This window comes from Colossoma macropomum, unplaced genomic scaffold (assembly GCF_904425465.1).
Source record: "Colossoma macropomum unplaced genomic scaffold, Colossoma_macropomum, whole genome shotgun sequence".
Classification (NCBI taxonomy): Eukaryota; Metazoa; Chordata; class Actinopteri; order Characiformes; family Serrasalmidae; genus Colossoma; species Colossoma macropomum.
This window is the reverse complement of record NW_023494798.1, coordinates 6217849-6362027: the sequence shown is the minus strand read 5'-3', so window position 1 is coordinate 6362027 and position 144179 is coordinate 6217849. Positions and strand designations below refer to the sequence as shown.

At 37.7% G+C, this 144179-nt stretch overlaps 11 protein-coding genes and 6 pseudogenes across 11 annotated transcripts in view; all 17 read right to left on the bottom strand.

The window, feature by feature from the left end:
• The window catches only part of LOC118818387 (extracellular calcium-sensing receptor-like), a 3569-nt gene extending 270 nt beyond the window's left edge, over positions 1–3299 (bottom strand). Inside the window, exons 1-6 of the mRNA XM_036585641.1 lie at positions 3100–3299; positions 2568–2850; positions 1615–2430; positions 1311–1538; positions 785–908; positions 1–638 (exon numbers count right to left, since the gene is read on the bottom strand). The exon at positions 1–638 is cut by the window's left edge and continues 270 nt beyond it. Coding sequence (XP_036441534.1) covers positions 1–638; positions 785–908; positions 1311–1538; positions 1615–2430; positions 2568–2850; positions 3100–3299 — 2289 coding nt within the window. The remainder of the gene's footprint in view (positions 639–784; positions 909–1310; positions 1539–1614; positions 2431–2567; positions 2851–3099) is intronic.
• A 2129-nt stretch (positions 3300–5428) lies between these two features.
• LOC118818397 (extracellular calcium-sensing receptor-like) lies at positions 5429–8558 on the bottom strand. Its single transcript, XM_036585651.1, is given in 7 exon segments — positions 5429–6105; positions 6108–6329; positions 6443–6566; positions 6672–6899; positions 7008–7814; positions 7929–8214; positions 8359–8558. Coding segments are annotated over 7 exon segments (2544 nt in total).
• A 1766-nt stretch (positions 8559–10324) lies between these two features.
• On the bottom strand, positions 10325–14195 carry LOC118818398 (extracellular calcium-sensing receptor-like; the record flags this gene model as incomplete). The annotated part of the gene is made up of 7 exons (XM_036585652.1): positions 13981–14195; positions 13548–13839; positions 12513–13304; positions 12198–12425; positions 11963–12086; positions 10841–11733; positions 10325–10336 (listed from the first exon to the last, which is right to left on the bottom strand). Coding segments are annotated over exons 1-7 (2556 nt in total), but the record flags the coding sequence as incomplete, so codon positions are not given.
• Positions 14196–17089: 2894 nt separating this feature from the next.
• LOC118818393 (extracellular calcium-sensing receptor-like) lies at positions 17090–20456 on the bottom strand. The gene is made up of 6 exons (XM_036585647.1): positions 20245–20456; positions 19810–20101; positions 18893–19684; positions 18470–18697; positions 18219–18342; positions 17090–17997 (listed from the first exon to the last, which is right to left on the bottom strand). The coding sequence occupies exons 1-6, from the start codon at positions 20454–20456 to the stop codon at positions 17090–17092; spliced, it is 2556 nt and encodes an 851-aa protein (XP_036441540.1).
• Positions 20457–28463: 8007 nt separating this feature from the next.
• On the bottom strand, positions 28464–31768 carry LOC118818396 (extracellular calcium-sensing receptor-like). Its single transcript, XM_036585650.1, is given in 7 exon segments — positions 28464–29371; positions 29614–29737; positions 29821–30048; positions 30202–30474; positions 30476–30994; positions 31161–31452; positions 31557–31768. Coding segments are annotated over 7 exon segments (2556 nt in total).
• Positions 31769–33980: 2212 nt separating this feature from the next.
• LOC118818512 lies at positions 33981–40828 on the bottom strand (annotated as a pseudogene).
• A 4936-nt stretch (positions 40829–45764) lies between these two features.
• LOC118818403 lies at positions 45765–48720 on the bottom strand (annotated as a pseudogene).
• A 1516-nt stretch (positions 48721–50236) lies between these two features.
• Positions 50237–53459, bottom strand: LOC118818391 (annotated as a pseudogene).
• A 3303-nt stretch (positions 53460–56762) lies between these two features.
• LOC118818511 (extracellular calcium-sensing receptor-like) lies at positions 56763–60021 on the bottom strand. The gene is made up of 6 exons (XM_036585761.1): positions 59810–60021; positions 59415–59706; positions 58459–59250; positions 58060–58287; positions 57847–57970; positions 56763–57670 (listed from the first exon to the last, which is right to left on the bottom strand). Exons 1-6 carry the CDS (start codon positions 60019–60021, stop codon positions 56763–56765), a joined length of 2556 nt encoding a protein of 851 aa, XP_036441654.1.
• A 2377-nt stretch (positions 60022–62398) lies between these two features.
• On the bottom strand, positions 62399–66289 carry LOC118818510 (annotated as a pseudogene).
• Positions 66290–69292: 3003 nt separating this feature from the next.
• On the bottom strand, positions 69293–72530 carry LOC118818509 (extracellular calcium-sensing receptor-like). Its single transcript, XM_036585760.1, is given in 7 exon segments — positions 69293–70200; positions 70432–70555; positions 70668–70892; positions 70971–71528; positions 71530–71763; positions 71899–72190; positions 72316–72530. Coding segments are annotated over 7 exon segments (2556 nt in total).
• Positions 72531–77940: 5410 nt separating this feature from the next.
• On the bottom strand, positions 77941–81561 carry LOC118818508 (extracellular calcium-sensing receptor-like). Its single transcript, XM_036585759.1, has 6 exons — positions 81244–81561; positions 80830–81121; positions 79894–80685; positions 79527–79751; positions 79083–79206; positions 77941–78848 (listed from the first exon to the last, which is right to left on the bottom strand). Exons 1-6 carry the CDS (start codon positions 81456–81458, stop codon positions 77941–77943), a joined length of 2556 nt encoding a protein of 851 aa, XP_036441652.1. The 5' UTR covers positions 81459–81561.
• Positions 81562–85564: 4003 nt separating this feature from the next.
• On the bottom strand, positions 85565–90070 carry LOC118818507 (extracellular calcium-sensing receptor-like). The gene is given in 7 exon segments (XM_036585758.1): positions 85565–86472; positions 86708–86831; positions 86950–87174; positions 87330–88073; positions 88075–88122; positions 88269–88560; positions 89841–90070. Coding segments are annotated over 7 exon segments (2571 nt in total).
• Positions 90071–94726: 4656 nt separating this feature from the next.
• LOC118818505 lies at positions 94727–106122 on the bottom strand. Its single transcript, XM_036585757.1, is given in 15 exon segments — positions 94727–95446; positions 95448–95635; positions 95836–95959; positions 96078–96302; positions 96485–97276; positions 97437–97728; positions 97855–97925; positions 97927–98074; positions 100142–100285; positions 102842–103745; positions 103975–104098; positions 104183–104407; positions 104543–105334; positions 105485–105776; positions 105908–106122. Coding segments are annotated over 15 exon segments (5256 nt in total).
• Positions 106123–108186: 2064 nt separating this feature from the next.
• Positions 108187–114491, bottom strand: LOC118818504 (annotated as a pseudogene).
• A 7635-nt stretch (positions 114492–122126) lies between these two features.
• Positions 122127–125245, bottom strand: LOC118818503 (annotated as a pseudogene).
• Positions 125246–129783: 4538 nt separating this feature from the next.
• Positions 129784–140938, bottom strand: LOC118818502 (vomeronasal type-2 receptor 1-like). The gene is given in 13 exon segments (XM_036585756.1): positions 129784–130691; positions 130870–130993; positions 131118–131342; positions 131508–132299; positions 132465–132756; positions 132877–133035; positions 137968–138052; positions 138055–138528; positions 138731–138854; positions 138975–139199; positions 139323–140114; positions 140292–140583; positions 140724–140938. Coding segments are annotated over 13 exon segments (4707 nt in total).
• Positions 140939–144179: the final 3241 nt, after the last annotated feature.

The following is a 144179-nucleotide window of genomic DNA, read 5'->3' as shown; positions in this document are numbered from 1 at the left end:
CAAAACAAAACACAAAAGAGCCAATAATCCTATATAACCCAGCACAGCCCAGAAGCCTACTGCAGAACCTAGATTGCATTCTAATATTATCTTTTCTTTGTAGTAGTTCATGTTCTTGTACGGAAAAGGAGGCGATATTGTTAACCAAAGAACACAAATAAGGACCTGTATGAGAGTGAAAGCAAGAACACTGAGTCTCTGCTGTGGAGGACCAAACCATTTCATGGCATTACTGCCTGGAAGTGTAGCTCTGAAGGCCATTAACACCACTATTGTTTTTCCCAGAACACAGGAGATGCAGAGGACGAAGGTGATCCCAAACGCTGTGTGGCGCAGCATACAGGACCACTCAGAGGGCCGACCAATGAAAGTAAGTGAACAGAGGAAACACAGAGTCAGTGAGAAGAGCAGAAGGAAGCTCAGCTCTGAGTTATTTGCTCTAACAATTGGTGTGTCCTTATGTGCAAAAAACACAACAGCAATGCCCATGGTGATACATACACCTAACAAAGAAAATAGCGCTAGAGTGATTCCCATTATTTCCTCGAATGCTAGGAATTCAACCAGCTTCAAGATGCATTTATCTTTTTTGTCATTAGACCAGAGGTCTGGTGGGCACTTGACACAGGTTACTGAATCTGAAGATGAGAAAGAGAAAACAAACGTGAATGAACATAACTACTATTGATATTGACTTTGTATTACACGTTTAGTCAAATCTTTTGCCACATTAGAAGTTCTGGTTATTTTACGAATCTGGGAAACCTAGTAGTCTTTATTATACCGGTCATATTACTGGTTTCTCCCTCTGCACACGGTATGCAATCATAGCAGCAAACAGGCTTTCCCTTCTGCACAGCCTTCCTGGTGCCTGGGGGGCAGCTCTCAGTACAAACAGAAATTGGCACCTGCAGAACACAGATGATTACATTATTATTATGTTGTACTGATATTATATTACAAAGGTTTTTGGAACTGGAACTGTTGTAGAACAAGTGCAACAAACATATCGCTGTTGTCGGAAAAAAAACTTGTATCTCCAAAATGATAACTTTACAGGAGAAGAAAAAAACCTACTTTACTTTTAATGTAAGTTAATGGAACCAGACATTTTTCCAAGTCATTTTGGGTCATTTCTTTTTGTCAATTCATCATGAAATTTATACACTATGTAAAGGGTAACAGGTATTTTCAAATGATGTCAAAAACTGCAAAACAACAAAAATGGAGATATGAGGTTTTCTTCCGACAACAGCGATATACTGTACTGAAGTATTTACATTACATAAGTAGTGATTCTTAAGGATTACCTGGTGGTTGTTGTTGGCCCAGATTACACTAATGTTGTTAAATGAAATCTGAAGATGTGCTTGCAGAGAGGCGTCATAGAAACCCACTTTAACAAATGTTATTTTACCATCCTTGCTTTGCTGCCAGTTTAGGAGGTCATACTTTGCAGCTGGGTCTCCGTTTTCATCAAAGTATACTTCTTCGTTGGTTGTTGTGGAGAAATGGAGTTTCTTCAGTTCACTGAGTACCTAAATAAAGTATTGCACATTTAGATAAAATATAATTCGATTTTTTTTCCCTGCTAGGCTACATCATTAGACGTACCTGCCAAGGTTGATGATTATGTGTTTTATTTGTGCACACATTAACACTTTCCTGTCCACTCTCTCTTTTTGAACAGTTATATGTTTTATCCAGGGCATAAGCAACAGCATACACTGCCTTATAAACGTTATTTGCAATTTGCAACTCTGAAACGTCTGTATATTGGTTCTGCACTTCACTGAGGTTTTCATTGCCTTTACATATCTCTTTCATCCCAGCATTTTCTTCTGTGGCAAGTTTACATTCAAATATCGTCTCCCACAACTCTTTATAAAGTTCTACTTCAGAGGAAGAGTTAAGCTTGGTCAAGAATTCTCCCAGACCATAGATTTTTGCCTTTGGGATAGCGAAACCCATGGACCCTCTTAGAATATGTTGCCATTCAGTAGTGGCAATATTCATATCAGAGATCCAGGATTCACTTCCAATCCACTGCAATCCAGTGATGTTCTGCAAAGCCATTTCCTTTAGAAGAACCTCCATGTCAGAATATGAGACAAAGGCTACAATCACTTTGGAGCTTGAACTCTTGATTATATCAACTATTCTCAGAATGTTCTCTCTAGGGTCAGTCCTAAAGAATGCTTCAGAAAACTCAATGCAAACTCCCTCTTCTTTGGCTGCACTAATGAATGTGTTCATGCCATTGTTTCCGTAGTCATTATCACTGCACAAAGCTCCTACCCATGTCCAGCCGAAATGGCTGACCAGCTTGGCCAAGGCTCGACTCTGATAGTAATCACTAGGAACTGTTCTGAAGAAAGATGGGTGTTTTTTTCTGTCACTTAGACATGCACATGTTGCAAAGTGACTGATCTGCAATACATACAATAGTTTGTGTTATAAAAAAAAACACTAAAAATACAAATATTTATTAACATAAAAACATGTTTTGTAATGCAAAATTTAAGGCTGTTTTGATTTTACAAAGTAGAAAGATGAAAAGGTTTTACCACAGGCATATGTAAAGGTCCCACTGTGGCAGATATGGCAATAGTGGGGGTGGATGATGTTTCGGCTATTATTGCTTGCACTGTTTCAGTTCCGGAGCAGGACAGGCTCTGTCTGTAGCCATTAGTTAAAGACAAGGAGGCTCTTATTGCCATTTCTACTGATCCACAGGAGTCATAGATTCTGTAACCCAAACTGACATCAGGAAGAATATCTGTTCTGTTGTTGATTTCTTCAATAGCAAATACCATTGTTTGTGCATTCTGAAATTCTCTGAGGCTCAAACTAAAGGAAGGAGAAAAAGCATGTAACCACAGTTTCGTTAAATGTAATGAACTTCAGTAGCTAAACACATTAATTACAGTTGTAACATGGATTAATACATGTTTTTGTTATTTTAAAATAAATACCAGTTGCGACAAATAAGAACAAATATTGTGGATGTAATTCCACAATCACTTTCCGCTCAATAACTTGCTTTTTTTTTTCTTTTAACAGTCATAAATGCATGTTTTTTCCTTAATGTCCCCTCACCTCTTGCATTTCGGTTGCTGTGGTCCTGATGTGAACGTGTGTGTTGCCTGGTCCCAGCTGTTGTGAAAGGAAAAGATTCCTCCGATCATGACATCCCCATCTCTACTGAGCTGAGGAGGATTAGATGGGCCTCTTAAGCTACAGGGAGGGTCAGCAGCTCTCACTAGAGTGAACAGAAGCCATGTGTGCAGGAAACTCATTCTTGCCCTTAAAAAAAACACCTTGTCCTCTGTTTGGGCGTTTATATAATCTTTCTGGATTCTCAAATTGACTGTATTCTGGGGTGTGGGATTTACTTGTGCAGTTGCATTACCTCACTTAATGAGCAACACATTTGTATCGAGTTGCACTGTTGAGCTTATTTATGTGCAGAAGTATAGTAAAAATAAAATTTTTATATGGTCATAAGTATCGTTACGAATTTGAATCAAAGCAGCCATGTGTGGTGCAGTTCATAAATACTTACTTTAAAGACAAAAATTCTTGTTTTGGCTTTATAATCTAGCATATTGGATTTGAATTAAAACCATTTCTTTAAAGATGATAGACTTATGGGTCAAAGCATTATGGACAGAAAACATGAAGACCAGACTGATGAAAAGAGAAAAGTATGGTGGAAAAAAGGGAACTGCTCGTAATCCGAAGCATACCAGCTTGTTTCACCGCCTGTTTTTATCAAAGTGATTGTTAATAGCAGCACAGGATGAATTCTGAAGAGTATAGAAGCATCTAAACTGCTTAGCAGCTAAGATTTTTTTCTGGGTTGAAAAAGAGTGTTTTTCACTAACCAAGTAACATGCTGTAATCAGAAAGCTCCTAAAAAAGGCAGAAACTGGAAGTACCTCCATTACAGGTCTGGGCAAAACATTACCAGGGAAGCATCTGATGATGTCTACTGCTCACCTACAATAATTGAAAGCAAAGAGTTTGTAAGCAAGTAATTAACAACATAAAACAACAGCCTGTGTGCAGATATTTATCATGCCACACTGCTTGATACAGATAAGGATAGGAAAGCATTAGTTCTAGTTTTGGCCTCTGTGGTTTTTATGCTGTGTTGACCTGTTGGCATTAAAAAAAAATGTTGTTTCATGCGTCATAGCAGAATTGCTGTAAACAGCGACAGTATGCGACCAATTGTGGCATTAAGGATTGGCAGAATTTTGGTTTTTACAACTCTATTGAAAGATATAGGATATCCAGTTTGCCTTGTTCTATCTGCAGTCATAATGTACATGCAGCATTAAGCTCTTTATTGTTTCTAGTTGTAATTCCTCATCCGTGAGTAATTATATATTTGTTGCACCATGTGTGATTAGTTATGTTAATTAAATATGCCATTGTGTGCAATTGTGTTCATAGGTTTCCATTGTATTAGTCAATTCTTCATTGGTATATTCTTATCCATGGTGTAATTTAATTGAAGAATCTGTGTTTGTCTTATGTAGATGTGAGCGTGTATCTGTTTTTTCCTACATTTAGAAATATCAGTGTTGTGTCCAGCACACTTATACCATCACAGGCCCATCTTTGTTTTTTTCAGCAAGGAAAAAGAATTTGCAAAGCTCTGTAGTAAGAGTTTTGGCCCTTAAAGTGAGTCTGAATCAAAAATGATAACACATTTTCCTTTTGTACCATCACAGATTTCTGATGGGTGGGAGTGGGAGGAGAAACATGATTTTATTAGTTAATATATTCACCCAACCAACTCCACCCCCTACCCCCAACTGATGCATAGATGCATGCTTAAGTCATTACATTTTGATAGGAGCTTATGGAAAATAAGAATTATGTCTTTTAAGTGATATGATGTGATCAATCATGCGTAATATGACCAAGCGCATTAACTAACATGGTAAAAAAGGTCAATTTTAATTTCAGGCTGACTTGAAACAATACCATAAGTAGTCTTAGTATTCTGTGAATAGAAAGTTCGTTGTGATTTCTGTCTCTTTGTGCTGGCTAATTCCTGATGCACATACAGATCAGTCAGGTGATTTGTGGGATGTTGCTGTAACTCCTTTTGGAAGGAATGAAAGAAAACTTGGGTGAGGTTCAGATTTTGGATTTGTTGCTTGAAATAAAAATAATAATAATCATGTTTTATAGATGAGTCACTTTAAAGATCCAGGTTCATATCAAAAGTGCTTATGAAACAGTTAGTCTCTAGTTCATCATTTAGTTTTATAGCATTTACCCTCCGGTGGAAACACAATGTCTCTGTTTCCATATGCAGTGTATAGATCTGGACCTCCTTTATCAGGTAAAAAAAATGAGAGTTGGCAGCCAGGTTTAATGTATTTATTTAGACGTACAAGATACACCCATATCATTTGGTCTTTCCCATTACTTGCTTTTTATTGTTCATTTCAGGTTTCAATAACATTACATAGCATTTAGGTATAAAAATGCAGAAGAGTAAACCATAACTTGAAGCTAAAATAGCAAATATCTCTACAGCTACAGTGAACTTTCCAGGAGAGCTGACGTAAGCTGGAATGAAGGTGATCCAAACTGCACAGAATATGAGCATGCTGAATGTGATGAACTTGGCTTCATTAAAATTATCAGGCAGCTTTCGAGCTAAAAAAGCTAAAACAAAACATAAAGCAGCCAAGAGCCCTATATAACCCAGAATGGCCCAGAAACCTATAGCTGAACCTATGTTACATTCTAATATGATTCTTTCCTTGTAGTAGTTCATGTTCTTGTAGGGGAAAGGAGGGGATATTGTTAACCAAAGCACACAGATAAAGACCTGTATGAGAGTAAGGGCAAATACACTGAGTCTCTGCTGTGGAGGCCCAAACCATTTCATGACGTTACTGCCTGGAAGTGTAGCTCTGAAGGCCATTAACACCACTATTGTTTTCCCCAGAACACAGGAGATGCAGAGGACGAAGGTGATCCCAAACGCTGTGTGGCGCAGCATACAGGACCACTCAGAGGGCTGACCAATGAAAGTAAGTGAGCAGAGGAAACACAGAGTCAGTGAGAAGAGCAGCAGAAGCTCAGCTCTGAGTTGTTGGCTCGGACGATGGGAGTATTTCTATAACAATAGAAAACAAATGTTGTCAGAATGGTGAAAAAGACTCCAATCAAAGAAAATAGTGCAAGCAGTATCCCCATTATTTCCTCATACGATAGAAATTCAACTTCTTTTGGGATGCAGGCATCCCCTCTTGTGTTTGACCACTGTTGCACTGGACATTTCAAGCAATTGGGTGCATCTGAAACAAATTAGAAATTGCAAATTATATCTATTGTTATTGTCACACTTATTATTACAGGGTCAGAGAGTAGTTTTAATCAATTTATAGATCTTGTCTGCTTTTTTTAGTACCTGTTATGTTGCTGATTTCTCCTGGTGGGCATGGTATACAGTCATAGCAGCAAACAGGCTTTCCTTTCTGCACAGCTTTTCTTGTGCCGGGAGGACAGCTCTCACTGCACACAGATACTGGCACCTGCAGAACAAATAAGCACATACTTTGTACAAATAAGCTTGTTTTTTTTTAGTTAGGTAACTGTAGGAGAATGTACATGGTACACATATGCAGAAGAAAAATTACTGTTTTGCTTCCTCCATTCCAGACAATTTGATTCCCATTTATAGTAAACTGTTGGCCTTTAGGCAAAGATGCATCGTAGTGTCCAATTGTGGCAACTTTCATGGTTCCTTCACTGACCTGCTGCAAATTGATCAGCTCATATCTTGCTGGTGAATCTCCGTTTTTGTCAAAAAACACACTTTCCCCTTGAGGTGTGATGAAATTTACGTTCTGCAGGGATTGTAAAACCTTTAAAAGACAAATTGTGTTGAAACATTACTGTCCAAGAAATTAGTTAGGTTATGTTGCACTTATTTTCTTATTACATTTCAGATGAATTTTATTATTTTGTCTCACCTGCCAAGGCTGTATTTGGGAAAGTTCAGTACAACTTGCATTAGAAAATGAAGGGTTGCTTTGCTGACATGAGAGTAGATTGTGTAGCGCATGGGCCACTGCATAAACAGCCTTGTAGACATTGTTGGTGAACCTCAGATCAGATACATCAGTAAAGAGGGTTTTTATGTCTTTTAAATGCTCAGAACCATTACATGTCCTCTGACTTGCTTTATAAGTAAGTGAACAGTTGAACGTGCTTTCCCAAAAGTCTTTAAGAAACATGCTGTTGGGAAATTGTGAGGGGTTGACTTCCTGTAGAAAAGGACCCAGCCCAGGGATTTGTGCCCTGGGCACAGTGAAACCTACAGAGCCAATCAAAGCAGCATGTCCCAGGCTCTCTGTGAGAGAGCTGTCTGTGATCCAGGCATCACTGCCAATCCACTGCAGACCTGTAATATTCTGCTTGTATAACTCTTCTACCAACACTTTAATCTCTCTGTGGGACATGAAAGCCATTATCACTTTAGATGTGGAATGTTTAATAATATCCACTATGCGGAGTATTTCGTGGTATGGACTTGTGCTCTCAAAAGCTGCTGAATACTCTATACAGACACCTTCCTCGTGGGCTGCCGTGATAAACATCGCTATGCCGTTCAGTCCATAGTCATTTGCATTACTTATAGCCCCAACCCAGGTCCAACCAAAGTGTTTGACTAGCTGAGCCAGTGCTCTGCTCTGGTAGTAATCGCTGGGAATGGTTCTGAAGAAGGAAGGGAACTCTTTTCTGTTGCTCAGGCAAGCACAGGTGGCAAAATGACTGATCTGTTTAACATAGAGCACTGCATATAAATAACATTTACATTTAAAGTTAATTCATTCTTTGTATGAGGCTTATACATACATAAACCTTAAAGAAAATATGCATCCTTTTCTTACCACTGGTATATGGAACTGTCCAACAGTTCTTGCAAAACCCATAGTTGGCGTTGACCCAGAATGTCCAATAATGGCTTGGATAGTTTGAGACGTGCACTTGGCAGTTGTTGTTGCGCTTTCATGACTACTCACCAGTGCCATTGCAGATCTCAGTATATCCATAGATCCACAGTTATTGTATATTTTGTATCCCAGTGAGACTTCAGACAGAATGTTGGGATTTTTGTTTACTTCCCCCACAGCAAATATCAATGTCTGTGCAAACTGGAATTCTCTGAAACTTAAACTTAAGAAAATTTAAGGCAGTAATGAAAGTCATTCAGGTCAAACAACAGAAACAATTTATACAAGCATGCACATAACAGCAACATGGGGCTATATACATTGATAACTTATGAAACTGAATGTTTTAGTATGTGTATATACATACTCCCAGCATGGGCGGACTTCTGGCATGCTCCGAAATGAGTCTATGTAGCCATCTTGCCTAGTACGAAATGAGAAAATGCCTCCAATGATGAGATCTCCATCTGTCTGAAATTCAGGTCGCTCCACATGACTCTGTAGCCTACAAGCAGGCTCTTCTGCCTCAGTAAGTAGGACCATTAAGACTAGCTGAAAGAGGAGCATGACTCAGATTGTAGTTACTTTGCCCTAATGACACCAGCATTTATGTACTCAGAGAACGCCAGAATCTGCCCCTGTTCTAGCCCACAAACAGCATCAGCAACCTCAGGAGACTGAGGCTATGAAATAACGTGTCTTGTACAAATAACAATTATTATTATTATTATTATTATAACAATTTATAATAATAATAATAATAATAATCATAATCATAATAAGAATTTAAAATTATAACAATAAGTAATAATAATATACAGTACCTTTTAGAATTTGACAAAGAAGCATAAATATGCAAATACATGTTCAGCTAGATGTTATGCTGAAAACGACAGTAGTCTCCTTTGGTGAGTGCATTTACATGAATTTCTCTTTGAGTGAATGCGTTTTCATTAGCAGATTTTGGCAGTTATCAGATTATTCAAGAGGTCATGAAAACAGCATACTTCGATTTCTTACATTGCATTAAGGCCTAGAAATCCAAATAAAAAATCTGAAAAAGTACACCTGGTTTTTAGCTCAGTAATCAGGTTTTTCAGCACATGCATACTTTTATTCTGATTTTGTTCATTTTTCTCAGTCTGCGCATGCGAGAAAATAGAAACAATCCACTACTGGTCATCTTTCAGACTTTATGTTTCACTGGGGTATAAATATGAGGTGGCCCATTGGCCAAACATCTTTAATCTTCCATTCAGACCGTTTTGCGTTCCCTCTCTGAAAACCTGGTTCAAAGATCTGGAGAGATGGTGTTTAGGAATGGTCCCCTGATTTTTTCCCCCCCCTGTCTCAGCAAACATGATATGAGAAGATATTTTTGCTAATCTTTAGCAAGTATAGTAATACTTGCTAATAATTCTGGAGGACACTATATAACAGTGAACACCTTGCACACTGAAAACATTATACAGTTCTGTTCATGTTTCTGGACACATGTAACATTTCTTCATAGCGTCTTTTACTGGTTAGTGAGCTTTGAAGCTATAATGCTAGCATTGTTAGCAAGTATGCCAGTAGCTGGAGAATGAGTATTTTTGTTCTAAGCTTGCTATTACCATGGAGAGAAAATGTAGATATTAGGCAACTTCAGACATTTGTGTTCTACTTTGTGCTTGTGGAAATCATGTTTGAGTATGATGGATATGTTACTATGCCTATAACATTCTGTTGTTATGCTAATTTAGACCTAGCTAGAGAGCTAACTAAAATGTCTTCATGGATTCATTCAGGATGTAGTATGAAATTAATTATCACACAGATCTACCATGAAGGCAGCTTTACCTGTTCTCCGTGCCGACATGGGATGATGATTGCCTTGCATAGTACTTCATTCCAGGCAGGAACACCACTGCTATCTTAGTACAAGTCACATATGATTGTACTGATAACTTGATTTACTGAAGAATCTACCTATTATTTATTATTATTAGTATTATTAGTAGTAGTAGTAGTAGCAGTATTAGTGGAAGTAGTAGAAATAGTAATTGTTGTTATTATTAATAGTAATATCAAAAATTATATATTGACATTTATTTATTTATTAAAAAAAATAAAAACAGAATTGTAAACAAGCCACTAGCATTAGCATTTCATAGAGTGCCATGTGATTAAAGCCTTACATAACAGAAATAACCTTTATATTCCAGAAGTTTGAGAACACCAGAACATTTAGTTTTATTGTTGATGTTTGAATTTAATATTTCACTCAAGTGAAATAATTTTGTGTTGTACTTAAATAGACATTTTGCATTTTATGCTGCCTATGTGAAATATTTTGAAGAAGTCTTGTTTTAAAAATATAACCATTATGCAGAATAAAATACAGAATGAATTAGAATAAAATGCTGCTAATTAGACTAGTTTGACCTTAGAATTGCTTATCTGGCAATAAACTGTGATTGATATAAATAATAATATAATAAGAAACACATGTTCTTCCACCATAACCAAATTTAAGTTCCAAATGTATGTTATGTACAACATGATAATGATTTGCTACAAAAAGATAACAATTCATTATCATTCTTAAAAATGAAGATATTGTTAAGCTGTTTAAACTTGATTTCAAAATGCTTATCACTGTTATATTCAAAGTCAGAACAGTAGTTGTTCTACTCAGTAGGTGTTTCATGAAATTGGGTTATGGCACTTTGGGTAGGTAGGAAAAAGACTGCACACTCTCATATGCCGAACACTTTAATGATGACGTAAATTGCCAAATGTTTAAATGTTATTCATACAGGTAAATACAAAAATTGACAACAATTTTAGGAAGAATTTGAAGTAACCTTCCCCATCATATGCCTTTTAGAATTCTTCTCTGGTTTCAGTAGAATTACATAACATTTTGGTAGAAAGATGCAGAACAGCAAAGCAAAGCTTGAGGCCAAAATGGCAAATATCTCCACAGCTACAGTGAACTTTCCAGGAGAGCTGACATAAGCAGGGATAAAGGTGATCCAAACAGCACAGAATATGATCATGCTGAATGTGATGAACTTGGCTTCATTGAAGTTATCAGGCAGCTTCCGTGCTAGAAAAGCCAAAATAAAACACAAAAGAGCCAGAAATCCTATATAACCCAGCACAGCCCAGAAACCTATTGTTGATCCCAAATGGCATTCTAGAATGATCTTTTCCTTGTAGTGCTTTAGATTTTTAAAGGGAAAAGGAGGGGATGTTGTTAACCAAAGAACACAAATAAGGACCTGTATGAGAGTGAAGGTGAGAACACTGAGTCTCTGCTGTGGAGGACCAAACCATTTCATAGCATTACTGCCTGGAAGTGTAGCTCTGAAGGCCATTAACACCACTATTGTTTTCCCCAGAACACAGGAGATGCAGAGGACGAAGGTGATCCCAAACGCTGTGTGGCGCAGCATACAGGACCACTCAGAGGGCCGACCAATGAAAGTAAGTGAACAGAGGAAACACAGAGCCAGAGAGAAGAGCAGCAGGAAGCTCAGTTCTGAGTTGTTTGCTTTCACTATGGGGGTATTTTTATATCTAAAGAATACTACTGCTATTATTATTGTCATTAATGCACCAAATATGGAAATAGTTGTTAGTAAAATTCCCATTATTTCATCATAGGACAGATATTCAGTTTCTTTCTTTACACATGCATCTCTGTGTTGATTTGACCAGTAGTCCTGATAGCATTGCTCACATGTAACAGAATCTGTAATAAGTGAGAAAAAACAGTAAAATTACGTACGAAAAAAAAAAGTCTGAATAAGTAATCAATCATAAAAAAACAAGCAGGCTCTTTACTGCTAAGGCCGAGTTATCGCAGAACTTGGCAAAGCAGGTAATATGTGTGACAAAATAATAAAGTCTGAAAAGAAATGGAGGCATGTTTAGTGCTAGCAGTGACCGTATCTTGGGTCTGTTGCCCCTTCTTTTTTTACCTGTTACATTGCTGATCTCCCCTTCTGCGCATGGTATACAGTCAAAGCAGCAGATAGGCTTTCCTTTCTGCACAGCCTTCCTGGTGCCAGGAGGGCAGCTGTCACTGCACACAGACACCGGCACCTGTGATGAACAAAATATATAGTAATTTACCCAAAAAAACTATTTAACTAACAGTGTTAACTGCTGTTTTTACTTTTGAGAGTAAGACACAGTTTTCATCCTTATACTCACCTGGTTACTATTTTTTGCCCACATAATTAAGGTCATGTTTACTGCTAATCGATATTGAGGTGGAAAAGAGGAGTCATAAAGTCCAACAGTGACAAATTCATGTTGGTGTTCTTTACTTGCCTGCCAGTTTATTATCTCATATTTTGCAGCAGGGTCACCATTTTTATCAAAATACACTTCTTCACCATCTTTGGTTTTGAAATGCACCATTTTGAGGTGTTCTAGAAACTGACAAAATAGAGCATCATAATATAAATTAGTGTTATGGACGTGACAAAGCTGGGGCCTAAGGACAAAAACACAGTTTTAACTCACATTGAGAGGATCAGGCTGCTTCTTTGTAGGACACCTTTGCGTACAGCCGAGAAGGTTGTGTAGAGTATGGGCAACAGCAAATACTCCTTTATACACATTACTGAAAATGGGGAGCAGTGACATGTCTGTAAATGTGTTTTCCACATCAGAGAGTTTCTCTTTTCCTGTACACACTGGTGAGTCCCCTGAATTATTCTGGACAGTGTATTTACACTTAAACAGAGCTTCCCAGAATTTAGTAAAAATTTCACTTCCTGCAGATTTCAGGGGATTTATATCTAAAATGAAGTCCTTTAAACCTGTCACCTTTGTTTTGGGGATAGCTAGCCCTATGGCTCCTTGCAGTATTTTGTGCTTATCCAGTGCGGCTACAGCTGAATCAGAGATCCAACCTTCAGTTCCCACCCACTGATATCCAGTGATGTTGTGCTCATGAAATACATCCAGCAAAATCTCCAAGTCCCAGTGAGCGAGAAATGCCACAATCACTCGAGAAGTAGAGCTTTTGATCTGCTCAACTATTCTCAGCATTTTTTCTTGTGAATAAGTTCTAAAAAATGGAAGGGAATATTCTAAGCAAACACCCAGCTGCTCTGCAACTTTTGTGAAAGTGGCCATACCACTGTTACCATAATCATCATCCGTTCTTAATGCTCCCACCCAGGTCCAGCCAAAGTGCTTGACCATCTCTGCCAATGCTCTGCTCTGGTGGTAATCACTGGGAATAGTGCGCAGAAATGATGGGTATTTCTTTTTGTCACTGAGACACTCACATGTGGCATAGTGACTGATCTAAAAACAGATTCACAGAGTTGTATCAAACATGGTGAGATCTTAAAAATAACTGTTATCAGAGCCCATTAAAATGTATAAAATGTACATTTTAACTCAAAATATTAATGTTTTATTCACTTGCTTTATTCATTGAAACATACTTTACAAGTTATGTAACGATTTCCAGCTGCATATTTCTTCTATCTTTAGAAATGACATTTCAGGAGACAGAACCTTTGAAAGCAAATAGCAGATACTTACAATGGGAAAGCTGAAAGGTCCGATACTCTTGGCGATAGCCATACACGGTGATGAGGCTGTGTCACCTATTATGGCTTGTACCTGATCTGGTTTTGTGCAGACCTCATCTTGGGCCATATTGTCATTTCCATTAATAAGTGCCATGGCCACTTTAACCCCCCTTGCCATTGAACTGCAGGTGTCATATATCTTGTAGCCCAATGTAACACCTGGCAGTAAAGAAGAACTGTTGTTGATCTCCTCTATTGCAAAGATCAAGGACTGAGAATACTGGAAGGCTCTGAAATCAAGACTGATTAGAGAAATGCAGAGAGAAACACAGAGACATAATATTTTATCATCCAGTATCATCCAAAACATCCTGCCACAGAATGTAATGCATGTGTCAATGCTGATAAAATGCCAGAGGTTTACACTTTCTTATTCTGCTTACCTCATGCACTTTAATGGCGGTGGCATTGCCACATAGGACAAGTCTCTGATCTCCCAACTGCTGTGAAAGGGAAAAATCCCTCCAACTATAATATCACCATCCTTTGATAGTTGTGGGTATACAGGCTCTCCTTGCAGGCTACAAGCAGTCTCGTTAGCTCTGGAAAAAGTAAGGATGGCCATTACCATATGTAGGAGTGCAAAGACAGGCTCCATCCACCTATCCACTTTCCCAGTTGGTACAGTGGTTAAGAGAATGTTTGCTAGATCTGATGTTTCAGGCAGCCAAACAGGAAGAATTTGAGATATTTATATGGCTTCAAATACAAATACTCTAAGGTAAGGTTACACTGAGGAAATCTGGTCAAAGGAGGTGTGACCTTCCACTGTGATAGCACTAATCTGAAAAAAAAGCAGGCCCCTATGGCTCATGTGGCTTTTGGTTGGTTTTCTTTACTACGCCCTTAAACAAGATGGTTCTTCAAGAGTTCTCTAGTAAAGAAAATGGTTCTATATTTATTATTAAATGCTTCTTTATTTATTGTTAAAGGGTTCTTTGTGCCATGAAAGGGTTCTTCAGATTGATCAAGAATGTGCTGCTGTAGATGTTTCTATATAGGACCTTTTTGAAAAGGGATCTATATAGCATCAAAGAGGGTTCTGATATTGTTGTGATGTCAAGCCTGTAACAATAGCAGAACCCTTTTTGAAGCTATATAGAACCCTTTTCAAAAGGGTTCTATATAGAACCATCCACAGCACATTCTCCATCAATCTGAAGAACGCTTTCATGATTCAAAGAACCCTTTAACCCTTTTTCATGGTTCTATATAGAAGTTTTTTCTTTACTAAGAAACCCTTAAGGAACCATCGTATTAAGTGTGTACTTTGGACATCATTTTTAATTTTACTGTATGACAGTAATTACATATACCACTGTAGTTTTGGAATATGACTGTGCATGTTTGCCTGAAATAGAGGTCAAACTTATGACCTTTTAAGTCATTATTGCTTATCCTGAAATACTGAAAGACAGTAGAAACTAATTGGCATTTTGTAGTGGACACACACATGCCTTCATTTTTTGTAGTGAGGTGTTCCTCTGAAAGCAGGCCACGTCTTAGAGAAGGATGATTTTTAGAATATTGCCACTCTTGGAACTGAGTGGTGGTGTTGATATTTAGTAACAGCACCAGTGAGTGTTTTTATATAAGACCTTGTAATGTTTCAGTGGACATAAACAAGGGAACATTAAGATGATTTAATCTCTCAGAATGTTGGCCTGTCAGAATGCTCATAATGTATTAATATCATGTGCTTACTGCTTTTTGTTTCTAGACCTTGTGGGCCTCTGAGAAATGTTTAAACAAAAGAAAATTAGTTCAAACATAACTTTCTCAGGGCCTCTGCAGAGAACATAACCATTTGATGGATTGTAACATCATAGGGAGAATATCTTTCTCAGTTTCTTTTAAGGGTTTAACATGACTGGTTATGCAGTAGTACAGCAAGCCATATTCAAGTGATAATGAAGTTATTCTTAGTGTGACTATCATAGAAGTAGCAGCTTACTGCCCTCTGGTGGAGGAATACCATTATTGCATTTAATAGGCTGAACAATGGGGTATCTTATGAGACACCGTTTCATAAGAGCATATCTAATTACAGAGGCCTGCATTATGTCCAAAATCAAATCAGGGAGCTAAAGACAAATCAAGTAGTTAAGTCATTCATATGTTTGTCTTTTGTAATATGGAGTACATCTAAGCGCACCTACTGTTTTACTGGTTTATATTGTGTTATGTGGGTTATCTGTAATAAGATGATGGTAAAAAGTGTCAGCACAAATATATCACATTGTGTAGATGACATTCAGTTTTTTCAGCTTTGCTTACTGTCTATTAAAGACTAGTAACCATTTGGTTGATGCAGCAGGAGCAGTGTGTAATCAAACAGATGCCAGCAGGACTGTCTGGCTAATTCAAGCTAAAAATCAAATCTGAATTCAGAAACTTTCACTGTGTTCAACCATGGATGACGGCAGCCCAAATCAGCATTGTGCTCCTTACATATAGTGAAAAACATACACAGCTCAACTTTAACATGCAGTATAATTTTACTATGCCACACATAGATATTCATATTCTGGTGGTACTACTGTTGTTTCAGTTAGGGTTAGAAATATAAGTATTGAAATATTAGCTGTGTCTCTATCACTGGGGAGCCAGCATTTACAAGGTACAAGGTTTAGAACGGATTCCAGAATGTGTGGTTATTGGTGCAAAGTGTGTTCTTGCAGCTAAAATTAAGTAACTAAAACGCAGATGTTTAAGTTAAGAAAGAGTTCTTAACATATTACAGACACTGTGACTAGGCACACCTAATTTATTTCATGTGGTTTGTTACCATCTTAAGCTATTACTAAAAAAAATGGTTTAATAGGTTCTTCATTTTGGTGGGGAATGTATACGTTTTTGAGCTCCTTTTGAGAATGGTTCTGCATTGCACCAAAAAGCGTTCTTCAAAAAACCCTTTGAAGAACCATATTTTTAAAGAGTGGATATTTAAAGAGTTAACACATACATCAAACAAAATCTAGTATTAAAAATTATTCTGCTTCTTTTTTTAGCAGTAATTCCATGTTTTTGTTATTCAGGAGAAGACTGTAATTTAAATTGTATTTCTTTAACCTCAAGACAGTTGTAAGAAACAAAGACATCCGACTGAGTGTCAGTTGTAAAACTACAATCCCTAACACACTTCGTGCTCTTATCTTCCCATTCAACGGTATACATTTAAAATAACTAGAACATTTAAACTAACCCAAAGTTGATTAACTTTCTAAAATGATATTTTTCTTGGTTACAACAACAACAACAAAATTACCAAAACAACTTTAGTGAATTACAGAGTTTCACATTAATTTTGCTTTTCTGTTGGTAAGTTATTCATGGTTTCAGTAAAATAGCATGGCAGTTTTGGAAGAAAGCAGCAGAATGTCAAACCAAAGGCTAAAAAAGCCAGTATCTCCAGATTCTTTTTAACCTAAAGATAATATATTCTAAAATGTTGACTATTGCTAGTCAATGTGTGGCTCACTTCTTTTCAGCTCACTTAACTGGCACTTTACCCATAATTTGTTTTTTAGTGTTCTTTTCTGGTTTCAGTATGATTATATAACACTTTGGAAGGAAGATACAGAATAACAAAGCAAAGCTTGAGGCCAAAATGGCAAATATCTCCACAGCTACAGTGAACTTTCCAGGAGAGCTGACATAAGCTGGGATGAAGGTGATCCAGACTGCACAGAATATGAGCATGCTGAATGTGATGAACTTGGCTTCATTAAAGTTATCAGGCAGCTTCCGTGCTAGAAAAGCCAAAACAAAACACAGAAGAGCCAAAAATCCTATATAACCCAGCACAGCCCAGAAACCTATAGCTGAGCCTAAATTACATTCTAGAATAATTTTGTCGTTATAGTTATTTAAATTTTTAAAGGGAAAAGGGGGGGATATTATTAACCAAAGAACACAAATAAGGACCTGTATGAGAGTGAAAGCAAGAACACTGAGTCTCTGCTGTGGAGGCCCAAACCATTTCATGACATTACTGCCTGGAATTGTAGCCCTAAAGGCCATTAACACCACTATTGTTTTCCCCAGAACACAGGAGATGCAGAGGACGAAGGTGATCCCAAACGCTGTGTGGCGCAGCATACAGGACCATATAGAGGGCTGACCAATGAAAGTAAGTGAACAGAGGAAACACAGTGTCAGCGAAAAGAGTAGAAGGAAGCTCAGCTCTGAGTTGTTTGCTTTGACTATTGGAGTATTTTTATATCTAAAGAATATAAGTGCTATTACCATAGTCACAAATGCACCAGTAATAGAAACAGCTGTTAGCAAAATTCCCATAGTTTCATCATAGGACAAATATTCAATTTTCTTCTTTATACATTCATCCCTGTGTGGATTTGACCAGTAGTCTTGATTGCATTGTTCACACTTAATTGAATCTGTCAGGCAGTGAGAGAGAAATTAAACAACAAGAAAAGTTACATACATAGGAAAAATGATCAACAATATAGAGTACAGATTTAGCAATTTAACAGAACTGCTGTTTAAAAATCTCTACTTATCCATTAAAAGAGGTGGAAAAACTGTAAATTATCCCAAAATATATAAAGGTATTTTCAGCGGCATTACAAACAGGATTTTATATTTGGAGTTTTTGTACCTGATATATTACTGATCTCTCCTTCAGCACATGGTATACAGTCAAAACAGCAGATAGGTTTTCCTTTCTGCACAGCCTTCCTGGTGCCAGGAGGGCAGCTCTCACTGCACACAGACACCAGCACCTGTGATCAAAAAAAATATGCAACAGCTCAAAAAATAGTTAGCCATTGTTAATTTAAGTGGTGACTTCAAATACATATTGCAAGAAATAGCTCATGTGTAAGTAATCCTTTTGTAGAGACAAAGTACCTGGTTGCTGTTTCCTGCCCAAACAATAGAGGCAGTGTTTACCGCTAAGCGATCATAAGAAGGATGAGAAGAGTCATAGTGTCCAACAGTGACAAATTCATGTTGGTTTTCTTCACTTGTTTGCCAGTTTATTATTTCATATTTTGCAGCAGGGTCACCATTTTTATCAAAATAAACTTCTTCACCTTCTTTGGTTTTGAAATGCATCCTTTTTAGGTGTTCTAGAAACTAAAAGATAAATTCAAATAGCAATATAACCTAAATAGAACAGTTTTTGCTTCTTGTTATTTAAAACATGTTATGAAGACCATCATGTTCCCTGCAAAGGTACAGCATCTTTGTTATTTTTATTAGTGTCAAACTGTGTACCAAAGACTTGTGGCCTAAGTTGAAAATCAGTGCTTAATCAGAATGTTAACTTACTGTGAAAGGATCAGGCTGCTTTTTTGCAGGACATGTTTGTGTGCAGCCAAGAAGTTTATGTAGGGTATGGGCAACAGCATATACTGCTTTATACACATTACTGAAAATGGGCATCAGCGTCATGTCAGTGAATGTGTTTTCCACATCAGACAGTTTCTCTTCACCTGTGCATGCTGATAAGTCCTCTGATTCATTCTGCACTGTATATTTGCACTGAAACAGAGCCTCCCAGAATTCAGTAAAAATAGCACTGCCTGCAGATTTCAGTGGATGTATATCCAGAATAAAGTCCTTCAGACCTGTCACTGTTGTTTTGGGGATAGCCAGCCCTATGGCTCCTTGCAGTATGTTGTATTTATCCATTGTAGCCAGTTCTGAATCAAAGATCCAGGCCTCAGTTCCCACCCACTGATATCCAGTGACGTTGTGTTCAAAAAACACATTCAGCAAATTCTCCAAGTCCCAGTTATCGAGAAATCCCACAATCACTCGAGAAGTAGAGCTTTTGATCTGCTCAATAATCCTCAGCACTTTTTCTTGTGAGTAAGTTCTAAAAAATGGAAGGGAATATTCTAAACAAATGCCCAGCTGTTCTGCAGCTTCAACAAATGCAGCCATCCCATTGTTACCATAGTCATCATCTCTTCTTATTGTCCCCACCCAGGTCCAACCAAAGTGCTTGACCATCTCTGCCAGTGCTCTGCTCTGATGATAATCACTTGGGATAGTGCGCAGAAATGAAGGATATTTCCTTTTATCACTAAGACACTCACAGGTGGCATAGTGACTGATCTAAAAACAGATTCATACAGGTGTTTCAGCCATTATGTTCAGTCATGATATTTTGTTAGTCAAGATAACACCATGTAATGTTAAAGTTATGACTGAATACAATGATGAAAAAATGTAATTCTTACAACTGGAATACTGAAAGGCCCGATACTATTTGCTATAGCCATTGACACTGATGAGTATGTCTCGCCAATTATGGCTTGCACCTGGGCTGGCTTTGTGCAGGGCTCATCCAAGACTGTCTCCTCATTTCCATTAACAAGTGCCATAGCCATTCTAACCCCTATTGCTATTGAACTGCAGGTGTCATAGATCTTGTAGCCCAGTAAGACACCTGGCAGTAAAGAGGAGCTGTTGTTGATCTCTTCTATTGCGAAAATCAAGGACTGTGAATACTGGAAGGCTCTGAAATCAAGACTGCACAGTAAACATTTAGAGATAAATACAAAGACATTATTTTAGGATGAAATCATCGCTAATATGTGTGGCTCATGTAATGCTACACTCATATAGTACATTTTCAGTCATTGTGTAAAATGCTCATTTTTCCTGCTGCTTACCTCCTGCATTTGAATGGATGTGGCTTGACCAAATAGGACAAGTCTGGGACCTCCCAAGTGCTATGGAAGGGGAAAATCCCTCCAACTATGATATCACCATCCTTTGAAAGAACTGGATATGCAGACTCTCCTTGGAGGCTACAAATTTCATTAGCACCAGAAAAATTGATGATGGTCATTACCACATGCAAAAGAGTAAAAAAGTACTCCATTCACCTGTCCAACTGTTGAGTAGAGATAATGATTGAGTGTGTGCACCAGGTCTGATGCTTAACCTGGTTGGACATGAATGATTTGTGATATTTATACAAATGTAAGGCAAGTCCTCTGTGGTAGGGTTACGCTACTGGGTTGCAATCAAAGGAGGTGTGACTTCTAAAAAGGGCCCTCAGTGCCTTATATGGGTTGCATAATGATTGATTTGTTCTTTTTGGTGTTTTTTATTTTTTATTTTTAAAAACAGTATGGTTAGTATGGCAGTAACACTGTGGCTTTTTGTGTTCTTACACAGTGATATATCATCACAAAAGAATTAATACAGTCATACTTAACTGCCATTTAATGAACTATCGTTCACATTGTTGCCATCTGAAAAAAACCTTGTATCTTCACTAATACAAGTTGATAAGTTTGACCGTCCACATTAATGGGCTGACTTGAATCATTTTAAAACAGCCATGAAGCTGCATGTCAATATGAGAAATGGGAAAGAGGTAAATGAACCAGAAGGATCTCAGAATAGAAGCCATAAAAACATACAGAGTGGGAAGCATGAAGAACAAAAAGAGGGAAAGGTGTGGCAAAATGAAGCACAAACAAGAAAAAGGGGCCAGATTTCACAATTTTGTAGTCCTGGTGTTTGTTTAAAGTCCACATAGGCTAGCAAGAAAAGGCTTTCTATTTCCCTTTAAATGTATGACATACTAAGCGAGGATATCCCATTTAGCTGAGCTTAGTCTTTACACTTTGTCAGTCTTCCATTTGGGATCACAAGGGCCCCAGAAATCTTTCAGCATGAAATTAGTGTAACAGTGATTGAGGAAATTAAGGCCTAGAGGGGAAGTTATGTACATGGATGATTCATTCATGCAGTTCATGAGCTCTTTTCTCCACAAAATATCCAGGAGTTCAGGTGAATTTTAACACGTTCAGCTAACTGAGTGAATACATTCTTGATCTGTCAATAGTGAGTCAGCCATTGGCCCATTAGGCCAGCTTTTAAGGGACAGCATGGAATTAGGACCGCCTAGAACAGGAGATATTTTAGTGTATCAGTCAAACTGAATGGATATAACCAGTGCTTACTCTGAAGAATTCAACCAGTCCCTGCTCTAAAGGAATCCTGCCAATGCCCTCTCTGAATGAGTTCAATCAATTCCCCCCGAATGAATCCAGTTAATGAACACACTGAATGAATATGACCAGTGCCTGCTCTGAATTAATGCAACCAATGCCAGCACTGAATAAATCCAAGCCACTCACACCAACTCCAACCATGAAAAAGACTTGCTATTAAGTGTGAACACAGCAAAAACACTTACTTTGTGAATTTGTCTGTTTACAGTCTATAATAATGAATCCACCATATTATTCAAATAGTGCAGGGGTTCTTAACTTGGCGTGGTCCCAGAGGGGTCACAAAAATGGTGCTGCAAAGACATACGCTTCATCAAAAATGGAGAAAATAATTTTGACGAGCGAATACCAGCTCTGATAAATGGCTTGACCATTATGCTACGAAAGATGGACTAATGCCGATTATGAATTTCTTTTGCATGCGCTCATTACTGAGGGAGGGTCTTGATTGACCATGAAACTTGAGAACTTTTTTGTCGCAAGGCTAAATATTTGCATAGCAGTGGAGCGCTTTCTAACAGGTAGCGCTGAAACCATGAGAGCAAAACATGACATCCAGAAACGCACTGAGAAAAAACCTGAACGGGAAAAAATGATGAAAAGTACTTAGTGTATTGGTTTACACAGAAAAGCAGTGTGGAGGATACACAGCCACAATATGTGGTTTATGGCATAGTGCTAGCTAAGGAACTAAGGCTATGTTCACGCAGCAGGTAAAAGTGGCCCAAATCTGATTTTCTCACCAAATTAGATTTTTTTGTTTGGCTGTTCACATTATCTTTTAAATGTGATCTATATGTGACATCACTATGAACAGATCAGCCCCTAAACTGACCTGCATGCTCAAAAGAACAACCCTTCACGTTGTTTCATGTGGCGTGCATCCAGAGGTAAACAACCATCATCATCAATGAATGCCAGTCGCTTCCAGAGCTTTCAGTTTCATCTTCACCTGCATGACAGGAGCAATCATGAAGTTTCAGTTTTTGACAGCTGGGCTCATCACCCAGAATGTGTTCGAGCTCGCCGTAAAGAGTGCTCGTTATTTGGCGACAACCACTTCTTTGGTTCGTGTCCTCGGATTCTTTAACATTTTTTTTGTTGTTTTTTGTCAATGTTTATGAAGTCTCGGCAGCGTGAAATTATGACGAATGTTGAGTTGGATTGATGTAAAAGTCGCATGAATTCTGATCTGGCTGTTCGGACTGAGTCGCATTGACGCGAATCGGATACGTATGGGATTTCCATTCCACATATGAAAGCGTCTAAAATCGGACTTGCAAATGTCAGATTCAGTGTGTTTTTTGCTGTTCACACTGCCACATCTCACAGAGTCACATATGAAGAAAAAGACTAGATTTGGGCCACTTTTACCTGCTGTGTGAACAAAGCCTAAGAACCCAGCAGTCTACCTTCCAAAAAGCCACCTATGTCAACCAGAAAGTACTGAAACTTATTCACTTCGCATCGACATTTCTGTGTGAATCAGGATTTTCTGCACTTAGTTATCTGAAAAAAACAAATAAAGAACTCATCTCAGAGTAGAAGACCATTTGCGATTCTTCCTCAACCTTGCTAAGCCTTGTGTGGATCAGTGTGGGCCCAGATGTGCTTACATGACAATGAAATTGACTGGAACAAGTGTGTGGGAATTTCCTCACAAGCTGCATGAGCTATGACTGGGAAACAGAGTGGTCTGTTACAAAAGTAAAGGCCATTGCTCTGCTTGCCTTGTGAACACATTATATGATTCACAGAAAAACTCTTGCAGCAAAGCGAATGCCCCTAAACTCAAACCTGTGGATGGAACAAATGGATGAAGATGGAGAAAGGTGTTTGATCACTGGCTTAAATGGCTTTGAAGGACAGGGCTTTAACCTTCATATGACATTGTCCGCTTAAACGCTAAGAAATCATCTGCATAATGGAAGCAGAGAATGCAAACAAAAGTGCATAGTGCTCTGAGCCCACTGAGGGCGCACACATAACACGCTAGAAATGCCTTAGAAAGCAGTATCAAATGTGCCTTTTCAGTTTAGTTTTAGCAATGGCATGGAGAAAGAAAAAGGTTAAAAGGTTTTTAGCCAAAACTGAAAGACTCACTAATGAAATGAAGTAGAAAAGTTTGTGAAACATTCAAAGAGGAATGAGAGGAGCGAGAGGGAGCATCTTTTTAATCAGTATGTACATTCTGCAATACACTTTTTTCTTGCCCGCAAATGTTATTATTGCTATAATGAATATTATTACACTTTACTGTTCATATCTTTGCATGCTTACTCAAGCAGTATAAGCTACAGGTGCCTTGAGGACTCTTGAATTGAATTTCTTTTTAGCATCCGATTGTCATAGTGCTGAATTGTGTGATTGATATATGTGTGTTTTTATTGGAATATGCAGATTTTCCAGCAATGCGTATGATGTCTGTGATACTATAACATTTATTGTGAGGTTGGTTATTTTTGGCTTTCAGCAGTGAATTTTAAGTTTATGGCATTGTTTTAAAGATCATAAAACACACTTTCTGTTAATTTGAGTTGTCTTTATTAAAATTACAAGTACTTTACTTTTATTCCATGCAATTACTGAATAATGAGCCTTAAGATTTGGGTATGTTCAGGTGGAAAATCCAGAAAATATGCATGAGCAAAATGGTTAACCAGCATAAGAAGAACAACCAGTACCCAGTGTTGTAAACTGTCTGTCGTTACAGAAGTTTTTGCCATCTAAGGACGCCAGAAGTCTGTGTAAAGGAAATAAGTTTTGTAATAAGGATTGTGTAAGCGATTTTCAGGTTCTTGATGTTTTACTGGAATTTTCCCTTGACCAGAGCCAACGTGGGTAGTTGGGGGATATTTGTGGTAATTTATGGCTTAAATCAGCAGCCTCCTCCTCAAGTGGTGCAGTTCAGGTTTGCCGATTCTGACTCGTCAGCTAATAAGTCTCATGCAGTGGGTTTGTCTAGTTTGTCTGGGGATTGTAATACTTTTTGCTTTCATTTCACATGAAAGCTAAATGGGAGCTGATCATCTACAAATAATGATAATTTACACATATCAGCATTTTGCGTCATTCAAAAACTACTTAAGAAAGAAGTCATACATTGCTTACCAATGTAGCAGTTTCCATACATCATCCTATGAAGATGTACAGCATGGTGCAGGGTGATGCACTGAATTCAAAATATTAAATATGTCCATGTAGGCAATGAAATTATGTGAGAAGCTTAGTTAGTTAGCATTATTTTGTATTAACAATAATGACTGTCACATTTAATCCAGTTATTTTATCAGTTGCAGGTTGGCTTGGTTATTTCATTATAGTGAATAAATAAGAATAGGAAATGAGATGAAAGATGAAAATGCTCAGATCTTAGAAAAAGCGGTTAGCTAAACTAATTTAACCCCTAACACAGTCTGCCAATTTAGCTGTTTGATTTGATGTCTGCCTTTCCTCCACTTTTTTGCATTTATGGTGTGTGCGTGGCAGAAGACATGCAGTTAACGTTTAAAATGGGCTGGTCTGCATTCTGGTCTTTCTCTGGCTGTGCTATTGACTACTCCAGTAGGTACCAGTCAAATCACTTTTTCTCTTGCTGCTCCCATGAGGCACCACTAGCATCCACTGCTGACCCTGCAGCAGTAACCTGCTTTGCTGGTGTTGTATTCTGTTCTGTACAATGATCCTGTGTCTATTCAAGATTGTTTGAGAGCTCCAGAAAGTTTGTTTAAAAGATGACCAGTATATTATTTAAAATTGTCACTTACAGTATTTCGTAATGCTACCTTGCTGAACTAAGATTTTATGTTGTTCAGAATTGCAAGCTAGCAGAGTTTGCTATCTGAGTGCCCCAGAGGCATTATTAAGAAGGGCAACTATTTCAAGTGAGCTGTACTGTCTGTCACTGTATAAAACAAAAGGAACAGATGATGAAAACATAAGTTAAGACACCTCTGGGGTTGTCTTAGTAAGGTCAGTGTTTAGGAAATTTTGTCTAGTGAGGATGCTTCTGTAATACTGTTTCTTCTGTAATTACTGTTCTCATTTGGAGTTAGAATAAGATCAACATAAGAACTGTTGTTCTGTAATAGCTTCTGTCCTAAATTCAGTTCTAACTGAAGTTGTCATTGTGATTTAACAGAGAAGATAAGATTTCAGAGTTAAACATTGTCTGTAATAAGGCCCCAGGCTCCTGTCTCTTTGACTAGAGAGAAACCTATAAACTTGAAACTGATCATCACATTAAAATAAAAAAAATATACATGTTCAAAATCAGCAGTAAAATCTAACAAAAATCACAAATGGGTTATAGAGTTTGGCTCAAGTAACACATTTTTTATCCCAAGTTATTCTGGCCTGTATCTGTATAATATTTTATATTTCACAGCTACCACATTAATAGTTGATTAGAGAACTGCATGAATGAATAGGTGTACAGGTGATACAAGTCCTCTGTGAGTCTTTATTGAGTAAACAAGCACAATTATCATATAATGATAGAGACGAAACATGAAGATGCTGCAATATTACATATATAATGAAATAATGTTTGGGTGACTTACCATACACGATACACAATACCACCACCAAGGGGAATTTTTTTTTTTATCATAATGACAACTATCAGTAAGTAAAAATTATTTAGTCATGTGACTCCTTTCATATGGTTCCTCGTGACCCTCTTGTCCCCCTCTATGATCCAGAAGTGGGTTGTGGCCACAGTTTGAAATGGATTTAGGGAACCAAAAGTGGTTTGTCTATGAGATTAGTCCAAGGAACCCATTCTGGCACCTGCATTTCTAAAACAGTAGCTACCAAATGTGCTTTACTGTCTTTCTGTTCTATGATTTCTAGAACATACAGTGCTTTTTGTATGTGCTTTTTTCTTTGCGGCAGATTTCATTCTTCAGTGATGATTCGTTATTGTAAGCAGAGATCCTTAAAAAACAAAAAAAACGTATAGTTAAAAAAATCTGTCATGTTCACAATAAAACAACACTGGCTAATAAGTACATTCAGCTATAATCATAAAGTGTGGCAACTTACCAATGCTATCACATAACAATATAGCATGTAATCAGTTTCATCATTCATGCAGTGAGAAAAAAAGCTGTGTCTCTTTCTGAAAACACTCTCCTGTCAGCAGAAACACTAACACTCCAGTCCTGTTAGCTAAGCCTCTCATACAAAGAATCACGAATCATTAGGAGGCCTAAACACTGAACAAGAAATAATTACAACATCAAACCACTGGCTTGTTGGCGGTAATGAATGATAGCGATTGTGTTAGCTGCCCGCTCTCGATTACCTATCCTGCTGTACCTTTCAGATCACCTTCTATTCTTCATTTTTGTTGCAATTCAGGAGCCTTATTATATGCTAAATGAATCTCTTCTCCTGCTCCACTCTCCTGCTGCTTTCATAAATATGACTATGTCATTGCTGCCATAGTCTTTGTCTCTTATGGCTAGAACTGGATCCAGCCAAAAAAAAATCACTACCTGAGTTAGTTAGTGCTTTACTCTTGATCCTCAACTGTTTAAAACTACTGTTTTAAATGGTTTCATTTTATTTAAAATGAATTCATAAATAAGCATCAATATCAGCTTTATCGTTATATTCATCTTAAAACACATTTAAAGCATTTAAGATAAACCTTTTACATGTCTTTAAAATTATGCAAAACAAACATTCAGTCAAATAAGTCTAAACTTTTTTTTCTATGCACAGTTTGTCAGTCACCCTGTACCCTGCATGTTCATAAAAAGGGACCATCATAGTACCACCACTGACCAGATATTGTTTTAGGATAGGACTTTCTCAGCATAGTAACACCACATTATAGTCCCATGTTAGTGGGTATTGTGCTGATGCATGTGTATTAGGTGCCGTAGTGTCGCTTGGGATTTTTACGTATCTCAGTGCGACCGTTGGATTGAGAATAGTTTTCCAGTCTTTATTATCAAACCAGCAATTGTCTTCTGGTCGGAAACTAGTGGGTAGTAAAAACAATTTGTACAAAATATACCAACAATGTAAGGTGGCCAGTTACTGTGTAAAAGTAAAAGGGACTTTAAAAATATACGTGAAAGCTAAAAAATACAAAACCTTAGAATACTTCAAAACAAAGTTAGTATTTCAATTTGTTAACCAGTCATTTATTTAAATAGTTGTATGTGTTTTAACGAGTGTAGGTAATTATTAAATTGATTTTCATTTTGTTAAAGATATAAATTCTTTAAATTCTGCTTTGTGACTTTTTTACCCCAAACTTTCTGAATACTTCAACGCTGACACTGTTTGCACTAGTTCCTTCACTCATATACGCCCATTCTTCCATATGATGCCCCTTCGTATATTTTGTTGTTTTGTTTTGTTTAGTTAGAGTCTTGTGTATTTAATGTCCTGTGTATTTTTTGTCTTATGTATTTATTGAATGTTCTACGCATATTCCACATTGTCATGTTTCTGCACTTTATGTAGTCCAGAGTAATATGCTGATGTTTTGTGTTGCACTGGGGGTCTCAAGAACGACATTTTGTTCCAAAGTAATACTGAGAAATGACAATAAAGACCACTTGTCTTGATAAGTGATGTAAATGTGATCTGTTTATGATTACAGTTGTTGACAGTGACTTCACTCGAAAGAAATTCAGAATTTGACTGATTCAGTTTTTATGACACTTCGTCAATTTATTTCCCTAGTTTCAATAGCTACATAACAGTGGGATGATGTCTACAGCATAAAATATGAGGCCAAAAATGAAACATTTTCTGTTTGGTGTGAACATTTAAGATGATACATACTAAAGTGTATTCTGAACCAAAATAAGGCTGTAATTAGAACTAAGTAAACGACTAGCTCACTTAACTGGTACTTTTCCCATAATTTGTTTTTTGGTGTTCTTTTCTGGTTTCAGTATGATTATATAACACTTTGGAAGAAAGATACAGAATAACAAACCAAAGCTTGAGGCCAGAATAGCAAATATCTCCACAGCCACAGTGAACTTTCCAGGAGAGCTGACATAAGCTGGGATAAAAGTGATCCAAACTGCACAGAATATGAGCATGCTGAATGTGATGAACTTGGCCTCATTAAAATTATCAGGCAGCTTCCGTGCTAGAAAAGCCAAAACAAAACATAGAACAGCCAAGAGCCCTATATAACCCAGCACAGCCCAGAAACCTACTGCTGAACCTAACTGACATTCTAGAATGATCTTTTCCTTGTAAAGCTTCAGATTTTTTAAGGGAAAAGGAGGAGATGTTGTTAACCAAATAACACAGATAAGGACTTGTATGAGAGTGAAAGCAACAACACTGAGCCTCTGCTGTGGAGGCCCAAACCATTTCATAGCATTACTGCCTGGAAGTGTAGCTCTGAAGGCCATTAACACCACTATTGTTTTCCCCAGAACACAGGAGATGCAGAGGACGAAGGTGATCCCAAACGCTGTGTGACGCAGCATACAGGACCACTCAGAGGCCTGACCGATGAAAGTAAGTGAACAGAGAAAACACAGAGCCAATGAGAAGAGCAGCAGGAAGCTCAGCTCTGAGTTATTTGCTTTGACTATTGGGGTATTTTTATATCTAAAGAATATAATTGCTATTGTTATTGTTAAGAATGCACCAAAATTAGAAACAGCAGTCAACAAAATTCCCATAGGTTCCTCATAGGACAAGAATTCAATTTCCTTTTTTACACATTTGTCCCTGTATGGATTTGACCAGTAATCTTGATTGCATTGTTCACATTTAATTGAATCTGTCAGAGAGTGAAAGAAAACCGAAAAAGACAAATTAGATCTACAGGAAAAATATGAAGATACAGTTTCATCCTTTAATGAAACAACACTGATACTGATATGTGAAAAACATATCTCTACTTCCCTCTTAAAACTTCTCTCTTTGGATTTTACACCATTTAGACCACGTTTGTAGATTTTTTAATGACTAATTTAATACAAACAGTTTGTTATATTTGTTTTTTCTTTCTTAGACGTGTACCTGTCATATTACTGATCTCTCCTTCAGCACATGGTATACAGTCAAAACAGCAGATTGGCTTTCCTTTCTGCACAGCCTTCCTGGTTCCTGGAGGGCAGCTCTCACTGCACACAGACACCGGCACCTATGATCAAAGAATATATTTACTTGCCTAAAAATGTTATTCTTTTATTGAGACCAAGGTGTAACTTTCTGCCTTTTGCTCACCTGATTATTATTTTGTGCCCACACAATAGAGGCCATGTTTACTGCTAATCGATTGTGAGCAGGAAAAGAAGAATCATACAAACCTACAGTGACAAATTTGTGTTGATGTTCTTCACTTGTCTGCCAGTTTATTATATCATACTTTGCTGGAGGATCACCATTTTTATCAAAATAAACTTCTTCACCATCTTTGGTTTTAAAACGCACCCTTTTGAGATGTTCCAGAAACTTACAGAGAAATAGAGAAACATTTATATGTTAATACATTTTGTCAGAAAGAGTTTATAGAGTTTTTTTTTTTTAATTCAAATTCATGCCATTGTGTGTCCAAAGTTCTGTGGCTTAATTGCAGATTTGTTCATAATGTGACTTTGAACTCACTGTGAAAGGATCAGGCTGCTTCTTTGTAGGACATGTTTGCGTGCAGCCAAGAAGGTCGTGTAGGGTATGGGCAACAGCATATACTGCTTTATACACATTACTGAAAATTGGCATCGGGGACATGTCTGTAAATGTGTTTTTGATCTCTGACAGTTTCTCTTCACCTGTGCACACTGTTATAGTCTCAGAGTCATTCTGTATCGTATATTTACACTGAAACAGAGCCTCCCAAAATTTAGGGAAAATTTCACGGCCAGCAGATTTCAGTGGGGTGTATATCCAGAATGAAGTCCTCCAGACCTGTCACTGTTGTTTTGGGGATAGCCAGCCCTATGGCTCCCTGCAATATTTTGTGTTTATCCAGTGCAGCCAATACTGGATCAAAAATCCATGCCTCAGTTCCCACCCACTGATATCCAGTTATGTTGTGTTCAGAAAACACACGAAGCAAAATCTCCAAATCCATGTCGTCCAGAAATCCTACAATTACTTTAGAAGTAGAGCTTTTGATCTGCTGAATTATTCTCAGCACTTTTTCCTGTGAGTAGGTTCTAAAGAATGGAAGGGAATATTCTAAACAAATGCCCAGCTGTTCTGCAGCTTCAGTAAATGCAGCCATCCCACTGTTACCATAGTCATCATCTCTCCTTATCGCTCCGACCCATGTCCAGCCAAAATGCTTGACCATTTCTGCCAGTGCTCTGCTCTGGTGGTAATCACTGGGAATAGTGCGCAGAAATGACGGGTATTTCCTTTTGTCACTTAGACAGTTGCAGGTGGCATAGTGACTGATCTACAATGGATTCACTCAGATATGTCAGTCTTTACTGTCAACTTGGAAAACACATAATATTAAAAACAGTTATGACATGATATGATGATCTTTATTTTATAGTTTACGCTGACATTTTTTTTACTGTTACAATAGTCATAAGTTTGATTAGAAAATAAATTCTTACCATGGGAATCCTGAAAGGTCCAATACTACTTGCTATAGCCATGGAGGGTGATGAGTATGTGTCACCGATTATGGATAGCACCTGGGCTGGCTTTGTGCAGGGCTCATCCAAAACAGTTTTCTCATGTCCATTAACAAGTGCCATGACTGTTCTAACTGTCATTGCTGTATATGTGCAGGTGTCATAGATCTTGTAACCTAGCAAGACTCCAGGCAGTAATGAGGAATTGTTGTTTATCTCCTCTGTTGCAAAAATCAAGGACTGAGAATACTGGAAGCCCCTGAAATCAAGACTGCACAAAACAAATTTAGAGACAAATGCACACATTATTTTAGGATGGAATCATTACTGATGTGTAAGTGTGGCTCACCTGGCCTATTTTTTCTTGCTTCTTACCTCCTGCATTCCGGTGGATGTGGCTTGACCAAATAGGCCAAGTCTGGTATTTCCCAACTGCTATGAAATGGAAAAATCCCTCCAATTGTGATATCACCTTCCTTTGAAAGTTGTGGGTATACATACTCTCCTTGGAGGCTACAGATCTCATTAGTCCTAGAAAAACTGATGATGGCTATTACCACCTGCAAAAGAGTAAAAAGATACTCCATTCACCTGTCCAACAGTTGAGTACAGATAATGAGTATGTGTGTGACAGATCTGATGTTATACCTGGTTGGATAAGAAGGATTAGTCGTATTTATATACATGGATATGCAAACCCTCTGCGACAGGATTACGCAGGTGGGCCGCAGTTGGGAGGTGTGACTTCCAAGTGTTAATAGTGCAGAAAGCATAGAAATCTTATGTCATATCATAATCATAGAAAGTCTTCTCATGAGCATTTCATATATCATTGCTGTCTGAGCATAACCTTGTATCTCATTTTTTTCTTAACTTTTTCTTTTTCTTAACTTTTCTTAGCTTAACTTATTTTAATAACTGCCTTTTTACTTAATTATTAGCACTTAATAATGAATTAACTTATAACAGTGGTTCAGAATTACCTTAACTTACATTAAAAGTTAAAATGATTTTTTAATTTTCCTGTAAATTTGCCATTTTGGTGATATAAAATTTTGTTATGACAGCAATGTTATATACAGTGTGATGTGACTTGAAGAGATTTTTTTTTTGTCGCCTTCTACAGTACAAGTGTTACTTGATTCTAGTCTCTTTTAAACATTGAAACTCTATGCATGGTATCAGAGGTGACAAGTTTTTAATCTCCTGACAAGTTTTACTTTTGACCCTCCACATGAATGGGCCAACTTTTAGCATTCTCAGTCAGCTTCAAAACTGGACAAAGGCAATGCTGAGGTCCAAATCAGTTTATTGATGTATGCTATCACAAATGAAACATTATCAAGCTGTTCTTTTGTAGCGATGGACGCAATAGTAAGTTTTATACTGTGCAAATACGATGAGTACTTCTGAAGACAGAATCTGATTTATGAATGCACCCGTTTTCATCTAATAACTGGCACAAAGGCAGAGCTCTGTATGATTTCTCAGATCATCATGACTTTGGAAATAGAGACAAACACATTAGCCACCTTTATGAAGATATAAAGTGATGGTGTGTTAAATGATGTGTGGTTATTGTAAAATACTGTACATAACCAGTGCATGAAATGGTATGAAGTAAATGTTGCACATACTCCAGTGTTAGCAGCAAATCAGTTTTCAGACTGACATGTTTGAGTTCAATAATGCCAAACCAATGAGGCTGTTTTTTTGTCTTTTTGTGCATGTGTAGATTGACCTAAAGGGCCTGCCTAATGAATGACATGATGGTGTCTACAGTGTCTTGATGTTCTTATGATGTTCTTAGCCCTCCTCACACTGCGAGTGCTGTGAAAATGTTCTCAGGATGACGGCTCTATGCCAACAATATCCTATGCTGTTTTCACAACACATTGGATGTCTTTTTTGGCTTTACTGTTGACTGTCAAGTCAGTCACAAACTTAACAGTAATGTATGTGTTATGAATGGCTTGTGTAAAGAGTGCATAGAGTAGAGGACTTAGCACACAGCCCTGTGGAACGCCGGTGCTCGAGGTGAGGGTGAAGGATGTGTGCTTCTGTGTGTGGATGCTGTAGAGGACCTGCTGCACCTGGTGAATGTGAAGAACGAGAGTCTGTGGTTCTCCCAGCAGTTTGAAACTGACTGGAAGTTGATTATTGTCTGTGACAAACCAAGCAATGAAGTTGTTAAAGTCCTCTGCTTGTTTGGATGTGTTATTGGCTGGTGTAAGCTTTGTGTTATTTTTTTCTTTTGTAATCCGGGATGAACTGGATGCCTGGCCACATCTGCCGTTGCTTGGAGTTACCGTTGAAGTCTTCCTCTGTTTGTTGTTTGTAGTTCTGAAGACTTGATACCTCTCTTAAAGTTCGCTCTGGCAACGCTGTAGGCTGAGGGGTCTCTTGATTTAAAAGTCTTCCATGGTTTCTTGTTTGGGTACACTTGGATCCTTTTGCTCACAGTTGCACGTAATAGTTAATATATGACAGTAGAGAAGTGTATACCTCTCAGGGACGATCATCTGCCTTCTTTAGCTTGGTGTACTGCATGGCCCAGAAAAGAGAGCCCTATAGAGTTGGGCAACCAATGAGGTGAGTTTAAAATCTGCCAGTGGTAGGCTTGTTCCTATGTTTGGGTAATGGCAGCCAAGTGGATTTTGGAGTGGGAGGACAACTGCATGAGTTCTGGCTCGCACCCATTCGGACCCTTGCATACAGTAGCTAGATTTTCTCATTGCGGCCAGGGCATTGCTGGTATTACAGCTAGAAAACTATGCGTGGGTCAAGCCCGGATTCAGCTCATCTCTGAAGAACTGTTGTGGCACGTGGATCACCCCAGTTCTCTATTGGTGCCAGCGGTAAGGTGGGTACTCCGGAGGCTGAAGGTGGTGCCTTAAATTGAAAAGAGCTAGTGAAAACTTTGGAAGAAGCTGCATACCTTAACAAAGAGAAGGTCAGAGAACTGTGGAAAAAAGAGCAGTAGGAAGCTCAGTGAAAGTAAAAGTCTGAGACTGTGGGGACTACTGAAGAAGTACATAGATGTGTTTGCTGCATGTGAGAAGGATTGAACATACACTGATTTTGTCCTGCACCATGTTAACATTGTTATCGTTCCCCCAGTCCAACTCTGGCCACACTGGCAGCATGGCAGATTATGGAGCAAGCGAGATGGCAGTAGCGTGGGGATGTTGAGTCGTTGTGTAGCCCCAGAGCAGCTCTGGTAGTGTAGGCGAGGAAGAAGAATGGCAGTTAGCAGATTTGTGTGAACTGTTGCCACCTTAATGCCGTCCTGAAGCTTAAATCTTAATCACTGTCCCACACTGATGACAGTGTCAATCAGTTAGCTGGTTCCCTGTGGTTGAACTCACTAGATGTGCATCCACTGGCAAGAGGCACTCGTAACAAAAAAGACAGCATTCACCCTGGGGAATGTGGCAGTTCTAGGCAATACTTTTGTTATTAGTAATGTTCCTACTGCACATAGCTTTGAGGTGAACAATTTTATATAGAGATGTACCACTCCTTGTTTTTAAGGTTGATATGGATTGCTGATTGCCTTTCAACACAAGGGCCGATAGCTGATACCAATCGAGGGTGGGGCTAGATGCCACATTTAAAGGCACGATTCTCAACAGCAAAACAAATACACCCATCCCTTCATTGCTCCTTCAGATGTTCTGCTTTCCAAATGTATGGATGTGCATTGCAAAGGCAAACAGCCGTTTTTTTAGATCTTTGTGGCCATAAAACCCTTTGCAAATGTTGTATGGACAAATGCCATGATATAATGTCAGCACAGTCAATCACCCAGCAAGTAATCTAACTAACCTTAGCTAGGTGGTGAATTAGCAAGCTGTCACTACAATTGTTACTGTGAAGTTTACCACAAATATTAGCAAACAGGACACCAAAATACTGATCTAATGATTCTGTGAAACAGTAAAAATAAGTGCATTTTACCCACCTGTCAAGCAGAAAAGGAGGAACATCTTCGTCTTTTTTCATGCCTTTCAAATCTTGAAGCTAGTCAGCTTCATTTTCACCAACTTCTTGTTTGAATTTTCCCAGTTCCACTTTAAAAGGTGTAGCAGTAATCATTGAAATAACTGGAGCCTAAAACTAAATGGAACTAAAAGGGCTGACATACAGTCCCTTTTGAAGTTCTGTGTCTTATTTTTATTTTCAGTCCCTGCCAAAGCCAAAGGTCATGAACCTAGTGCAGTGTAAGCTAAGCTAAGATTAGTGCGTAAATGCTAGCATGCTAACAGAAATTTATTCTCAAAGCTACAACAACAAACCACGTTAATTACACAATGAATTTACAGAGAAATAAGAGCCAAATATGTACTACAGTAAAAATGTTTTTATTAGTAAAACAGATATGACGAGGCTGAGGTTGGCTTTCTATTTGCCTGCTTCTTGTTTGGCAGTTTTTTGTCCCTCCCTAAATGGTGCAGCAGTTACATTTTGACGTTTCAGGCAAAATATGGCTTATATGTTTTATGTTAATCAGCTCTCAGGATTGGCTAAGTCAGAGAAATATCGGCCAATTGCAGATCACATATTTGGGCTGAAAATGGTCTGATACCAATACATAACTGATCAATCCTTCCATCCCTAATTATATAGCTTTGCATTTCTTTCTGATACACCCCTTTTATGGACAGAATGGACATTATCTTCAAACCTGAACTTTTGCAGCAGCTAAGCAATACTTTTCTGAGAAACCTAGATCACCAAGAGTGTTGGGGAACATCTGCAAAAACAGACCCCTGAAGAGATTTTATTTCATCATAGTGCAATTTATCAGTCACAAGACAGCTATGTTATCTCATTATAGTGAATAAATAAGAATCCTCCTCACCCCCAGCTAGGACTGGGAAATTAATCAAACACTATTTTCAATTGCAGTTTTTACTTCCAACAATTTTTAATTCCAAAAACAAGATACTCGAGATAAAACAATTACTGTTTATTTAATTCATTGCTGGTTAGTTTAGATTCTGTGAGTGAGTCTTCTATTCCAGTGGTTCTTTCGGGGGCCTCTGTGCTCTTGCCTACCTCTTCTGCTGTGCCACCCCAGATCCAGATTCCTCTTCTTCATTTTTGTTGTTATTCAGGATGCAAAATTGTATGCAAAAGAAATCTCTTCTCCTGATCCACTGTCCTATTGCCTCAGTAAATTTGGTCGTGCTGTTGCTGACATAGTCTTTGTCATTTATGGCTAAACCAGATCCAGCCAAAAAGCTTCACTAGCAAAGTTTGTGCTCTGCTCTTGTCACATAACTTCAACTCCTCCATTTTTTCTTGTTGTCTATTCCTATACTTTATATATTACATTTATTCTTGTTTAATTTTGTGTTTTATATGTTGTATTTTTTTATTTGAAATGAATTCATACATGAGCATCAATGTTGACCATATTATTTATATTTGACTTGGAAACACATTTAAAACAATTAAGGTAAGCCTTGTCTTTCAACTCTTAAAGACAAGAGTTCAGTCAGATACAAAAAACTGTAGTCCATCTGTGGCTGTGCACAGTTAGATTATTCTCAGCACAGCAAGAAGTACTGTCTTGTACTATCCAATCTGCAGGAGTATTCTAGTCAGAAACTAGTGCATAATAAAAACCACTTGCACAAAGTCTAAACTAAATAAAGTGGGCGGTTAGCATGTAAAATCAAAGGGATTGTTTAAAAAAAAAAAAGAGTTACAGTGAAAGCTAAAAAACATAACGTGTTACAGCATATTAAAACAAAGCCCTATTTCAGTTTGTTAATCAGTCATTTATTAAAACAGTAGTGGCTAGTTATTAAGTAATTAGTGATTGTCATTTTGTTAAAGATACAGATTCTTTAAATTCTTAAAATGCTGCTATGGCACACTTTTACCCCGAACTCTTCACCACTGACAATGTTTGCAATAGTTCCTCTACTCACATGCTGCTTTGAGGACTACCCAGATGATGCCCATTTATATGTGTTGTTTGTTGTCTTGTCTGGTTAGGATCTTGTGTATTTATTATTATTTGTATTCATTGTCTTTGGATATTCTGCACTTGTTTCACACTGTCATGTTTCTGCACTTTATGTACTCCTGAGTGATGTTTTGTGTTGCATCATTGGCCTGAAGAACAACATTTTGTTCCAAAGTTATATTTAGGAATGACTATAAAGACCACTTGACTTGATAGTGATCTAGGTGGGACCACAGGGTTGATCTCTTTATGACGACAGTTGATAGATACTTCACTAATACAGAATTTGACTAGATCAGTTGGTATGAGTAGTAGTAGTAATGGTTCTTTGCCAAAAAAAGTTCATACTGTACATTCTAAGCCAAAATATGGTCTTAATTGGAACAACGTAACACTAACTCACTTAACTGGCACTTTTCCAATCATTTGTTTTTTTGTGTTCTGCTCTGGTTTCAGTATAATTACATAACACTTTGGAAGAAAGATACAAAATAACAAACCAAAACTTGAGGCCAAAATAGCAAATATCTCTACAGCTACAGTGAACTTTCCAGGAGAGCTGACATAAGCTGGGATAAAGGTGATCCAAACAGCACAGAATATGAGCATGCTGAATGTGATGAACTTGGCTTCATTAAAGTTATCAGGCAGCTTCCGAGCCAAAAAAGCTAAAACAAAACACAGTAGAGCCAAAAGACCAATGTAGCCTAACACAGCCCAGAATCCTATAGCTGAACCTAACTGACATTCTAATATGATCTTTTCCTTGTAGTGCTTTATATTTTTGAAGGGGAAAGGAGGGGATGTTGTTAACCAAAGAATACAAATAAGGACCTGTATGAGGGTAAAAGCAAGAACACTGAGTCTCTGCTGTAGAGGCCCAAACCATTTCATGACATTACTGCCTGGAAGTGTAGCTCTGAAGGCCATTAACACCACTATTGTTTTCCCCAGAACACAGGAGATGCAGAGGACGAAGGTGATCCCAAACGCTGTGTGACGCAGCACACAGGACCACTCAGAGGGCCGACCAATGAAAGTAAGTGAACAGAGGAAACACAGAGCCAGTGAGAAGAGCAGCAGGAAGCTCAGCTCTGAGTTATTTGCTTTGACTATTGGGGTATTTTTATATCTAAAGAATATGATTGCTATTATTACTGTTATGAAAGCACCAAAAATAGAAACGGCTGTCAACAAAATTCCCATGGTTTCTTCATAGGACAAGAATTCAATTTCCTTCTTTACACATTCATCCCTGTGTGGATTTGACCAGTAGTCTTGATAACATTGTTCACATTTAATTGAATCTGTCAAAGAGTGAAAGAGAGAAAAAAAAAAAAGTTAAATCTACTAGGAAAGGACAGTAACACAAATGCAGCATTTACTGAGTCAACATTGTTACTGATATGTAAAACACTTTTTAAATAATTTAATTTTAAACCATTTAAACTTAAATATCTCCAAGTTTGTAGATTTGTTTTAGTGATGGGAGTAATACAGACAGTATTTCATGGTTGATTCTCTTTCCTCATGTATGTACCTGTCATATTACTGATCTCTCCTTCAGCACATAGTATACAGTCAAAACAGCAGACTGGCTTTCCTTTCTGTACAGCCTTCCTGGTTCCTGGAGGGCAGCTCTCACTGCATACAGACACCGGCACCTGTGATCAAAGAAAATATTCAGTTGCCTAAAAATGTTCAAGTTATTCTTTTAGTGAGACTGAAAGGTGCAGGTTTCTCTCTTTTACTCACCTGATTATTATTTTGTGCCCACACAATAGAGGCCATGTTTACTGCTAATCGATTGTGATCAGGAAAAGAGGAGTCATACAATCCAACAGTGACAAATTCATGTTGATTTTCTTCACCTCTCTGCCAGTTTATTATATCATATTTTGCAGGAGGATCACCATTTTTATCAAAATAAACTTCTTCACCATCTTTGGTTTTGAAATGCACCTGTTTGAGATGTTCTAGAAACTTATAAAATAGAGCAACATTTATATATTAGTTTGTAATGAATCTACCAGTGTACAACATTTTTGTTGGTTATTCACATTAATGCTATTGTGTGTCCAAAGTTCTATGGCCTATATGCAAATCTGTGCTTAATGAGACTTTGAACTCACTGTGAAAGGATCAGGCTGCTTCTTTGTTGGACATGTTTGCGTGCAGCCGAGAAGGTCATGTAGAGTATGGGCAACAGCATATACTGCTTTATACACATTACTGAAAATTGGCATCGGGGACATGTCTGTAAATGTGTTTTCGATCTCTGACAGTTTCTCTTCACCTGTGCACACTGTTATGTTCTCAGAGTCATTCTGCAGTGTATATTTACACCCAAACAGAGCCTCCCAGAATTTAGGGAAAATTTCACGGCCAGCAGATTTCAGTGGGTGTATATCCAGAATGAAGTCCTCCAGACCAGTCACTGTTGTTTTGGGGATAGCCAGCCCTATGGCTCCCTGAAGTATGCTGTACGTATCCAGTGCAGCCAGTACTGGATCAAAAATCCATGCCTCAGTTCCCACCCACTGATATCCAGTTATGTTGTGTTCAAAAAACACACGAAGCAAAATCCCCAAATCCATGTCGTCCAGAAATCCCACAATTACTTTAGAAGTAGAGCTTTTGATCTGCTGAATTATTCTCAGTACTTTTTCTTGTGAGTAAGTTTTAAAAAATGTAAGTGAATACTCTAGACAAATGCCCAGCTGTTCTGCAGCTTCAGTAAATGTAGCCATCCCACTGTTACCATAATCATCGTCTCTTCTTATCGCCCCGACCCATGTCCAACCAAAATGCTTGACCATTTCTGCCAGTGCTCTGCTCTGGTAGTAATCACTGGGAATAGTGCGCAGAAATGATGGATATTTCGTTTTGTCACTTAGACAGTTGCAGGTGGCATAGTGACTGATCTACAATGGATTCACTCAGATGTATCAGTTATTATGCTCAATCATAATTGTTTGTGAACTGTCAACTTGGATAACACCACATAATATTAAAAGACAGTTATAACATGATTTTTAAAAATAAAAATACATTCTTACCATGGGAATCCTGAAAGGTCCAATACTACTTGCTATAGCCATGGAGGGTGATGAGTATGTGTCACCGATTATGGATAGCACCTGGGCTGGCTTTGTGCAGGGCTCATCCAAAACTGTCTTCTCATTTCCATTAACAAGTGCCATGACTGTTCTAACTGTCATTGCTGTAGATCTGCATGTATCATAGATCTTGTAGCCCAGTGAGACTCCAGGCAGTAATGAGGAATTGTTGTTTATCTCCTCTGTTGCAAAAATCAAGGACTGAGAATACTGGAAGCCCCTGAAATCAAGACTGCACAAAACAAATTTAGAGACAAATGCACACATTGTTTTAGGATGGAATCATTACTGATGTGTAAGTGTGGCTCACCTGGCCTATTTTTTCTTGCTTCTTACCTTCTGCATTCCGGTGGTTGTGGCTTCACCAAATAGGTGAAGTCTGATATTTCCCAACTGTTATGAAATGGAAAAATCCCTCCAATTATGATATCGCCTTCCTTTGAAAGTTGTGGGTATACATGCTCTCCTTGGAGGCTACAGATCTCATTAGTCCCAGACAAATTGATGATGGCTGTTATCACCTGCAAAAGAGTAAAAAGATACTCCATTCTCCTGTCAAACACAGGTAATACAGGTAATGAGTACAGGTAGTGAGTGTGTGTGCCAGCTCTGATGTTTCATCTGGTTGGACAACAAGGATTTGTGGTGTTTATATACATGGGTATGCAGATCCTCTGTGATAAGATTACACAGGTGGGCTGTGGTTAGTAGGTGTTATTTTCAGATGTTAATAGTTTAGAAAGTGTAGAATTCACCTTAAAGGTGGACTGAAAGCCTTATGTGGCTTGCTTAGTAGCTGTATATGTCTTTTGGTGCTTTCCTGTTTCTTTTTTATTCAGTTGTTCAATTTTTTAACACAGAATGGTTTTTTGTTTTTCTTGATATAGGAATGTTTTGCATACTTCCACTATAATCTCATATAATAATAGAATAATCATATATACAGTCATGTCATGGGCTTTTTTTATATTGTTGCTGTGTGAGTATAACCTTGTATGTTCGTTTTTTTCTTTTTTATCTTAATTACTGCCTTTTACATTGTGTCAACACTTAATAATGAATGGACCTACAGAAACGGTTTGGACTTACTTGGATTTACATTAAAAGGTCGATTTTACATTTTCCTGTAAATATGCCATTTTGGAGAGATAACATTTTGTTATGACAGCTATGATATATACAGTGTTATGTGATTTTAAGAGATTTGTTTTTCAACTCTAAGGCTACGTTCACGCAGCAGGTAAAAGCGGCCCAAATCTGATTTTCTTACCAAATCCGATTTTTTTTGTTTGGCTGTTCACATTATCTTTTAAATGTGATATGTATGTGACATTAGTCTGAACCGATCAGCTCCCAAACTGACGCACATGTGCAAAAGAACAATGCTTCATGTTGCTTCACGTGGCTCATCCAGAGGTAAACAGCATGACTATGAACGAATGCCAGTCACTCTCGGAGCTTTCAGGTTCATCTTCGCCGGCATCACAGGAGCGATCATGAAGCTTTTATTGACTGACAGCTGGGCTCATCACCCAGAATGCGTTCCAGATTGCCGTAAAAAAGGCACGTTATTCGGCCACGATCACTTTTTTGGTTCACTTCCTCGGATTCTTTAAACGTTGCTTTCAGACTTTTAACTGTTGACACTACAGCCTCGTTCTCCCTAGGGCTGCGTTCGGTCATTTCTTTCAAAAAACAAGATATGTAATATAGTTCAGGAAAAACATTTTTTTATTGGTGAAACAGATATGATCAGGCTGAAGTTGGCTTCCTATTTGCCTGCTTCTTTTTTGCTGGTTTTCCTGTTCCACCTTAAATGGTGCAGCAGTTACATACTGGCGCCTCAGGCAGAATATGGCTCATATGTTTTATGTCACTTATCAGCTCTCAGTTTCGACTAAGTTAGAGAAATATCAGCCAACTACATTTTTGGGCTGAGAATTGGCAGATACCAATCCTTCCATCTCTAATTATATAGCTTTGCATTTCTTTCTTATACACCCCTTTTACGGCACTCAGGAGACCCGGGACCTATGGACCGGAATTAGCACTCAGGATGCCTGGGATCTATGGACCAGGAATGACACTGGTGTGGCAGCATCAACTTCAGCAGTCGGGAAAAGAGACCCTATGGCGCAAGTTGTCTGGAAGAGCCATTGGAGATGGCTGTTTGATCTGTCCAAAACTTCGCCCAAAAAGGGATTTTGCATGTCAATAAAACGACTACGAGGTGGTGTATCAGATTTGAACGGCGTCGAAGACTGTCGTTGTCGACTGGGACCGGCTGCCCCCCCACCCTTTTTCTTAAATCGTTCTTTTTTTTTTTAAGGACAACATACATATCTGCATAGATTTAGTTAAATGAAGCTGTAAAGATTATTTCTGCTGCACAGGAAATCATTCCTACTACTATCAGAGTAATATGTAAATTGATAAAGTTAGATGAATTCCTTGGCTAAGTGATTGAAAAATTAGGCATGGGACCAAATCCAGAAAAGTTTAGAGCACTTCTCAAAATATCCAGGAGTTAAAGTGAATGCTTGGTATGTTCAAATACCTTGGCAAGTGCATTCTTAATCTATCAACAGTTGGCCAGTCATTGTATCAGCTTTTAAGATACATGTCTGCTTGGACATGGTACTTCCCAACAGCAGGAGGCAAGTTCGTCAAACTGAAAAGGAATGTCTAGCCATTGCCTAAGCATACTAAATGTTTGAGAAGTGTTTGATTGGCCTTGAGAACTTTAAGTTGATGACTAATCGTATGCCTTTAGTTCCTCTTATGAACAAAACAGATTTGGTTCCCATTACTATCTTAAGACTTCTCATTAAACTCATGAAATCCAAACTAGCTGTTGAGTATGCACCAGACAAGACTGTGGTGGTAACCAGCACTCTATCATAAAGTCTGTTACTGTGGAAATAAGAGGACACTGACACACACTTTATTGTGGGGTGCTACATCAAAGCTGTTCGTTTTAGCATACGTGTAACATCACAGGTTATTAGGATGGCCACGGCAGCTGCAAAAGAATATTTAAATTCAGGCTGGCCAGATCATGTAGGCAGGGTTCCACTGGCAGTTGTCACCTTCTAAAGTAAACTAGTTCAGCATAAAGGATTTATTGCAAGGGGACACCACATGGTGATTCCATAGACCTGTGTGTAAGTATTCTGGGACAAATACATGATGGGCGTCAGGGTCTGACTAATTCTGAGTGTTACAGCGAGGGACACTAAAGCAACAGCCAAGCCTGGCCAAATTGGCCAGTGTGCTTTTTCTCAGTCAACTGTCATAACATACGGGCTGTTGAGTCTCTCACAAGAATGGTTTTGATCTTTGCCTTTTCTTTCCAGTAGAACAAGCAGAGCGGCCTTTACACCTTTACTGTCAACATGTTTAGTTGTTGGCTGTCGGAATAACAGTAGCTCCTATTCTGATTTGTCCGCTGTCGTCCCCTTGAGTACTGAAAATGGTGCTGTAGCAGTTAAAAAAAAGGCCTGTGCATTTGCAGTGTGTTGGCTGGGTGTAGTCATTTGTGTTTACGTACTTGCGTTGAGCAGATTATTTAAGATACTTCACATAACAAGACCATTGCCTCACAGGCTAGAAGTAGAATAACTTCCCAAGCCTTATATAAACTTTCAAGCCAAATGACCAAATCTGAATGACATCAGAAGTAAAGATGTAATGGAAAAGCAGGAATACGTTTTTTTTGTTTTTTTTTTAATTAGATCATCGCCATAGTGCTGAACCTGCACCACTGATGCAGCTAAGCAATGCTGTTCTGTCACCTAGACCACCAAGAATGCTGGGCAGAGATCTTATGTGAATTGTGGCCAGATCCAAATGACATCAGAAGTAATGATGAAATAGAAAAGCAGGAATGGGTTACTTCAATTGTGCCATGGTGCCAAACCTGCACCGTTGCAGCAGCTAAGCAGTGCTGTTCTGACAAACCTAGACCACCAAGAAACTGATCCCTGAAGAGATTTTATATCATCATAGTTCAATTATTAGTCGCAAGACAGCTATAGTATCTGATTATAGTGAATAAATAAGAATTCTCCTCATCTACAGCATGCCCCTGTACCAGCTAGAGCTGAGTGATTAATCAGATTTTATTTTCAATTGTGATTTTTGCTTCCAACGATTATGACAATAAAATAATTGCAAATATGTTCTCATTTTGTCTTGCGTTAGAAATCCAACGGACCCCTTTCCTTCATTTTTTATTAGTTTTTCAGTTAAATTTATTTAAAGTGCAAGGAAATCCACTGTTACAACAAGTATTTTTTTTAGTTTAATAAATGCATTATGTTTACAAAGTCAGTGAGTAATCGTGTTACATGATCGTAATCTCAGTATTGACAATAACAGTCTTGATTCTGATTTTTGCCATAATCGAGCAGCCTGAGTACCAGCTGGGGATGACCCTATTTCAGTTTGTTAATCAGTCATTTATTAAAACAGTAGCATATGTTTTAGCTGGAGTGGCTAATTATTAAATAATAAGTGATTGTCATGTTGTTAAAGACATAGACACTTTAAATTCTTAAAATGCTGCTATGGCACACTTTTACCCCAAACTTTCTGAAGAGTTCACTGCTGACAATATTTGCAGTAGTTCCTCTACTGACATGCTGCTTTGAGGCTATTGTGAGGATATTGTATATTTATTATTCTTTGTATTTATTGTCTGTGTATTTATTGGATATTCTGCACTTGTTTCATGCTGTCATGTTTCTGCATTTTATGTACTCCAGAGTAAGTTCCAAAAATGTTTGGAACAACATTTTGTTCCAAAGTTATATTTAGGAATGACAATAAAGACCACTTGACTTGATAAGTGATCTAGGTGGGACCACAGGGTTGATCTCTTTATGATGACAGTTGATACAGAATTTGACTATATACTAATACTAATACAGAATTTGACTAGTTCAGTTTTTATGGCACTTTTATGACAGTTTATTTTCCAAGTTTCAGTAGCTATGTAAGTTGGATGATGTTTACAAAATTAAATTATGAGGCCAAAAAAAGTTCATAGTGTTACAAAAATTTAGGATGATATATACTAAAGTATATTCTAAGCCAAAATTAAGTCTTAATTTGAAAAAATGTAAAACACTAAGTCACTTAACTGGCACTTTTGCCATCATTTGTTTTTTTGTGTTCTGCTCTGGTTTCAGTATGATTATGTAACACTTTGGAAGAAAGATACAGAATAACAAACCAAAGCTTGAGGCCAAAATAGCAAATATCTCTACAGCAACAGTGAACTTTCCAGGAGAGCTGACATAAGCTGGGATGAAGGTGATCCAAACAGCACAGAATATGAGCATGCTGAATGTGATGAACTTGGCTTCATTAAAGTTATCAGGCAGCTTCCGAGCCAAAAAAGCTAAAACAAAACACAGAAGAGCCAAAAGACCAATGTAGCCTAACACAGCCCAGAATCCTATAGCTGAACCTAACTGACATTCAAGAATGATCCTTTCTTTGTAAAGCTTTATATTTTTGAAGGGGAAAGGAGGGGATGTTGTTAACCAAAGAATACAAATAAGGACCTGTATGAGGGTAAAAGCAAGAACACTGAGTCTCTGCTGTAGAGGCCCAAACCATTTCATGACATTACTGCCTGGAAGTGTAGCTCTGAAGGCCATTAACACCACTATTGTTTTCCCCAGAACACAGGAGATGCAGAGGACGAAGGTGATCCCAAACGCTGTGTGACGCAGCACACAGGACCACTCAGAGGGCCGACCAATGAAAGTAAGTGAACAGAGGAAACACAGAGCCAGTGAGAAGAGCAGCAGGAAGCTCAGCTCTGAGTTATTTGCTTTGACTATTGGGGTATTTTTATATCTAAAGAATATGATTGCTATTATTACTGTTATGAAAGCACCAAAAATAGAAACGGCTGTCAACAAAATTCCCATGGTTTCTTCATAGGACAAGAATTCAATTTCCTTCTTTACACATTCGTCCCTGTGTGGATTTGACCAGTAGTCTTGATAACATTGTTCACATTTAATTGAATCTGTCAAAGAGTGAAAGAGAGAAAAAAAAAAAAAAAGTTAAATCTATTAGGAAAGGACAGTAACACAAATGCAGCATTTAATGGGTCAACATTGTTACTGATATGTAAAACACTCTTTAAATATTTCAATTTTAAACCATTCAAACTTAGTTATCTCCAAGTTTGTAGATTTGTTTTAGTGATGGGAGTAATACAGACAGTATTTCATAGTTGATTCTCTTTCCTCATGTATGTACCTGTCATATTACTGATCTCTCCTTCAGCACATAATATACAGTCAAAACAGCAGATAGGCTTTCCTTTCTGTACAGCCTTCCTGGTTCCCGGAGGGCAGCTTTTACTGCACACAGACACCGGCACCTGTGATCAAAGAAAATATTCACTTGACTAAAAATGTCCAAGCTATTCTTTTAGTGAGACTGAAAGGTGCAGGTTTCTCTCTTTTACTCACCTGATTATTATTTTGTGCCCACACAATAGAGGCCATGTTTACTGCTAATCGATTGTGAGTAGGAAAAGAGGAGTCATACAATCCAACAGTGACAAATTCATGTTGATTTTCTTCACCTCTCTGCCAGTTTATTATATCATATTTTGCAGGAGGATCACCATTTTTATCAAAATAAACTTCTTCACCATCTTTGGTTTTGAAATGAACCTGTTTGAGATGTTCTAGAAACTTATAAAATAGAGCAACATTTATATATTAGTTTGTAATGAATCTACCAGTGTACAACATTTTTGTTGGTTATTCACATTAATGCCATTGTGTGTCCAAAGTTCTATGGCCTATATGTAAATCTTAATAAGACTTTGAACTCACTGTGAAAGGATCAGGCTGCTTCTTTGTTGGACATGTTTGCGTGCAGCCGAGAAGGTCGTGTAGGGTATGGGCAACAGCATATACTGCTTTATACACATTACTGAAAATGGGCATCGTTGACATGTCTGTAAATGTGTTTTCGATCTCTGACAGTTTCTCTTCACCTGTGCACACTGTTATGTTCTCAGAGTCATTCTGCAGTGTATATTTACACTGAAACAGAGCCTCCCAGAATTTAGGGAAAATTTCACGGCCAGCAGATTTCAGTGGGTGTATATCCAGAATGAAGTCCTCTAGACCTGTCACTGTTGTTTTGGGGATAGCCAGCCCTATGGCTCCCTGCAATATGTTGTGCTTATCCAGTGCAGCCAATACTGGATCAAAAATCCATGCCTCAGTTCCCACCCACTGATATCCAGTTATGTTATGTTCAGAAAACACATCCAGCAAAATCTCCCAATCCATGTCATCAAGAAATCCCACTATTACTTGAGATGTAGAGCTTTTGATCTGCTGAATTATTCTCAGTACTTTTTCTTGTGAGTAAGTTTTAAAAAATGCAAGAGAATATTCTAAACATATGCCCAGCTGTTCTGCAGCTTCAGTAAATGTAGCCATCCCACTGTTACCATAGTCATCATCTCTTCTTATCGCCCCGACCCATGTCCAACCAAAATGCTTGACCATTTCTGCCAGTGCTCTGCTCTGGTAGTAATCACTGGGAATAGTGCGCAGAAATGATGGATATTTCGTTTTGTCACTTAGACAGTTGCAGGTGGCATAGTGACTGATCTACAACAGATTCACTTATAAATCAGTTTTTATGCTCAATCATGATTTTTTTTTTTACTTTTAACTTGGAAAACACCACTACATTCATGTTATTAAGTTTTAATACAGTGCTTATCACTTTTTTGCTTTTAAATTAATTATAATCTTTTTAAATAAAAAATGTAAAATTCTTACCATAGGAATCCTGAAAGGTCCAATACTACTTGCTATAGCCATAGATGCTGATGAGTATGTGTCACCAATTATGGTTTGCACCTGAGCTGGCTTTGTGCAGGGCTCATCCAATACCATCTTCTCATTTCCATTAACAAGTGCCATGACTGTTCTAACTGTCATTGCTGTAGATCTGCAGGTGTCATATATCTTGTACCCAAGTGAGACACCAGGCAGTAATGAGGAACTGTTGTTGATCTCCTCTGTTGCAAAAATCAAGGACTGAGAATACTGGAAGCCTTTGAAATCAAGACTGCACAATACAAATTTAGAGACAAATACACACATTATTTCAGAATGAAATCATTACTGATGTGTAAGTGTGGCTCACATGGCTTATTTTGTCTTGCTTCTTACCTTCTGCATTCTGGTGGATGTGGCTTCAACAAATAGGACAAGTCTGGAATCTCCCAGCTGCTATGAAATGGAAAAATCCCTCCAACTATAATATCGCCATCCTTTGAAAGTTGTGGGTTTTCAGACTCTCCTTGAAGGCTACAGGAATCATTAGCCCCCAAAAAATTGATGATGGCCATTATGACCTGCAAAAGAGTAAAAAAAGACTCCATTCACCTGTCCAGCAATCGAGTGCAGTTTCTGATTGTGTGTGCCAGGTCTAACGTTTCCTGCTTTAACAGGAAAGATTTGTGGTATTTATACAGATGGAGAAGCAAATCCTCAGTGATAAGATTACGCAGGTGGGCTGCAGTCAGGAGGTGTGACTTTCAAGCGTTAATAGCATTTATCTTAAAAAATGCCTTAGTGTCTTATGTTGCTTGCTTAGTGAGTATATGTTTCTTTTTTGTTGTTGCCTCTTTCTTTCTGCAGTTATTGTTTTTCAAAACAGTATGATTTTGGGTTTTTTGTGTACTTACACTGCAATCACATATCATAATATAATAATCATAAATACAGTCATATTATGGACGTTATATATCGTTGCTGTCTGAAAACTCCAGCTGCCTTTACGTTGTTTTAACACTTAATGACAATTAGGTTGGACTCAAATAAATGTTTCATAATTACTTTGACTTATATTAAAAATTTGAAATGTTTTTATTTTCATTTTCCTGTAAATTTACCATTTTGAAGATATAAGGTTTTTTTTCTGACAGCAATTATATACAATGTTATTTTTCTTTAAGAGATGTGTTACAACACTAGTTGCTGTATGTCAAGTAATATTTTTATTTGAGGCAACTGTGTGTGAATCTAGATTTTTTCTCAATACCTTCCACAGTACTCAGAGTGTTACTTGATTTTTGTCTGTTGTGGACATTGCAAGTATTTACGTAGCATCAGAACTGTTTCAGTCGTGGCCAGGTTTAATTCCCTGGCAATTTTCTCTTTTGACTGTCCATGTGAATGGGCCGACTGAAAGCGTCCTCAGCTTGCTTTGAAACTGGACAATGTTGAGGTCCAGGTCAGTTTCTATACTGTTTGTAGCACATTATAAAGACTAACATACCTCAGTTTGCAGTTAACTTTTACCCTAATCCCTTGTGGTCAAACCTGGTAGGGCATGCTAATTGTTAGCCAGTTAGCTTTTCAGTATTTTTTTTTCGTCTGGTACCTGAAGGGTAAAGGGAAAAAAAAAACAGCTGCCCCCTGCTGGTCAAAGCCGGTGTAACATGTAAAGTTTTGGCCATTTTTTTCATATGGTTGTGGAAAAAATGTAAGGGACAAACATTTTTTTTAGGTTTTTGAAGCTTAAATTGCTCAAGTGATGCTAAAAATATTAATTCAGGTTATACAAGCAGAAATAGGCAGAAAAAAATGGATGCGTCCAGCAGTACTTCATTTAGCAGTGAACACAATGTTGATCTCGTTACACAAACTTTAATGAAAGATGCTTCACAAGACAAAATACAGAATAGGGCTAATTCATTTTATATTGCAATTGACCCAGTTTTTTCCTAGTTTCTGTACCTGCATGACAGTTTGAAGATGGCTGTAAAAATTAAAAAAAGGCAAAAATTAGCAGTTTTTCCAGATTTCAGTTTTGAAAATGTATAATTCATATTTATATTCTAAAATATTGTCCAGTACAGCATCATATTAATATTAACTATTTAGACCACAAGCTTACTTAACTGACACTTTTCCCATTATTTGCTTTTTAGTGTTCTTTTCTGGTTTAAGTATGATTATGTAACACTTTGGAAGGAATATACAGAACAGCAAACCAAAGCTTGAGGCCAAAATGGCAAATATCTCCACAGCTACAGTGAACTTTCCAGGAGAGCTGACATAAGCTGGGATGAAGGTGATCCAAACTGCACAGAATATGAGCATGCTGAATGTGATGAACTTGGCTTCATTAAAGTTATCAGGCAGCTTCCGAGCCAAAAAAGCTAAAACAAAACACAAAAGGGCCAACAGTCCTATGTAACCCAGCACGACCCAGAAACCTATAGCTGAACCTAAATGGCATTCTAAAATGATCTTTTCTTTGTAACGCTTTATATTTTTGAAGGGGAAAGGAGGGGATGTTGTTAACCAAAGAACACAAATTAGGACCTGTATGAGAGTGAAGGTGAGAACACTGAGTCTCTGCTGTGGAGGCCCAAACCATTTCATGACATTACTGCCTGGAAGTGTAGCTCTGAAGGCCATTAACACCACTATTGTTTTCCCCAGAACACAGGAGATGCAGAGGACGAAAGTGATCCCAAACACTGTGTGGCGCAGCATACAGGACCACTCAGAGGGCCGACCAATGAAAGTGAGTGAACAGAGGAAACACAGAGTCAGTGAGAAGAGCAATAAGAAACTCAGCTCTGAGTTGTTGGCTTTGACTACTGGAGTATTTTTACATCTAAAAAATAAGATTGCTATTATTATTGTCATTAAAGCACCAATAACAGAAACAGCTGTCAACAAAATTCCCATAGTTTCATGAAAGGACAGGTATTCAATTTCCTTCTTTACACATTTGTCCCTATCTAAATTAGACCAGTAGTCTTGATAGCATTGTTCACATTTAATTGAATCTGTCAGAGAGTGAAAGAAAAAACAAAAATAAAGATAAAAAGAGTTAGATTTACAGGGAAAGTAATATAATACAGATGCAATATTTAGTGAAACAACCTTGTTACTGATACATGGCACACCTGTTTCTTAAAACATTTAGACTTATTTATCACCAAATTTATTTTTATGAATGGAATAATCAGTAATGCAGACAGTATTTCATGTTTGAATCCTCTTTCTCAAAAATATACCTGTCATATTACTGATCTGTCCTTCAGCACATGGTATACAGTCAAAACAGCAGATAGGTTTTCCTTTCTGCACAGCCTTCCTGGTGCCTGGAGGGCAGCTCTCACTGCACACAGACACCGGCACCTGTGATTGAGGAAAATATTCACTTGGCTACAAATGTTTGTAGAACGCTTTTATTGAGACCAAGATGCAACTTTCTTCTTCATACTCACCTTATTGCTGTTTTGTGCCCACACAATAGAGGCCATGTTTACTGCTAATCGATTGTGAGCAGGAAAAGAGGAGTCATACAATCCAACAGTGACAAATTTGTATTGACGCTCTTTGTCTTTCTGCCAGTTTATTATCTCATACTTTGCAGGAGGATCACCATTTTTATCAAAATAAACTTCTTCACCATCTTTGGTTTTGAAACTTACCCTTTTGAGATGTTCTAGAAACTTACAGAGAAATAGAGAAACATTTATATGTTAATACATTTTGTCAGGAAGAGTTTATAAAATGTATAATCTCAGCTAAATTCTGTCGTTGTGTTTTCAAATCATATGGCTTAATTGTAAATCTGTTCTTAATGAGACTTTAAACTCACTGTGAAAGGATCAGGCTGCTTCTTTGTTGGACATGTTTGTGTGCAGCCAAGAAGGTCATGTAGAGTATGGGCAACAGCATATACTGCTTTATACACATTACTGAAAATGGGCATCAGTGACATGTCTGTAAATGTGTTTTCCACCTCAGACAGTTTCTCTTGACCTGTGCACACTGTTGTATTCTCAGAGTCATTCTGTATCGTATATTTACACTGAAACAGAGCCTCCCAAAATTTAGGAAAAATTACACTGCCAGCAGATTTCAGTGGGTGTATATCCAGAATGAAGTCCTCCAGACCTGTCACTGTTGTTTTGGGGATAGCCAGCCCTATGGCTCCCTGCAATATGCTGTGCTTATCCAGTGCAGCCAGTACTGGATCAAAAATCCATGCCTCAGTTCCCACCCACTGATATCCAGTTATGTTGTATTCAAAAAACACATCCAGCAAAATCTGCAATTCTGAGTCATTAAGAAATCCCACTATTACTTGAGAAGTAGAGCTTTTGATCTGCTGGATTATTCTCAGCACTTTTTCTTGTGAGTAAGTTCTAAAATATGTAAGTGAATACTCTAGACAAATGCCCAATTCTTCTGCAGCTTCAGTAAATGCAGCCATCCCACTGTTACCATAGTCATCATCTCTTCTGATTGCACCCACCCAGGTCCAACCAAAATGCTTGACCATTTCTGCCAGTGCTCTGCTCTGGTAGTAATCACTGGGAATAGTGCGCAGAAATTACGGGTATTTCCTTTTATTACTGAGACAGCTGCAGGTGGCATAGTGGCTGATCTAAAAACAGATTCAGTGTTCAGTTATGAACACTGTTAACTTTTACGCACTGTTAACACCACATAATATTAAAATTAGAATTTTAAGTTCTTACTAAGGGAATGCTGAAAGGTCCGATACTGCTTGCTATAGCCATGGATGCTGACGAGAATGTGTCGCCAATTATGGTTTGTACTTGGGCTGGTTTTGTGCAGGGCTCGTCCAAAACTGACTTCTCATTTCCATTCACAAGTGCCATGGCCATTCTAACTGCCATTGCTGTAGATGTGCAGGTGTCATATATCTTGTAGCCTAGCAAGACACCAGGCAGTAATGAGGAATTGTTGTTTATCTCCTCTGTTGCAAAAATCAAGGACTGAGAAAACTGGAAGGCTCTGAAATCAAGACTGTGCAATACAGATTTACAGATAAATGCACAAATTACTTTAGGATGAAATCATTATTGCTGTGTAAGCATGGCTCACATGGCTTATTTGGTCTTGCTGCTTACCTCCTGCATTTCAGTGGATGTGGCTTGACGACATAGGACAAGTCTGTGATCTCCCAGCTGGTGTGAAAGGTGAAAATCCCTCCAACTATTATATCACCATCCTTTGAAAGTTGTGGGTAGTCAGACTCTCCTTGCAGGCTACAGGTCTCATTAGCCCCAGAAAAACTGATGATGCCCATTAATACTTGCAGAAGAGTAAAAAGAGACTCCATTCGCCTGTTCAACATTTGAGTACACAGTGATGTGTGTGCCAGGTCTGATGTTTCACCTGGTTGGACAGGAAGGATCTTGTGTTATTTATACAGTTGGCCATGTAAGGCAGATCCTCAGTGATAAGATTACGTAAGTAGGCTGCAGTGAGGAGGTGTGACTTTCAAGTGTTAGTAGCATTAATCTTAAAGGAGGCCTCAAGGTCAAATAGTGCTTGCTTAGTATCTGTATTGTTGGTTTCCCTTTTTGTCTTCATGCAGTTGTTTTTTAAAACAATATGGTTGTGTGTTTTTTTTATATATCCTAGGGACATTTTTTGTGTGTAACTGTGATGTCATACCAGAATATAATAATCGTTGCGGTTATAGCTATAATAGGCACAAAACATATATATAATATACATAATATGTTTATATATTTTTACTATCTGAGCAAAACCTTTTCAGAACCTAACCGCTGCCCTTTACCTTGTGTCTAAATTACATAATAAAAAGACCAATAGAAATGGTTCAGAATTACTTTGACTAAGTTTAATTTTTTTTTTCTTCTTTTCCTCTAATGTTACCATGTTAGAGGTTCGATGTTTTGTCATGACAGTGACCACACGCATTGTTATATGCCTTTAAGAGATCTGTGTTATGACACTGTTTGCTCTATGTCCAACAATAGTTTACCGTTGTTAGAGTGCAGGGGAACATTCTGCTGCGTCACGGATGATGGACGTAAAGAGCAAGTGGGGAAAAATGCTAAGTTGAAGCTAACCAAACCCCCGTATCCCATTAGATTATTTGCTGCAACCATATAAAGGCCCACAAAACACGCCACTGCTGCGAGCCACAGCCAGCATCTGCGAGAAATGAAAAGAGGGCTGCCCAGTAAGTTATGCACAGCCTCTACAGCTTCAACCCCTTGCATAAAGGGGTTGTAGTAGTGTGGATGACACAGCTTGTGGTTGCCATGCACCATCAAGGGCATCCACTGGCATGCCTAGGGGTCACCATCTTCCTTCTTCAACCTTGGGTACTTTCTGGTAGAGGTCTACACTACTGCGGATTCCCACGGGACCGGCGGGACCCACCATTATATCTTGCGGCGCGGGACTAATTTTCAGCCTTACGGGCTGGAAATCAGACCCTTTCAGGCAGGAGTAGGCGGGACCACGCATGAAGAGAAATCCCGTAAATTAATGAATAGCCTAAATTAAGTAGAACTATCACTAAATCATACATGTAAACAATATAACAGTAAAACAATTAAAATGAATAAAGTCTTTCTCGAGCAACCGATCACGTGAACAACACGCAAATTCTCATAGGCCTGATTCACACGTATTGCTTCTGCGTGGTGTGAGCGACGCGGAAAGTCTTGCTTTTCATTTTAGCGCTCATGTTAAGTGATGAGTGCTTTCAAACAGGCTGAGCATGTGCAGTGGCAGAGTCCCAGACCTTATTTCGAGAATAGACCCGGGGCAGATTAGCCTGCTCACACTGTGCAAGATTACTTTTTGCATTGCTTACCAGTGTAGCAGTTTCCATACTTGAGTCATATGTAAATGGACAGCATTGGTGAAAAAAAGCAATGAATAAATGACCAACCGATCGATCTGAGACTTTAGTTTTGGTTCCTGCCAGTTAATGTTGTGCATTGTGTATCAGGTGTCTTGGTATCAGCCGCTTGGCCTAGCCATGGCTCTCAATTCTTTCATTTGTTCATTCTTTCTCTTTCTCTTTCCTTTCATTATCCTTTAATGTCTTTGGTCCTAGATTCAGTGAACACAGCGGCACCTATCCATGCACGTTCAGCTGCTTGAAACTGCTTAGATACCACTGTAGTCGCTGCCAAATTGGATCTCCTTGACAGTCACTTCAGGCTTCCAATCCTCTGTTGAGTCTGCTCTAGTAATTTCTGCTGGTTCTTACTATTCACACATTGACCCATCACGTCTGGTGTAACTGCTCTGGACCTTCTGGTTCCTAGAGCCTTACCTCCCTTTGCTTTGTCCACCACTCTCCCACCTAGTAATTCCACTTGCCCCCAGTTTTCCATCTCATAAACTTCTGAGGCCTGCTCTGCTGCAGTTATATATCTTATATATCATAATCTAAATTTACCACAGCTCATAAGAGCATCATAACATAGACCTGAGAGGTTGTTTTTTTCCCTATGACTTGTGTATGTGTATGCCACAGAATCTCCACCCACAGCAGTAGTTCTTGGGAGAAGGAGGAAGTTCTATTTGTCTGTTTTGTTCTGTCTGGTTAGGTTAGATTCTCCTGTGCATGTGGTTCCTTAGGGTGCCCCCCTTCTCTTGTCTGCCTCTAATCCTGTTCCACCCAGATCACCCTCCTGTTTTTAATTTTTTAGCACTTCAGTGCTTTGTTTTATACATGAGGACCCCTCTCCTGCTTCACTCACCTATGCCTGCACAAATAATAATGGTCATGCCATAATGTGTCACTTATTTTAAGATCCAGCCAAAAAGAGTTTACTAGCTAAATTTATGCTCTGTTCTTGTCACAGAACCTCTACTGCTCTACGTTTACTCCAAAATCCTCTGTTTCATCCGTCCTTGTTATTGTCTAATTGCTTTATTTGTGACATTTATTTCTGTATTTTTTTTTGTGTGTGTTTTAAATTTTTGCGTAACAAATGAATATACACATAAGCATCAACACAAGTAAGTCTTGACTTTAATCTTTCTTTAAGATTATGCAAAACATACATTCAATTAGAAAAGTTCAAACTGTAGCCCATCTTTTGCTATGCACAATTTGTCAGCCACCCTCTACGCAGCCCATCAGTGGAAAGGGACTTCTATAGGACCACTGACAAGATATTGTTTGGGAGAGGACCATTCTCAGTATAGCAACACTACATCATATTCCATGCTAGTGGATATTACACTGGTACAAGTTACATGTAGCAGTGTAAATGTAATTTTTTATACACCTCAGTTCCACTGTTGAGAAAAAGTCTGTCATAGTAGGTTATAAAAACAATTTTTATATAAGTAATATAATGAGGACCTATTTCAAATAGTTAGATATACATTTATAATAATAGTATATTTTATGATACTTGATCTAAGTGGATCTAAGTGGGTAAAGTAGTGCAATTTAGCAGTGAACACAGTGTTGATCTATTTACACAAACTTTAAAGAGAGCAATACAGAAATAAAAATTGATTGAGTAATTCAGTTTTTATGGTAATTTGCCATTTTTTCAGTTTTAGTAGCTACATACTGTTTGGAAGATAGAAAAAAATGTTTTGAGATTGTTTTGAAAATTTATAGCTGAAATAGCAACTATGTAGACTTAACTTTTTCCATCATTTGCTTTTTAGTGTTCTTTTCTGGTTTCAATACTATTGTGTAACACTTTGGAAGAAAGATACAGAATAACAAACCAAAGCTTGAGGCCAAAATGGCAAATATCTCCACAGCAACAGTGAACTTTCCAGGAGAGGTGATGTAAGCTGGAATGAAGGTGATCCAAACAGCGCAGAATATGAGCATGCTGAATGTGATGAACTTGGCTTCATTAAACTTGTCAGGCAGTTTCCGAGCCAGAAAAGCTAAAACGAAACACAAAAGGGCCAACAGTCCTATATAACCCAGCACAGCCCAGAATCCTATAGCTGAACCTAAATGACATTCTAGAATGATCTTTTCTTTGTAACGCTTAAAATTTTTGAAGGGAAAAGGAGGGGATGTTGTTAACCAAATAACACAGATAAGGATCTGTATTAGAGTAAAGGCAAGAACACTGAGTCTCTGCTGTGGAGGCCCAAACCATTTCATGACGTTACTGCCTGGAAGTGTAGCTCTGAAGGCCATTAACACCACTATTGTTTTCCCCAGAACACAGGAGATGCAGAGGACGAAGGTGATCCCAAACGCTGTGTGACGCAACATACAGGACCACTCAGAGGGCTGACCAATGAAAGTAAGTGAACAGAGGAAACACAGAGCCAGTGAGAAAAGTAAAAGGAAGCTGAGCTCTGAGTTGTTGGCTTTGACTATTGGAGTATATTTACATCTAAAAAATAAGATTGCTATTGTTATTGTCATAAATGTACCAATAATTGATACAACTGTTAGCAAAATTCCCATAGTTTCCTCATAGGACAGGTATTCAATTTCCTTCTTTACACATGTGTCCCTGCGTGGATTAGACCAGTAGTCTTGATAACATTGTTCACATTTAATTGCATCTGTCAGAGAGTGAAAGAAAACAAAAATTAAAGATAAAAAAAGCAAGATTATACAGATGCAGCATTTAAAGATTCTTTTAAGCATTTTTAAGCTTCTTAAGACATTTGGACTTGATTGGAATAATCAGTAATGCAGACAGTATTTCATGTTTGAATCCTCTTTCTCAAAAATATACCTGTCATATTACTGATCTGTCCTTCAGCACATGGTATACAGTCAAAACAGCAGATAGGTTTTCCTTTCTGCACAGCCTTCCTGGTGCCTGGAGGGCAGCTCTCACTGCACACAAATACTGGTACCTATGATTGAAGAAAATATTCACTTGGCTAAAAATGTTTGTAGAACGCTTTTATTTAGACCAAGATGCAACTTTCTTCTTCGTACTCACCTTATTGCTGTTTTGTGCCCACACAATAGAGGCCATGTTTACTGCTAATCGATTATGAGCGGGGAAAGAAGAGTCATACAATCCAACAGTGACAAATTTGTGTTGATGCTCTTCGTCTGTCTGCCAGTTTATTATGTCATACTTTGCAGGAGGATCACCATTTTTATCAAAATAAACTTCTTCACCATCTTTGGTTTTGAAACTTACCCTTTTGAGATGTTCTAGAAACTTACAGAGAAATTGAGAAACATTTATATGCCAATACATTTTGTCAGGAAGTGTTTATAGAATGTAGAAATGAAGAGCTTTTTTCTGGTTATTCAAATTAATGCTGTATCTGTGTATCCAACATTGTGTGGCCTAATTGCAAATCTGTGCTTAATGAGACTTTGAACTCACTGTGAAAGAATCAGGCTGCTTCTTTGTTGGACATGTTTGTGTGCAGCCAAGAAGGTCATGTAGAGTATGGGCAACAGCATATACTGCTTTATACACATTACTGAAAATGGGCATCAGTGACATGTCTGTAAATGTGTTTTCCACCTCAGACAGTTTCTCTTCACCTGTGCACACTGTTGTATTCTCAGAGTCATTCTGCAGTGTATATTTACACTGAAACAGAGCCTCCCAGAATTTAGGAAAAATTACACTGCCAGCAGATTTCAGTGGGTGTATATCCAGAATGAAGTCCTCCAGACCTGTCACTGTTGTTTTGGGGATAGCTAGCCCTATGGCTCCCTGCAATATGTTGTGCTTATCCAGTGCAGCCAGTAGTGGATCAAAGATCCATGCCTCAGTTCCCACCCACTGATATCCAGTTATGTTGTGTTCAAAAAACACATCCAGCAAAATCTGCAATTCTAAGTCAGTAAGAAATCCCACTATTACTTGAGAAGTAGAGCTTTTGATCTGCTGGATTATTCTCAGCACTTTTTCTTGTGAGTAAGTTCTAAAATATGTAAGTGAATATTCTAGACATATGCCCAGCTGTTCTGCAGCTTCAGTAAATGCAGCCATACCGCTGTGACCATAGTCATCATCGTTTCTTATTGTTCCCACCCAGGTCCAACCAAAATGCTTGACCATCTCTGCAAGTGCTCTGCTCTGGTAGTAATCACTGGGAATAGTGCGCAGAAATGACGGGTATTTCCTTTTATTACTGAGACAGCTGCAGGTGGCATAGTGACTGATCTAAAAACAGATTCAGTGTTCCGTTATGATTTTTTTATGCACTGTTAACTTGGATAACACCACATAATATTAAAATTAAATTATAAAATTTATTTAGATATATGCCATTGTTCTGATTTTAAACATAGTTATGGTATTGATTAATTAAAAATTTTAGTTCTTACTAAGGGAATGCTGAAAGGTCCAATACTGCTTGCTATAGCTACGGACGGTGACGAGAATGTGTCGCCAATTATGGTTTGCACCTCGGCTGGTTTTGTGCAGTGCTCATCAAAAACTGTCTTTTCATTTCCATTAAGAAGTGCCATGGCCATTCTAACTGCCATTCCTGTAGAACTACAGGTGTCATATATCTTGTAGCCTAGCAAGACACCTGGCAGTAAAGAAGAACTGTTGTTTATCTCCTCTGTTGCAAAAATCAAGGACTGAGAAAACTGGAAGGCTCTGAAATCAAGACTGCACAAAACAAATTTAGAGACAAAGGCAGACATTATTTTAGGATGAAATCATTACTGCTGTAAAACGTGACTCACATGGCTTATTTTGTCTTGCTTCTTACCTCCTGCATTTCAGTGGATGTGGCTTGGCCACATAGGACAAGTCTGTGATCTCCCAATTGTTGTGAAAGGGGAAAATTCCTCCAACTATTATATCACCATCCTTTGAAAGTTGTGGATATTCTATCTCTCCTTGCAGGCTACAGGTCTCATTAGCCCCAGAAAAACTGATGATAGCCATTAGTACTTGCAGAAGAGTAAAAAGAGACTCCATTCGCCTGTTCAACAATTGAGTACAGAGAATGATTGTGTGTGCCAGGTCTGATGTTTCACCTGGTTGGACAGGAAGGATTTGTGTTATTTATACAGATGGCAAAATAAGGCAGATCCTCTGTGATAAAATTACGTAGGTGGGCTGCAGTGAGGAGGTGTGACATTCAAGTGTTAGTAGCATTAATCTTAAAGGAGGCCTCAAGGTCAAATAGTGCTTGCTTAGTATCTGTATTGTGGTTTCCCTTTTTGTCTTCATGCAGTTGTTGTTTTTAAAAACAATATGGTTGTGTGTTTTTCTATATATCCTAGGGTCATTTTTGTATGTAACTGTGATGTCATACCATAATATAGTAATCATTGTGGTTATACCTATAATAGGTACAGACATTGTGTCTAATTTTCATAATAAAAAAGACCAATAGAAATGATTAGAATTACTTTGACTAACTTTATCGTGTAATGTTACCATGTTAGTGGTAACTGCTGCCCTTTACCTTGGGTCTAAATTTCGTTATAAAAAGACCAATAGAAATGAGCTCTCACACTACAGCATCTCGACAGTCTGGGACCCTACTCTAGAGTTCTGTTTGTGGACTTCAGCTCTGCTTTCAGCTCTATACAAATGGTAATTTTTACAAATGTTCATATCACCCTTTAATATGTTCTGTATCGTAGTTATTATATGTCTTTTCAGACTGGCATTTGTATAAACATTCATATCTGCATATGTACAGATATTCACACGTCCGTTTAGCTTTTTTGCACATTGACTCTTTATTATTTTGTTTCTTATTCTTTATTCTATTTATTGTACTTTTAGTTTGTTTGTCCCTTAGTTAAACATTTGTTAATAGTCTGTGTGCTTGTCTGGTCTGTTCTTATGTATGTTACATGTCATACATGTGTGCAGTCACCAAGACAAATTCTTTGTATATGAAGCATATTTGACAAAGTTATTTTGATTCTTATAAAAGAATTAGTGCACAAAGAAGGCATATGGTGATTCCGGAGGCCTTGAAGGGAAATGTCCTATGACAGAAACATGATGGACATCAGGGCTTGACTGATTTTAGGGAGCACATTTTTGTGGTGGCCTGACATCGGAAATCAAATGGAAAGTTTAGTCTTGTTAGATATGCCTAAAGACAAAATGCATCAAACGAAGGCACTCACTGCAACTCCTCTACCAGGTAAACCATGGAAAATCCTTACTATTACCTTTGTGATCACAGCAGAAGTACTTACCATGTTTTGCATTGTTATTGTTTCTCCGGATTATTCAAGATACTTAAAATACTGAGAACATTGCCTCACAGGTTGTCCAAAACCTAGAAGCAGAAGCACTACTACTAGTTCAAGTAGTACCTTCAAGCCAAATGACCAAATGTGAATGAACTCAGAGGATGCAGTGAAATTGCAGAAATAAGCCTTGTACTTTCATTGGTATCAGCTGCTTGGCCTAGCCATGGCTCTCATTTCTTTAGTTTGTTCTTTGTTTCTTGTTCTCTCTCCTTTTTGTTTCCTTTTATTATTTATAATTTTAATTTCTTTGGCCCTGGATTCAATAAACACAGTGACATCTATGCATGCATGTTCAACTGTTTTAAATTTGCTTAGGTACTACCATAGTGGACTTGCAAGTCTCTGCCAAATTGTATCTTCTTGACATTCACTGAAGGCCTCCAGTCCTCTGTTGAGTCTGTTCTTTTCTGCTGGTCCTTACTATGCACACATTAACCTATCAATCTTGGTAGAATTGTTCTGGACCTCCTGGTTCCTAGAGACTTACCTCCCATTGCTTTGTCCACCACCCTCCCACCTAGTCTTTCCACTCACCCCTGGTTTTCCCTCTCATAACCTGGGGCCTGCTCTGCTGCAATTATATATCTTATTTATCATAATACAGCAGCATCATCACATAGACCTGAGAGGTCAGTTTTTTGCCTCATAACCTAGTGTATGTCAACGAATCTCTACCCACGACTATAGCTCTTGGGAGAGGGAAGAAGTTCTGTTATATCTCAGAAAAATGGCACCATGAAGTGTCAGAACCTCTACTCCTCCCTGGTCTACTTTCACTCCAATATCTTCTCTGTTTTATTCTTGTTATTGTCCAAATCTGTGCTTTATTTGTTTCTGTATTTTTTTTTGTGTGTGTTTAAAATATTTGCATAATAAATGAATTCACACGAGCATCAATATGAACTTCATTCTTAATATTGGTCTAAAATTTAAAGAATTTAAAATAAGCTTTATCTTTAACCTGCCTTTATGATTATGCAAAACATACATACAGTTAGAAAAGTCCTATTACTATGCATAATTTGTCAGCCACCCTCTGCCTTGTCCATCAGTGGAAAAGAACCACTATAGGACCACTAGTGGGTATTGTGCTGGTGTGAGGTTGTTACACGCAGCAGTGTAAATGTAATTTTTTTATACACCTCAGTGTCACTGTTAAGTAGAGAATAAGAAGAGAATAGTCATACTACGTAATAAAAGCAAATTCTGTCTTTATGTAATATAGTAAGGTCCTATTTCAAATAGTTAAATGCACATTTATTAAAACAATAGTATATTTTATGATAGTGGGTCATTGTTAAATGATAAGATTTTCTTTTTTTGTTAAAGAAATACGTGGATCTAAGTGGGGAAAAGTAGTGCATTTAGTACTGAACACAACACAAGGTTGATCTATTTACACAAACTTTAATGACAACTATTTCACAGAAAAAAAAAAAAAACTGAATTTGAGTAATTCGTTTTTTTGGTACTTTGCCAGTTTTTTCCTAGTTTCAGTGGCTACATAATGGTTGATAGGAAAAATGAAAAAAAAAAAAAAGTTTTGAAGATTTACAGCTGTAATAGAATCTACATAAACCTCTAGTTTACTTAACTGGAACTTTTCCCATCATTTGCTTTTTAGTGTTTTTTTCTGGTTTCAGTACTATTATGTAACACTTTGGAAGAAAGATGCAGAATAACAAACCAAAGCTTGAGGCCAAAATGGCAAATATCTCCACAGCTACAGTGAACTTTCCAGGAGAGCTGACATAAGCTGGGATAAAGGTGATCCAAACTGCACAGAATATGAGCATGCTGAATGTGATGAACTTGGCTTCATTAAAGTTATCAGGCAGCTTCCGTGCTAGAAAAGCCAAAATAAAACACAGTAGAGCCAGAAATCCTATATAACCCAGCACAGCCCAGAAACCTATAGCTGAACCTAAATGACATTCTAGAATGATCTTTTCTTTGTAACGCTTTATATTTTTGAAGGGAAAGGGAGGAGATGTTGATAACCAAAACACACAAATAAGGACCTGTATGAGAGTGAAGGTGAGAACACTGAGTCTCTGCTGTGGAGGCCCAAACCATTTCATAACATTACTGCCTGGAAGTGTAGCTCTGAAGGCCATTAACACCACTATTGTTTTCCCCAGAACACAGGAGATGCAGAGGACGAAGGTGATCCCAAACGCTGTGTGACGCAGCACACAGGACCACTCAGAGGGCTGACCAACAAAAGTAAGTGAACAGAGAAAACACAGAGCCAGAGAGAAGAGCAGAAGAAAACTCAGCTCTGAATTATTGGCTTTAACTATTGGGGTATTTTTATATCTAAAGAAGATGATTAATATTGTTAATGTCATAATGGCACCAATAATAGAGACAATTGTCATCAAAATTCCCATCGTTTCTTCATAGGAGAGGAATTCAATTTCCTTCTTTACACATTCGTCCTTGCGTGGATTTGACCAAAAATCTTCCTTACATTGTTTGCATTTAATTGAATCTGTCAGAGAGTGAAAGAGAAAAGAGAAGACAAAAATGTTATGTAGAGACAAAATAAGATAATACAGTTGCAACATTTAGTGAAATTACTGTCAGTTACAAAATTCACTTTGTCTTAAAACATTTGTAGTTTAAACCATTTTTATGTAATTCTCCCAAAATTTGATTTAATAGTAGTAATACAGACAGTATTTTATGTTTTATTCCCCTTTCTCATGTATGTACCTGTCATATTACTGATCTCTCCTTCAGCACATGGTATACAGTCAAAACAGCAGATAGGCTTCCCTTTCTGCACAGCCTTCCTGGTGCCTGGAGGGCAGCTCTCACTGTACACAGATATTGGCACCTGTGATAAAGGAAAATATTCAGTGGCCTAAAAATGTTTATGTAGTTTGCTTTTATTTAGACCAAGATGCAACTTTCTCTGTTATACTCACCTGGCTGCTATTTTGTGCCCACACAATAGAGGCCATGTTTATCGCTAATCGATTGTGAGCAGAAAAAGAGGAGTCATAAAACCCAACAGTGACAAATTTGTGTTCTTTAGTTGTCTGCCAGTTTATTATCTCATATTTTGCAGCAGGATCACCATTTTTGTCAAAGAAAACTTCTTCACCCTCTTTGGTTTTGAAACGCACTCTTTTGAGATGTTCTAGAAACTAAAAAAGAACAAAGTCAATATTTTAATAAATGTTATGTCTTTTAAAACATATTTTTAAAAATATTATGTCTTTTAAAACACCAAACACCTCCATAAAAGAATAGCATTTTCACTGGTTATTTAAATAAATGTTATATGGCTGAGTACAGATCTGTGATTAATGAGACTTTAATCTTACCTTAAAAGGATCAGGCTGCTTAAACGTAGAACATTTTTTTGTGCAGTTCAGAAGGTCGTGTAGAGTATGGGCAACAGCATATACTCCTTTATACACATTACTGAAAATTGGCATCAAGGACATGTCTGTAAATGTATTTTGTACTTCAGACACGTTTTCTTTGCCTGTGCACATTGTTATGTCTTTTGTGTCGTTGTGCTTGTTATATTTACATTTAAACAGAGCTTCCCAGAACTGAGTAAAAATGGCACTGCCTGCGAATTTCAGTGGATGTATATCCAGAATGAAGTCTTTTAAACCTGTCACTGTTGTTTTGGGGATAGCCAGCCCTATGGCTCCTTGCAGTATATTGTGCTTATCTCGTGTGGCTAGTACTGGATCAAAGATCCATGCCTCTGTTCCCACCCACTGATATCCAGTAATGTTGTGCTCATAAAATACATTCAGCAACATCTCCAGGTCCCAGTTGTCGAGAAATCCTACAATTACTTTAGAAGTAGAGCTTTTGATCTGTTGAATTATTCTTAGCACTTTTTCCTGTGAGTAGGTTCTAAAGAATGGAAGGGAATATTCTAAGCAAATGCCCAGCTGTTCTGCAGCTTCAGTAAATGCAGCCATTCCATTGTTACCGTAATCATCATCTCTTCTGATTGCGCCCACCCAGGTCCAGCCAAAGTGCTTGACCATCTCTGCCAGTGCTGTGCTCTGGTAGTAATCACTGGGAATAGTGCGCAAAAATGATGGATATATCCTTTTGTCACTAAGACAGTTGCAGGTGGCATAGTGACTGATCTAAAACAAATTCACACAGGTTTTTCAGTCATCATGTTTAACCATTTTGTGCACTGTTAACTGGGATGACACCAGGTAGTGTTACAAGTAAACAGTTGCATGATTTTAGAGCTGAACATTTCTTAAGACTCAGCAATAATTATTAAATTAATAAATTAAATAATAGTATTAAAAAAAAAAAATCTTACCAAGGGAATGCTGAAAGATCCAACACTCTTTGCTATAGCCATTGACACTGATGAGTATGTCTCACCGATTATGGCTTGCACCTGTGCTGGCTTTGTGCAGGGCTCATTCAAAACTGTCTTCTCATTTCCGTTAACAAGTGCCATAGCCATTCTAACCCCCATAATCGCGGAACTGCAGGAATCAAAGATCTTGTAGCCCAGCGAGACACCAGGCAGTAAAGAGGAACTGTTGTTAATCTCCTCTATTGCAAAAATCAAGGACTGTGAGTACTGGAAGGCTCTGAAATCAAGACTGCACAATAAAAATTTAGAGGGAAATGCAAGAGAAATTATTTAAGTATTAAACCATTACTGATGTGTAAGTATGGCTTTTTAATACTACATTAATATAATACAATTGTAGTGAATTTGTGAAATGCCCATTTGCTCTTGCTGCTTACCTCCTGCATTTCGGTGGATTAGGCTTGACAGTATAGGCCATGTCTGAGATTTCCCAGTCACTGTGAAAGGGGAAAATTCCTCCAACTATGATATGTCCATCCTTTGAAAGTTGTGGGTCTGCAGATTCTCCTTGGAGGCTACAAGTCTCATTAGCCCCAGAAAAATTGACGATGGTCATTACCACCTGCAAAAGAGTAAAAAGAGATTCCATTCACTTATCCAGCTATTGAGTGCAGATTCTGATTGCGTGTGTGCCGGGTGTAATGTTTCACCTTCTTGGACAGGATGTATTTGTGGTATTTATAGTGGAAAGGCAAATCCTCTGCGGAAATATTACACTGGTTGGCCGCAGTCAGAGGAGGTGTGACTTTTAAATATGAGCAGCAGTAATCTGAACGGAGGCCTCGGTGTCTTATGTGGTTTCTTTAGTGTCTTTTGTCGTTGCATTCTAAAATGTGTCATGATGCAGCTCATAAATCAGCTCATAAATCAGTGCAAGCTGCATTTTCAACATTACAGCAAAGGTTGCAACAGCCAAGCCTAGACAAACTGTGTTGTTCCACCACCTTTTTTTTCTCCTAATTATCTATCAACAGTCAACTCATAGCAGACTATCAGATGAGTCTCACAGATATTGGCACCTGTGATAAAGGAAAATATTCAGTTGCCTAAAATGTTTATGTAGTTTGCTTTTATTTAGACCAAGATGCAACTTTCTCTGTTATACTCACCTGGCTGCTATTTTGTACCCACACAATAGAGGCCATATTTATCGCTAATCGATTGTGAGCAGAAAAAGAGGAGTCATAAAACCCAACAGTGACAAAAAAACAGTTTGTCTGCATAAATATATACATGATGCATCATTGTCTCATTAGAACAAGTAACTACTGTCCACATGTTTGTCTGTTGTGGCTATTTGAATTGACAGTAGATTCCATTCTTATTTGTCCTCTTTGCCTGCTTAGTACTGAGTGTTTTAACCACCACAGTAATGTAGGAATGCACAATGCAAGAACATGTAAACTATAATAAAATTTCCCTTACTTTACACACAAGTACAAATAATTTTAAGATCACTCAATACAGACTAGAGTCTTAAATTGAAAGAGAACTTCCAGACATTCTAGCAGGATTCCAGAAAGGCAGGGGAACAATAAATATGGAAATGGAACATAGAAAGGAATTCAAGAAGCAAGTCAACATTTGCTTCAGTGACTACAGCAAAGCCTTCGACTGTGTTGGCTTGGTAGACATATAGAATGTCTTTGGGAAAACGGCTATAATATAGCTTCTGTTTGTTCTGAGGATCCTCTTCACTGATCAGACTGTGGATGAACAGACTGGTTCCACATCGACAAAGTGACCTAACGTAGAGGCCACTGGTGCGTTCGAATTGCTATACTTTTTGTTCAAAATGCTATACTTGTTGAAAGGCCTAAGTAAGAGTAACCAACTCTGTCCTGTCTTACACAGTATATTAGGGTTATACCTCCAGCTCTGTTGTTCAGGTGGACTCATAGGAACTTTCACTACTGCATTTTATTCTCCTGCATGACAAGGTTCTGGGGCTCCCTATCATGGCAGAAGTCACCAACGTATTTGTTTTGTTAATGTTTAGTGGAAAGTGATTCTCTTTGCAGTGCAACACAACAAGGGCTATCCTGAAAACCATTTTGTGGGCTCTGGAAAGTCGTTCAGAAAATCTAAATCTTCAGGCTAGCTGCTTTCCTCACAGAGAGCTATGGTGCTCACAGTATGGCATCACTCTGTATACCAGGCCTGCTAGCCTCCTTAGTGACAGGGTAGGGGGTAATAGCACAGTGCATTCATTGGTTAACCAGCGCTTCACTGAGGTGGTCTAGGTAGTCGAGGTACAAAGGGCATACATCTCAGCCCTAGTAAGGTTCCAGAGTGATGGGGCACTGTTTGTGAAATTCACTCCTGTGGGTGAGTGGGATGTCAGGCACCTGAGCTGAAATGATATATATTTCCACATTTCAGCAGTAAAAATAAAAAGTATAAAAATAAAAAGTATAAAAATAAAAAGTATAAATATAGCGCAATATTGTTGTCGCCAAGCCGCGGTGTTAGTGGTTCAGTTTTTTTTAAAAGATAAATGTTTATGTTGTTTTATGGCTGTTCTAGGTTCATTCTTACAAGGACGTTTATGTTGAAGTGCCTGAATATGGGTGGAGGTGGATTTTCCAGAGTAGAGCAGAGGACGGTCTTTTAGCATGTTAGTGCTGGCGAGGCTTTGTTTCTTCTCACAGTGTTTCAACAAATTAAAAATGAAGCTGAATTATGGATCGTAACTTCAAGTTGTCTGAGTTTCTTCTTAGAACCCTGAATGTTACAGTATTTTGCAGCTCAGCTTTATTGATAATCTGTATAGCAAAACAAAAAAAAAATAAAATCCCCAAATTAAAAGCCAGATACCTACCCAAAGTATGAATGTCTCAAACTGACAACATACACTCAACAGTGGAGAATTCATAAAACAGCTAATAAGGGAAGCTTGACCTGAAGTTAGAGGATTTGTGTAAAGGGGAAGAAGAAAGGAACTTTAACTGGCTTAAACATGCAGATGTGTTCCTAGTTTACAATGAAGAGAACACATACTCTGTACAAAGTGTTAATGTAGCATTTATGAAAATAATGTTTCTTTTTAACTGTTTGAATTAATATACCTAATGTCATTTAACACAAACTTTATTATAAAATGATTTTTCAGTATTTTAATTTAAAAAATACAACAGTTTAGTAATGTGATATTGTTTAATGTGGTAAAAACAGATGTTTGTGCTTTTAGTAATATTAGCTAATTGTTTCATCCTAAGTGGTTTTGCAATAAGTGATCAGGCTTCTGGTGGGAAAAAATACACATACATCTTTTGAACATTTTACAGATTTTCTGGGGAAAAGGGAAAGAACATCTAATGAAACGTAGTTTAAAAACATAAAATATATACATTTTGACAAAATCAAATCAATTTGACAAAAATGTCATCAGCAAGATTAAAAAAAATACAAAATTGTTCACAGTGGTGGTGATAGGTACCAGACACACACACAAAAAAAAACCTCACAGAAAGCTATTGCGTGAAACAGTTTTCAGTAAATTTCCTGATGCCTTAGACATTATTTTATAGTTTTGAAACTGGATTTTGGCCTTAAACATATTTCTTTTTTTAAAAACAATCAAATATACAGCTCACTTAACAGGCACCTTATTCATAATTAGTTTTTTAGTGTTCTGCTCTGGTTTCATTATGATTATGTAACATTTTGGAAGAAAGATACAGAATAACAAACCAAAGCTTGAGGCCAGAATAGCAAATATCTCCACAGCTACAGTGAACTTTCCAGGAGAGCTGACATAAGCAGGGATGAAAGTGATCCAAACTGCACAGAATATGAGCATGCTGAATGTGATGAACTTGGCTTCGTTAAACTTATCAGGCAGCTTCCGAGCCAAAAAAGCTAAAACAAAACACAGAAGAGCCAAGAGTCCAATATAACCCAGCACAGCCCAGAAACCTACTGCTGACCCTAGCTGACATTCTAAAATAATCTTTTCCTTGTAGTGCTTTAGATTTTTAAAGGGGAAAGGAGGAGATGTTGTTAACCAAAGCACACAAATAAGGACCTGTAGGAGAGTAAAAGCAAGAACACTGAGTCTCTGCTGTGGAGGCCCAAACCATTTCATGACATTACTGCCTGGAAGTGTAGCTCTGAAGGCCATTAACACCACTATTGTTTTCCCCAGAACACAGGAGATGCAGAGGACGAAGGTGATCCCAAACACTGTGTGACGCAGCACACAGGACCACTCAGAGGGCCGACCAATGAAAGTAAGTGAACAGAGGAAACACAGAGCCAGTGAGAAGAGCAGCAGGAAGCTCAGCTCTGAATTGTTGGCTTTGACTATTGGGGTATTTTTATGTCTGAAGAATATTATTGCTATTATTATTGTCAGAAATGCACCGATGATGGAAACAGCTGTTAGCAAAATTCCCATCGTTTCCTCATACGACAAGAATTCAATTTCCTTCTTTACACATTCATTCCTGTATTGATTTGACCAGTAGTCTTGGTAGCATTGTTCACATTCAATTGAGTCTGTCAGAGAGAGGAATAAATAACATAAAAAAGGTAGGCGAACAGGGAAAATAATTAGAGGAATGTATTACATATAAAGTTGCCATTATCCTCTGACTTCTAAAAATGAAGAAAAGCTTCTAACATTGATCAGTTTAGACATAGTTATCACAAATGGTCTAGAATATTTTGTAGTTACAGCAGTAGTACCAAAAATACTTTGTTTGTTTCAACTTTTGTGAATGTTTGTACCTGTCATATTACTGATCTCTCCTTCTGCACATGGTATACAGTCAAAGCAGCAGATAGGCTTTCCTTTCTGCACAGCCTTCCTGGTGCCTGGAGGGCAGCTCTCACTGCACACAGACACCGGCACCTATGATCAAAATAAATCTTTATAACCTAAAAGTTAAACATTTTGTTTATATACATCATACAAACATGTTATGAAATATGCAATCTTCACTGAGTCTGAAGTTTAATTTTACCTGATTTTTATTTTGTGCCCACACAATAGAGGCCATTTCTACTGCTAATCGACTGTGAGCAGGGGAAGAAGAGTCATAATATCCAACAGTGACAAACTCATGGTGATCTTCAATAGTTTGCCAGTTTATTAATTCATATTTAGCCACAGGGTCACCATTTTTATCAAAATAAACCTCTTCACCATCTTTGATTTTGAAGTGCACCCTTTTCAGATGTTCTAGAAACTGATGAAATTTAACAAAGTTTAGCTACATTTATCGCTAAAGCTTTAAGATCTCTACCTAAATAGACTTTTAACTTACAGTGAGAGGGTCAGGCTGCTTCTTTGTAGGACATGTTCGCGTGCAGCCAAGAAGATCATGAAGAGTATGGGCAACAGCATATACTCCTTTATACACACTACTGAAAATGGCCATCAGAGACATGTCTGTGAAGGAGTTTTTTATTTCAGACAGTTTCTCCTGTCCTGTACACACTGTTGTATCTTCTGAGTCATTCTGCACTGTATATTTGCAATTAAACAAAGTCTCCCAGAATTCAGTAAAAATGGCTCTGCCTGCAGATTTCAGTGGATTTATATCCAGAATGAAGTCCTTCAGACCCGTCACTGTTGTTTTGGGGATAGCTAGCCCTATGGCTCCTTGCAGTATTTTATGCTTATCCATTCTGGCTACAGTTGAATCAGATATCCAACCTTCAGTTCCCACCCACTGGTATCCAGTAATGTTGTGCTCATAAAATACATTCAGCAAAATTTCCAAGTCCCAGTGAGTGACAAACGCCACAATCACTCGAGAAGTAGAGCTTTTGATCTGCTGAATTATTCTCAGCACTTTTTCTTGTGAGTAAGTTCTGAAAAAATGGAAGGGAATATTCTAAACAAACGCCCAGCTGTTCTGCAGCTTGAGAAAATGCAGCCATTCCACTGTTACCGTAATCATCATCTCTTCTGATTGCTCCCACCCAGGTCCAGCCAAACTGTTTAACCATCTCTGCCAGTGCTCTGCTCTGGTAGTAATCACTGGGGATAGTGCGCAGAAATGAGGGATATTTTGTTTTGTCACTGAGACACTCACAGGTGGCATAGTGACTGATCTAAAAACAGATTCACACCGGTATGTCAGGGATTATGATAGTTTTTTGCCAAATATTTATTGTATTTAACATGAAAGGTAAGTTCAGGAATAATTGTGCCTAATAGTTATAGATAAAATTTGCTTAAATGCTTACTAAGGGAATGCCGAAAGGTCCTATGCTCTGTGCGATAGCCATTGACACTGATGAGTATGTCTCACCAATTATGGCTAGCACCTGGGCTGGCTTTGTGCAGGGCTCATCCAATTTTGAGTTCACATTTCCATTAACAAATGCCATGGCCATTCTCACCCCCATAGCTGTGGAACTGCATGTGTCATAGAGCTTGTAGCCCAGTGAGACTCCAGGGAGTAAAGAAGAGCTGTTGTTGATCTCTTCTATAGCAAAGATCAAGGACTGTGAAAACTGGAAGCTTCTGAAATCAAGACTGGATTAGGGAAAAACAGATATACACAGTCATTTTCAAGATTAAATCTACAACTGTGTAATGCAGTTATTATATATTACATATTCATTCAATGTATGAAAATCTCAGTTTTTCTTGCTACTTACCTCACACAATTCAGTGGTGATGGTTTGACCACATAGGACATGTCTGTAATTTCCCAACTTCTATGGAAAGGGAAAATCCCTCCAACTATAATATCACCATCTTTAGAAAGTTGTGGGTATGCAGGTTCTCCTTGCAGACTACAGAAAGTCCCATTTGTTTTCGAAAAGTTGATGATGGCCATCACCACATGCAAGAGAGTAAAGATAGACTCCATCTACTATTTAAACTACTGAGTAGAGATAATGATTGTGTGCAAGGTCTGATCTTTCAACTGGTTGGACAGAAACGATTTGTGATATTTATACAGATAGAAATGCAAATCCTCTACGGTAATGTTACACCGCTGCCCCGCAGTGAAAGGAGGTGTGACTTTCAAATGTGAGTAGCACTAATCTGAATAAAGAAGACCTCAGGATTTTTTTCCTCTTGTGCCATTGCATTTTTTTGTTGTTTTTGTATATGTTTTTGGAGCAGTCTAATTTGTTTTTGTGCTGTATAGATATCACGTTTGGCATTATTTCTTTCTGCAAAAGCCTGCATACTGAGCTTTTTCACTGGCTCTAATGTGGTCAACTTACCTATATCATCTCAGGATAACTATTCATGCTAAGTTAAATACTGAAGTGCTTAGCATATTTCTTGCGAAATGAAATTTACGAGGGTTGCTTGAAGCTGAAAGCTCCTTTGCGACTTCACGAGCTTGCTTAATTTCTGCTGTTTTGCTTTGCCTGTTGCGTATGCTCCACTTATGATAAGTTCCATGACAACTGGAAAATGATTTTAGCACAGTTGTAGAGGATTTATCTTATGTATAATATTTGACAATGGCAATGTACTAGTCAGCATGCTGCAAAATTCCAACAACTGGAAAATTCACAACAACATTCTGGCAAATATTAAGCCAACTTCAGCCTTGTTCTCCCGTCAATCAAAATATATGATAAACCATATGTTTTGCTGCATGTTTGTACTACCGAATACCAGATTTAACATCTTACATTTAAGTATTCATTGTTTATTTAACAAATGCGCGTACAACAGTGAAATGTTGTTGTCTCCGCCGAATCAATCAGCATACTTCTTGTGAAAAGAAACTCTTCAAAGTCATCCATCTATGTTTTATGGCATGCCTCTTTTTTTACCGACCAATAGTTTTTTGGCTTTGTTCTAGTAGTTTAGGCTTTGTCGTGTAGTGTCTTTGTCTGCAGAGTTCGCCCAGCTGACATGTACACCACACGGTGAGCGAAGCCTTTGTGAGACATCTGTGGCTGTTCGTTTTCTCTGCAATTATGTCACATTGTTCGCCGAATCTAGGCAAATGTTGTGTCTGCAAGAAGTGTACCGAGGCCTTGCATTGTATATGTTTACTGAACATGGATTAAACAATCAAGCTCATTGATTGAAAAGGATGCAAACCTCTTGGACTAGTACCTCTCAGAATGTTTAACTGAAGTCTTTGTTTTGACACCTGGCATCATGGAAGACTTTGCCATGTAAGGATGCAGAAAGTCAGTGTGTAAAAGAAAAAGAAAGTGGACTAAACTGAGTGAGTGATTTAAGGTTTTTTGTGTTTCACTGTGGCCAGCCATGTGCTTTGTTTATTCCTACTGCCTCCCATGCAGCACCACTAGCCTTCTGTGCTAACCGTTTTCACTGACCGCACACTTGTGTTATATCCTGTCCTAACCAGCAAGCCTGTGCCTGTGCCCATCTAAGTTTGAATAATGCAGACATTTTCAAAAATTGATAGTATATTCCTTTAAAACAATATGATTTAAATGGGACCATGTGCTTTATAAAAGGACATATGAACAGTGAATGTTCAGCCCACTTAACTGGCACTTCACCCATATAAACTCATGGTAGTCTTTAACAGTTCGCCTGTTTATTTATTAATTTTTAGCAACAGTGTCACCATTTTTATCCAAATAAACCTCTTCTACATTTTTGTTTATGAAGTACACCATTTTCAGATGGTTTAGAAACTGATGAAATTTAAAGTTTGTTACAACATCTGAAAGAGCTTAAAGGCCAAGAACAGTGTTTCTCCTCCTTGCTCAAAATTTTATATTAGCAGGAAATATGTGATTACCTTCATACTTCCGCATCTGTCCAACATTTATTGGGCACTGCGGGTTGCACAACCTCATTTTTTTTTTTATTTCTTTGTGTAGTGTTACTAACCACCGTTTAGGAATTACACTTTATTTGGTGTGATCTCAGACATCACAGATAACTCTAATTGACTATTGTGAATCATAAGCTACCTTATAGTGCATATTCATAAACTGTGAAATCACCTGACCCTCGCACACTTCACATGCTCCGCAACACTCTACTTGAGTAACGTCATAGCTACAAGGAGATGGCACTCAAGTACAAATGCCTGGTTTTCGGATGCAGGAGGGAGAGTGTTCACTCTCTACATTCTGTTCCAAATAACTAGACTAAATCAAAATGGCTCAATTTTTGTGACATGCAGTACAATAGTTTGTAGCAAGAGTTTGTTATTGCCAACTCATTTGAAAATTGTGCTCGTTACTGCTCCAGATTTGTCAGCCCTACAAGCTGATAGAAACAGCTTTCTCGACACCTCTTGGAGACAGTGTGATTAAAAAGTGGCTAATCTAATTCTCTGAATAAAATAATGTAAAAATGGCCAAAATGTAAGAAATTTTACATTCTTACGCTCTTAAAATATGAACTGTGGTGTCCTCTAATTTAGTGTAACCAGAGAATCTGAATTAGCCTCTATTTAATCATGCTGCGGATTCCGACAGTATCTGAGACCCCTAACAGCCTTTCTCCCGTTGTAGGGCATCTGCACCCCCCAAAAAAGGGAGATAACATTCCAGTATAATTTCCATTGAGCTAGAATTCAAATCATTTTGGAGATACAAATTTACATTTCCTGTTCTACCTTAAATGTTGCATAAGTTATTGCACCATTTAAGGTTAAACGGGAAAATTTGAATGAGAAGCTGGTGAAATAGAAGCTGACTTCAGCTTTGTGTTAACAATATAATTGAAATGCAAAACCTTCGATTAGCTGGTAACAAAGAAAAATCAAATGCACAAGCACCTCAGTATGGCCCAAGCTGGAAATCGGATCCCATAAACACGGCCTCACTTGTATGAACGTGAAAAGGGAGATTCCGAACAAGAACCTAACCCTAACCTTAAAATCACAGCCTTGTAGCAGCTTCTTGGCGGTTTATGGTCAGATTTCTCTTTGTTTTGCATTTCAACTATAATATTAACAAAAAGCTGAAGTCAGCTTTTAACTCACAAGCTTCTTGTTCAGATTTTCTTGTTCCACCTGTGGAGCAGCTTTTACAGTCTGCTTGTGCCCGCCTATCCAGGCAGTTACGCTTGACACAGAAGGTGTCAATCAATCCACTGTTGACCACACCCACACAGCAGAATGGTAAAAGGTGACAGAGAAAAAAGAAAATACAAAACACTCCTTTTGATGTCATTTTTGGAGAAAAAAATAATGTAACTGAATATATATATATAAAGTTGTTTGCTAAAATATTTATTTTTCACAGATTTAAAAAAAAACAACTCTGCAGGGCCTGATATTTCTGAGTTAGGACTGCTTAAGCTTTGAGATTTGTATTAAACAGACTTTTAACTTTTTTAAAGTGAGAGAATTAGGCTGTTTCTTGGCCAAGAAAATTGTGTAGGCTATGGACAACATCATATACTCTTTTTTACACACTACTGAAAAAGGGGATCAGAGACATGTCTGAGTTTTCCTTTTCAGACAGTTTCTCTTTTCCTGTGCAAAATGTTATGCAGCATTCTGTGCTGTATATTTGCACTTAAACAAAGCCTCCTAGAATTCAGTAAAAATGCCACTGCCTGGAGATTTCAGTGAATTTATATCCACATTGAAGTCCTTCAGACCTGTCACTGTTGTTTTGGCTCCATGCAGTATTTTATACTTGTCCAGTCTGGCTACAGTTGAATCAGAGATCCAACCTTCTGTTCCCACCCACTGGTATCCAGTGATGTTGTGCTCATAAAATACATTATAATACACATACAGAATCTGAAACTCCTGGTGAGTGACAAATGCCACAGTCACTCAGGAAGTAGAGATTTTGATCTGCTGGATTATTGTCAGCACTTTTTCTTGTGCTGTCTTTCTTGGTTCTAAACAATGGAAAGAAATATTCGAAGCACATGCCCAACTGTTCTGTAGCTTCAGTAGATGCTATCATCTCTCTGTTATCATAGTCATCATCTCTTCTGACTGCGCCCACCCATGTCCAGACATAGTGCTTGACCATCTCTACCAGTGCTCTGCTCTTGAAGTAATCACTGGGAACAGTGTGCAAAAATAAGGGGTATTTTCTTTTGTCATACAGGTATGTTAGGGATTATGCTCAATCGTAGTTTTTATGCCAGATGTTAACTGCCTTTAACATTTACGTAAGTTCAGAAATGATTTTACCTAGTAGTATGATATTGATAAAATTCCACTGATACTGATGAGTATGTCTCACCAATTATGGGTTGCACCTGGACTGGGTTTGTGTATTGCTCATGCAATATTGAGTTCACATTTCCATTAACAAGTGTCATAGCTATTCAAACCCCATAGATGTGGAACTGTATATGGCATAGATCTTGTAGCCCACTGTGACACCAGGGAGTAGAGAGGAACCGTTGTTAATCTCTTCTATTGCAAAGATCAAGGACTGTGAAAACTGGAAGGTTCTGCAACACATACTGGATTAAAAGATGCAGCACCACTAGCCGTCTATGCTAGCCTGTTTTACCAAACGCAGAACTGTGTCAGATTCTGTCCTGTTTAGTGTGCCTTTGCCTATACAGGATTGCTCCAGAGCTCCTGAAAGTTGTATAAAAGATGACCACTATGTTATTTAAAGCAGCACTATGTATGATTATATATGAAAGGAGTTGCATTAATGAGTCAGGAGGAAATAAACCTGCTGAAATCTGGTGTTTTGCACAACTGCAAGTTACCCTGCAAAGCCTGAAATAGTCATCTGTTATAGTTTCTTTTTTGGACCCTCTAGTTTTGTGACTAAACTGAAATTTCCAACTTCCATACAATACTTTAAAGTGCATTGAAACTCAACATTAGTTTCGAAACCAAAAAGAATAGATCACAGGAAAATTGACTTTCTTTTTTAGTATGTGTGTATAGTTTTTTTTTTTTTAACAAAGACAAACACTTAATAAATAACATAAGATTTATTCTTTCAATTTTTTTGTTAAATATCTCAAAATATACACATTATAAAAAGTAAATTTTATGTGAATTCATTTAATACAACTAAAATGCATCACTTGTGCATATCATATAGAGGTTATATTTTTGTTGTAGACACTGTGACCCTTGATCCAACAACCATTATTATGAAAAAAAAAAATGAATCATTAAGTTTTCCAAAAAGTTTACATCAAATTAAACTTATTAAAATTACGCAGATATTTGTAAATATCAGTGTTATTTATTCTCATTTAAGATAATTTTTAAAGTAAGTACCATTTAATAAGTTTTAAAATGGTAAAAAAAAAAAAATAATTAAGAATAGAGTTAGGGTCATGTGCTTTATGTAAAGCCATATTAATGGTGAACCTCCAGCTCACTTAAGTGGAACTTTACCCATGATTTGCTTTTTTGTGTTTTTTTCTGGTTTTAGTATGATTATGTAACACTTTGGAAGAAAGATACAGAACAGCAAACCAAAGCTTGAGGCCAAAATAGCAAATATCTCCACAGCTACAGTGAACTTTCCAGGAGAGCTGACATAAGCTGGGATGAAGGTGATCCAAACTGCACAGAATATGAGCATGCTGAATGTGATGAACTTGGCTTCGTTAAACTTATCAGGCAGCTTCCGAGCCAAAAAAGCTAAAACAAAACACAGTAGAGCCAAAAGTCCTATGTAACCCAGCACAGCCCAGAAACCTACTGCTGAACCTAACTGACATTCTAGAATGATCTTTTCCTTGTAGTGCTTTAGATTTTTGACGGGGAAAGGAGGGGATGTTGTTAACCAAAGGACACAAATTAGGACCTGTATGAGAGTGAAGGTGAGAACACTGAGTCTCTGCTGTGGAGGCCCAAACCATTTCATGACATTACTGCCTGGAAGTGTAGCTCTGAAGGCCATTAACACCACTACTGTTTTCCCCAGAACACAGGAGATGCAGAGGACGAAGGTGATCCCAAACACTGTGTGGCGCAGCACACAGGACCACTCAGAGGGCCGACCAATGAAAGTAAGTGAACAGAGGAAACACAGAGCCAGAGAGAAGAGCAATAAGAAACTCAGCTCTGAGTTATTGGCTTTGACTATTGGGGTTTTTTTATGTCTGAAGAATATAATTGCTATTATTATTGTCAGAACTGTACCAATAATTGAAACAGCTGTTAGCAAAATTCCCATTGTTTCCTCATACGACAAGAACTCAATTTCCTTCTTCACACATTCATTCCTGTGTTGATTTGACCAGTAGTCTTGGTAGCATTGTTCACATTTAATCGAGTCTGTCAGAGAGAAATAAATAACATAAATATCAGGTTTGCTGCACACAGAAAGTAACTGAAGGAATGCGTTACGTATTTTGCTGTCATTCTGTTCTGTGTCTAAAATATGGAGGAAAAACTTTTAGACTTTAATCAGTTTACACTTAATTATCACAAACATTGTACAATATTTTGTAATTGTTGCAGTAATACCAAAGATACTTTGTTTGTTTCAGCTTTTATGAATGTTTGTACCTGTCATATTACTGATCTCTCCTTCAGCACATGGTATACAGTCAAAACAGCAGATAGGCTTCCCTTTCTGCACAGCCTTCCTGGTTCCTGGAGGGCAGCTCTCACTGCACACAGACACCGGCACCTATGATCAAAACAAATGTTTAATATCCCCTTAAAAAACTGTATTTCATACATATTATTCAAACATTATACAAAGTTTGCATACTTTGTTGAGACCAACGTGCAATTTTAGTTAACACTTTATTTGGATGGTCCACTCTAGATGCTTTTTAGGTGCTCAGTATATCTTATATATAATATATATGAGGAACATTCAACTAAATATCTATTAAATGCAACTGAACTTGAAGTTGTGTGTGGAAGATTTTATCAAATCTATCCCTAACCCTAAACCTAACCCTAAACAAAACATTGTTAGTAATCAACTATCACCAGAATCACCTGATTTGTATTTTGTGCCCACACAATAGAGGCTGCATTTACTGCTAATTGATTGTGAGCCGGGAGAGAAAAGTCATAAAGTCCTACAGTGACAAACTCATGGTGATCTTCAATAGTTTGCAAATTTATTATTTCATATTTAGCCACAGGGTCACCATTTTTATCAAAATAAACCTCTTCGCCTTCTTTGGTTTTGAAGTGCACCCTTTTCAGATGTTCTAGAAACTGATGAAATTAGTTACAACATTTTAACAATATTTTAAGAACTTAACACTTCTCCCAAAAAATACAGCATTTTACTGATTTTTCTGAATTAGTGAACACACATGTAACAAAGCTTTAAAGTCTATACTTTTTTTTGACTTACAGTGAGAGGATCAGGCTGCTTCTTTGTAGGGCATGTCTGTGTGCAGCCAAGAAGGTTGTGTAAGGTATGGGCAACAGCATATACTCCTTTATACACATTGCAGAAAACAGGCATTAGTGTCATGTCTGTGAAGGCGTTTTCCATTTCTGACAGGTTCTCTCTACCTGTGCACACTGTTATGTCTTCTGAGTCATTTCGCATCGTATATTTACATTTAAACAAAGTTTCCCAGAATTCAGTAAAAATGGTGCTACCTACAGATTTCAGTGGATATATATCCAGAATGAAGTCCTTCAGACCTGTCACTTTTGTATTGGGAATAGCCAGTCCTATGGCTCCTTGCAGTATTTTGTGCTCATCCATTCTGGCTACAGTTGAATCAGAGATCCAACCTTGAGTTCCCACCCACTGGTATCCAGTAATGTTGTGTTCATAAAATACATTCAGCAAAATCTCGAAGTCCCAATAAGCGACAAATGCCACAATCACTCGAGAAGTAGAGCTTTTGATCTGCTGGATTATTCTCAGCACTTTTTCTTGTGAGTAGGTTCTAAAAAATGGAAGGGAATATTCTAGACAAATGCCCAGCTGTTGTGCAGCTTCAGTAAATGCAGCCATCCCACTGTTACCATAGTCATCATCTCTTCTGATTGCACCCACCCAGGTCCAGCCAAAATACTTGACCAAATGTGCCAGTGCTCTGCTCTGGTAGTAATCACTGGGAATAGTGCGCAGAAATGATGGATATTTTGTTTTGTCACTGAGACACTCACAGGTTGAAGAGTGACTGATCTAAAAACAGATTCATATGGGTATGTATTGAGTTATTTTCAGTCTTATTTTTAAAGCCTCATATTAAGTGCATTTAATAGTAAAAGTAACCTCAGGAATTATTTCACACAATTATAATACTGAAAAAAATGCTTAAATGCTTACCAAGGGAATGCTGAAAGATCCAACACTGTTTGCGCTAGCTGTTGACACCGATGAATATGACTCACCAATTATGGCTTGTGCCTGGGCTGGCTTTGTGCAGGGCTCATCCAATTTTGAGTTGTCATTTCCATTAACAAGTGCCATAGCCATTCGAACTCCCATCGCTGTGGAACTGCATGTGTCATAGATCTTGTAGCCCAGTGAGACTCCAGGGAGTAAAGAGGAACTGTTGTTGATCTCTTCTATTGCAAAAATCAAGGACTGTGAAAACTGGAAAGGTCTGAAATCAAGACTTGATTTAGAAAAAAAACAGACATACACAGACATTTTTGGATTATTACAGTGTAATATGACAGTGTAAAATAATACATATTTGTTTAAAGTACAAAAATCTCAGTTTGTCTTGCAACTCACCTCACACACTTAAGCGGTGATGGCCTGACTGTATAGGACATGTCTGACATTTCCCAAGTTCTGTGAAAGGGGAAAATCCCTCCAACTATGATATCACCATCCTTTGAAAGTTGTGGGTATGCAGGCTCTCCTCGCAGACCACAGAAAGTCCCATTTGTGCTTGAAAAATTTATAATGACCAATATCACATGCAAAACTGCAAAGTTAGACTCCATCCACCCATTCAACTATTGAACAGAGATATTGTAAGTATATGCAGGGTCTGATGTTTCAGCTGGTTGGACAGAAATAACTTGTGATATTTATACAGATAGAAATGCAAATCCTCTATGCTAATATTGTGCTGTTGGGCCACAGTCAAAGGAGGTGTGACTATCAAATATGAGCAGCGCTGATCTGAATGAATAAGGCCTCAAAATCTCTTTTACCTGTTTTACCTTTGTTTTGTTTTGGGTGCTTTTTTGTTTCTTTTTTTTCATTTTTGTTTTATAAAAACTTATTTTTTTGCTTTTTCTGTAAGTGCATTATTTTTGAAAGTTGATACTTTTATAATCTGTGTGTATTATTTACATAGTGCTGAGTTTTTTTTTTCTTATTTCTAAAACAAATCAGCCAGAGGAATCTGTTAGTCGTAGTGACATGAAATTTGATGAACTTGTATTTTTCCCTCACGATATTTAGGAGGTTGACGAGAGCCGGATCGGCCTCAATGAGTCACTACAGCCCACATCGATGCCTTTAGCCTTCTATTTCCTATACCGAACAACAACTATATATCTTTTTTTGGTTTATTCCTTGGCTGAAACAAAACTAATTTGCATAGACTGTTAAGCTCTGTTTGCTAATTGGCATGTCATGTAAAACCTACATTTGCAAACTATTTCATTTTTTTTTTTTTTCTGATTTTCACAAACCCAGTGTTGAACCATTCATAAGAGCCTGTTGACATTTCAGAATGAAATGGCTGCTATATGCAAATTTATATATCCAATTTCATCTATATTTTAGTTAAAACAGTTGCAAATAATGAATGCTTTGTCTGATATTGAAGAAACAAAACAGGCCAGTTAATGTTATGATTCTAAGACAGCTTGTCGATTTTGGCACTTTATTGTTAATGGGGCCATTATAAAAGCTAAGAAGCAGTATCTCAGCATCCCCATGTCCTATCAAGCTGAAATGTGGCCTGTTGTATCATTGAGCTTGATTATGAGTGGGAAATTATGGACTGATATGTTAAATTGTGACTGCCATCAGCCTTCTGGACTGTTTTGACCACCATTGAGCTTCACGCTGTACAACGCTGTGCAAACCTCACCTGCATGAACTGACCCTCCTGATGCTGCTGTTGTTGCATAAACTCAAACTAACTAATTGATCATTGCTCTGCCTGTTTTTCCCTGTTTTGTATTCTAATATTTTATTCTAATGCTGTTTGCTACCCGGTGTCGACCAGAAGAGGATGGGTTCCCCTTTTGAGTCTTGTTTCCTCTCAAAGTTTCTTCCTCTTGCTCTCAGGGACTTTTTCCTTGCCACTGTCGCCATTAGCCTGCTCATGGGGCTTAGACCCGGATCTTTCTGTAAAGCTGCTTTGTGACAACACTTGTTGTAAAAAGCGCTATATAAATAAACTTTGACTTGACTTGAGCTGATCAGTATTCAGCAGGTGTTTGATGGGCTTAACATTGGCTGGTCATCACAAACTTGAATGTTGTGTCTGTGTAGGCACATTCTACCCTTATCCCTATGATGTTTCATAATAGTTGGCCACTGGGGGACACTACTGGTGTTTTCAACATTAAAATCAAGCATATCTTACTCTGCACTTATAACCATGAAACTTGATCCATGTTTTGCACTGCACAGTCCCTAAAAACTTTGCAATTACATGTGTTTTCAAAAAGTGCATAATGTTTCCTCATTGGCCAGAAGTCATAGGATTCTTCCAGTAATCTCAAAATAGGTCTTGATGCAAAATGTTGACTTTTTACCCGTTTGCGCAGCAATATGTCTAGCATCGTAGGTGGAGTTTTTTTCAATCCATCTGGGTAAAATTGAGTTTGAGCCAGCTGTTTTTATAAGCATTTTCTGATTGTGACCAAACTTGATGCAATTGATCATGATTACACTCTGACATAGCATGACAGATTTGCCCTCTTGGAGGTGCTGAAATGCTGATTAAGAAAACTTCTTTTACAAACTACTTTTACAATTAGAAAACAATTTAAGAAGTTTGTGTGCAAATATTCAGAAAAAGTTGTTTTTTTTTAACAATCTTTAGCAACATGTTAACATTTCTAGCCAATATAACTGTTACCTGCCCAAAACTTTTGATTGCTTTGTCCAATTTTCACAAAACTTTGTATATTAACAAAAAAACAAAATTTAAAACCAGCCCACCAATTTTGATGCATGTGAGTCCTTTTATAACACTTGAAAATCTTTGTATGATTCATCTGTGTAAGAGTGCAAACCACAGTTTCCATTAGCAACTTCTTGTTTTAAAAATTTTCAGACACATAAATTCAGAAAGCATATGCACCATATCAAATTTTATATAAACTAGAGATTATCAAATGGTCCAACTTCGCAAATACAATTCATAATAGAAATTAAACTATTTGTCATATATTTAGATTTTTTGCTACCTATCTACCTCCAGCTATCAGTAATGCCTGCAGGAGCACATAAAAATCCACAGAGCAGATGAATACATTCAGTAGACTGAATGGATGCGCAAATGCATTTAAAGCAACTAGATATTCTTGGCGGTCACACTTTATTTGGATGATCCCCTACAGATGCTGTACAGATACTTAAATCATTAACAAACTTTCTGGTGATGTTCAGTTGATTATTAACAACATTGTGGTTAGGGTTAAGGTTAGGAGTAGGTGTAAGTGTAGCCTTGAGGTTAGGGTTAGGGTTAGGAGTAGGGATAGATTTAATAAACTCTTTCACACTGATATAGAGATTTAGTTGAATGTTACTTATAAACAGACTGAGCATTTACAAAACATCTACAGTGGACCATCCAAATAACACTCAACTTAAAGTTCAGTTGCATTTAACAGATATTTAGTTGAATTTTACTTAACGATATACTGAGCTTTTACAAAGCATCTTACAGTGAACCATCCAAATAAAGTGTTAACTTCTTGGCTCCTGAAATATCTTTTATGAACATGAGTGCTGATGAGAACAAAAATTTAAAGACAAGTTTGAAGAGCTCTTATTGGCAATTATGAAAAATGGAGGCCTATTTGAGAATTTTTACTGTCCATTTCTGTCTGCAAAGGACACATAGATTAGACTCATTGGCCTCATTATATTTGAACCCCCATTAACAGCCACTCATGGCTATATTTATAATTATAATTATGTCATACCTATTTGCTAGACCAACAGGTTGATAAACTTAAGAAATATACATATAACCATGTCAAATTACTATACAGCATTGCTACCGGCTAAGATCAGTCCTACCAGTGCCATTTTGCAGTCAGACAAGTTGAAGCATCGTTCTTGACGAGCTTGATCCCCCAACAGCCTTTTTTCTTGCCACGAGCTAGCACTCAGCTTTGTACTGCTTTAAAAATAAGCTTGAAGAGAGGATAAAAGGTTCTTAAACTCTAGTGCTTGGTCTTGACAAAGTATTCCCAACGTACAAAGCGTGTTGTCACTAGACTAAAATTTCCAACTTCGATACACTAAAAAGTATTGATATTCATTATGAGTTTCAATGACAAAGAAGGATAGGTGATCGGAAAATGTATTTATTTATTTATATATTTTTTGTTAATTTGTTTGTTATAGCTTTTTTGAACAGAACCAAATACATAATATTTAAACATTTTATCTTACTTCCAAATTCTTTTGACAATCAAAAGTCAGTTAAATAAGCCAAAGTCAAATGTTTTAGAAACTTTTTTAAAAGAATAAGTGTACAAAATATGCATACTGTAAAAAGTAAATTTTATTTGGGCTTAGTCATTAAATACATTTAATATGTATCACCTCCTTGTGCTTTATTATAGAAGTTATATTTGTATTGTAGACATTGTGAACCATGGTTGCTATGACCATCATTATTAAAAAAAGTAATTTATCTAAAATGTTCACATCAAACTGCATGTATTGATTTTGTTTACATCTTAAAAATTGAATTATACAGAAATTTTTAAAAAATCTATGGTAATCTTCTGTTAGAATTTGTTTTAAAATGTTATAAAGAATTAAGATTAAGTTGTAATTAAGTTAAGATTATAGTTGTAAACGTCATATGCTTTATATAAAGCCATATTAATAGTAAACGTGCAGCTCACTTAACTGGCACTTTACCCATAATTTGTTTTTTAGTGTTCTTTGCTGGTTTCAGTATGATTATGTAGCACTTTGGGAGAAAGATACAGAATAGCAAACCAAAGCTTGAGGCCAAAATAGCAAATATCTCCACAGCTACAGTGAACTTTCCAGGAGAGCTGACATAAGCTGGGATGAAGGTGATCCAAACTGCACAGAATATGAGCATGCTGAATGTGATGAACTTGGCTTCATTAAACTTATCAGGCAGCTTCCGAGCTAAAAAAGCTAAAACAAAACACAGTAGAGCCAACAGTCCTATATAACCCAGCACAGCCCAGAAGCCTAATACTGAACCTAACTGACATTCTAGAATGATCTTTTCCTTGTAGTGCTTTAGATTTTTAAAGGGGAAAGGAGGGGATGTTGTTAACCAAAGTACACATATTAGGACCTGTATGAGGGTAAAAGCAAGAACACTGAGTCTCTGCTGTGGAGGCCCAAACCATTTCATGACATTACTGCCTGGAAGTGTAACCCTGAAGGCCATTAACACCACTATTGTTTTCCCCAGAACACAGGAGATACAGAGGACGAAGGTGATCCCAAACGCTGTGTGACGCAGCACACAGGACCACTCAGAGGGCCGACCAATGAAAGTAAGTGAACAGAGGAAACACAGAGCCAGAGAGAAGAGCAACAAGAAACTCAGCTCTGAATTGTTGGCTTTTACTATTGGGGTATTTTTATGTCTGAAGAATATAATTGCTATTATTATTGTCATAAAGGCACCAATAATTGAAACAGCTGTTAGCAAAATTCCCATCGTTTCCTCATACGACAAGAATTCAATATCCTTCTTTACACATTCATTCCTTTTTGAATTTGACCAGTAGTCTTGGGAGCATTGTTCACATTTGATAGAGTCTGTCAGAGATAAACAAATGACATGAATAACAAAAAGGTTAGATATACAGGGAAAGTAACTGAAGGAATTCTTTACCAATATTGTTGTCATTGTCTTATATTTCCCAGAATATGTAGAAAAAACTTCTAGACTTAAATCAGTTTAGACTTAACACAAATATTGTACAATATTTTCTAGGTACAGCAGTAATACCAGCAATACTTTGTTTGTTTCAGCTTTTGTGAATATTTGTACCTGTCATATTACTGATCTCTCCTTCAGCACATGGTATACAGTCAAAACAGCAGATAGGCTTTCCTTTCTGCACAGCCTTCCTGGTGCCTGGAGGGCAGCCCTCACTGCACACAGACACCGGCACCTGTGATTGAAACAAATGTTTAATAACCCCAAAAATCATCAATTTTGTACATATTATACAAACCTAATATGATGTTTGCATACTTAATTGAAACAGAAGTGCAGTTTTATTCCTGTACCTGATTTTTATTTTGTGCCCACACAATAGAGGTCATTTGTACAGCTAATCGATTTTGAGCAGGGAAAGAAGAGTCATAAAGTCCAACAGTGACAAACTCATGTTGATCTTCAATAGTTTGCAAGTTTATTATTTCATATTTCGCCACAGGGTCACCATTTTTATCAAAATAAACCTCTTCACCATCTTTGGTTTTGAAGCGCACCCTTTTAAGATGTTCTAGAAACTGATGAAATAAAAAAAGAAAAAATAAGTTAACACATTTGTAAGAGCTTAACACTTCTCCATGAAAGTAAAGCATTTTAACTGATTTCTCTGAATTAGTGCTACATGCATTTGACAAAGCTGTAAGATCTGAACTTAAAAAGACCTTTGACTTACAGTGAGAGGATCAGGCTGCTTCTTTGTAGGACATTTTTGTGTGCAGCTGAGTAGGTTGTGTAGGGTATGGGCAACAGCATATACTGCTTTGTACACATTACTGAGAACGGGCATTAGTGTCATATCTGTAAAGGTGGTTTCCGTTTCAGTTAGTTTCTCTCTACCTGTGCACACTGTTATGTTTTCGGCTTCATCCTGGACTATGTATTTACAATTAAACAAAGCCTCCCAGAATTCAGTAAAGATGGCACTGCCTGCAGATTTTAGTGGATGTATATCCAGAATGAATTCCTTTAGACCTGTCACCTTTGTTTTGGGGATGGCCAGCCCTATGGCTCCTTGCAGTATTTTGTGCTGATCCATTCTTGCTACAGTTGAGTCAGAGATCCAACCTTCAGTTCCCACCCACTGGTATCCAGTAATATTATGCTCATAAAACACGTTCAGCAAAATCTCAAAGTCCCAATAAGTCACAAATGCCACAATCACTCGAGAAGTAGAGCTTTTGACCTGCTGGATTATTCTCAGCACTTTTTCTTGTGAATAGGTTCGAAAAAATGGAAACGAATATTCTAAACAAATGCCCAGCTGTTGTGCAGCTTCAGTAAATGCAGCCATCCCACTGTTACCATAGTCATCATCTCTCCTGATTGCTCCCACCCAGGTCCAACCAAAGTGCTTGACCATCTCTGCCAGTGCTCTGCTCTGGTAGTAATCACTGGGAATAGTGCGCAGAAATGATGGGATATTTTGTTTTGTCACTGAGACACTCACAGGTGGATGAGTGACTGATCTAAAAAATAAATTTACACAGGTGTCAAGGATTATGTTAAGTTCTAATTTGCTATGCCTATATTCACTGCATATAATATTGAGAGTAACTTCAGCAACTGTTTTACATAATAGTTACTATACTGAATTAATTGCTTAAATGCTTACTAAGGGAATGCTGAAAGGTCCGACACTGTTTGCGATAGCTGTTGACACTGATGAGTATGTCTCGCCAATTATGGCTTGCACTTGTGCTGGCTTTGTGCATTGTTCATTCAAGGTTGAGTTCTCATTTCCATTAACAAGTGCCATAGCCATTCTCACCCCCATAGCCGTGGAACTGCATGTGTCATAGATCGTGTAGCCCAGTGAGACTCCAGGGAGTAAAGAAGAGCTGTTATTGATCTCTTCTATTGCAAAAATTAAGGACTGTGAAAACTGGAAGCTTCTGAAATCAAGACTGGATTAGGGAAAAACAGATATACACCGACATTTTCAGGATGACATCTTTAAGCACCACAGTGTAATGTGACTTTTAAAAAAATATAAAATTCTTTCAATGTATGACAATCTCACTTTCTCTTGCTACTTACCTCACACAATTCAGTGTTGATGGCTTGACCATATATGACAAGTCTGTGATTTTCCAGCTCTTATGGAAGGGCAAAATCCCTCCAACTATGATATCACCATCCTTCGAGAGTTGTGGGTATGCAGACTCTCCTTGCAGGCTACAGAATGTCCCATTTGTTGTTGAAAAATTGATAATGGCCATTATCACATGCAAGAGAGTAAAGATTGGCTCCATCCACCCTTTCAACTTCTGAGTAGAAATAATGACTGAGCATGTGCAAGGTCTGATGTTTTAAGTGGTTGGACAGTAAAGATTTGTGCTATTTATACAGATAGAAATGCAAATCCTCTGTGGTAATGTTACACTGCTGGGCCTCCGTTAAAGGAGGTGTGACCTTCAAATGTGAGTAGCACAAATCTACAAGACGTTGGCCTCAATATCTCATTTGTCTGTGTTATCTTGTTTTATTTTGGGGCTTTCATGTTTCTTTTAGTGCAGTTTTGTTAAAATCTTTCACTTTCTACTTTTTCTTTTAAGTTACTGTTTTTCATTCTTGATGGGGTTTAGAATCCCTGTGTAGTTTATGTCATACCTATTTGCCTGAAGAATTTTTTTTTTTTACATTCAAATGTCCAACAAATCCCTCTTTAAGAAAAATAAAAGAATAGACAAATAACTAAAGTGTGCTGCTGTATTGCGAAAAAACAAATGACAATTACAGTTGTACAATGGAAATTTAATCAGCTTTCATTACACCATGGAGCTTGTGCATGCTTTTTATTTGGCTGCACAAGTTTGTTAAGCAGAGTGCTCTATAGAGGCCATATTTGGCATTATTTCTTCCTGCAAAAGCCTGCATACTGAGCTTGTATACCAGCTTTAATGTTGTCAGCTTCTCTACACCACCTCAGGCTTGTTGTGCATGACAAGTTATCTACTTAACATCCAGCACCCAATATTGTATAAAGTCTTTACTGAACATTCATTCATCATCATTAACTGCTTAGTCCAGATAGGGTCGCTGTAGCTGTTGGGAGAGCAGAGACTCCGAGCTGTCCCTGTCCCCCAAAAGTTCCTCCAGCTCATTTCCGGGGACCCCAAGCTGCTTCCAGGCCAACTTGGAGATATAATCTCTCCACTGGGTCCTAGGATGACCCCGGGGTCACATCCCAGCAGGCTGTGCCTGGTAACCCCCACCAGGAGGCATCCAGGAGGCATCTTGATCAGGTCCCTGATCAAGATGCCTCAACCTGAACAATCTCAACTGGCTCCTCTCAATGCGGAGGAGTAGCGGCTCTACTCCAAGCTTCTCACAGATGACCAAGCTCCTTACCCTATCAAGTATAGTGTCCCATGCCCCCTCAACAGTCTGCGAGAGGGTGAAGAGCTGGTTCATTGTTCCATGGCTGGAACGGAATCCACATTGTTCCTCCTCAATCTGAGGACTATCGACTATCAGTCGGAGTCTCCTTTGCAGTACCTTGGCACAAGCTTTCCCAGGGAGGCTGAGCAGTGTGATACCCCGGTAGGTGGCACACAGTCCCCTTTTTTAAAAATAGGGCCCACTGCCCCAGTCTGCCAGTTCAAGGGTACTGTTCCTGAGGTCCATGCAATATTGCAGAGAACCCTGACAGCCCCACAACATTCAGGTCCTTAAGCATTTCTGGGTGAATCTCATCCACCCCCAGTGCCTTGCCACCGAGGAGCTTCCCAAATACCTCAGTGACCTCCATCAGGGAAATGGAGCCTGACACGCCAGAAGCCTCTGGCCCTTACTCCTGTGAGGAAGGCATGTCTCTCAGATTAAGGAATTCCTCAAAGGGCTTCTTCCACCGACTGACAGTATTCTCATTTGAAGTCAGAATTTCTCCACCTCTGCCGAATACAGCTTGGGCGAAACTCCTTGAAGCTGACCGAAAGTGTTTCGGTTGCCGCTGTCACCTTTTTTACGTGTCGGTACCTATCTGCTGAGTTGGGAGTCCTCCAGGCCATCCAGTCCCTAAAGACATCTTTCTTCAGCTTGACAGCCTCCCTCACCACCGGTGTCCACCAGGGGGTTCTTGAGTTACCGCCCTGACAGGCACCAACAAGCTTTTGGCCACAGCTACACCTGGCAGCTTCCACAGTGGAGGTTTTGAACAGGGTCCATTCAGACTCCATGTCCCCTACTTCCTCCAGAACATGAGAAAAGCTCTCCAGGAGGTGGGAGTTCTGAACAGGGGCCTCTGACAGTCGTTCCTAGCACAAGCTCACTGTCCGCTTAGGCCTACCCAGACAGAGATTTTGAATAAATATTCCCTTAATCAGTAATCAGATAGATTTGATATTGTAATCAGTAACCAAATAGATAGTATTGGCTAACAGAGAATATTAATTCTCTCACAAAGGGTAGACCTTTGTCTGTCTGCGTATGAGATTCTAGACACTGGAAAGCCCTCTGGGTTCACAGACAGGCCTGTGTGTAGTTATTGACCCAGTGAAGAGAGGGACATGTTGACCTTGAAAATTAAAGCAGATTGGTAAAAACTGGTTGAAACCAGTTTTTAGGAGTGAGCACAACATGCGATGGCCAAATTGATGGGCGAAGAGATGCACCTGTCAGAGAATAAGCTAATGTCAAAATTTGAGACGTAAGGTGGGAGGATATCAAATTACCCCAGCTAAATGGTATATTAACTGTTGTCACTTGATGCTGAAATAAAGAAGAAACCTTTTTCCCTCTTTCCGCAAACTCAGTGTCTGAAGACTCTTTCCTTTTTGGCATCTTTTAAGAACTTAGACTTAGAACAGTTATTAGTGTAAGTGTTTAGCCAGTATTAAAAGATTTCTTTTTTATTGATAATATTATGTTGGAGGCCTGGGGTTGACAGGGATAGCCCTTGGTCCCAACACTTCCCTGCCATCCGATCCAGCTCACTACCAGATGGTGATCGGTTGACAGCTCAGCACCTCTCTTCTCCCGACTGTCCAGAACATATGGTCCCAAGTCAAATGAAACGACAACAAAGTCGATCATTGACCTTTGACCCAAGGAGCTCTGGTACCATGTACACTTATGAACATCCTTGTGTTCATAACTTGGTGTGGTGCGAACTTGGTGTGGACAATCCATGCCTAGCACAGAAATCCAATAACGATTCACCATTCGAGTTTAGATCGGGCAGGCCGTTCTTCCCAATCGCACCTCTCCAGGTCTCCCAGTCATTGCCAACATGAGCATTGAAGTCTTCCAGCAAGACTATGAAGTCTGTAGGTGAGGCCCTTTCCAGAGCCCTGCCCGCTCTCTCCAAGAAGGCAGAATACTCCTTAGACTCCCTCTACTCTCTAGAGTTTTCCTTCTTACGATTTTTATTTTCATTGAGGCGACCCTCCCGTCTGGGACTCATGCGTATCACCACACCTGCCTGGTGCCTCTCACCCTGTGCAACTCCTCAGTAGGAGAGGGACCAACACCTTTCAAGGATTTTGGTTCCAGAGCCGACACTGTGGGTGGAGGCGAGCCCAACTACATCTAGTTGGTACCTCTCAACCTCCTACATAAGCTTCAGCTCCTTCCCCCTCAGTGAGGTTACATTCCACGTACAAAGAGCCAGTTTCCGCCGCAGGGGTCTATGCAGCCAAGCGCCTTCTTGCCATCTCCCACTGCCTATACGGCACTGCACCAGTCCCCCATGCTGGGCCTTGCGGATGGTGGGCCCACATGGTCACCCCATGTTGCCTTTTCGGGCTGAGCCCGGCTAGGTTACATGGGCTGCCCGGCCACCAGGCGCTCGCTGAGGAACACTACCTCCAGGCCTGGTCCCGGTAGCCCTCTCCCGGGCAGTGTACATGATTTCCTTCATCCATTAGTCATGGAGGATTTTTGGATCAAGTGAGTCTGGGTGTTCACTCCGGACTTGTTCGCCTTGGGAGACCCTACCAGGAGCATATTGCTCCAGACGACATAGCTCTGAAGATCCCTAGACTACAAAGACTACTTCTGCCATGACAAGGCCCTGATCCAGGAAGGGCTTCGCATAAACTAAGCAATTAAGTTTCTTGAATGAAAAATATGTGAATCTCTGAAATATGTATGTCTTCAAATGTTTTAAATGAAGTTTCTGTTACCACCTCTGACTATTGGTTATCACAGAAAACTTTTCCATCCTCCATGGATGCCGAAAGCAAGAAAGTTCAATAAACAAACAAACAAACAGACAAACAATAAATAAATAAATAAATAAATAAATAAATATGTAAACATTCTATGACTTATTAATTTTAGGTTATTTTTGTTTTACTGGAACTCTCTCTCTCTCTCTCTCTCTAGCTAAATGCTTTGTTTACTCCCGCTGCCTCCCATGCAGCACCATTAGCCTTCTTTGCTAACCTGTTTTACTGATCGCTAACTTGTACTGAATCATGTCCTCTTTAGAAAGCCCTAGCCTGTTCCGGATTGCTCCAGAGCTCCAATTTGTTGTATAAAAGGTGACCACTGTATTATTTGAAGCACTATGTCAGAAAGGTAGAAACACACTAAAATCTGGTGTCTGTGAGCTGCTACAAGTCACCTTGTAAAGCCAGAAATAGTAATTTAAAAGCAATGCAGCAGCTGTCAATATTGCCACATCAGGCACCTTACTTTTGATACCTCCTTTTGTTTTTGTTTTGGACTCTATTCCATCTATTTTGGATGTTCAATTCCAGTTTTGAATCCAAAGAAAGAGAATTAAGGTTTTAAAGGTTTTTTTATTTTTTTTTGTGAATCAAGTTAATTTTGTTCAAAATCTCACTCTGCAATTTTGACATTCTAAATTTATTTAAATAAAATGTCCAGTGCTGTACAAATATTTATTTTCTGTTAGATCAGGTCTCCTTTATAAGACAAAAATATGCAAAACGTATATTTTTACAAGATTTTATTTGGGCTTAATGACTTAATACAATTAAAATGACACTGTGTGTTGTCTAGTACAATAGCATTTGATAATGTGCACCTTGTGGCTTATGTTCACATAGGCAGTGCCGGTAGGGTGACATTAGAGAAAAAAGATATACGACTCGTTGCTTTCACCAATGTTTTGAAACTCTTTGTACAGGTACTCTGTACAGGTCAGAGTTTTGCCAGTCTGGATGTGTTTGCAGAATTTGTTTTTATCATTCTATAGCGCTGTTTGCGTATTGGCTTGCTTATGTCCTTTGGCTTGCCAAGTATACAAAACAGCAACCTCTGCCAGCTTGTATTGTCTCAATCCTACAAAATACACCCAACAATGGAGAATTCATGAGAAAGCTTATGAAGGTTGGTTTGACCTAGAGTTGAACTTATAATTATTTGTGTAAAGAGGGGAAGAGGAAAAGAAACTTGAGCTGGCTTACACATGTAGATATCTTCATAGTGTCCAGTGGACCAAATATATGTTCTAAACAAAGTGTAATGTGAGAAGTGTGTTCAAAGTGTTCATGAAAAAAATTGTTCCTTTTCAACTATTTGGTTCAATATATTAGTATGCCATTTAACAGAAACTTTATTATAAATGTATTTAATAGACTTTTAATCATAATAGTGCTAAATAATAATTTAGTACATTTTAATGGGGTAAAAAAATGTGCTTTTAGGAATAGTTCCTAACTGTTAATTTAGCTATTGGCTAAATCAACAATTACAGCTTAATAATAAAAAAAGATAAATTACACAATTTTTAACGAATATCTACAGTGGTACAATATATTTTTTTTATTTGCCACTACTAACATTTTCAACACTATGTGTAAAAACTGAAGACATGTATGTTTACTGGTTATTTTGAATTGCAAATGAAATACCTATATTTGTGTTGTAGACATTGTGAACCCTGTTCATTGGACTGTCATTATGGGAATAAAATAAAGAAATGAATCAGTTGCTCTGAAATGTTTACAGCAAAGTAATCTTATAGAGTTTCTTCACATCTCAACCGTTGCATTACGCAGAGTTACAAGAAAAGAGAAAAAAAAACTGCATTATAATGCGTGCAAAACATTAACAAATTAAAATTACAGTTATAGGCCATGTTAATAGTGAACATGCAGCTCACTTCACTGGCACTTTACCCATAATTTGTTTTTTAGTGTTCTTTTCTGGTTTCAGTATGATTGTGTAACACTTAGGAAGAAAAATACAGAATAACAAACCAAAACTTGAGGCCAAAATAGCAAATATCTCCACAGCAACAGTGAACTTTCCAGGAGAGCTGACATAAGCTGGGATGAAGGTGATCCAAACTGCACAGAATATGAGCATGCTGAATGTGATGAACTTGGCTTCATTAAACTTATCAGGCAGCTTCCGAGCCAGAAAAGCTAAAACAAAACACAGTAGAGCCAACAGTCCTATGTAACCCAGCACAGCCCAGAAACCTATAGCTGAACCTAACTGACATTCTAAAATGATCTTTTCCTTGTAGTGCTTTAGATTTTTGAAGGGGAAAGGAGGAGATGTTGTTAACCAAAGAATACATATTAGGACCTGTATGAGAGTGAAAGCAAGAACACTGAGTCTCTGCTGTGGAGGCCCAAACCATTTCATGACGTTACTGCCTGGAAGTGTAGCTCTGAAGGCCATTAACACCACTATTGTTTTCCCCAGAACACAGGAGATGCAGAGGACGAAGGTGATCCCAAACGCTGTGTGGCGCAGCATACAGGACCACTCAGAGGGCTGACCAATAAAAGTAAGTGAACAGAGGAAACACAGAGCCAGTGAGAAGAGCAGCAGGAAGCTCAGCTCTGAATTGTTGGCTTTGACTATTGGGAGTATTTTTGTGTCTGAAGAATATAATTGCTATTATTATTGTCATAAATGTTCCAATAATTGAAACAGCTATTAGCAAAATTCCCATCGTTTCCTCATACGACAAGAATTCAATTTCCTTCTTTACACATTCATTCCTGTGTGAATTTGACCAGTAGTCCTGGTAGCATTGTTCACATTCAATCGAGTCTGTCAGAGAGAAATAAATAACACACACAAAAAAAGTTAGCGTTACTGGAAAAGTAATTGTCTGAATGCATTATATATAAAGTTGCCATTATCTAAAACCTACAGAAAAAACTCTAGACTTTAATCAGTTTAGACTTGTTCTGGAATGTTTTGTAATTGTAGGAGTAATACCAGCAATCAGCTTTCGTGAATTTTTGTACCTGTCATATTACTGATCTCTCCTTCAGCACATGGTATACAATCAAAGCAGCAGATAGGCTTTCCTTTCTGCACAGCCTTCCTGGTGCCTGGAGGGCAGCTTTCACTGCACACAGACACTGGCACCTATGATCAAAATAAATCTTCAATGACCTAAACAAACATTTATTTTAAACAGTGTATGAAAAATGTATGTGAAGTATGCATGTTTCGTTGAGACTGAAGAGCAATTTTATCCTTGTACCTGATTTGTATATTGTGCCCACACAATAGAAGCCATTTTTACAGCTAATCGATTGTGAGCAGGGGAAGAAGAGTCATAAAATCCAACTGTGACAAACTCATGTTGATCTTCAATAGTTTGCCAGTTTATTATTTCATATTTAGCCACAGGGTCACCATTTTTATCAAAATAAACCTCTTCGCCATCTTTGGTTTTGAAGCGCACTCTTTTGAGTTGTTCCAGAAACTTACAAAAAAAACAAAATTTACACGCTACAGTTTACAGGTTACAACATTTGAATGAGATTAACACTTACTACCACATAAAAATACATTATTATGACTGATTTCTCTTGATTAGTTCTACAAGCATGTGCCAGACCTGTGAACCTCTTAAGTATAATATCTGTACTTAAACTTTTAACTTACAGTGAGAGGATCAGGCTGCTTCTTTGTAGGACATGTCTGCGTGCAGCCCAGAAGGTTGTGTAGAGTATGAGCAATAGCGTATACTGCTTTATACACATTACTGAAAATGGGCATCAGGGACATGTCTGTGAATTCGTTGTCCATTTCAGACAGTTTCTCTTGGCCTGTGCACACTGTTGTGTCTTCTGAGTCATTCTGCACCGAATGTTTGCACATAAACAGAGCCTCCCAGAATTCAGTAAAAATGGCACTGCCTGTAGACTGCAGTGGATTTATATCCAGAATGAATTCCTTCAGACCCGTCACTGTTGTTTTGGGGATAGCTAGCCCTATGGCTCCTTGCAGTATTGTGTGCTTATCCAGTCTGGATACAGTTGAATCAGAGATCCAACCTTCAGTTCCCACCCACTGATATCCAGTGATGTTGTGCTCATAAAATACATTCAGCAAAATCTCCAAGTCCCAATAAGTGACAAACGCCACAATCACTCGAGAAGTAGAGCTTTTGATCTGCTGGATTATTCTCAGCACTTTTTCTTGTGAGTAAGTTCTAAAAAATGGAAGGGAGTATTCTAAGCATATGCCCAGCTGCTCTGCAGCTTCAGTAAATGCAGCCATCCCATTGTTACCATATTCATCATCTCTTCTGATTCCACCTACCCATGTCCAGCCAAAGTGCTTGACCATCTCTGCCAGTGCTCTGCTCTGGTAGTAATCACTGGGAACAGTGCGAAGAAATGAGGGATATTTCTTTTTGTCACTGAGACACTCGCAGGTGGAATAGTGACTCATCTTAAAAGAGATTCACACAGTAATGTCAGGTATTATTTGCAGTTATATTTTTTTTTTGCCAGACGTTAACACTAAAGCTAAGTTCTGAAATTATTTTACTAATTTCTAATTCTGATATTTTAAATTTGCCAGTATTGATAAAAATTGCATAAATGCTCACCACTGGAAAGGTGAAAGATCCAACACTATTTGCAATTGCCATTGATACTGGTGAGTGTGTCTCGCCAATAATGGCTTGCACCTGTGCTGGCTTTGTGCAGGGCTCATTCAAGTTTGAGTTTTCATTTCCATTAATAAGTGTCATAGCCATTCTCACCCCCATTGGCGTGGAACTGCATGTGTCATAGAGCTTGTAGCCCAGTGAAACACCAGGGAGTAAAGAAGAGCTGTTGTTGATCTCTTCTACTGCAAAGATCAAGGACTGTGAAAACTGGAAAGTTCTGAAATCAAGACTGGATTAGGAAAAAAAAATATATACACAGACATTTTAAGGATGACATTTGCGTTGCTCATTACTACCGAGTAATGTAAGTGCTTAAGATAATACACATTCATTCAGTGTGTGTTTTACTGCTTACCTCATGCATTTCAGTGGTGATGGCTTGACCATATATGACACTTCTGTGATTTCCCAAGTCCTGTGGAAAGGGGAAAATCCCTCCAATTTTAATATCACCATCCTTAGAAAGTTGTGGGTATACAGGTTCTCCTTGCAGGCTACAGAAGGTCCCATTTGTGCTGGAAAATTTGATGATGGCCATTACCACATGCAAGAGAGTAAAGAGAGACTCCATTCTCCTGTTTAAGTATTGTGTAGAGATAATAACTGAGTGTGTACAAGGTCTGATGTTTCAACTGGTTGAACAGGAAGCGTTTGCAGTATATATACAGATAGAAATGCTAATTCTCTACGGTCATTTTACACTGTTGGGCCACAGTGAAAGGAGGTGTGACTTTAATATGTGAGGAGCACTAATCTGAAAGAAGTAGGCCTTAAGATCTGTTTTGTCTATTTTTTACTTTGCACTGTTTTTGGTGCTTTCATTTTTCTTTTTTGTGCACTTTTGCTAAAACTTTTTTCTTTTTCTTTATGTTCAGCATTTTTCACTGTTAATACGGTAAGAATTCCAGTGTATTTCTATTTATTGTATTCTATTTATTTGCCTCATATCCACAATTTTAGCTAAATATCCACATTTTTGACAATTCCCGTATAAATTAAAATAATTTAATAGGTAAATAGCTAAAACGTGTTGCTCTATTGCTTAAAAGATGACAGTTGGTTAGGGGTATACTGTAGAAATTAAATCTGTTATGATTATTCTATGGAGCTTGTGCTCACTTTTTTAACGAACTTTTAAGTTCATTTAGTGCATTGCTCTTTAGAGGCCATATTTGGCATTGTGAATTCCTGCAAAACCCTGTTTACTGACCTTGCAAACCAACTCAAATGTGGTCAGCTTCTCCACACCATCTTACGGCTTGCTAGGCATGACAGGTTATATATACATTACAACTTGCACCAGTATTTTATATATTATCTTTGTTAAACATGGATTAAACTGTATGTGAAATGTATGTGAACCTCTAGGATATGTATCTCTCAAAGATGTTGACTGAATTCACTATTACCACTTCTAGCTATGAATCATAGCAGAAGATTTTACCTTCTAATTATGCAGAAAGTCAGTGTTAAAGAATTAGAAAGTGGACAAAACTGATTGTGTGACTGAGTGAATGATCTTAGGTTCTTCCTGTTTTGCTGGAAATATCTCTTCTGCTGTATGTGGCCAGTCATATGCTTTGCTTACTCCTACTGCCTCCCGTGCAGCATCACTTGAATTTCTTGCTCACCTGCTTTGGTGATTTCACACTTTTTTTAAATCTTATCCTGTCCAACGACCCTGCACCTGTTCAGGAACGGTCCAGACCTCCAGAAAGTTGTACAAAAAAATGACCATTCTGTTATTTTAAGATATGCTATGTAAGATTTTTTTTTGTTAGAATTGAAAGAAAGGCCTTACTGTATCAGGAGGGAAAAAAGTCTGCTAAAATCTGGTATCCATGCGCTGTTGTGAGTACCACTGTAAAGCCAGAAAGAGTAATGTAAAAATCAGGGCTGTTGGATTGGATTTCATGGGAGTTTTTTGGGCCACCTCATACGTCTTTATATATTAACGTCACCTGCACCAGCTAAAGAAGAAGCCCCAGCTGAATGTTTAGCTCTCAAAAGCAAAATCATCATTATTCTGATGAAATTATGAAGTTAATAAAATCTTATTCTGTGATTTTCTCATTGAAATGTCAAATAAATAAGTGTCAAATGGTGTAGAAATATTTATTTTGTTGTTAGATCAGGTGTCCCTTATAAGAAAAATAACATATGCATGTTATGACCAAGTCTAGGGTTAGGCCATAACATAAAAGGAAAGAGAGAGAGAGTCACACGTGCCCTTCCGATTCCCTCGACCACACATATAACATCCAGCTTCACATTGATCAAGATTTACTGAAGTTGAAACATAGATGAGAAAACTGAACCAAAACAACATAACAAGAAAGGAGGGTAGGAGAAAATAAACATAACAAAGCTAACTAAGTCAACAAGTAACTAAAACTAACGAACAAAAAGAAAAGAAAGTGCATCAAATTTAACCTAACTCCTTAACTAAAGCAATAACCAGGAGAAAACAGAGAAACAAAAATGTCCTGCCTCCCTAAACTGAGGAGAATACTGCAGTGTCTAGGCCTCGCAGACTTTGATGGAGAATATACAAACTTCAAAGGTAACGTTCACACCATATGAGCTGGAGCATGTATTAAAGTTTCAACACCATTTGAAACACCTTGTAAACTACTAGTTACTCTAATGAAGCATAAGCGTTACTCAAGTTGGTGGACAGGGAACCAGAAAGCAACAGCGTGTAACTCTCTCGCCTCACGCTTCCACCTGGTTGTAATCCAGCCTTTATAGGTTGAGCCCCCTGCTGGACCGGAGCCACCATGACACTGCAATACATAAAAAAGAAACAAAAAAAAACTGCAAAGAACACAACATCATGACCCCTAGGGTCGTAACATGCAAGATGTGCATATTTTTAAAAAATGTAACTTTTATTTGTGCTTAGTCAATTAGAATTAAAATGTATCACCTGCTTGTGCTTTATTATAGAGATGCACTGTGTGCTGTCATGCACAATAGCATCTCCCTCCAACAAGTCTGATTATAGTGTATGAATTGAAACTCCACTGTGTCGGATGTTTCAGGCCTGATAGCTTTGAGAGTGGTTATCATAAAACTGGCCAAACCTCTAATAGTAGTCAGACTCACTTTAATGTAAAAATATGCATATTAACTTAGTTTATATAGCAATGACCCTTCGCACTAAATTCAGTTATTTTCAACACTCACCAATACAAACTCAGTGAGTTGCTCATGTGAGTCTTGTGTCCATCTTTTCAGCGTAAAACTAAAGTGAGGCTCATCTTCGCACAGCCAGTGCAGATAGAGCAACAGGAGAAAAAAAGCAATGGAACTACATTTATCAACAACTGTAATAACCTAATGCTTGATTTTGATGAACACCCCCTGTGTTGTTGGAAACAAATAAATCGCTGCTGTTGGAAGAAAAACTTGTATCTCAGTTTTTGCCGTTTTTCAGTTTTTGACATAATTTGAAAATGCTTGTTGCCCTTTTTATTGTATGTAATGTAATTTCATGATAAATGGACCAAACGAAACAGCCCAAAATGACTTAGAAAATTGACTTACATTAAAAGTAAAGTAGGTTTTTTCCTTCTCCTGTAAAGTTACCATTTTGGAGATACAAGGTTTTCTTCTGACAACAGCGAAATGCAGAGGCCATTATTGAATTCTTTGCAGTTGTTTCAGGTTAGCTTAGCTTTCACCAGCCTCTCCACATTCTTTGTGCAGGTCAGCTGTACAGATAATTTGTTGTTTTTCCAGTCTGGATGTGTTTGCACCATTAGTTTGTACTGTTGTACTGTTGTAGTACCATTTGCAAATCGGCTTGCTTATGTCATTTGGCTTGCCAAGTATGCAACACAATGTCCTATGCAGGTTTGTACTGTCTTAACCCTACAAAATACACCCAACAATGGAGAACTCATAAGGGGTGTTTTGATCTGAAGTTATGACTTTAATTATTTGAGTGAAGGGGAAAGTAACTTGAACTGGCTTAAACATGCAGATATCTTCCTAGTCTACAATGAAGTGAACACATGTAATGTGGAAAGTGTTTATAAACTGTTTAGTAAATCATTTAACACAAAACAAACTTTATGATAAAATATTTTAATAGTATTTACTGATTGGTTCTGTAATAAATAATCAGGCTTCAAGTAGAAAAAGTGGACCTACATTTTTTGCACATTACAATCTGGGGAAAAAGGCAAAAAAAAACCTTAATGAAACATTTTCAAAAGCAAATTACTTAGATTTTCACAAAAAAAACTACAATGGGGTATAAAAGTCTGAGATCACATTGAAAATCTGGGATTTCATTTATTCAAAACCTGTCAATGAACAAAACTGTTTTACTAAGCCAAGTCAAATGAAGAAGAAATATTGAAGATTCTGCACTCCGTCTAGGTCACTATTCAAATATGAATAGTGTGGCATTGACCATGTTAAGGCCTTTGCACAAGTCAGATTTTTTTTAGTCTTAATCCTCTCAGGTAGATTTGATCTACTCCTCAGACACTTTTGGACAAACTTGTGGAGTCAGTGCCAGCTTAAGGGCACGTTGTCAGCAGAAAGGGGGCCATACCAAATAATAAGATATTCTGAAATTCATGTTAATATTTTAGTGAGTCTACTTTTCACTCACCTGTTATGCTGATGATGTACTTTGTAATAAAACATTCTGTGTTAAATTAGAAAACAATTGAAAATAAAAACATTTTCACAAGTAGTCTCAGATTTTTGGACCCCACTGTAGTCAGCAAGATAGGGAAAAAAAGCATTTATGGTGATCTGATGTGAACTTGCCAATTCAGAATTGATCACAGTGGTGGTGATAGGAACCAGACTTCCAAAGCATTTAATGCCCCTAGAATCTACTGCACAAAAAACTATTACGTTAAATGGTTTCGAATACTTTGCTGGATGCTCGAGACATTATTTTAATATAGATTTAAAATACATTTTTGAGCTTAAACTTTTATATTTCTTTTAATCAATTCATGGTGGAGAGGTACAGTCCCAAAGAAAATAATCTGCAGGGAAAACAATTTTTTTAGATGTACTGCTTTTGTCACATTTACCACTATAAACATTGTGAACATTAAATATAAAAACTCAAAAGACGTGTGTAACTCCTGTTTTTGGATACTCAATATAGAAAAAAACAAAAAAAACAGTTTCCCTAATATTTTCACATTAAACCAGTCACTGATTTTCTTCACATATTGAATATTGAATTGTACAGGATTGTCTAAAAGGTCTGGTATAATACCTTTTAAAATGATAACAAATTAAGATTACAGTTGTAATGTGAGGAACGTTTTATTTAAAGCCATATTAATAGTAAATGTGCAGCTCACTTCACTGGCACTTTACCCAAAATTTGTTTCTTAGTGTTCTTTTCTGGTTTCATTATGATTACGTAACACTTTGGAAGAAAGATACAGAACAGCAAACCAAAGCTTGAGGCCAAAATGGCAAATATCTCCACAGCGACAGTGAACTTTCCAGGAGAGCTGACATAAGCTGGGATGAAGCTGATCCAAACTGCACAGAATATGAGCATGCTGAATGTGATGAACTTGGCTTCATTAAACTTATCAGGCAGCTTCCGAGCCAAAAAAGCTAAAACAAAACACAGTAGAGCCAACAGTCCTATATAACCCAGCACAGCCCAGAAACCTACTGCTGAACCTAATCCACATTCTAGAATGATCTTTTCCTTGTAGTGCTTTAGATTTTTGACGGGGAAAGGAGGGGATGTTGTTAACCAAAGAATACATATTAGGACCTGTATGAGAGTGAAAGCAAGAACACTGAGTCTCTGTTGTGGAGGCCCAAACCATTTCATGACATTACTGCCTGGAAGTGTAGCTCTGAAGGCCATTAACACCACTATTGTTTTCCCCAGAACACAGGAGATGCAGAGGACGAAGGTGATCCCAAACACTGTGTGACGCAGCACACAGGACCACTCAGAGGGCCGACCAATGAAAGTAAGTGAACAGAGGAAACACAGAGCCAGAGAGAAGAGCAATAAGAAACTCAGCTCTGAGTTATTAGCTTTGACTATTGGGGTATTTTTATATCTAAAGAATATAATTGCTATTATTATTGTCAGAACTGTACCAATAATTGAAACAGCTGTCAGCAAAATTCCCATCGTTTCCTCATACGACAAGAACTCAATTTCCTTCTTTACACATTCATTCCTATGTGGATTTGACCAGTAGTCTTGGTGGCATTGTTCACATTTAATTGCATCTGTCAAGGAGAGGTAAATAACATAAATAACATAAATAAATGTTTCATGCAGAGGGAAAATAAATGAAGGAATACATTACACATAATGTTGCCATTGTGTTTTTATCTCCAGAAACATGGAGAATAAACCTCTAGACTTTAAACAGTTTAGACTTATATTCTAAAATATTTTATGGTTAAAACAGTAATACTAACAATACTTTGTTTCAGCTTTTGTGAATGTTTGTACCTGTCATATTACTGATCTCTCCTTCAGCACATGGTATACAGTCAAAACAGCAGACTGGCTTTCCTTTCTGCACAGCCTTCCTGGTGCCTGGAGGGCAGCTCTCACTGCACACAGACACCGGCACCTATTGTCAAAAAATGTTTAATAGTATAATAATAATTTATTTTATACATTAAATATTATTCTTGCTTATAGTATTTCCCTGTACCTGATTTGTATTTTGTGCCCACACAATGGAAGCCATTTTTACAGCTAATCGATTGTGAGCAGGGAAAGAAGAGTCATAAAGTCCAACAGTGACAAACTCATGGTGATCTTCAATAGTTTGCCAATTTATTATTTCATATTTAGCCGCAGGATCACCATTTTTATCAAAATAAACCTCTTCGCCATCTTTGGTTTTGAAGCGCACTCTTTTCAGATGTTCCAGAAACTGATGTAATAGAACAAGTTACAACATTTGAATGAGATTAATGTTTACTACTCCATAAAAGTACAGGATTTTAGCTAGTTTTTCTGAATTAGTGCTACACGCGTGTGCTAAAGCTGAAACAGACTTTTAACTTACAGTGAAAGGATCAGGCTGCTTCTTTGTAGGACATGTTTGCGTGCAGTTGAGGAGGCTGTTTAGTGTGTGGGCAATAGCATATACTCCTTTATATACATTATTGAAAATGGGCATCAGGGTCATGTCTGTGAATTCATTTTCCATTTCAGACAGTTTCTCCTGTCCTGTACACATGATTATATCTTTTGAGTCATTCTGCACTGTATATTTGCACTTAAACAGAGCCTCCCAGAATTCAGTAAAAATGGCACTGCCTGCAGATTTCAGTGGTTGTATTTCCAAAATGAAGTCCTTCAGACCCGTCACTGTTGTTTTGGGTATAGCTAGCCCTATGGCTCCTTGCAGTATTTTGTGCTTATCCAGTCTGGCTACAGTTGAATCAGAGATCCAACCTTCAGTTCCCACCCACTGATATCCAGTGATGTTGTGCTCATAAAACACATTCAGCAAAATCTCCAAGTCCCAATAAGGGACAAATATTATAATCACTCGAGAAGTAGAGCTTTTGACCTGCTGGATTATTCTCAGCACTTTTTCTTGTGAGTAGGTTGTAAAAAATGGAAGGGAATATTCTAAACAAATGCCCAGCTGTTCTGCTGCTTCAGTAAATGCAGCCATCCCATTGTTACCATAATCATCATCTCTTCTGATTGCGCCCACCCAGGTCCAGCCAAACTGTTTGACCATCTCTGCCAGTGCTCTGCTCTGGTAGTAATCACTGGGAATAGTGCGCAAAAAAGAGGGGTATTTCCTTTTGTCACTGAGACACTCACAGGTGGAATAAGGACTGATCTAAAAACAGATTCATACAGATAAGTCATAATATTCTTTTGCCAGTAGTCCATTTAATATTAAAGGTAAGTTCTGGAATAAGTTTACTGGTTTTTAATAGTTGTAATATTTTAATAGTTATTATTCAAAAAATAATGCATCAATGCTTACTAAGGGAATGCTGAAAGGTCCGACACTCTTTGCAATAGCCATTGACACTGTTGAATGTGCTTCTCCAATTATGGCTTGCACCTGTGCTGGCTTTGTGCATTGATCATTTAAGGTTGAGTTCTCATTCCCATTAACAAGTGCCATAGCCATTCTAACCCCCGTAGCCGTGGAACCACATGTGTCATAGAGCTTGATGCCCAGTGTTATACCCGGGAGTAAAGAGGAATTGTTGTTGATCTCTTCTATTGCAAAGATCAAGGACTGTGAAAACTGGAAGGTTCTGAAATCAAGACTGGATTAGGAAGATACACAGACATTTTAATGATGACAACTAGAAGCTTCACTTCTACAGTGTAATGTAACTGTTTAAAATAATACATATTCATTAAATGTATGGAAGTCTTAGTTTATCCTTCTACTTACCTCATGCAATTCAGTGGTGATGGCTTGACCATATATGACACTTCTGTGATTTCCCAACTCCTATGAAAGGGGAAAATCCCTCCAATTATGATATCACCATCCCTAGAAAGTTGTGGGTATACCGGCTCTCCTTGCAGGTTACAAAAAGTTCCATTTGTACTGGAAAAATTGATGATGGCCATCACCACATGCAAGAGAGTAAAGATAGACTCCATCCACCTAAACAACTATTGAGTAAAGATAATGATTAAGTATGTGCAAGTGTGGATGTTTCAGCTGGTTTAACAGGAAGGATTTGTAGTATTTATACAGATGGAAATGCAAATCCTCTATGGAAATGTTACCCTGCTGGGCCACAGTGAAAGGAGGTGTGACTTTCCGATATGAGCACCACTAATCTGAATGAATTAAGCCTCAGTATCTCTTTTGCCAGTTTTTCCTTTTTTATTTTTTGGTGCTTTCTTATTTATTTTTATGCAGTTTTTTGTTGATGTTGATACTTTGAGAATCTTTATGTCCGTTAATTATGTTATACCTGTTTGCCTGGCATCAACAATTTTAGTTAAGTATTCAAATTTCCAACCAATCCTTCTTCAGAGAAACTAAATTAATTGGCAAATAACTGAAATGTGTTGCTCTATTTCTTAAAATTGAAATATATATATATATATAAATTGCAATATACAGTGAAAATTAAATCAGTTATTATTATCTCTTGCAGCTTGTGCTGGCTTTTGCTTTTCATAGAAGCCATTTGTGACATAGGGGTTGCTGGTATACCGGTATGAAAGTTGATTCCAGCATTCTCTAATGACATGAATCTTTACCTATTGTGGATACTGTGATAAGCCCAAAAACAGTGATGCACAACAGTAAGACAAACTAAGTATGAGCATGAACAGCTTAAATAAATCTTTTAAGCTCAACAAAATGGGGTTTTACTCACAACTGCATCACTAGGGGCGACTTCCAGTCGCTCTACATTAAGCAGTATAGGTTTACGTGGATGCATGCACGAAGCGAGTGCATTGTTGGGACCTCTCTGGGAAGAGCAAAGGGGGAGATGTATGTTTTTTGATCAACAATGCTTGGTATGATCAGAGGAATGTACACTTCATCGAATCTTTCTGCTCCCCAGACCTGGAATATCTAATCATCTCGTGCAGACTGCTGTGGCTGCCGAGAGAGATTTCAGGGGTCATTGTCACCACAGTGTACATTCCACCACAGGCTGGTACAGACCTGGCACTTGGGAAACTGTATGAGGCTGTTAACAGGCAGGAGACTACACGCCCGGAGGCAGCCTCCGTTGTTGTTGGGGATTTTAACAAAACAAACTTTAGGGAAGTTTCTCCAAAGTACTTCCAGCACATCTCATGCAGCACACAAAAATCACGCACGCTGGATCACTGCTACTCCCCAGCATACCTACTCATGCTCTCAAAGCTTGTCAGCTGGCAGGAGTGTTTACAGACATTTTTAACCTCACTGTCACTCTCAGTTGTTCCTGCGTGCTTCATACTGGCCACCATTGTGCCAGTTCCAAAGTCAACCAGGGTAAATACTCTAAATGACTGGCGCCCTGTTGCTCTGATCTCCATCATAAGCAAGTGCTTTGAGAAGCTGGTCAGAGACTTTATCTGATCCTCACTACCTGCCACTCTGGTCCCACTGCAGTTTGCTTACAGACAGAACAGATCCACTTATGATGCAATAGCCCTGACTCTTCACACTGCCCTCTCCCATCTGGACAAAAAGAACACGTATGTGAGAATGCTGTTTGTGGACTACAGCTCATTCAACACCATCGTGCCCTCAAGGCTCAACAGTAAGCTTTGGGCTCTGGGTCCGAACAGTTCTCAGTACAAATGGATCCTGAACTTCCTGACGGACCGATGCCAGGTGGTAAGGATGGGCAACATCACCTCTTCCCCACTGCCCCTTAACACCGGATCTCCTCAGGGCTGTGTGCTCAGCCCTCTCTTGTACTCCTTGTACACCCACGACTGTTCAGGCAGACACAGCTCCAGTGTCATCATTAAATTTGCAGATGACACCACGATTGTGGGCCTGCTCTCCAATGACAACGAGGAGGCCTACAGAGAGGAGATCGCTTCCTGACACTCTGGTGCCAGGAGAACAACCTCTCTCTCAATGTCGACAAGACCAAGGAGCTCATAGTGGACTTCAGGAAGCAAGAGAAAGTGCACACCCCCATCACCATCAACAGAGCGACTGTAGAGAGGGTCAGCAGCTTCAAGTTCCTCGGTGTTAACATCTCAGAGGAACTGACATTGAGCGAACATGCCACACGGGTGATGAAGAAGGCACAACAGCGCCTCTTCTACCTCAGGCGGCTGAGGAGGTTTGGCATGAACCCCTGCATCCTCAGAACATTTTACAAATGTGCTGTGGAGAGCATTTTAACAGGCTCCATCACCCCCTGGTATGGAAACTGCTCTCCTGTCGAGTGGAAAGCTCTGCAGAGGGTGGTGCAGACAGCCCAGCACATCACCGGGGTCCAGCTCCCAAACCTGAATTTATACACCAGCCGCTGCCTGAGGAAGACCAGGAGGATTCTATAGGACTCCACTCACCCAAGCCACTGTCTGTTCTCGCAGCTGTCAAGCAGGAGGAGGTACAGAAGCATAAAGTCCAGAAACAGCCGGTTCAGAGACAGTTTCTTCCCCCGGGCCATCAGGCTGCTGAACAGCCAGTAATACTGGTGTATCTGTCTATAGGCCTGTCACTACATCTCTGACTCATCATTATGAAGATCTCCATGGACAATCTACACATCATCCACATCTCAACAGACTTACTCTAATCTTACTGCACCTTCAATTTAGCAAATCTATACTTATACATATAGATTGACATGTTGTACATCTTCTGTCCATATCTTGTATAATCTGGAAGATTTCTATATCAATATTCTATCCCTGTTTACCCTGCATCCCATTTATTTATCTACCTCAGACTCACTAACTGCACATACGGAAATGTGTGCAACAGTACATTATCATCATATACATATATATGTATATATATATATATATATAAATATATATATATATATATATATATATATATGTGTGTGTGTATATGTGTGTGTGTGTGTGTGTGTTATTGTATTTATTTGTATTTAAATTCTACAAGGGGGTTACGCAGATTTTCACTCACCTTGCACCTGTGTAAATGTGATGTGACGATAAACATGATTCGATTTGAATTAGATTTTTAGTGGACCAGGAAACTGTTATGACAAAGAAGAACGAATCAGCTTGTAAAAGTCATCCAGCGGGCTGGAATTGAACTTAATGTGGTTACAAACCTGGAAAAGCTGTCTTTGTTAGATATTGCAAACAGCAAGATATTATTTTAGAGATCTACTACAAGGTGGAAGTTGAAATTATTAGTGAGTGAAGAGGTAAAAACAAATGTGAGGAGAGGCTGCAGAAGAGAATGACTAAAACTGCTTCCATACTGATGAGTGTGTGGTGGTATTTACACAATGAAAAATACTTTTCAGTTACTGCAGTAAATAAATAAATAAATAAATAAATAAATAAATAAATAAATAAATAAAATTGGCAAAAGTAGCAACAATAATAATACATATAAAAACAATAATACTTATTATTTTTGTTTTTTATATTTATTATTACTGTTACTGTTATGAGTGTTTTAACTTTTGTTTGAAATTGTAATATATTGCTGAATAGAAAATACCCTGATATAAATTTGAGTTCATATCGCCCACCCCCAATTTGACGTAACTTCTTTCTGCAAAAGCCTGTATTCTGACTTTGCATACCAGCTCTAATGTGGGTAGCTTCTTTTCTCAATAGCCGTAATAACCTAATACTTGATTTTGATAAACTCTCCCTGTGTTCAGTTGTCAGAACAAACAAATGCCGAGGCCATTATTGTACACTTTACAGGGTTAGCTTAACTTTTTTCAGCCTCTTGGAACTCTTTGCACAGATCAGCTGAACTCTGTACAGGCCAGCGTTTTACCAGTCTGGATGTGTTTGCACCATTAGTTTGTACTGTTCTCTAGCTCTATTTGCATATCAGCTTGCTTATGTCCTTTGGCTTGACCGTTAAGAAACACAACATTCTCTGCTAACCTGTATTGTCTCAACCCTACAAAATACACCCAACACTAGAGGACTCATGAGAATGCTTATGAAGGTGTTTTGACCTGGAGTTCAACTAATTATTTGTATAAAGAGAAAAGAGGAAAGTAACTTGAACTGGCTTACACATGAAAATGTCTTCCTAGTGTGCAATGAAGTGAACACTTAGTCTGTAGAAAGTGGAACATGGAAAGTGTTTTTTTTCTTTTTTTCTTTTACTGTTTGATTTAATATACTAGGTATATCAACACAAACGCTAACATTGTTTTTTAGTGTTTTAATAATATAGTAACTAAATTATTTAATACATTTTTAAGGTGGCAAATAATAGTTGTTTGTGCTTGTGGTAATAGTAGTTAATTGTTAATTTAGCTAATTATGACTGCTATAATTAGTTAAATGTTAGATTATAGCTAAATGCTAATTAGCCAAATGGTTCTGTAATACGTAATCAGGCTTCAATTAAGTGGAAAAAGTGGACATACATTTTTTGCACATAATTTTTCTGGGAAAAATGAAAATAAACTTAATTCAACATTTTTTTAAAACCATAAATAACAGATTTTTTTACAAAAATCTACAGTTACAAAAAATTTACAGTCTACAACTCCAAAAAAGAGCACACTGAAGATCACATTAAAATAATCTGGTATTTCATTCATTTCAACCAGTAAATGAATAAAAGAATGTTTTAGAGAAAAGGGGGCATACCAAGTATTAAGAAATACATGTATTTCAAAGATTCTGCTTTTCACACACACACTGTTACGCTGACAATCTGATTTGTATCTGATTAAATTAGAAATTAATGCAAAATAGAAGCATTTTTAGTAGTGGTCTCAAACTTTTGGACATCACTGTACAACACTGTAGATCTGCAACTTTTGTCAGAGTCACCACTACTCCACTAATAACATTACAAATAAAAAGTAAAGGAAGCTTATCTAAAATGTTCACGTCAAACAAACTCTTGATTTTGTTTACGTCTCACAATTTTATTTATGTAGAAATCTTGAAGAAAATCAGTGCTATTATTTATTAAGATAGTATGTTTTAAAATGTTAACAAATTAAATTCCAGTTGTAAGGGCCGTGTGCTTAAAAAAAAAGCCATATTAATAGCAGCTCACTTAACTGGCACTTTACCCATAATTTGCTTTTTAGTGTTCTTTTCTGGTTTCATTATGATTATGTAACACTTTGGAAGAAAGATACAGAATAACAAACCAAAACTTGAGGCCAGAATAGCAAATATCTCCACAGCAACAGTGAACTTTCCAGGAGAGCTGACATAAGCTGGGATGAAGGTGATCCAAACTGCACAGAATATGAGCATGCTGAATGTGATGAACTTGGCCTCATTAAAGTTATCAGGCAGCTTCCGAGCCAAAAAAGCTAAAACAAAACACAGTAGAGCCAAAAGACCAATGTAGCCTAACACAGCCCAGAAACCTACAGCTGAACCTAACTGACATTCTAGAATGATCTTTTCCTTGTAGTGCTTTAGATTTTTGAAGGGGAAAGGAGGAGATGTTGTTAACCAAATCACACAAATAAGGACCTGTATTAGAGTGAAGGCTAGAACACTGAGTCTCTGCTGTAGAGGACCAAACCATTTCATGACATTACTGCCTGGAAGTGTAGCTCTGAAGGCCATTAACACCACTATTGTTTTCCCCAGAACACAGGAGATGCAGAGGACGAAGGTGATCCCAAACACTGTGTGACGCAGCACACAGGACCACTCAGAGGGCCGACCGATGAAAGTAAGTGAACAGAGGAAACACAGAGCCAGTGAAAAGAGCAACAAGAAACTCAGCTCTGAATTGTTGGCTTTGACTATTGGGGTATTTTTATATCTAAAGAATATAATTGCTATTATTAATGTCATAAATGTACCAATAATTGAAACAGCTGTTAGCAAAATTCCCATCGTTTCCTCATATGACAAGAATTCAATATCCTTCTTTACACATTCATTCCTGTGTTGATTTGACCAGTAGTCTTGGTAGCATTGTTCACATTTAATCGAGTCTGTCAGAGAGAGATAAATAACATGAATAAAAAGTTACATGCATAGGGAAAGTAATTGAATGAATGCATTACATACAGTGTTGCCATTATTGTCTGTCTCTTCTAGACTTTAATCAGTTTAAACTTGTATTCCAGAATATTTTCTAGGTACAGCAGTAATACCAACAATGATTTGTTTGTTTCAGCTTTTGTGAATGTTTGTACCTGTCATATTACTGATCTCTCCTTCAGCACATGGTATACAGTCAAAAGCAGCAGATAGGCTTTCCTTTCTGCACAGCCTTCCTGGTGCCTGGAGAGCAACTTTGACTGCACACAGACACCGGCACCTGTGATCAAACAGAAATGTTTAAAACCTAAATATATTTTATACAAATTAAACGTTCTGTAAAGTATGCATGCAATTTTATTTTTACCTGATTTGTATTTTGTGCCCACACAATAGAGGCCATTTTAACTGTTAATCGACTGAAAGCAGGTAAGGAAGAGTCATAAAGTCCAACAGTGACAAACTCATGTTGATCTTCAATAGTTTGCCAATTTATTATTTCATATTTAGCTGCAGGATCACCATTTTTATCAAAATAAACCTCTTCACCATCTTTGGTTTTGTAGTGCACACTTTTCAGATTTTCCAGAAACTGATAGAGCAAAGTTTAAATTACAACATTAGAAATATATTAACACTTGCTGCTTCATAAAAAAAGTATAGCAAGACTGCATGTATAGCATTGGCTTGTTTTTATGGATTAGTGCTACACACTTGTACCAGAGCTGTGAAACTTTAACATCTGTGCTTAAACAGATGTTAAACTTACCGTCAGTGGATCAGGCTGCTTCTTTGTAGGACATGTTTGCGTGCAGCCAAGAAGGTTGTGTAAGGTATGGGCAATAGCATATACTGCTTTATACACGTTACTGAAGATGGGCATCAAAGACAAGTCTGTGAAGGCATTCTCCGTTTCAGACAGTTTCTCCTGTCCTGTGCACACTGTTGTATCTTCTGAGTCATTTTGCACTCTATATTTACAATTAAACAAAGCCTCCCAGAATTCAGTAAAAATAGCACTGCCAGCAGATTTCAGTGGATTTATATCCAGAATGAAGTCTTTCAGACCCTGTCACTGTTGTTTTGGGTATTGCTAGCCCTATGGCTCCTTGCAGTATGTTGTGCTTATCCAGTCTGGCTACAGTTGAATCAGAGATCCAAGATTCAGTTCCCACCCACTGATATCCAGTGATGTTGTGCTCATAAAACACATCCAGCAAAATCTCCAAATCCCAATAAGTGACAAATGCCACAATCACTCGAGAAGTAGAGCTTTTGATCTGCTGGATTATTCTCAGCACTTTTTCTTGTGTATAGGTTCTAAAAAATGGGAGTGAATATTCTAAACAAATACCCAACTGTTCTGCTGCTTCAGTAAATGCAGCCATCCCATTGTTACCATAATCATCATCTCTTCTTAATGCGCCCACCCAGGTCCAGCCAAACTGTTTGACTATCTCTGCCAGTGCTCTGCTCTGGTAGTAATCACTGGGAACAGTGCGCAAAAATGAGGGGTATTTCTTTTTGTTACTGAGACATTCGCAGGTGGAGTAGTGACTAATCTGAAAACAGATTCACACAGGTACATGACGGGTTATGTTCGGTCATTTTATAGCCATATATTAAGTGCTTTCAAATTTACAGTTATAATATTTTTATAGTAATGATACAAACAAAAATAATAGAAATACTTACTAAGGGAATGCTGAAAGGTCCTACACTCTTTGCAATAGCCATTGATACTGATGACTGTGTCTCACCAATTATGGCTTGCACCTGGGCTGGCTTTGTGCAGGGCTCATCCAATATTGAGTTCTCATTTCCATTAACAAGCGCCATAGCCATTCTAACCCCCATAGCCGTGGAACTACATGTGTCATAGAGCTTGTAGCCCAGTGAAACACCAGGGAGTAAAGAGGAGCTGTTGTTGATCTCTTCTATTGCAAAAATCAAGGATTGTGAAAACTGGAAGGTTCTGAAATCAAGACTGGATTAGGAACAAAACAGACATACATGTGCATTTTACATAAAGATGACAAATATGAACTTTTTTCTGCTGTGTATTGTAGCTGTTTAAAATACTACAGATTATTTTGATATAATGAGAATAAGAATAATACGAAAAATTCATATTGTCTTGCTTACCTCATGCAATTCATTGTTGATGGCTTGACCATATAGGACATGTCTGTGATTTCCCAACTCCTATGAAAGGGGAAAATCGCTCCAACTATGACATCACCCTCCTTAGAAAGTTGTGGGTATACAAGCTCTCCTTGCAGGCTACATACAGTCCCATTTGTGCTGGAAAAATTGATGATGGCCATCACCACATGTAAGAGAGTAAAGATAGACTCCATCCACCCATTCAACTACTAAGTAAATATAGTGATTGCGTTTGTGCAAGGTCTAATGTTTCAGCTGGTTGGACAGGAAGGATTTGTAGTATTTATACAGATAGAAGTGCAAATCCTGTTGGGAACTGTTGGGCCACTGTCAAAGGAGGTGTGACTTTCAGATTTGAGCAGCACTAATTTGAGAGAAGTAGGCCTCAGTGTCTCATTTTCCTGTTATTTCCTTTGTATTGTTTTTGTTGCTTTTTTGTTTCTTTTTGTACAGACTTGTTAAAAACCTTACATTTTTCTTTTTTCTCATGTTGTTTATTTGAGTTATTATGTCATACTTTTTTTGAACCCACAACCCCCCCCCCTTTGGAGGACAGCTTTATTTTATTACATTATCACATCTGATTGTTTGCCACAGCTTACACAATGATAACAACTGTAACAATAATCACAACAACGATAAATAATAACAGTAGATATTGAACGACACTGATGAATCGTGTGTGTGTGTGTGAGAATTTCTCTTCAGTCTGTTTTGTAGTTTATTCTAGAACAGGGAAATTAGTAAACTCTGGGAGTTGTGGATAGGTTAAGATGATAGAGGATCTGTTTTATATCTGAAGTCCCCATAAGGTATCAAAAGTTGCCATTTGATTATTTTCTAAAGCTATTGCTCTAGAAGAACAATCACTTTAGAACATATTGCTAAATGCTAACAGTAGATTTCCAGTGTGTAATATTTATAAAATTCCTGGTCTTCCAATGCTTTAGGATAACTTTGTTGGTGACAGGAAGAGCAGTGAGTATGAGGGTAGTGTACTGAATTTGGGAGTTTATATTCCTGTGGTTCCCCCAGTAGGCAGATCAAGGAGAAATTTCACAACCCACCATAAAAGCATAGAGGCAAACAGTAAAAAAAAAATCAATGACAGTCTGCCAACATTGTTGTATTGGTGAGCACATCCATAGAGTGTGATAGTAATTATCAGGAGTGTCTAAGGTACACTAAAACATGTGGTAGCATTTATTAGTCCCATTTTATATAGTTTATGTTGTGTGACATGTGATCTATAAATTACTTTATCTTGAATCAACTGGAGATTACTGTTATTTGTCATTGTGAAAGTAGTTTTACATATTCAGTGCCATAAGTCAGTGCTGAGAGTTTTTTTTTCCCCAATTTGATATAAGAAGTGAGATAGTATTTTCTGTAGTGGCATGAAATTTCTAAAATTTTGATAGTTTCCTGTCGTTGTTATTTTCTTTATATTTGCTGTTAATTTGGGTAAGTGAACATGATTATTTTTGATATTTATTGTAGACGTTAATACTTATTTAAGCTGAAAGTATTGTAAAAACTGATCTTTCCCGATACTGAAATTCCAGACCAAATCATCAAAAGAAATAAAGGTACCGTCCTTGAAAACATGATGCCCTTGTTTCCATTTGGTGAAGTGTAGTGGAGAGCTGTTTAGTAAAAAAAATTGTGGTTGAGCCATAGTGGGGTGCATCTATATGGTGTCAGAGAGCAAATAATAATCTTGATCATTTTCCACCAGGTGAGCAGAGATGTGTCCGTGACAGAAATGAGGAAACATAAATGGCTTTTTGCTGGCTTCCTGTTCTGTTTCTAACCATGAATAATGTAATAATATTCTTTTGAGTGTCTGGTGTCTGTCCAGATGTAGATATATTGTAGTTGACTTGATAGATAGTATGGGTAAAAATTCAGTGCATCAGGTCCTCCTAGTTATTGATAAGTGCACTGAGTTTGATTCTAGGTTTTTTTTTTGTTTCTCCAGTAGAACTTTGGTATTTCAGGATCCAGTGATCGGAACCCGTAAAATTCACAGGGATCCTGGTGAATAAGTAATTTTTTTTGGAAGGATTGGCATTTTTACATTTCTTATTCTTCTAAGCTTCTAAATCAACAAGTTTGTCCACGAGCAGAAATCATTCTCTGTTGTTTTCAATAGTGGCTTGAAGTTGAGAAAATACAGCTGACATCTTGGAGAATATATTGATGCCTAGGCATTTAATATTGCCAACAGAAAAGGCATGGGATAGGTTTTGGGATGTAGCATTACAAGTTCCCTCATTATTAGGGATCATGAAAGATTCATTCCAATTAATTGAATAATTAGTTATTTTGGAAAATCATTTCCTACTCATCATACACAAAGAAAAAGAAATGGCAGTAGAAAACAATTTGGAAAAGAAAATCAAAGATATCACTGATAAATATGCTAAAGACCCTAAAGAAGAATCACATCACAAATTAAATCATTTGCAGTTTCAACTTGATGATATCCTTAAAAAAATAAAATTAAAAAAGACTCACATACTTAAACATATACACTTTAAACACAACAACAAATCAGGGTAATACCTGGCAAATCAATTAAAATAGAATTAATCAATCATACCAGTTATAAATAACTCAGAGTCCTTGGTTACACCACATGAGATAACCACAAAACCTAGCCCATGCCTTCATTAAGCACCATCTGGTTGCAGGCTGCATGGATTTCTTGCAGTTGAAGTAAAATGAGGCGTGGTCACTGATTACAGTTGGGTGTTTTTTATTGTTGGAGATGCTACAGGTTTACTGGATAAGAAAAAGTCTCTTCTTGAGCATGTTTTATAAACAGGTGAGTAGTATTTATATTCTCTTCTATGTAAGTTATTTAATCTTCAGCCATCAACTACACTTAAAAGAGTTATAAGTTGAGAGAAATATTTGATTAAACTGAGGCGATCTCAGTTTTTGGTGATCTGATTGAGTGAGGTAAGTTTTTTGTAAGCAGCATATATCAGCTTGTAATTTAAGTAAGTGAACCAGCTCCTTGTATATTCTAGGTTAGAAATTTAATTATTGAGAAAGGTTTGCTTGTGTTTAGATTTTAATAAGAATATTGCTGTTGTCGGAACAAAACCTTGTTTCTCCATTTTTGTCATTTTTCAGTTTCTGTCATAATTTGAAAATGACTATTGTCTTTTACATTGTATGTAAGTTTCAGAACAGAAATGACCCAGAATTACTTGGAAAAAAGTCTGGTTCCATTGACTTACATTGAAAATAAAGAAGGTTTTTCCTTCTCCTGTAAAGTTACCATTTTGGAGATACGAGGTTTTGTTCCGACAACAGCGATATGTTTGTGAGCCACAGACTTAAACCACAGACTTAAATGTATGTGTTTGTGTATTTAAAAATGTTGATGTGTTCACAATAATGGTGGTATGCGAAGCATTTTTATGCATTATACTTGAAGCCCATTTCACACCAGACGTAACCACACCGCATGACGCGCCGCACAGTGCTACATGCAGTACGCTCCTACACTAAACATTACCGGCTGCGCGCGTCACGCGTCACCATGGTGGTAATGTATGCCTGCAGCGAAAAAGTATGCTTTGGGTCATTTCTGACGTGTGCCACGCACTGCATGCCAGCAGTTTCTATGCAGAAACAGTAAAGAAATGCAGTGTCTATGCTGTAATATACAATCTAGGCTAATAAACAAATCAAAAAATCTAGTTTTAACTTTTTGACAGGTTAATTGAAATCCCTTGAGTAGGTCAATGTTGTGAACACACAGGCATCTCTTCTGCTTCATACAGTGCTATATCACCTGGTGAGAAAGTCAGCAACAGTCAAGGCAGCTAGTCAAAATTTTATTATTGATCTTCTTATGTCATCTACATAAAGTTTATATGAGTAATAAACAGACAATACAGACATTTATATTATGTGAAAACAACACAAACAGCAACCGCTCTTGCTTCGCAGCAAAGAAATGAATATTCATCTTTTAACATCTACAGTTCCTTCACATTATTGTTACTGTGATTTTTGTGATGTTTCTTCTTAGATTTCATTTCTCAGAATAGCCATGGTGTTACTTTAGAATGACAGTAAAGCTAGTTTTGTGTATAAAGTTTGTCCACTAGAATGTTTGTGCGTCAACCTTCTCTGTGTTGTTTCATTATTGGAAAAGTTTTTTTTGTTCTTTTATTTATTTCCTTAGGAAACTGATCATTCATGCTGTAACTGGTCCTTGTCAGTTTCTTTCGTCTGCTTTTAACCAGTTTTTTTTTTTTTGCTTAAAATGTTAAAATGGTTCTATTATGGGTCTTGTAGAAGTTTTTTGTTTTTGGTTCACAGTTTCAGAAGGAAGCTTGAGAACAGATTGCATGACATTTTTAATTATTTTGTCAGGGTCGTCAGCCTTCTCTTCTTCAGTCACGGTGAGTGTGAGATTGTTATGCATGCTGCAGCACTGAATTTCAAGAACAATTTCCTTAATTGTCTTATTCTCCCTGAGAGTTGTGTCCACTCATTCTGATAATGTCTGTACAGTGGAGTGTGGTATGATTCAAGTTAAGACTGGGCCACATCAAAACCTTTTGAGCCATTCAGAGGTGGACTTGCTTGTGTGCTTTGGTTCATTGACCTGCTGCATAACCCAACTGCACTTGAGCTTCAGGTTTTTCTGTTAGAGAACACTGTTTATGTTTCAATCAGTTATGACAAGCTGTCCAGATCCTGCAGAAGCAAAGCAGCCCCAGACCATCACACTACCATCACCATGTTTGACTGTTGGTATGATGTTCTTATGGTAGCGTATGGTGTTAGCTTTATGCCAGATGTAACAAGACCCATGTCTTCCAAAAATTTCCCCCTTTGACTAATCAGTCCTCAGAATATTATCCCAAAAGTCTTGGAGTGTCATCTAAATGTTTTTTTGGCAAACGCGATACAAGCCTTTGTGTTCTTTTTGTTCGAGTGATTTGCGCCTTGCAGCTCTCCTATCAGTGCCATTTTCCCGTTGTGTCTTTTTTATTGTGGAATCATGTACTTTGACTTTAACTGAGGCAAGTTAGGTCTGCAGCTTTATAGATCGTTGTCTGGGTTCTTTTGTAACCTCCTGGATGAGTTGTAGATGCGCTCTTCGTGAAAATTTAGTAAAATTTAAAAAATACAATTTTTCATTTTTAACTTTTGATATGTTGTCTTTGTAGTATTTTCCTTTTAAAGTGTGATTAAATCACTTGCATATCATTGCATTTTATTTTTATTTACATTCTGCACAGCGTCCCAACTTTTTTGGAAGTGGGGTTGTACTAAAATGCGAAGTCCAGGAAGACACTGAGCCTTGCTTTGTGCACGCACCGCCATCTTGGTGCAAGCCACTGAGTGACATCACAGGAAAATAATATACATAACAACCAGCTCCCAGTGTTATAATATGGAATCCATATGCTTCGTTACTTCTACTGCCTTCCATGCTGCACCAGTAACCTTCTGTGCTATCCTGTCTTGCTTAAGACACTTGTGTCAGATTCTGTCCTGTCCAGTGAGCCTTTGCCTGTTATAGGATTGCTCCAGAAAGTTGTACAAAAGCTGACCATTCTCGTATTTAAAGCAGCACTATGTAAGATTTTGGGTTAAAATGTAAAGAAGTAGCATTACTGGGTCAGGAGGGAAAATACACTCTCTTGTGTCCATTCGCTGCTGTGAGTCACCCTGGAGAGCCTGAAATAATCATTTAAAAGTCAGAGGTGTCGGACTGCATTTTGTGGGGGTTTTTCAGATACCGTCACACATCTTAACCCATTCATGTCATTTGCACTGCCTCAAAAAGCAGCTCAAGGTTTAGCTCTCAAATGCAACATCATTATTATACTATTATACTATTAAAGATATGATGACGATAGTAGATAATTCATTTACATCTTCTGAAGACCTGTCCTTCGCCAAGTTTTGTCTGTGTTCTCTTTGAATACTGTTTCAACAAAATGTTCTGCTACACATTGCTTGCAATTACACAGTTCCACCATAGAGTTCTTGTAATCCAAAAAATCTTAAAATGGCCACATTGGACACCTTAGTAGTCCACTATCTTGGACCCATACTGGAATTTTCAACTTTAATACAATTTTTTGAAAGGTATCGATATTCAGTACTAGTACTAAAGAAGGTCTTTATTTGTTTTATTTTTTAGAACACACACAATAAACAAACATAACATTTTTCTTGTAAATCAAATTCTTTTTATTCAAAATCTCAAGATTCTGACATTGAACATTCAGTTAAATGAAATGTCGTGTTTTAGAAACATTCATTTTATTGTTAGATCAGGTGAAGAAAATTACCAAAATATGTGTATTATTATAAAAAGAAACTTTTATTTTGGCTTAGTCCTGTAATACAATTATAATATATCACATGCTTTTGCTTTATTATAGAGATACACTGTTTGCTGTGAAGCACAATAACATCTCCCTCACACAAGTCTGATGGTTGTCTGTGAATTTAAACTTTTTTTTAGATTTGGTAGCTTTAAAAAGAGTTATCATAAAAACCTCAAATAATGGCCAAATCTCTCATAGTAGTCAAACTTGGCTTGACTTAAAAATATGCATTGCTTTAAACAACCTCTCGAAACTCTTTGTACAGGTCAACTGTACAGGTGCTCTGTAGATTCGAGTGTTGTGCTAGTCTGGCCTGCACACGCAGATATTTTTCCAGTGTACAATGAAGTGAAAACATGCTCTACAGAAAGTGTAATACAGAAAGTGTTTATGAAGCATTCATGATAAAAAATGTTCCTTTTTTAACTCTGATTGATTTAATGTAAAGTATATAACTTAAGGCGAACATAAACTTGGTTATAAAATGATTTAATAGTATTATACTAATAATACAGTGATTTAATATTATGAAACATTTTAAAGTGGCAAAAATAGTTGTGCTTTTGGTAACAATGGCTAATTTTTAATTTAGCTAATTATTGCTACTATAATTATCTAAATGCTAAACTATAGCTAGCTACTAATTAACTAAATGTATGTGTAATAAATGAACACATTTTACACATTCCAATTATTTGTTGGGAAAAAGGGAAAAAAAAAAAAACTTTAATGAAATATATTTTTGTCAAAGCAATAATCATACAGACCTTGACAAAACTACAGTTGGGTCCAAAAGTCTGAGACCACATTAATAATTTGAGATTTCGCTAATGTAAACCTGTAATTCAACAGAAGAATATTTGTGAATTTTAAAACAAAGTTTCAAATTTACCACTATTATTGTTATCAAAATTACATATTAAATACTCATAAGACAGTCGTAGGTTATTTAGAATAGCAAATTAATTGGATTTTTTATGTTTTAGACATTGTGACTTTTGGTACCCAAAATACAATTTTGAAATTATCATTTCGTTTCTCATTTCAAGCCACCCTTATTGTTTCCGTTTACATCGCAAAAATTGAATTAGGCAGATTTTTTTTTTACTTAATGATGTTTCTCTTCAAAATAATGTTTTAAAGAGTTAACACATTAAGATTACAGTTTCAATTCTCGTATGCAGTATGTAAAGCCATATTAATAATGAATGTGCAGCTCACTTAACTTTACCCATGATTTGCTTTTTAGTGTTCATTTCTGGTTTCAGTATGATTATGTAACACTTTGGGAGAAAGATACAGAATAACAAACCAAAGCTTGAGGCCAAAATAGCAAATATCTCCACAGCTACAGTGAACTTTCCAGGAGAGCTGACATAAGCTGGGATGAAGGTGATCCAAACTGCACAAAATATGAGCATGCTGAATGTGATGAACTTGGCTTCATTAAACTTATCAGGCAGTTTCCGAGCCAAAAAAGCTAAAACAAAACACAATAGAGCCAAGAGTCCAATATAACCCAGCACAGCCCAGAAACCTATAGCTGAACCTAACTGACATTCTAGAATGATCTTTTCCTTGTAGTGCTTTATATTTTTGAAGGGGAAAGGAGGAGATGTTGTTAACCAAATCACACAAATAAGGACCTGTATGAGAGTGAAAACAAGAACACTGAGTCTCTGCTGTGGAGGCCCAAACCATTTCATGACATTACTGCCTGGAAGTGTAGCTCTGAAGGCCATTAACACCACTATTGTTTTCCCCAGAACACAGGAGATGCAGAGGACGAAGGTGATCCCAAACGTTGTGTGACGCAGCACACAGGACCACTCAGAGGGCTGACCAATGAAAGTAAGTGAGCAGAGAAAACACAGAGCCAGAGAGAAGAGTAATAAGAAGCTCAGCTCTGAATTGTTGGCTTTGACTATTGGGGTATTTTTATGTCTGAAGAATATAATTGCTATTATTATTGTCATAAATGTACCAATAATTGAAACAGCTGTTAGCAAAATTCCCATGGTTTCCTCATATGACAAGAATTCAATTTCCTTCTGTACACATTCAGTCTTGTGTGGATTTGACCAGTAGTCCTGGTAGCATTGTTCACATTTTATCGAGTCTGTCAAAGAGAGATAGATAACATGAATAACAAAAAGTTAGACACACAGGTAAGGTAGTTGAAGGAATGCTTTCCATATATTGTCACTTTTGTCTACTGTCTCCTGAAACATGGAGAATAAATTCTAGACTTGAAACAGACTCATGTTCTAGAATAATTTGTAGTCACAGGAGTAATACCAACGAAGCTTTGTTTGTTTCAGCTTTTGTGAATATTTGTACCTGTCATATTACTGATCTCTCCTTCAGCACATGGTATACAGTCAAAACAGCAGATAGGCTTTCCTTTCTGTACAGCCTTCCTGGTGCCTGGAGGGCAGCTCTCACTGCACACAGACACCGGCAACTATGATCAAAAAAAGTTTAATAACCTAAAAAAAAATTGTTATACAAATTACACAAACTTTATGTGAACCATGCATGCTTTATTCTGAAAAAATTCTATCCCTGTACCTGATTTGTATTTTGTGCCCACACAATAGAGGCCATTTTCACTGTTAATTGATTGTGAGCAGGAAAGGAAGAGTCATAAAGTCCAACAGTGACAAACTCATGGTGATCTTCAATAGTTTGCCAGTTTATTATTTCATATTTAGCTGCAGGATCACCATTTTTATCAAAATAAACCTCTTCGCCTTCTTTGGTTCTGAAGCGCACCCTTTTCAGATGTTCTAGAAACTGGACATAATAGAAGAAAAGTTTAAATTATAAAATTCGAAACAGTATAACACCTACTACTTCACAAAAGCGCAGCATTTTTAATTTTTTTGAATTAGTGGCACACGCTTGTGCCAGAGCTGTGACACTTTAAGTTGAAGATGTGTACTTAAACAGACACTTACGGTGGGAGGATCAGGCTGCTTCTTTGTAGGACATGTTTCCGTGCAGCCCAGAAGGTTGTGTAAGGTATGGGCAATAGCATATACTCCTTTATACACATTACAGAAAATGGGCAGCAGTGACAAGTCTGTGAATTCATTTTCTATTTCAGACAGTTTCTCTTGGCCTGTGCACACTGTAGTATGTTTTGATTCATTGTGCACTTTATATTTGCACTTAAACAAAGTTTCCCAGAATTCAGTAAAAATGGCTCTGCCTGCAGATTGCAGCGGATTTATATCCAGAATGAAGTCCTTCAGACCCGTCACGGTTGTATTGGGTATTGCTAGCCCTATGGCTCCTTGTAGTATTTTGTGCTTATCCAGTCTGGCTACAGTTGAATCAGAGATCCAAGATTCAGTTCCCACCCACTGATATCCAGTAATGTTGTGCTCATAAAATACGTTCAGCAAAATCTCCAAGTCCCAATAAGTGACAAATGCCACAATCACTCGAGAAGTAGAGCTTTTGATCTGCTGGATTATTCTCAGTACTTTTTCTTGTGAGTAAGTTCTGATAAATGGAAGGGAATATTCTAAACAAACGCCCAACTGATCTGCAGCTTCAGTAAATGCAGCCATTCCGTTGTTACCATAATCATCATCTCTTCTTATTGCACCCACCCATGTCCAGCCAAACTGCTTGACCATCTCTGCCAGTGCTCTGCTCTGGTAGTAATCACTTGGAACAGTGCGCAAAAATGAGGGATATTTCCTTTTGTCACTGAGACACTCACAGGTAGAATAAGGACTGATCTAAAAACAGATTCATACAGATATGTCAGGGGTTACATTCAGTCATTTTTTTTTGCCACATTTTAACTACATTTACCATTAAGTTCTGGAATGGTTTTTCTAGGTTTTAATAGTTGTAATGTTTCGATGCATGTAATATTGTAAAAAAAAATACATAAAAGCTTACTACTGGAAAGCTTAAAGGTCCAACACTCTTTGCAATAGCCGTTGATGCTGATGATGATGTCTCCCCAATTATGGCTTGCACCTGGGCTGACTTTGTGCATTGCTCATTCAAGGTTGAGTTCTCATTCCCATTAACAAGTGCCATAGCCATTCTAACCGCCATAGCTGCAGAAGTACATGTGTCATAGATCTTGTATCCCAGCAAGACACCAGGGAGTAAAAAAGAACTGTTGTTGATCTCTTCTACCGCAAAAATCAAGGACTGTGAAAATTGTAAGGCTCTGACATCAAGGCTGGATTGGGGAAAAAGAAAAGAAAATAAACACATATATGCATATACTTTTTAAGGATGACAAATAGAGGCTACTGTGAAATATAACTGTGTAAAATAATACTAATGTTCATTCAATGTCAGAAAATTTTAGTTTGCCTTGCTGCTTACCTCATGCAATTCAGTGGTGATGGTTTGACTATATAAGACACTTCTATGATTTCCCAAGTCCTGTGAAAGGGGAAAATCCCTCCAACTATGATATCACCATCCTTAGAAAGTAGTGGATAAACAGGCTCTCCTTGCAGGTTACATACAGTCCCATTTGTGCTGGAAAAATTGATTATGGCCATTAAGACATGCAAGAGAGTAAAGATAGAATCCATCCACCTATTTAACTGTTGAGTATATACAAGGTCTGGTGTTTCAATTGGTTGAACATGAAGCGTTTGTAGTATTTATACAGATAGAAATGCAAATCCTCTACGGTAATGTTAGCCTGCTGGGCCGCAGTTAAAGGAGGTGTGACTTTCAGATGTGAGCAGCAGTAATCTGAGAGAAGTAGACCTTGTTATCTCTTTTGTCTGTATGTTTTTTACTATTTCTTTACTAATTTTTAGAGGCTTGTTTGTGTAGTTTTGTTAAAATGTTTAGATTTTTCTTCATGTTCATCCTTTTCAGTGTTGATGATAAATCTGTAGTTATATTTATTATTATGTCATACTTATTTTTACATCAGTAATTTTGAGTTAAATGTCCAAATTTCCAAACAATCCTTCTTAAAGGATAATAAATGAATAGGTAAATAATAGGTAAAGAAAAAAAATAGGTAAAGAATAGGTAAAAACCTTTTTGCTAAACTGCTTAAATCAAATGAATATCTTTTAGGGATATATACAATGAAAATTTAATCATTTATGATTATGTAATGGAGTTTAGCTGTATTACTTCATTAAGCAGTGTGCTTTTTAAAGGCTGTATTTGACAATATACACCAATCAGGCATAACATTATGACCTCCTCCTTGTTTCCACGCTCATTATCCATTTTATCAGCTCCACTTACTATATAGGTGCACTTTGTAGTTCTACAGGTACAGACTGTAGTCCATCTGTTTCTCTGCATACTTTGAGTGGATCAGACACAGCAGTGCTGCTCAAGTTTTCAAGCACCTCACTGTCACTGCTGAACTGAGAATAGTCCACCAACCAAAAATATCCAGCCGACTGCGTCCTGTGGGCAGTATCCGTGACCACTGATGTGGGAGTAGAGGATGACCAACTGTGCAGCATCTGATTAGCTATCATCTCTGACTTTACATCTACAAGATGGACTGACAAGATAGGAGTGTCTAATAGAGTGGACAGTGAGTGTACACAGTGTTTAAAAACTCCAGCAGCACTGCTGTGTCTAATTCACTCGTACCAGCACAACACACACTAACACACCACCACCACATCAGCGTTACTTCAGTGCTGAGAATGATCCACCACCCAAATAGTACTTGCTCTGTGAGGGTCCATGGGGGTCCTAACCACTGAAGAACAGGGTAAAAGGGGGCTAACAAAGCAAGCAGAGAAACCGATGGACTACATTCTGTTATTGTAGAACTACAATGTGCCCCTATATAGTAAGTGGAACTGATAAAATGGACAATGAGCGTAGAAACAAGGTCATAATGTTATGCCTGATTGGTGTATATCTCTGAAAAGGCCTGACTTTGCATACCAGCTCTTATTTAGTCCGCTTCTCCACACCAACTTCTGGCTTGCCTGGCATTGCAACTTATACACTTAACGACCAGCTATAAAATATAGTATCTTTATTGAACATGGATTAAGTAGTCAAGGTCATTGACTGAAAAGTATGAGAACCTCTAGTATATATATTTCCGTAAAAGATTGATTGAAGTCTTGGTTACCGATTCTGGCAGTCAGTCGTCACAGAAGACTTTGCGATCTAAGAATGCAGAGAGTCAGTTTAAAGAAGAAGAAAGTGGAAAAACAAATAACTCGTTGTGTGAATTAGTGATTGATTCCAGGTTCTTGCTGGAATTACTGAAATTGTCAACTCTAGTATGTAACCAGCCAAATGCTTGGGTTACTTCTACTGCCTCTAACGCACACTTGTGTCAGATACTGTCCTGTCCAGTGAGGTTTTGCCTGTTCAGGATTGCTCCAGATAGTCGTATAAAATATTACTACTGTATTATTTAAAGCAGCACTATATACTTGAAAATGTAAATGAGCAACATTACTGAGACAGGAGGGGAAAACCATGCTAAAATCTGGTGCTCATTTGCTCATGCAAGATCTCCTTTAATCAGAGGTGGCAGAAGTACAAAAGTCCTTTACTTAAGTAAAAGTCATCTGTAATTCATTTTTTTCAAAACTGGGTGTTTATTTCAGCAGTAAATATTGAACACTAGATCAAATCATTTTTTAAATAAGGCCAGGAACAGAGTGGGAGGAGTAGGAGTTACACACATAAAACGTGCTCATGTCCTGCAGTGTCATTACATCAGGCTATGGGCTGTTCTAGCCGCCATGCAGTCATCACTCTACATATTCCAACATATTTCCCCTGATACAAAACAATAGCAACCAATCAGAAAGCTGGATCACTCTTACTATAAAGCATGCTCACCACAGACACAACTTCTGCCTAGAGAAGATGGCAAAACAGGGCTAAAATCAAACAATTGAGACATACAAAGTTAAACCTACAAAGTTAAAGATGTACAAACTTAAAACCTAATAATTATCGAAGCCAAAAACACAGGTTACTGCCGCATTGGGAAGATCTAAATGAAGACAACATGAAAGTGAAATCAAACAGCTGATGTGCCAAGACGAGGAAAAACAACAGCAATCTGAAAAACCAAAATCCAATTATTGTAGGCAAGAAGCATATTGCCATGGCAGGCATGAAACATGTTTGTTGTCTGTTTATGTCTTACCTGTAGTGACTCCATGTGAACGTCCCTAAAGGCGTTGCAATCAATCCACTACATCATTTAAGGTGGAACGGGAAGTGAAGCTAACTTCAGCTTCATCTAGTCTCTATCTACTGTTAAAGTCTCAATTACAGTCCCAGGGCTGTATCACTTCAGACAGGGGCTGCCTACATTACTACAGATATACATTTGGATGTAACATTTACAGTTTGAGTGTTCTTGTGCTGTGAGTTTATTCATTAATTTGCAGTACCCAACCCCAAACTCTACCAGCCCACTGGGAATTCTCATGACTATCCTGAGAAAGGCCATAAATGCAGGTTTTATTCAGACTCGACATCCGTATTAAGCGGTGATTCAGTGCTGTCACTTTCTATGGATTCAATTTTTTCATCTGTTCATTTTTCTTCCTTTTCTGGCCTGCTCACTGCTTTGGTCTGTAAGCCATGAAAGGAGCTAATCACAGGTTCACTCCGCTTCCCCCTCCCCTGTTTCACATCCAGTAGGATGCTGATTTGCGCTTCATTGGATGCCTCAATACAATTGCTTGATTTAAAATACATACATAAATAGATTGAGAGATAACATAAATAAATTAGTATATTATTACAACGAAAGTAACCAGCCTATTTTATAAATGTAGTGAGTAAAAAGTACAGCATTTTCTTTTGAAATGTAGTGAGTAAAAGTAAAAAGTATTAAGTGACAAAAATACTCAAGCACAGATAGTAAAAAAGTAAAACTACCTAAAAAAAAATGGCTTGGCCATTAATGGCTGAAGTAGCCATTAAAATGGCAGAGGTGTCAGATCAGATTTTGTGGCACTTTTTAAAAGCCATCACACATCTTTACATTTTAACGTTATTTGCACCGGCTCAAAAAGTAGTTCAGTGTTTAGCTCCCAAATGCAAAATCAACATTAGATACTTAAAGATATGATAGCAGTTCCACAGTTCCAGAATTCTCTAAAACCCCAAATCTTATATAGTGCAACTTTTAAAATGGCCACTTCAGACACCAGTATAATTATGTAACACTTTGGAAGAAAGATACAGAATAACAAGCCAAAGCTTGAGGCCAAAATAGCAAATATCTCCACAGCTACAATGAACTTTCCAGGAGAGCTGACATAAGCTGGAATGAAGGTGATCCAAACCGCACAGAATATGAGCATGCTGAATGTGATGAACTTGGCCTCATTAAAGTTATCAGGCAGCTTCTTGGTGTAGGCAATGGACAACAGCACATACTCTTTTATACACATTACTGAAATTGGGCATCAGGATCATGTCTGTCTTTTTTATTTCGTAAATAAAGGGCTCATGTTCACACAGGCAGTGAAGATAGAGTAACACGAGAGACAAAGTAGTGATGAAAATAACTTCATTTTTTGTTAAACACTCGCACTGTTATCTTTATAATTTGCTTAAAAAAAAAAGAAAAGTCAATTAAATTAGAAACCAGTGCAAAATAGTTTCATTATCATTATAAGTCTCAGACCTTTGGATCCCACTCAGTACAATTAGCGAAATATACAAATGTAGACATGGAATTCATGGTATAAAAGCACATGCAGGGATTTGTAAGGGGAAATAATCCTCAAAGAAAACATTTTTTCCACTTTTCTTCAGATTCACTACTATTTCCGTTAGCAACATTACGTATAAAAACTCAGAAGACGCTGCTAGATTCAGTTCATTCAGATTTTTTAAAATGCAAATGAAATGTCTGATTCGCGTTTGCAGACATTGTGAACCCTGGTTCCTAGCATCATCATTATAAAACATTTATGAGTTTCTCTGCTTGGTGTTGTTTCCAACTCAAATATTGAATTATGCTATTTTTTTTAATAACTGGTGTTGTTTTTAAAATTTTAAACTAATGAGTTTTAAAATGATAGCATATCAAGATTACTGTTGCAATGTTCATATGCCTAATATGAAGCCATATTAATAGTAAACATGCTGCTCACTTAACTGGCACTTTACCCATAATTTGCTTTTTAGTGTTATTTTCTGGTTTTAGTATAATTATGTAACACTTTGGAAGAAAGATACAGAATAACAAACCGAAACTTGAGGCCAGAATAGCAAATATCTCCACAGCTACTGTGAACTTTCCAGGAGAGCTGACATAAGCTGGGATGAAAGTGATCCACACTGCACAGAATATGAGCATGCTGAATGTGATGAACTTGGCTTCATTAAAGTTATCAGGCAGCTTCCGTGCTAGAAAAGCCAAAATAAAACACAAAAGAGCCAAAAATCCTATATAACCCAGCACAGCCCAGAAACCTATAGCTGAACCTAATCCACATTCAAGAATGATCCTTTCTTTGTAAAGCTTTATATTTTTGAAGGGGAAAGGAGGAGATGTTGTTAACCAAAGAACACAAATTATGACCTGTATGAGAGTGAAAGCAAGAACACTGAGTCTCTGCTGTAGAGGACCAAACCATTTCATGACATTACTGCCTGGAAGTGTAGCTCTGAAGGCCATTAACACCACTATTGTTTTCCCCAGAACACAGGAGATGCAGAGGACGAAGGTGATTCCAAACGCTGTGTGACGCAGCACACAGGACCACTCAGAGGGCCGACCAATGAAAGTAAGTGAACAGAGGAAACACAGAGCCAGTGAGAAGAGCAACAAGAAACTCAGCTCTGAATTGTTGGCTTTGACTATTGGGGTATTTTTATGTTTGAAGAATATAATTGCTATTATTATTGTCATAAATGTACCAGTAATTGAAACAGCTGTTAGCAAAATTCCCATAGTTTCCTTATACGACAAGAATTCAATTTCCTTCTTTACACATTCATTCCTGTGTGTATTTGACCAGTAGTCCTGGTAGCATTTTTCACATTTTATCGAGTCTGTCAGAGAGAAATAAATAACATGAATAACAAAACAGTTGGATTTACAGGAAAAGTAAATGAAGCATTACATGTACTATGTAGACATTATCTTCTTTCAAAAACAGGTTAGACTTAGCATATTTTGCAGTAATGCCAACTATACTTTGTTTGTTTCAGCTTTTGTGAATGTTTGTACCTGTCATATTACTGATCTCTCCTTCAGCACATGGTATACAGTCAAAGCAGCAGATAGGCTTTCCTTTCTGCACAGCCTTCCTGGTTCCTGGAGGGCAGCTCTCACTGCACACAGACACTGGCACCTATGATCAAAATAAATGTTTCGATAAACTTTAAAAACATTTAATTTTACTAATTATGCAAAGTTTATATGAATTACGCATGCTTCATTGGGACCAAAGTACAATTCTATCTGTGCACCTGTACCTGATTTTTATTTTGTGCCCACACAATAGAGGCCATTTTTACAGCTAATCGATTTTGAGCAGGGAAAGAAGAGTCATAAAGTCCTACAGTGACAAACTCATGGTGATCTTCAATAGTTTGCCAGTTTATTATTTCGTATTTAGCCACAGGGTCACCATTTTTGTCAAAATAAACCTCTTCGCCTTCTTTGGTTTTGAAGCGCACCCTTTTCAGATGTTCTAGAAACTGGACATAACAGGAAAAAAAAGTGTAAATTACAACTTGTGAAGGAGCTTAACACTGACTCCATAAAAGTGCAGCATTTTAGCTGATTTTTTTGAATAAGTACTACACACATGAGCTGTGAAACATTTAGTTAAAGATCTGTTCTTCAACAAACTGTTTACTTACAGTGAGAGCGTCAGGCTGCTTCTTTGTAGGACATGTCTGCGTGCAGCCAAGAAGGTTGTGTAGGGTATGGGCAACAGCATATACTCCTTTATACACATTACTGAAAATGGGCATCAGAGTCATGTCTGTGAATTCGCTTTCCATTTCAGAAAATTCCTCCTGTCCTGTGCACACTGTCGTATGTTCTGATTCATTGCGCACTTTATATTTGCACTTAAACAAAGCCTCCCATAATTCAGTAAAAATGGCACTGCCTGCAGATTTCAGTGGATTTATATCCAGAATAAATTCCTTTAGACCCGTCACTGTTGTTTTGGGTATAGTTAACCCTATGGCTCCTTGCAGTATTTTGTGCTTATCCAGTCTGGCTATATTTGAATCAGAGATCCAAGCTTCACTTCCGACCCACTGATATCCAGTAATGTTGTGCTCATAAAATGCATTCAGCAGAATTTCCAAGTCCCAATGAGTTGCAAATGCTACAATAACTCGAGAAGTAGAGCTTTTGATCTGCTGAATTATTCTCAGCACTTTTTCCTGTGAGTAGGTTCTAAAGAATGGAAGGGAATATTCTAAACAAACACCCAACTTTTCTGCAGCTTCAGTAAATACAGCCATCCCACTGTTACCATAATCATCATCTCTTCTTATTGCACCCACCCAGGTCCAGCCAAACTGTTTGACCATCTCTGCCAGTGCTCTGCTCTGGTAATAATCACTGGGAATAGTGCGCAAAAATGATGGATATATTCTTTTGTCACTGAGACACTCACAGGTGGAATATGGACTAATCTAAAAACAGATTCACACACATATGTAAGGGATTATGTTCAATCATTTTTTTTGCCAGATATTAACTGCATTTAACATTAAAGGTAAGTTCTAAAATGATTTACTAGGTTTTAATGGTTACAATTTTTTGTAGTTATAATTTCGAAAGAAAAAAAAAATACTTACTAAGGGAATGCTGAAAGGTCCGACACTCTTTGCAATGGCCATTGATACTGATGACTGTGTCTCGCCAATTATGGCTTGCACCTGTGTTGGCTTTGTGCAGGGCTCATTCAAGGTTGAGTTCTCATTTCCATTAAGAAGTACCATAGCCATTCTCGCCCCCATAGCTGCGGAAGTACATGTGTCATAGATCTTATAGCCCAGTGAGACACCAGGGAGTAAAGAGGAACTGTTGTTGATCTCCTCTACTGCAAAGATTAAGGACTGTGATAGCTGGAAGTCTCTGAAATCAAGACTAATTTGAGACAAAACAGAAATACACACACAGAGTTTTATTACTACTGTGTAATGTAACTCTTTGAAATCATAGATATCCATTCAATATTTGAAAATCTCAATTTGTCTTACTGCTTACCTCATGCACTTAAGTGGTGATGGCTTGACCATATAGGACACATCTGTGATTTCCCAAGTCCTGTGAAAGGGGAAAATCCCTCCAACTATGATATCACCATCTTTAGAAAGTTGTGGGGATACAGTCTCTCCTTGCAGGTTACAGAAGTTCCCATTTGTGCTGGAAAAATTAACCATAGCCATCACCACATGCAAGAGAGTAAAGATAGACTCCATCCACCTATTTAACTGTTGAGTAGAAAGAATAATTGAGTATGTACAAGGTCTGATGTTTCAAGTGGGTTGGACAGAAGGATTTGTGATATTTATATAGATAGAAATACAAATCCCCCACGGTAATGTTAGGGCCACAATCAAAGGAGGTGTGTGAGCAGCTCTCCGTCTCTTTTTTACCTGTTTGTTCATTTTGCATTTTTCTGGTGTTTTTTTGTTTTGGTTTTTTTGTGCATATTTATTTAACACTTCCATTTTTTTTTCTTTTTGTGCATGTTCATTATTTTATATTATTGCATTTCTTTTTTTTTATGTCATAGATTTTTAGTTAAATATCCAAATGTCCTTTGAATCCCTTTTAAATGAAATTGTTGTGCGTTCTTTAAACACAGTGCTGGAGGCACTGACCTCACCTACCAGCTCTAATGCGGCCTGCTCCTACGCAGCATATAATGGCCTGTTAAGCATGAAAAATTAAAATTTTCATCACCAGCAGCCTATATTAAATATTATATCTTTATTGAACATAGATTAAACAGTCAGTGTAATTGACTGAAAAGTATGTTCAATGCTAGAATTTGTATCTCTTGAAAAAGGTAATTCACGTCTCTATTTCCAGCTTTGGCTATCAGTCATCACTGAAGACTTTGCCATCTAAGGATGCATAAAGTCAGTTTCCAGGTTCTTGCTGTTTTAATGGAATATTCTCTTGAAAGCTCTAATATGTAACCAGCCATATGCTTTAGTTACCTCTGCGTCCTATGCAGCATCAGTTGCCTTTTGTGCTAATCTGTTTTACCGAACGCACATCTGTTCTATCCACTGAGTCTGTGTCTGATCAAGAATGCTGTATAGCTCTATTTTTTTTTCCTTTGTGTCCATTATGTTATTTAAAGCTGTACTACGTAAGATTTAATGTTTAAATCGAAAGAAGTAGCATTACTGAGTCGGAAGGTAACAAAGCTCACTAAAATCTGGTGTCTGCTCCCCATTCTTTTATTTAGATTATTAATGTAATACAATTAAAATGTTTCACTTCCTTGTGCTTTATCATTAAAGGTACAACTGTCAGTCCTAATATCATCTCCTTCCAATACGTGTGATTATAGTCTATAATTTAAAACTCTACTATGTTGAATTTTATCAGTCTCTGATAATAATCTCGCTCACTTAAAAATATACAAATAACTTTTTTTCACAACAGTGACTGTTCAACCAAGTGCAGTTATTTGAAACGCTTGCCAACACAAACTCAGAGTTGCTCATCTCAGCCTTGCATTTGTCTTCTTAATGCCAAACTCAATTAAGGCTTATTTTCGCACAGCTGTGCAGATAAATAAGAAAATTAAATACAACTACATGTATCAACAACCACAATAAATTTCAGCAAACCTTTGAAACTCTTTCTACAGGTACTCTGTAGAGGTCAGTGTTTCACCAATCTGGGTTTGCACGTTAGTTTATATTGGTTTGTAGCACTGTTTGCAAATCAGCTTGCTTATGTCCTTTGGCTTGCCAAGTGTGCACACAATGGCTAAAGCCAACTTGTATTGTCTCAACCCTACAAAATACACCCAACGAAGCAGAATTCATCAGAAAGCTTATGAAGGTGGAACTGGACTTGAAGTGGACTTGAACTTGAACTGAAAATTTTAGCTGACGATTAATTGTCATGCAGATAACGATTTTATTGTCTGTTTTTCTCACTTCCACTATTTTATAAGGCCTGTATGCTTAACAATATTGTAATAATGTACACACACTATTATGATGAAGAATGTCTATTGAACAATACATTCATAAACGTATATAAAGATATTAGTCTCTTGTATGGTCTTTAAATTAAATTTGTATGCCTGTAAGCTTGAAAATAATAGTTGCAAATTCTCAAAATAAAAAATAAATAAATAAATAAATAAATAAATAAATTCACTATGGCCTAAACCTCCGTTCTTTGCTGGCTACTTACTGGGGTCACATTGTTGCCAGCTGTATTAAACATTCTCTTTTAATACAGAGCAATGCTGTTCTAATACATGCAGAATGTGGCTTGACATCATCTAGCTGAAATAATCAAGGCCTTTCTTGAAAAATACATAGTCTGGATGGTAGCATATGTTGCCAAAACATGTATATATTGTTCAGCATTAATGGGGCTTTTACAGATGTGCATGCCACCCATGCCATGTGCACTAATGCTCCCCTATACCATCATGAATACTGACTTTTATACTGTGCACTGATAACAAGCTGAGTGGTCTTTAGCTCAGAGGACACAGTGTCCATGCTTTCCAAAAAGAATTTCAAATGTTGATTTGTCAGACCACAGGACATTTTTCCGCATTCCTCTCAGTCCATTTTAAATAAGCTCAGGCCCAGAGAAGGTGGCAGCATTTCTGGATCCTGTTTATGACAGTTTCTTCTTTGCATTTTTGAGTTTTAACTTGCATTTGTGGATGCAGCGATAAACTGTTTTCACAGACAGTCGTTCTCAGATGTGTTTCTGAGTCCATGCAGTGATTTCCACTACAAATTCAGGTCTGTTTTTAATGCAGTGCTGCCTGAGGGCCCAAAGATCATGGCCAGCAAATACTGGTTTTAGGCCTTGTCCCTTGCATACAGAGATTTCTCCAAATTTTTGGAATCTTTTAATGTCATTATGTACCATATATGATGAAAAGCAAAAGTTCTTTGCTATTTTAACGTTGAGAAACGTTATTCCTGAATTGTTGCACTATTTGCTTGTGCAGTCTTTCACAGAGTGGTGAACCCCTCCTCATTATTTCTGACAGCCTCAGCCTCTCTGGGATGCTCCTTTTATACCCAATCATGTTACTAACCTGTTGTCAATCAATCACCAGGTATTTTTCTTTTTTTTTTTAATCATTACATAACTTTATGAGCCTTTTGTTGCCCAAATTTTTTGGAACATGTTGTTGGCATCAAATTCAAAATGGGCATATATTTTTCAAAAAACAATAAGATGTCTCAGTTTCAACATTTGATATGTTGTCTATTCTCAATGAAATATAGGATTTAAATGATTTGCACGTCATTGCATTTTGTTTTTATTTACATTTTGCACAGTGTCCCAACTTTTTTGGAAATGAGGTTGTATTTCTTGGTGGAATACTCGTTTATGTAGATTATTATTAATAATAATTTAAATTATTTTCTGAGAAATTGTGCATTTTATCATATTTCATGTTGGCCATAGTTTTATAGAACCAGTAAGCCACTTGAGGCTGTATGTCCCTGTGATTTTATTACAGGAGAGGAGTTTTAGAGAACTAAGAGCATCCTTCTTGAGATAAAATTGCAGTAATGCACTGCCTCTCATGGCTTATTGCTTTATTGTTATTATTATTAGTAGTAGTAGTAGTAGTAGTAGTAGTGGTTGTATTGTTCAGTGCTGTCAAGTTATTTCATAACGACCACATGGATTATGTTTTCTGTTTCTTCTTCTGTTTTGGTCTTCAGGTTTCTGAATGACTGATTAATTATTTCTCTAATTGTATCCATCCTTTTTTTACTGGTCGTTCTCTTCCTCTTTGACATTCAACACTTTAAAGCATAATGGTCTTTTTCAAATAATTCTTATTGCTGTCAAGATTTTTCGGACTCCTGGTGACCATATGGATTGTGTTTCTCCAGAATATCTTGTTTTCTGTTTTGGTCTTCAGGCTTCTGATTGTTTCTATTCATTCGGTTTTACCTTCAGCTCTTTCAGACATAATGGTCTTTTCCAATAAATTGTTTTTTTCTCAGAATATGTTCAAAATGAAAGTATTTATTAGTGTTTGGCATATTTACCATTAACTTCTGAGTAAGTACTGCTCTGCATACCAGATGTTAAATATTAGGTACTTACTGTACCATGAAATGAAGTGCTACCAATAATACAATGGTTTCTTATATGGTAAAATGTCTGATGTGCTTTTGCTAATAGTAGCTGTTTTTTATTTAACTAATTATAGCTACTGCAATGAGCTAAATACTAGCTTAACTAGCTTAATAGCTTAATGCTAATTAGCTAAATGGTTCCATAATAAATGATCAGGCTTCAACTAAGTTAAAAAAAGTGGGCATATATTTTTTTAACATAAAACAACTAATAAAAAAATATGCCAAAAGCATAAAATTACAGATTTTGACAAAAAAAAACAAAAAAAACATCCGTGTAAAATGTTGAAACATTTTAAACAAGGCAAAATATACAGGTTTCTGTGCTGATTTCTAGGTCACTATTCAAATGTAAGCACATTTGTGACAGTGAACATATCAAAATCTTTGTACAAAAAATTATAAATAAAAAAAATTTTTTTTTGTTTATTCCTTTTAATTAAGTGTTAAGATGATTCTCAAGTAGATTAGGTGTACTCAGCAGGAGCTTTTTCTCTTGTGGAATCATGGTAGAGTCATGTCATCCAAAGCGATCTCATGTAAAATGTGCCATTATAGGCACATTACGTGATGCCAGTTTTAAGGGTCATATGCTTTATATGAAGCCATTTTAATAGTGAAATTGCAGCTCAGTTAACTGGCCCTTTATTCATAAGTTGCTTTTTAGTGTTCATTTCTGGTTTAAGTATGATTATGTAACACTTTGGAAGAAAGATACAGAATAACAAACCAAAGCTTGAGGCCAAAATAGCAAATATTTCCACAGCTACAGTGAACTTTCCAGGAGAGCTGACATAAGCTGGGATGAAGGTGATCCAAACTGCACAGAATATGAGCATGCTGAATGTGATGAACTTGGCTTCGTTAAACTTATCAGGCAGTTTCCGAGCCAAAAAAGCTAAAATAAAACACAGTAGAGCCAACAGTCCTATATAACTTAGAACAGCCCAGAAACCTATAGCTGAACCTAACTGACATTCTAGAATGATCTTTTCCTTGTAGTGCTTTAGATTTTTGAAGGGGAAAGGAGGGGATGTTGTTAACCAAAGTACACATATTAGGACCTGTATGAGAGTGAAGGCAAGAACACTGAGTCTCTGCTGTGGAGGCCCAAACCATTTCATGACATTACTGCCTGGAAGTGTAGCTCTGAAGGCCATTAACACCACTATTGTTTTCCCCAGAACACAGGAGATGCAGAGGACGAAGGTGATTCCAAACGCTGTGTGACGCAGCACACAGGACCACTCAGAGGGCCGACCAATGAAAGTAAGTGAACAGAGGAAACACAGAGCCAGAGAGAAGAGTAATAAGAAACTCAGCTCTGAATTGTTGGCTTTTACTATTGGGGTATTTTTGTGTCTGAAGAATGTAATTGCTATTATTATTGTCATAAAGGCACCAATAATTGAAACAGCTGTTAGCAAAATTCCCATCGTTTCCTCATATGACAAGAATTCAATTTCCTTCTTTACACATTCAGTCCTGTGTGTATTTGACCAGTAGTCCTGGTAGCATTGTTCACATTTAATCGAGTCTGTAGAGAGAGATAAATAACATGGAAAAAAAAAAAAATTAGAGGCACAGGCAAAGTAGTTGAAGGAATGTATTAAATATAACATTGCCCTTGTCTTCTGACATCAAAAACACCAAAAAAAATCTATTTTAAACTAATCACAAATATTCTAAAGTGAGTTACAGTAGTAATACCATTAATCCTTTTTTGCAAATATTTGTACCTGTCATATTACTGATCTCTCCTTCAGCACATGGTATACAGTCAAAGCAGCAGATAGGCTTTCCTTTCTGCACAGCCTTCCTGGTGCCTGAAGGGCAGCTCTCACTGCACACAGACACCGGCACCTATGATCAAAATAAATGTTCGATGACCTAAAAAATACATTTATTTTTTTAGATATTATGCAAACCTTATATGAAGTATGCATGCTTTGTTGAGACCAAAGTACAGTTTTATCCTAATACCTTATTTGTATTTTGTGCCCACACAATAGAGGCCATTTTTACTGATAATCGATTGTGAGCAGGGGAAGAAGAGTCATAAAGTCCTACAGTGACAAACTCATGGTGATCCTCAGTAGTTTGCAAATTTATTATTTCATATTTAGCTGCAGGGTCACCATTTTTGTCAAAATAAACTTCTTCCCCTTCTTTAGTTTTGAAGCGCACTCTTTTCAGATGTTCTAGAAACTGGAAGACATTGAATAAAGTGTAGATTACAAAAGATTAATGCATACTACTCTAGAATACTTTTTGGTTGCTAAAGCTGTGAAACTTGAAGTTAAAGATCTGTGCTTAAACAGACAAACTTACAGTGAGAGGATCAGGCTGCTTTTTTGTTAGACATGTCTGTGTGCAGCCAAGAAGGTCATGTAGAGTGTGGGCAACAGCATAAACTGCTTTATACACGTTACTGAAAATAGGCATCTGGGTCATGTCTGTGAATTCATTTTCTGTTTCAGACAGTTTCTCCTGTCCTGTACACACTGTAGTGTCTTCTGAGTCATTCTGCACTGTATATTTGCACTGAAACAAAGTCTCCCATAATTCAGTAAAAATGGCACTGCCTGCAGATTTCAGTGGATTTATATCCAAAATGAAGTCCTTCAGACCTGTCACTGTTGTTTTGGGTATTGCTAGCCCTATGGCTCCTTGCAGTATGTTGTGCTTATCCAGCCTGGCTACAGCTGAATCAGTGATCCAAGATTCAGTTCCAACCCACTGGTATCCAGTAATGTTGTGCTCATGAAATACATCCAGCAAAATCTCAAAGTCCCAATGAGTGACATATGCCACAATCACTCGAGAAGTAGAGCTTTTGATCTGCTCGATTATTCTTAGCACTTTTTCTTTTGAGTAAGTTCTGAAAAATGGAAGGGAATATTCTAAGCATATGCCCAGCTGCTCTGCAGCTTCAGTGAATCCAGCCATTCCACTGTTACCGTAATCATCATCTCTTCTTATTGCACCCACCCATGTCCAGCCTAACTGTTTGACCATCTCTGCCAGTGCTCTGCTCTGGTAGTAATCACTGGCAATAGTGCGCAGAAATGAGGGATATTTCCTCTTGTCACTGAGACACTCGCAGGTGGAATAAGGACTGATCTAAAAACAGAGTCACACAGATATGTCACTGATTATATGCAATCATATTTTTTCTTTTTATCCCAGTTATTAACTACATTTAACATAGAAGGTCAGATCTTGCATGATTTTACTTGATTTTAATAGTTATGGTGTTTCTATAGTTGCAACATTGATAAAAATTGCATTTATGCTTACTACTGGAAAGCTTAAAGGCCCGACACTCTTTGCAATAGCCATTGATGCTGATGATTGTATATCACCAATTATGGCTTGCACCTGTGCTGGCTTTGTGCATTGTTCATTCAAGGTTGAATTCTCATTTCCATTAACAAGTGCCATAGCCATTCTAACCCCCATAGTCGTGGAACCACATGTGTCATAAATCTTGTATCCCAGTGAGACACCAGGGAGTAAAGAGGAGCTGTTGTTGATTTCTTCTACTGCAAACATCAAGGACTGTGAAAACTGGAACTCTCTGAAATCAAGACTTGGTTAGGAAAACAGCAGATGTACAAAGACATTTTAGGGATGGCACATAACAGTTTCATTGCTACTGTGTAATGTAATTGTTTAAAATAATACATATTGATTCAATGTATGACAATCTCACTTTATCTTGCTACATACCTCACACAATTCATTGGTGATGGCTTGACCTTATAGGACACATCTGTGATTTCCCAAGTCCTGTGAATGGGAAAAATCCCTCCAACTATGATATCACCATTCTTAGAAAGTGGTGGGTATACAGGCTCTCCATGCAGGCTACAGAAATTCCCATTTGTGCTGGAAAAATTGATGATGGCCATCACCACATGCAAGAGAGTAAAGATAGACTCCATCCACCTATTTAACTGTTCAGTTGAGTTAATGATTCAGTATGTAGAAGGTCTGCTGTTTCAAATTACACAGGAAGGGTTTGTAGTATTTATACAGATAGAAATTCTCTACGGTAATTTTACACTGCTTGGCCACAGTCAAAGGAGGTGTGACTTTCATGTGTGAGCAGCACTAATCTGAATGCACTAGGCCTCAATATCTCTGTTGCCTGTTTTTTTTTGTATTGGGTTTGGTTCTTTCTTTTTTTGTGCATATTTCTTAAAAAAAACGTGCCATTTTGCTTTTTTCTGTGTAATTTTATATTATTTTATTTCTATTTATTATTTTGTCATTCTGTTTTGGTTAAATATCCAAATGTCTAACCAGTCCTTCTTAATGTAAAATAAATAAATAGGCAAATGACTAAAATGCATTGCACTGTTGCTTAAAACTGAAAATCAGTTGAGGGTATATAGTGGAAATGAAAATCAGTTGTTATTATTCCATGGAGCTTGTGCTGGCTTTCTCATTTAGCTATGTGCGTTCATCTCCTGACAACTCCAGTATGTGGCCAGTTTTATGCTTTGGTTACTTCTACTGCTGATCCGTTTTGTTGAACACACACTTACCAGACCCTGTCCTGTCCAGTGAGCCTGTGCCTGTCAACAGGTTGTTGAGAAATGACCACTGTATTATTTATAACAGCACCATGTATAGTGCTGTGAGAAAAAAGTATTTTACCCTCACCCAGTTTCTTCTGTTTTTGCTAATTTGTCATGTTTAAATTGCCCCCCCCCCAAATGGTCACGATAACTTGTGATGAATCTTTTACACCACTGTGGAGGAATTTTGGCCCACTCTTTTTTTATTTTTTGTAATTTGGCTACACTGGAGAGTTTTTGAGCATGAACTGCTCATTAAAGATCTTGCCACATTATCTCAGTGGGGTATGAAAGTCTGGACTTTCGCTCATCCACTTCAAAACCTTCATTTTGTTATTTTTGAGCCATTCAGAGGTGAACCAGCTTTTGTTATGTTGTGTCCTTTATGGGTTCTGTGAGAGAAATTTGTCATTTTACTGCCTACTTTTGCCCAATCTGAGAGCAGAGCAGTGCTGCCTGGGGTAGTGGGGGGTTAAGTGCCTTGCCCAAGGGCACAACCAGGTATGCCTAGTCAAGCATGGGATTTGATCCCACAACCTTCCAGTTGATGGCTCACTTCACCTACCACTAGGCTACCAGCCACCTTCAGATCATTGTCTTGCTGCTTATCTCAGCTGCGTTTGAGCTTTAGGTCATGAACCGACAGGCAGACATTCTTCTTCAGGATTTTCTGATAGAGAGCAGAATTCCTGGTTCCATCAATTATGATGTTTTCCAGGTTCTGCAGAAGCAAAGCAGCCCCAGACCATCACACTACCACCTAACATCTAGATTGCGCCTTGCAAGTCTCCCATGAATGTCATTTTCGCCCAGTGTGTATCTTATTGTGGAATCATGTACACTGACCTTAACTGAGACAAGTGAGACCTACAATTCTTTAGATGTTCATATAGGCTCTTTTGTGACCTCCTGGATGTGTCATCGATGCGTTCTTGGCAAAATTTTGGTAGGCCCTCCACTCCTGGGAAGGTTCACCACTGTTCCGTATTTTCTCCATTTGTGGATAATGGCTCTCACTGTGGTTCACTGGAGTCCCGGGGCCTTAGCAATGGCTTTGTAACCTTGGTAGATTTCAATGACTTTGGCCCACATTTATATTCAAATCTCTTTAGAATGTGGCATCATGTGCTGTTTTTTGAAACATTCTAACCTGCTTCACTTTGCCAGACAGGTTCTATAAGTGATGTTTAGATTCATTGCGTCTAGCAGTAATCATGCCTGGGTATGGCTAGGGAAATTAAACCTAATAGTCAATTGAATTTGGTTAACTGTTTGATTTAGTAGCTAAGAGGCAATTAGGGGCAGGTAGGGCTGAACAGCATTTTTCCCCAATAAATGAAATCCTCGTTTAAAAACAGCAATTTATGTTTTCTTGGGTTATCTTTGTCTTATATTAAAAGTAATTTGATGATCTGAAGCATTCAAGTGTGACAAATATGAATCAGGAAGGGGGCAAATACCTTTTTTACAGCACTGTATGTTTTTTTGTTCAAATTGAAAAAGTAGCATTACTGAGGGGATAAAAACACACTATAATCTGGTGTCTGTTCACTGCAGCGAGTCACCCTGTAAGGCCTGAAATAGTCAGAGTCAGAGGTGCTATGTCGGACTTTGCATGAGTTCTTTGGACTTTGTTATACATTTTTACATATTAACTTCACGTACACTGGTTCAGAAAGGAGCTCAATGTTTTGCTCAACATCAACATTACAATGTTAAAGATGTGATGACATTAGTAGAATTCACTTAAATTGTCGGATGACATATTCTTCACCACACACAGTTCCACCAGAGAGTTCTCTAAATCAACAAATTTTACATTTTACAGTGCAGCGTTTCAAATGGCCACATCAGACACTAGCTTTGGTACTTGCTTTTGTTTCTTTCTTGGACCCTTTGCTCTAGTGTTGTCACAATACTGAAATTTTCAACTTCAAGTCTTTGAAAAGTACCATTGCTGTGTAACAAAGAAGGAAGGGGCATCAGAGAACTGATGGTCTTTATGTTTGTTTGTTGTATCTTAAGAATTTTTTAACCAAACATGTAATAAATTAACATGATTTTTCTTGTGAATCACATTTGTTACTTTAAAATCTCACTCTGAGACTGTGACATTCAAAATTCAGTTAAATAAATGTTCAAATGTCAAATGTTTTAGAAACATTAATTTTCATATTTGATCGGATTAAGAAAAAAAATCCAAAATATACATATTATTCTACAAGCCCATTTCCAAAAAAAGTTGGGACGCTGTATAAAATGTAAATAAAAACAAAATTCAATGATGTGCAAATCATTTGAACCCTAGATTTCATTGAAAATAGCAAAAGACAACTAATCAAATGTTCAAACTGAGACTATGTATTTTTTTTTTTAAATATATGCCCATTTTGAATTTGATGCCAACATCACATTCCAAAAAAGTTGGGACGGGGGCATGTTTACCACTGTATTTCATCGCCTCCTCTTTTAAAAACACTCTGTAAACTTTTGGGAGCTGAGGAGACAAGCTGCTGTAGTTTTGAAAGTAATATGTTTTGTGATATTTGCTTAACATAGGATTTCAGCTGCTCAACAGTTCAGTCTCTTTTGTCGTATTTTT

Coding starts and splice junctions, on each gene's coding strand:
- LOC118818393 (XM_036585647.1), bottom strand. CDS start 20,456: ATGGAGTACTTTTTTACTCTTTTGCATGTGGTAATGACCATCATCAAT. Junction 18,698..18,892: donor AGCAGCCTGATCCTTTCACA/GTAAGTTAACAT, acceptor TTTATCTTTTAG/TTTCTAGAACACCTAAAAAG. Junction 18,343..18,469: donor GGGCAGGAAACAGCAACCAG/GTACTTTGTCTC, acceptor TTTTGATCACAG/GTGCTGGTGTCTGTGTGCAG.
- LOC118818511 (XM_036585761.1), bottom strand. CDS start 60,021: ATGGAGTCTCTTTTTACTCTTCTGCAAGTACTAATGGCTATCATCAGT. Junction 58,288..58,458: donor AGCAGCCTGATTCTTTCACA/GTGAGTTCAAAG, acceptor TTTCTCTGTAAG/TTTCTAGAACATCTCAAAAG. Junction 57,971..58,059: donor GGGCACAAAACAGCAATAAG/GTGAGTACGAAG, acceptor CTTCAATCATAG/GTACCAGTATTTGTGTGCAG.
- LOC118818508 (XM_036585759.1), bottom strand. CDS start 81,458: ATGGAGTCTAACTTTGCAGTTTTGCATGTGATATTGGTCATTATAAAT. Junction 81,122..81,243: donor TCACCGCTTAAGTGTGTGAG/GTGAGTTGCAAG, acceptor TTCTAAATCAAG/TCTTGATTTCAGACCTTTCC. Junction 80,686..80,829: donor GATCTTTCAGCATTCCCTTG/GTAAGCATTTAA, acceptor ATCTGTTTTTAG/ATCAGTCACTCTTCAACCTG.